The sequence below is a fragment of the Pecten maximus genome, chromosome 5, assembly GCF_902652985.1.
Source record: "Pecten maximus chromosome 5, xPecMax1.1, whole genome shotgun sequence".
Taxonomy (NCBI): domain Eukaryota; kingdom Metazoa; phylum Mollusca; class Bivalvia; order Pectinida; family Pectinidae; genus Pecten; species Pecten maximus.
Window position 1 is genome coordinate 21,279,092 of NC_047019.1, and position 144,179 is coordinate 21,423,270.

At 37.0% G+C, this 144,179-nt stretch overlaps 4 protein-coding genes and 1 long non-coding RNA gene across 6 annotated transcripts in view; all 5 read left to right on the forward strand.

Annotated features, from left to right (window-relative positions):
* Window positions 1-12,213: 12,213 nt before the first annotated feature.
* LOC117327487 (PR domain zinc finger protein 1-like) lies at window positions 12,214-70,790 on the forward strand. 2 transcript variants are annotated; one of them, XM_033884496.1, is made up of 5 exons: window positions 12,214-12,387; window positions 44,165-44,331; window positions 57,503-57,625; window positions 61,214-61,466; window positions 64,620-70,790. In XM_033884496.1, the coding sequence occupies exons 1-5, from the start codon at window positions 12,315-12,317 to the stop codon at window positions 66,716-66,718; spliced, it is 2,715 nt and encodes a 904-aa protein (XP_033740387.1). In that variant the 5' UTR covers window positions 12,214-12,314; the 3' UTR covers window positions 66,719-70,790. The 2 variants fall into 2 exon arrangements, with proteins under 2 accessions (XP_033740387.1, XP_033740388.1); XM_033884497.1 differs by lacking the exon at window positions 12,214-12,387 and adding an exon at window positions 38,211-38,399.
* A 22,309-nt stretch (window positions 70,791-93,099) lies between these two features.
* Window positions 93,100-116,031, forward strand: LOC117328355. The gene is made up of 9 exons (XM_033885882.1): window positions 93,100-93,198; window positions 96,905-96,963; window positions 99,305-100,404; window positions 102,084-102,250; window positions 108,288-108,438; window positions 108,725-108,894; window positions 109,876-109,924; window positions 111,748-111,960; window positions 113,326-116,031. The coding sequence occupies exons 1-9, from the start codon at window positions 93,100-93,102 to the stop codon at window positions 113,520-113,522; spliced, it is 2,205 nt and encodes a 734-aa protein (XP_033741773.1). The 3' UTR covers window positions 113,523-116,031.
* Window positions 116,032-125,364: 9,333 nt separating this feature from the next.
* On the forward strand, window positions 125,365-128,001 carry LOC117326682. Its single transcript, XR_004532495.1, has 3 exons — window positions 125,365-125,464; window positions 126,780-126,906; window positions 127,230-128,001. It is a non-coding gene; the product is annotated as an uncharacterized LOC117326682 (long non-coding RNA).
* A 1,691-nt stretch (window positions 128,002-129,692) lies between these two features.
* Window positions 129,693-131,113, forward strand: LOC117328357 (baculoviral IAP repeat-containing protein 7-B-like). The gene is made up of 3 exons (XM_033885883.1): window positions 129,693-129,881; window positions 130,059-130,173; window positions 130,632-131,113. The coding sequence occupies exons 1-3, from the start codon at window positions 129,693-129,695 to the stop codon at window positions 130,826-130,828; spliced, it is 501 nt and encodes a 166-aa protein (XP_033741774.1). The 3' UTR covers window positions 130,829-131,113.
* Window positions 131,114-142,455: 11,342 nt separating this feature from the next.
* The window catches only part of LOC117327489 (E3 ubiquitin-protein ligase XIAP-like), a 4,297-nt gene continuing 2,573 nt past the window's right edge, over window positions 142,456-144,179 (forward strand). The window contains exons 1-3 of the mRNA XM_033884498.1: window positions 142,456-142,639; window positions 143,678-143,847; window positions 144,045-144,179. The exon at window positions 144,045-144,179 is cut by the window's right edge and continues 10 nt beyond it. Coding sequence (XP_033740389.1) covers window positions 142,513-142,639; window positions 143,678-143,847; window positions 144,045-144,179 — 432 coding nt within the window. The 5' untranslated portion in view covers window positions 142,456-142,512. The remainder of the gene's footprint in view (window positions 142,640-143,677; window positions 143,848-144,044) is intronic.

Genomic DNA, 144,179 nt, shown 5'->3' on the forward strand with positions numbered 1-144,179 from the left:
TGTTTGGAACACGACTTGTGTCAGAAGACAAATTGACCGCTAGGGTATGTTTGGAACATGACTTGTGTCAGAAGACAAATTGACCGCTAGGGTATGTTTGGAACATGACTTTTGTCAGTAGACAAAATGACCGCTTGGGTATGTTTGGAATACGACTTGTGTCAGAAGACAGATTGACCGCTAGGGTATGTTTGGAACATGACTTTTGTCAGTAGACAAAATGACCGCTAGGGTATGTCTGGAATACGTCTTGTGTCAGAGGACAAATTGACGGCTAGGGTATGTCTGGAACATGACTTGTGTCAGAAGACAAATTGACCGCTAGGGTATGTTTGGAACATGACTTTTGTCAGTAGACAAAATGACCGCTTGGGTATGTTTGGAACATGACTTGTGTCAGAAGACAAATTGACCTCTAGGGTATGTTTGGAACATGACTTGTGTCAGAAGACAAATTGACCGCTAGGGTATGTTTGGAATACGACTTGTGTCAGAAGACAAATTGACCGCTAGGGTATGTTTGGAACATGACTTGTGTCAGAAGACAGATTGACCTCTAGGGTATGTTTGGAACATGACTTGTGTCAGAAGACAAATTGACCGCTAGGGTATGTTTGGAACATGACTTGTGTCAGAACACAAATTGACCGCTAGGGTATGTTTGGAACATGACTTGTGTCAGAAGACAAATTGACCGCTAGGGTATGTTTGGAACATGACTTGTGTCAGAACACAAATTGACCGCTAGGGTATGTTTGGAACATGACTTGTGTCAGTAGACAGATTGACCGCTAGGGTATGTTTGGAATACGACTTGTGTCAATAGACAAATAATTGACCACTAAAGTGCCAAAACAGACATAAAATTCCACAAACATATCAATATGATCTGAAAGGTAACTTAATCACTTAAACAAGATTTGAAGGCATTTTTTGTCCACAACATTGGAGTGGAAAATTATGCTCTTCAAGTAGTAGTTGGAATGAGTTTGACCACTAATGAAACCTTGGATGACAACTTGACCAGCAAAATCAGAGGTGGATTGACCATGAGATAGACATATTGACAGTAAGAATAATCTCAAATCAGCCAAGATGCAGGATCAGGATCTAAGTAAGATGTTGAACCATACTTACTCTTCGGAGAAAAACTGAAAAATAATTGACTAGTATATAAAGGCTGCCTTTCAAAGGTGAAGGCAACTCAAGCTCAGTGCTTCAAGAGTGTTTTATATAAAACATCTTAAGCTATGGAAAGTTAGCATGTTGTTTATACATAGCAAGTGCATGCTTTCTATGTGGAGTTATCTGGAATATCTTAAAAATGATAAACTCTTGCCAACATTTGGGTTACCATTTCATGTTCTTCAGAACATTACTATGTACAAACAGGTATGTATGTTACTAGTATGTTCAACTGTAATATACTGACATGTTAACAGTCTGTCCTCTGCTCCCTCTATACAGCTTACAGAGGAGAAGTATCATTTTAGAGTCTTTGAGAGAATCAGAGACCCCATACTAGCTATAGCCACACGACCTCTCACCACGACCTCTCACCATGACCTCTCACTGTAACCTTTAACCTTGTAGTTCTTACTGCTACCCTTTCACCTGTTATTGACTCACCTGTTCCCCCCTCCCCCCCTCCCACGACCCCTAACCCCCAACCCCCCCACCTCCCACCCTCTCTATTTTTCTACATTTGTTGGTTGTGTCACCTGTTACGTTCCTATGTGTGAGATATGTAAAATATGCTAACTAACATAGATAAATGTTTCTCATCTTTTGGTCAATTTTGAAGCAGAAGTTTAGATGCTTTTGAGTTTCTACCGTAATAAATTTCTGAAACTTTAATGTAAGCAGTTAGCAAAAGCTGTCGTCAATGAGGTTTTTTTTTTTTTTTTTTTTTCAGTTTCCAATAAATTTTGTTTTTGAGAAACACAAGCAGTTACAAAAATGTCCTCATAAAAGAGGGCTCTCACTTGTCATACTTCATACATTCCTTCATTCCAGATATGAATTTTCATATAATTCAATAATTACTTCCGGTGATGCTATTCTATGACAAATATAAAGTTTTTTGTTTTGGTCCTTCTCGTGTTTTTATTATAATGCGTCTGTTAAAATAAACTTAAACATTCACACACCAGATTCCTCTTCAGTATTTGAGCAGTCATTGATTGAATGTATCTGGTCATAGACTGACTACCTGCTGTGTTGTAGGGACTGTACCTGTAGTTGATGAGGGGACTTTTTACTATCCAGACACGGTCCAGTGATTTTAATGTAGTGAGTGAATTACTAACCCTAAATTACAAACCCTAAACAAACCATGAAATGAAGATAAAGATTGTTGAGGTCTGAGATGATCAGATTTGTTTTCATGTATAGGAGCAGATTTATTGATAAACACCCGTTGAGAGGAAGTAAGTCCCTTCCATTGATCTTGTAATGACAGTCATCTCCATCTTTTGTCCATTATGGTGCAGTGATAATTTACCTGGCCAGCTAACTCTCCTTGTATGACAACCTTGGATGACAATAAACAGTTTTAAACAATACATATTGTTGGAAATTGTAGGAAAAATGTCATTTTCTTGTCATTAAAGAATTCAAAATTGGCCTCTTTTTCGTAGTTATTCTTCCATGCAATGCTCCCTGGAATATTCAGCACTATTTGTCGTTCAAATTGCTGCCCTAGAAGGGAAGGTAAAGTATTCGGGAAGTGCTAATCACCAGGCTCTCCCAAACACAGGTAAAACATGGATTTTTAATCCACACTATCCCCGATGACCTATCGTTATGGTTTTTGATTTCCTGTAATACACCGTTAATGCCTGTCTCCAACGTGATGTCATATAATTAATCCAACTTGCCCGACTCAGGTGAGGAGATTTTGCATACGATTTTCAAGGAAGTCCATCATCATCAGCTATTCAATACTATTCCGATTTGTAATTCTTTCAAGAAGTAATTTTCCAGTATTTTGTATCATTGAAGTACATGCTGCGGCATTTTACTCACTATATATAGCTTGGAATGTGCTGACGCTGGCTCTTTATTTATGAAATATTTAAAAACATTTCCAAATGCTTTTTTAACGTACAGTCCCATCTTTTTTCAGTATGATATAGGACAGGAAAGACAAACAGAAAGTGGAGGGAACACTACAAGTTCTCACCTACTGGTATCCGGCCAGTATGATGTTGTTGCTATGGTAATGAGGTAAAAGTTAATAACAGGTTATCCGATGGCTCTGTGGACACCCAGCGATCATTATATTTCAACTTCTCTCAAATAAATGATATTGAGGGGAGAAAATTGTCTGCAGTATGCTAATCTGACTATAAAATTCACACATATTCAATTTCACACACTCTCTCCCCGCCCTTGTTATAGTCGCAGGCAAGTTGCTGCAATTCTCTGCACGATTTCTCTTCAGGAGATCTTTCAATGTCCCTGTACAACTTAGTCCGTCCATACTGTTTTACTATGATTTCGTCCATCGATCCATTCGGACTCTGCAATATGGGTTAGCTTTTAGCTCACCTGGACCGAAGGTCCGGTGAGCTTATGTCATGGCGCAGCGTCCGTCGTCCGTCCGTCCGTCCGTCAACATTTGCTTTAAAACGCTACTAGTCAAAAAGTTTTTATTGGATTTTGACCAAATTTGGCAAGAAACATCCTTGGCAGAAGGGGATCAGATTTTGCATAAATGGTTATGAATGGATTTGAACCCAATTTAGTCAGGAACATCCTTGGGGAAAGGGAAACAGATTTTGCATAAATAGTGACTCTGACCCCCGAGGGGCCAAAGGGGCGGGGCCCAATAGGGGAAATAGAGGTAATGCCTTTAAATCACTACTACTCATAAAGTTATGAATGGATTTGATCCCAATTTGATCATAAACATCCTTGGGGGAAGGGGAACAGATTTTGCATAAATGGTGACTCTGACCCCCAAGGGGCCAAAGGGGCGGGTCCCAATAGGGGAAATAGAGGCAATTCCTTTAAATTGCTACTTGTCATAATGTTTTGGATGGATTTGAATCCAATTTAGTCAGGAATGTCCTTGGGGGAAGGGAAACAGATATTGCATAAATGGTGACTCTGACCCCTGAGGGGCGAATGGGGCGGGCCCAATAGGGGAAATAGAGGTAATGCCTTTAAATCGCTACTAGTCATAAAGTTATGAGTGGATTTGATTCCAATTTGGTCAGAAACATCCTTGGGGAAAGGGGAACAGATATTGCATAAATGGTGACTCTGACCCCGAAGGGGCCAAAGGGGCGGGGCCCAATAGGGGAAATAGAGGTAATTCCTTTAAATCACTACTTGTCATCAAGTTATAAATGGATTTGAACCCAATTTAGTCAGGAACATCCTTGGGGGAAGGGGAACAAATTTTGCATAAATGGTGACTCTGACCCCTGAGCGGCCAATGGGGCGGGGCTCAATAGGGGAAATAGAGGTAATGCCTTTAAATCGCTACTAGTCATAAAGTTATGAGTGGATTCGATCCTAATGTGGTCAGAAACATCCTTGGGGAAAGGGGAACAGACATTGTATAAATGGTGACTCTGACCCCCAAGGGGCCAAAGGGGCGGGGCCCAATAGGGGAAATAGAGGTAATTCCTTTAAATCGCTACTTGTCATAAAGTTATGAATGGATTTGAACCCAATTTAGTCAGGAACATCATTGGGGGAAGGGGAACAGATATTGCATAAATGGTGACTCTGATCCTTGAGGGGCCAAAGGGACGGGGCCCAATAGGGGAAATAGAGGTAATGCCTTAAAATCGCTACTAGTCATAAAGTCATGAATGGATTTGAACCCAATTTAGTCAGGCACATCCTTGAGGGAAGGGGAACAGATATTGCATAAATGGTGACTCTGACCCCTGAGGGGCCAAAGGGGCGGGGCCCAATAGGGGAAATAGAGGTAATTCCTTAAAAATTGCTACTCGTCATAAAGTTATTAATGGATTTGAACCCAATTTGGTCAGAAACATCCTTGGGGAAAGTGAAACAGATTTTGCATTTAATGATGACTTTGGCCAAAGTTATGGGGCCCCATAGGGGAAATAAAGGTAATTCCTTTAAATTGCTACTAGTCATAGAGTTATGAATGCATGTTGTAAACTTAGAGAGTCTGGACTTCGTTATTTCTTTAAAGCAGTTGGGATCCCCATCCTTTAAGCATATAAAGCATTGTTTGAGGTTGATAAATAAAACGAATTGAACATGAACACTATTTTGACATTTGGTCAAATCCAACCAGGTGAACGATACAGGCCCCATGGGCCTCTTGTTTAAGCATGTTTTTTTTTAAACTTACTGTTACAAGTCCTATTATTTATGTCACTTTGAGGCCTCATTAGGAATTGACAGCTAGATACCAGATGGTAGGCTTGGCTCTAATCAGCGACATACAAGATATGTAGTAATCATTTTAATCAAAGTAATTTTGGAGCTTTTTAACATTTCTAATTTAGAATTTAAGAAATACCAACCAATCTAGGAATAGAACTACACCCCAGATATATATCCAAATACCAACCCAAATATCCCCGCCCCCGCCCCCGCCCCCGCCCCCGCCCCGCCCCCGCCCCCGATGACAGGGGATGTGGGTATTAAGGTGGAGGATGACAGGGGATGTGGGTATTAATGTGGAGGATGACAGGGGATGTGGGTATTAAGGTGGAGGATGACAGGGGATGTGGGTATTAAGGTGTAGGATGACGGGGGATGTGGGTATTAAGGTGGAGGATGAAGGGGGATGTGGGTATTAAGGTGGAGGATGACAGGGGATGTGGGTATTAAGGTGGAGGATGACAGGGGATGTGGGTATTAATGTGGAGGATGACAGGGGATGTGGGTATTAAGGTGGAGGATGACAGGGGATGTGGGTATTAAGGTGTAGGATGACGGGGGATGTGGGTATTAAGGTGGAGGATGAAGGGGGATGTGGGTATTAAGGTGGAGGATGACAGGGGATGTGGGTATTAAGGTGTAGGATGACAGGGGATGTGGGTATTAATGTGGAGGATGACAGGGGATGTGGGTATTAAGGTGTAGGATGACAGGGGATGTGGGTATTAATGTGGAGGATGACAGGGGATGTGGGTATTAAGGTGTAGGATGACAGGGGATGTGGGTATTAATGTGGAGGATGACAGGGGATGTGGGTATTAAGGTGGAGGATGACAGGGGATGTGGGTATTAAGGTGGAGGATGACAGGGGATGTGGGTATTAATGTGGAGGATGACAGGGGATGTGGGTATTAAGGTGGAGGATGACAGGGGATGTGGGTATTAAGGTGGAGGATGACAGGGGATGACAGGGGATGTGGGTATTAAGGTGGAGGATGACAGGGGATGTGGGTATTAAGGTGGAGGATGACAGGGGATGTGGGTATTAATGTGGAGGATGACAGGGGATGTGGGTATTAAGGTGGAGGATGACAGGGGATGTGGGTATTAAGGTGGAGGATGACAGGGGATGTGGGTATTAAGGTGGAGGATGACAGGGGATGTGAGTACTAAGGTGGAGGATGACAGGGGATGTGAGTACTAAGGTGGAGGATGACAGGGGATGTGGGTATTAATGTGGAGGATGACAGGGGATGTGAGTACTAAGGTGGAGGATGACAGGGGATGTAGGTATTAAGGTGGAGGATGAAGGGGGATGTGGGTATTAAGGTGGAGGATGACAGGGGATGTGGGTATTAATGTGGAGGATGACAGGGGATGTAGGTATTAAGGTGGAGGATGACAGGGGATGTGGGTACTAAGGTGGAGGATGACAGGGGATGTGGGTATTAAGGTGGAGGATGACAGGGGATGTGGGTATTAATGTGGAGGATGACAGGGGATGTAGGTATTAAGGTGGAGGATGACAGGGGATGTGGGTATTAATGTGGAGGATGACAGGGGATGTAGGTATTAAGGTGGAGGATGACAGGGGATGTGGGTATTAAGGTGGAGGATGACAGGGGATGTGGGTATTAAGGTGGAGGATGACAGGGGATGTGGGTATTAATGTGGAGGATGACGGGGTCGTGGGTGTTAAGGTGGAGGATGACGGGGGATGTGGGTATTAAGGTGGAGGATGACAGGGGATGTGGTTATTAAGGTGGAGGATGACAGGGGATGTGGGTATTAAGGTGGAGGATGACAGGGGATGTGGGTATTAAGGTGGAGGATGACAGGGGATGTGGTTATTAAGGTGGAGGATGACAGAGGATGTGGGTATTAAGGTGGAGGATGACAGGGGATGTGGGTATAAAGGTGGAGGATGAAGGGGGATGTGGGTATTAAGGTGGAGGATGAAGGGGGATGTGGGTATTAAGGTGGAGGATGACAGGGGATGTGGGTATTAATGTGGAGGATGACAGGGGATGTGGTTATTAAGGTGGAGGATGACAAGGTATGTGGATATTAAGGTGGAGGATGACAGGGATGTGGGTATTAAGGTGGAGGATGACAGGGGATGTGGTTATTAAGGTGGAGGATGACAAGGTATGTGGATATTAAGGTGGAGGATGACAGGGATGTGGGTATTAAGGTGGAGGATGACAAGGTATGTGGGTATTAAGGTGGAGGATGACAGGGGATGTGGGTATTAAGGTGGAGGATGACAGGGGATGTGGGTATTAAGGTGGAGGATGACAGGGGATGTGGATATTAAGGTGGAGGATGACACGGGATGTGGGTATTAAGGTGGAGGATGACAGGGGATGTGGGTATTAAGGTGGAGGATGACAGGGGATGTGGGTATTAAGGTGGAGGATGACAGGGGATGTGGGTATTAAGGTGGAGGATGACAGGGGATGACAGGGGATGTGGGTATTAAGGTGGAGGATGACAGGGGATGTGGGTATTAAGGTGGAGGATGACAGGGGATGTGGGTATTAAGGTGGAGGATGACGGGGGATGTGGGTATTAAGGTGGAGGATGACGGGGATGTGGGTATTAAGGTGGAGGATGACAGGGGATGTAGGTATCAAGGTGGAGGATGACGGGGGATGTGGGTATTAAGGTGGAGGATGACAGGGGATGTGGGTATTAAGGTGGAGGATGACAGGGGATGTGGGTATTAAGGTGGAGGATGACAGGGGATGTGGATATTAAGGTGGAGGATGACAGGGGATGTAGGTATTAAGGTGGAGGATGACAGGGGATGTGGGTATTAAGGTGGAGGATGACAGGGGATGTTGGTATTAAGGTGGAGGATGACAGGGGATGTGGGTATTAAGGTGGAGGATGACAGGGGATGTGGATATTAAGGTGGAGGATGACAGGGGATGTGGGTATTAAGGTGGAGGATGACAGGGGATGTGGGTATTAAGGTGGAGGATGACAGGGGATGTGGGTATTAAGGTGGAGGATGACAGGGGATGTGGGTATTAAGGTGGATGATGACAGGGGATGACAGGGGATGTGGGTATTAAGGTGGAGGATGACAGGGGATGTGGGTATTAAGGTGGAGGATGACAGGGGATGTGGGTATTAAGGTGGAGGATGACGGGGGATGTGGGTATTAAGGTGGAGGATGACAGGGGATGTGGGTAGTAAGGTTGGAGGAGAAGGGGGATGTGTGGGTTATTAATGGAGGATGACGGGGGATGTGGGTTATTCAGGTGGAGGATTGGGACTAGGGATGTGTATCAAGGTTGGAGGATTGAGGGGGGGGGATGTGGGACTTAAGGGTGGAGGATGACAGTGGATTTGGGTATTAAGGTGGGCAGGATGGACAGGGGGATGTGGTATTAAGGTGGAGGATGACAGGGGGCATGGTATATTAAGGTGGAGGATACGACAGGGGGATGTAGGTATAAGGTGGAGGATGCACAGGGGTGTGGGTATTAAGGTGGAGGATGACAGGGGATGTGGGTATTAAGGTGGAGGGATGACAGGGGATGTGGGTTATTAAAAGGTGGAGGATGAAGGGGATGTGGGTTATTAAGGGTTTATGGATGACGGGGGATGTGGGTTTAAGGTGGAGGATGACCGGGGATGACAGGGGATGTGGGTATAAGGTGGAGGGATGACAGGGGATGTGGGTGGTATTAAGGTGGCGGATGACAGGGGATGTGGGTATTAAGGTGGAGGATGAAGGGGGATGTGGGTATTAAGGTGGAGGATGACGGGGATGTGGGTATTAAGGTGGAGGATGACAGGGGATGTAGGTATCAAGGTGGAGGATGACGGGGGATGTGGGTATTAAGGTGGAGGATGACAGGGGATGTGGGTATTAAGGTGGAGGATGACAGGGGATGTGGGTATTAAGGTGGAGGATGACAGGGGATGTGGGTATTAAGGTGGAGGATGACAGGGGATGTGGATATTAAGGTGGAGGATGACAGGGGATGTAGGTATTAAGGTGGAGGATGACAGGGGATGTGGGTATTAAGGTGGAGGATGACAGGGGATGTGGGTATTAAGGTGGAGGATGACAGGGGATGTGGGTATTAAGGTGGAGGATGACAGGGGATGTGGGTATTAAGGTGTAGGATGACGGGGGATGTGGGTATTAAGGTGGAGGATGACAGGGGATGACAGGGGATGTGGGTATTAAGGTGGAGGATGACAGGGGATGTGGGTATTAAGGTGGAGGATGACAGGGGATGTGGGTATTAAGGTGTAGGATGACAGGGGATGTGGGTATTAAGGTGTAGGATGACGGGGGATGTGGGTATTAAGGTGTAGGATGACAGGGGATGTGGGTATTAAGGTGTAGGATGACGGGGGATGTGGGTATTAAGGTGGAGGATGACAGGGGATGACAGGGGATGTGGGTATTAAGGTGGAGGATGACAGGGGATGTGGGTATTAAGGTGGAGGATGACGGGGGATGTGGGTATTAAGGTGGAGGATGACAGGGGATGTGGGTATTAAGGTGGAGGATGACAGGGGATGTGGGTATTAAGGTGGAGGATGACGGGGGATGTGGGTATTAAGGTGGAGGATGACAGGGGATGTGGGTATTAAGGTGGAGGATGACAGGGGATGTGGGTATTAAGGTGGAGGATGACAGGGGATGTGGGTATTAAGGTGGAGGATGACGGGGGATGTGGGTGTTAAGGTGGAGGATGACAGGGGATGTGGGTATTAAGGTGGAGGATGACGGGGGATGTGGGTGTTAAGGTGGAGGATGACAGGGGATGTGGGTATTAAGGTGGAGGATGAAGGGGGATGTGGGTATTAAGGTGGAGGATGACGGGGATGTGGGTATTAAGGTGGAGGATGACAGGGGATGTAGGTATCAAGGTGGAGGATGACGGGGGATGTGGGTATTAAGGTGGAGGATGACAGGGGATGTGGGTATTAAGGTGGAGGATGACAGGGGATGTGGGTATTAAGGTGGAGGATGACAGGGGATGTGGATATTAAGGTGGAGGATGACAGGGGATGTAGGTATTAAGGTGGAGGATGACAGGGGATGTGGTTATTAAGGTGGAGGATGACAGGGGATGTGGGTATTAAGGTGGAGGATGACAGGGGATGTGGGTATTAAGGTGGAGGATGACAGGGGATGTGGGTATTAAGGTGTAGGATGACGGGGGATGTGGGTATTAAGGTGGAGGATGACAGGGGATGACAGGGGATGTGGGTATTAAGGTGGAGGATGACAGGGGATGTGGGTATTAAGGTGGAGGATGACAGGGGATGTGGGTATTAAGGTGTAGGATGACAGGGGATGTGGGTATTAAGGTGTAGGATGACGGGGGATGTGGGTATTAAGGTGTAGGATGACAGGGGATGTGGGTATTAAGGTGTAGGATGACGGGGGATGTGGGTATTAAGGTGGAGGATGACAGGGGATGACAGGGGATGTGGGTATTAAGGTGGAGGATGACAGGGGATGTGGGTATTAAGGTGGAGGATGACGGGGGATGTGGGTATTAAGGTGGAGGATGACAGGGGATGTGGGTATTAAGGTGGAGGATGACAGGGGATGTGGGTATTAAGGTGGAGGATGACGGGGGATGTGGGTATTAAGGTGGAGGATGACAGGGGATGTGGGTATTAAGGTGGAGGATGACAGGGGATGTGGGTATTAAGGTGGAGGATGACAGGGGATGTGGGTATTAAGGTGGAGGATGACGGGGGATGTGGGTGTTAAGGTGGAGGATGACAGGGGATGTGGGTATTAAGGTGGAGGATGACGGGGGATGTGGGTGTTAAGGTGGAGGATGACAGGGGATGTGGGTATTAAGGTGGAGGATGACAGGGGATGTGGGTATTAAGGTGGAGGATGACAGGGGATGTGGGTATTAAGGTGGAGGATGACAGGAGATGTGGGTATTAAGGTGGAGGATGACAGGGGATGTGGGTATTAAGGTGGAGGATGACAGGGGATGTGGGTATCAAGGTGGAGGATGACAGGGGATGTGGATATTAAGGTGGAGGATGACAGGGGATGTGAGAATTCTTTAAGCCTTTTGTGTCATTATCAATTTCGTTGCAAAATTTGAATATGAAGAAAATTTAAATTCATGATTATAGTTTGCGATTACCAAGTCAATTTCCATATGATAAGTATTGTATGACAGTTGTTCACAAAACTGATCCCTTCAATGTAGGATACTTTTCCCTATAAAAAAAACAGCAACAGTTTCAATAGAATGTTTTTATTTCAAATTGAAAGGTCTACAATACAATTGGAACTTTAACAGTTGGGTAACTTTATGATATGTATACTAATGTGTTTGTACATTGAAATAAGACTAAACTTGTAGGCCTTTTGTCCGAGCCTGTTCAGTGACGAGACAAGACACAAGAATCTAGATGAGAGAGATTAAATGCTATTGAAGTGAGGATGTTTTGTTCCATGTTAACAGGAGAATAGAGAATTTTTGTCATAATCAATATACAATATAGGGCTGATTTAACCCTCCCTACCAGGAATGCATTTATTATTTCTTAAAATGATGTTTTTAACATTGTAAAATCTGTTTGAATACTTGAAATCCTCTCTCATAATAAACTATTTAGGCTAGTCAGCGAAGATGATTACAATCTATTGTAAAGTAGGCGTGTATTATCTCAAGTCGAAAATGGCCACAGTTGATCAGTTCGACTTTGGCTGTTGTCGGTCAATAGCCACGAGACAATAGCGACTGATCAAATTACTCTGCTATCCACTTGCATGTTACCAGTTGTTTTTTTTTTAAAGCTTACGAAGAATCAAGATTTTCAGATTGAGATTTCAATGAAGTGTAAAACTATATGCTCAATATAAAATTGTAATAAAGTCTGTGGTCCCAGTTTGGTGGAGTTTGGATTGAGAGTGGACGGACATCGTCATGGCTGGCTGTACACAAGCATCTGTTACAGTGGCTGAGGGCAGTCATGTTGTCCAGTCAGAGGAACCAACAAGTAGGTTTTACTGTTTGTTTTTTTTCTTTCGCCATCTTTATTGCGGTAATTTGACATTGGGGGCGAACAGTGACAATGATAATGTATATTACTTCTGACCCACATAAAAGAATTATTCAGTTCTTAAAAGAAGGAAACTATTCTAGAGGTTTATTTTAGTTTTTCATTAACATTTCAATAGTTTAAAATTTGCATTAATTATTTTTAATTGAATTGTCTCGATTTGCTATTCTGCCTTGACACTGCGACATTTATATTAAAGATCATTATGTCACAATTGTAAGCATTTAAATTGAAAATAAAAATATTGTACATTGTACATATATCAAAATGAATTTTTACTTTTCCTCCAAAATTAACATACTTTATAGAAAATAAATCATATTTATCCAGGTAAACAAGACCTATTCTTGTAAATCCTTTTTTAATATGTTGATCTGAATTGTAGCCAATTATCATTTTAATTTTAATTTTTAGTTAGAGATTTTAAATAATATATAAAAAATGTGGGTTTTCCTCTGACTGGTTTATAAATCAGCCACCAGGATGTTTTTGAAACCAACCATCAGTTAACGGAAATTATATATTTTTTTTTAGACTTTTGATTGAAACAAGCTATCGACATATAAGAGATAAGGACCTTGGTGTAGAATACGGCCAAGTGTTATAACACAATAGTAAACAGGTACATTACAAAGCAACTGTTTTCCCAGGAGTTCTATCGAAATATCTTATAGATTATCAAAAGTACTAATTTCCCTGGCTTTGTGTAAGTGACAGTCAGAATAGTGATAGCTATCTCGGTCCAACAGTCATCTGATGGCTAGGTAGGTCAGATCATTCTCCTCCCTGTAGGAGAATATCTGCTTTTGTTAAAGCATTTTAAAAAATTGTGCAATGGGAAAATGGAAACAAAGCAAGAAGTTGAGGTTTTGACATTGTACTTTTAAGATTATCAGTAATATAGATACAGTAACATTTGCAAAGCCTTGAAAAGAAAACATTGTTTCACTATTTTCCTTCTTGTTTTTGATTTTTGTCATTGCAGGAAATGTTTAAACAAAAGCATTTTTAATTTCATTGTTTTAGTGGTAAGGATGTGTAAGTTTTCAAAATCCTAGAGATTCTTTTGTATTCTTAAATTCTTTTGATAAAAGTTTCCTCCCTGAGTTTCAGTTTCGTATTATCATACTGAAATTCGGAATGTTCACTTTGCTGCCCTGTACAAAGATTTAATATTTTATGAACTCATTTAGTTAAAAATTAATGCAATAATTTTTCAATAATTTTAATTTACATTCAACTGGTCATAGCATGGATATGGGGGGGGGGGACCAGAAGCAAAATGGGATTTAAAAAAAGATATTAATAATATTAAATAAAAATACATTAATTATGTATATATTCAAAATAAAACAATTGAGATTCAAATTATCACATTGCATTTGATACAACAAAGATAGATTTTATTTAAGAAATTAATTGAAATCTTATTTCTTTAAAGATTGGATAGAATAGCTTTGTGTATCTTTTAAGATAGCTAATGAATGTGTTCTTTGTGATTAAAAGCTAATTTAACAATTCTTCAGAGTGAAAGTGCAATGTACTTGTATGGTTCCCAATGGATTCTAAACAAAAAGAGTAAAAGTTGTAGCTGTAATTAGTTTCTAACAGGGTAAGAAAACACTCCTGAGAAAGGGCCAAGTACTGACCCTTGAAGAGGACCCTTTATCTCATGAGAGATTTTCATCTCATCTGATTTAGTAGACTCGGAATCAGGTGTAGAAGCCATAGAAATCTGTGTAACTTGATGGTGAGAATATCTCCTGTTTGTCTTTGATAAAACGTTTCACCATTGAATACATTGAAACAGAAACTCGGACATTTAGCCGATGTGGTGACATCAAAATACTTTGTCATTGTTTGTCGCATTGCTCGTGTACATCTTCAGAAATGGAGGTATGTTATAGTGACGAGTTTCAATTGAAAGGACCCAATGAAGCAGCATAAAAAGAGACAGCAGTTTTGGTAGCGTGCAAGTAAACTTGTTTTTCGTTGGAATAAGCTAGCTGGTAGAGAATACAGATCAGTTATCTTGTGACAATCTTACTTGTTGGTGATGAAAATCCTGAGAAAATTTGGAAAACAAGTTATAGAAGAAAAATTATACCTTTTAAAGAATTTGACGTGGATTACATTTGGTATGTGTGTGTGTGTAAACTTCCTGATGCACTAGATCATTGTTATTCAGACTCTTTTTATCTTGTGCATTATTAAAAGTAATCTTCAAAGCCTTTGTTGATGCTAGACAACTACAAATTTAAACGTATCGGATGTTTTTATTTGCTACTTTAGGATAAAAAAAAGTCTCTACCTGGTCGACTCATCATGAAGTAGGCCTTATTTTGTACGTGAAGTGTTAATCTACCTCGCTAACTTAATGTTCTAATAAATGGCTCACTTTTCAACAAGGCAACAAACACTATTGAAATCTTAAATTAAATTCAAGCTTTTCACTTTTTACGAGAAGATAGGATGGAAGTTATACTATCTCTAATTTCATGGTGGAATGTTTATACCATGGCTTTCAGACCCAGCCGTGTATTCAATTTGTTTTCGGTTTTGTCCGTTCGTGATGACACAGAAAAATATCAGGAGAAAAAACAAGAAATTTCAGATTTATATCACATTTAGGTTTTAGCTAGCAAGACTAGAATACCAGTGGTAAAAGTGGGGTAGATTTCTGAAATGGATACTTACCAACTTGTCTTGGCTTTCAGCAGATACGGATATATTCGGGTCGGTTATAAAGGGAACCAACTCCATGACATTTTCAACAGTGTGAGGAACAGCTTCTAGTCGCCCATCGCTTTGTTGTGATCAGAAACAAAAGAACGGTTGTGAAATTGAAAACTGATGAAATCTCATTTGTAGGTAAAAGTATACTAGTCCGATGAAATAGAAAACTGATAAAATCTCCTGTTTGGATGTCATCAGCAGTACGCGGCACAATGACTGAGGGATGACCGGCAAAAACATTCGTGAAATATAAAGAAACTGAAAAGTATACGTCAAATTAAAATTTTACAAAACATCAAAACTGGAAGCACTTTTATTTATTATGCTTATCTAGAAAAAAGCTTGTCATCTGGTAGAAAGCTTGTCATCTGGTCCGATGAGTATGAAAACTTACCCACAAATAAAAAACAAAAGAAAACGAAAATTATCTGAAACATCAACCTAGGTCTGGAACAAAAAGGGAAGGTTCCCTAAGAGGAGGTCAGCCTTTGTGTTTGATCTCTGATTACACAGTTTAGAATAATATTACCAAGATAAATCTCAAATCAGCTCTTAAGCAAGAAAATCTTGGTTCTTAATTTCTTATTCATTTTCTTTTTCCGAATTTGATATCTAGATTAGCTCTTCAGTACTCTCAGATACCCTGTTTAACTGTCCATATTGATTTAGATCACTTGTTTGGCCAATGATGAGGTGGCATTGGGTGAAATGAAACGAGTTTTGATATTGTGTTTCGGGGATGGTATCAGTTCTCATCCAAACTTTAGAAGTGTTTGGTACAAAAAGTGGCCATCTTTTTGCACCGACTTCACCTCAGCAACAAGGGAAGATAACTTGTGTATGATGATAATCAGATAGAGACAATGGAGATATATAATCTGTCAGGATTCATATTATCGTAAGGATAGAGATTGGGATGGGATGAGGGGGTAAGTGTTGGTGGAGGAGGATAGAGATTGGGATGGGATGAGGGGGTAAGTGTTGGTGGAGGAGGATAGAGATTGGGATGGGATGAGGGGGTAAGTGTTGGTGGAGGAGGATAGAGATTGGGATGGGATGAGGGGGGTAAGTTGGGGGAAGGTTGGAGTGTTGGTGGAGGAGGAGAGAGGATGGAGTTCACTTTGGCGGGTAAGTGGTGATGTGGGGAGGGGGGTGTTGGTTGAGGAGAGAGGATGGAATGGAAGGAGGAAAGAGGATGGGGTGGGAGAAGGATCGAGAGAGGATTGGGTTGGCTTCGGTGGGTAAGTGGTGATGTGGGGAGGGGGGTGTTGGTTGAGAAGAGAGGATGGAATGGAAGGAGGAAAGAGGATGGGGTGGGAGGAGGATCGAGAGAGGATGGGGTTGGAGGAGGAAGAGGATCGAGAGAGGATGGGGTTGGAGGAGGATCGAGAGAGGATGGGGTTGGCTTCGGTGGGTAAGTGGTGATGTGGGGAGGGGGAAAAAAAACCTGGCTGGGAGGTCTTAAAGAATCATTTTGTAAGATTATAGAAAAGATGAGAAGGTAAATAAAATCAAAATGAATGAGGAGCTAATCAACTTAGGACTAGTTGGATGTGATTAGGACAAAACAGTAGCATATTACCAGTACAAGTAAGGAAGTCATTTTGTTTGAACTATTGCATGTATCAATATAAAACTTTCAAATAAAAAAACCCACAAGATTATGGCATGAATAAAATTGTAATTAATTAGGGACAGTTAATCACTTTGGAACGAGGCAAAGCCTGGAATTCTCATGGAGTTTTACACTTGATTGAGCAAGTGGTCATATTGCTTGGTAACCATGTAATTGTGGCAACTGTCTCTGGTAAGGTCCAGCTGGCCCTCAGCATAAACACTTGTATGTCATCACATGTTACATTATCATAAAACACACACTCAGTACATGTCAGCTTAATGAGGCTCTCGAGGGAAAATTATATCCTGGTGACTGATAAATCCTTTTCTAAGATAGATACATTTTTCTAAATTATCAAAATAAAAATACTATGTTGTTATGTTAACTAACTTTCTTTTAAATTTTTTACATTAGATTTTTAACACAAATTCAGATATTGAATGTCCCCATGGTGTACCTCAATTAAAAGTTGCATTGATGATCATGTTACTTTTTAATGATTCTGAGAAGTAAAGCAGAAGTGAGCACTAGTGACATTGTGACTGGTCTGTTTGATAGCTGGACACTGATGGATTGACCGTTGATTCCTATAGAATATAAATGCAGTATTGACCAAGACACCAATCTGGAATTTTCTTTTTCAAAATGATTGATTAAGTTATTAAAAAATTTTTGGCTTTCATTCAATTTGGTGACATGAAATCCTTGCTTTCCTGCATGTTTTGTTATGTTTCCATGCCTAGTGTAATGTGTTGATAACACACAGGCTCTTTATTCTTTAATTTGACAGTTTTCATTAAGTCTTGCAGCGGAGAGAAATTTTTCATCCATCTTTTTATGTTTTGAGAAAATATGATAATGCTAAAATTCAAAAAGAAATTTCTGCAGAGAGAAAATGTTTGATGTTTTTCAGATTCTTTGAAATCTTAGAAATTATCGTGATTCTTTAATTGGAACACTTGTTCACGTAAAATTTCATTCTTTGTTTAAAGTTAAAAGCTTGTGTAATCATGGCTTAGCCTAGTATAACTGTTACCTGGGTTAGCATCACATTCAGCAGAGAGAAAAAAACAGGAAGAAATAAATTTCTTATCCATTTCAACTTTTGTATTCAAACAGAACATTTATAAAAGTAAAAAATCAATGACACAAACTAGAAATGTTTTTCCCTTGACAGCCATTGTGTTAACTGCTAAGCGAAAACAAACAAAAAATGCATTTTAACTCCATGTAATCTGCATAAGGAAGACGAGACATGTCTTTGATGGAATATAGAGTTTCAGATATTTTAGAAATTTAGAGAGAAGAGACATGGAAATATTTCCAATCCTGGTCAGGTGTGGCTGGGCCAGACATGTAGGAGAAGATGGATGATGATTTGTCAGACGACGCTCATTGTCGTTATTTGTATTTGATGTGCTGTTTATTGTCTCATTGGTCGCTGATGTCCGAGTATAGGTAAAAGATGTGGCCATGTTCAGGAAAAATCTCTAAGTGCAAATTTTTCTTAAAAGTATAAAACTCTTTTTAAATTGCTCTATAGCAGAAATGTAAATAATTCTTACCCTTGCTGACAGGAAAGTAACGTTTTTTGTTGCAGTTTAATTTCGTATGCAGTATTCTTACCAGTATATTAGACTGACTCGACTAAAACGATCCTATCTTTTTGGCTTTCTGACATCTTTAAACAGCGTTAAACTATCAGCTGGATATATGGCCCATAATTCATTCACCGTTAAATGTTCATGAGCCACGTTGACATCAAATGTCTTTATCAGTGATATCTTGAATATTATGGAGACTTTTTTTTATTTTCCCTTTCAACCTTTCATTTTCATAATTCCCTTCTTTGGTATTAAGAGATACTCGTGAAATATATCATTACTCAGGTGTAATGGCGATTTAGTTTCGGGTTTAAGAACGTTATCAGAGGGTATTTACGAGACAAACTCTTGGAGAGTATGCAGCAGACTCTATCACAGAATAATTATCTACTTAAATTAGCATTAGCAGCAGGTGAAAGGGACGCAAAGTTAAGATAATAAAAAAGATTGACTTTTTAATCTAACTTTTATATGAGATGACCCTACGTTATGGAAATATTAAACGATTAAACTCATTTTTTCATTGTTCTGTTTTATGATGAGCGGACACTGTTAAAAGCTCCTTTTTTCTGGAGTGGGGAATTATGCCTAAATGTTTTCATTGACTAGTTTAAGCGTGAATTGTGTGGTCACGGTCGATTAAACGGTCTTTCTTACCCGGGGTGTATACATGTGAGACCGAGGATGTGAGAGTAGTTTGAAGACATCCTTACAAACTTCCACAGTTGCTGTCCCAGGTACTGTTTGCTCAATGCCATTGTATACGACGATTCATTCGGCTGTGGTGAATTTTTTCCTGGTGGGACAGTAATTGGCATGTCACTGAGATCATTGAGCCGTGTTTAATTTTACGAACTATTAAAAGAATCTGAGGGAGCCTGGATGTATGTAGAGGAACGAAAAATGATTCTGATTCCCAGTAAACTGACGCGTGACAAAATGAAGCTCCTGGAAGTGGAGAAAGATAACGAAACTGATTCAGAAATGGGCAAATCTCCCAACCCCCGGAACTGTGATCAACGGAACTGTGATCAACGACCGCATCCCAGTTTTGACCGCGTTACAGGTTAGACAGATTAATTGATAAGTCATTAATTAATCTTTGATTTATTAGTCATTAATTAAGACAGGATGAGAGATTCTTCTCATTCATTGGTAAAACTCAGTTCTGGGTTTTCTGTACAGGTTAGACACATTAATTAATCATTGGTTAATAAGCCATTAATTAATTATGTCATGATGTTGAGTGATTTATCATTCATCCATATTAGTAATACTGAGTTAAATTTTTCTCATTTCTACTTTCAGTGGATTTAGATAAATACCCAATAATTTCACAATTATTCAGTATTAATAATTCACATTTTTTTTCTTTCTTTTTTTTTAGATTAAGAAATTTTAGAATTTAGTTAAATAAGAAAAATTTGGATGGAGTTACTTTTGATGAATGACCTTAAACATTTTAAAGGGTGGTTTAAGTTAATCATGTACCAGGTAGTTGGTCTATTGTTCATTAATACCTGGAACTTATCAAAATTAATTAATGTGCTATAAATAAACTCCCATTTCTACTACCCTGATATCCCATGTTAATTATGTTATGCACATGTCTGTTGAAATCATTTATCAAACAAGACATTTTTACAGTTAACTCTTTCAGATCTACATACTCAAACTTTAGCCTGTTTAAAGATAATCAATTAAAAAATGTTATAAAAGAGAAAGATTTGTGTCATTTTAACACTAACAGCCATTGTCTTATCTCAGGGAGAAGATTTTATGCTTGAGGGTTTTGTTTTGTGTGTTAAAATGACTGCGATTGATTGAGGGATAGGAGATTATCGTGTTATCTGATAAGGAGAGAAGGGGGGAAAGCCAGTGAACCTACTCTTAAGGACACCTGCATGGGGGACAATTCTTTCCATTTCTGGTTTAAATTGGCCTAGTTATCTATGGAGGGATCTAAATGCAGCTCCAGGCCAGTCTTAATTATCTGGGTGTGTAGATACAATGTGTACAAGGTACTATGGGGAAAATCATTAGTATCTGATTATTGAAATATAAGTTTAACTTGTCACTAACATTTCTTTTTAGATTCCTGAACCCTATCACAGACTTGATATGCTGGTATATATGTATAATCATGGTTACAATTTCAGTTCTTTGTTGAACCATTTAACTTGTCATCAGGATGATGTCATAATTATCACTCAAATTGCAAAATAATTTTGTTTAAATATAACTGAGTAATGGGCTAGGTTTTTTTTCTATTTAACAATGTAACTGATATCTAAATCTGGTATATGTATTTTCTTGACCTTTAACCTCTGTAATGACCAATGGAATGAGAAATCTGTTGTAGGTTTCCACAGTACTGCTGAAAAAAATATTAGAGGAATAGAAAGTTTTATAAAACAAGTTTGTTAAAATAAAATTCCCTGTGTCATTTCCCAATAGAATATGGCCTCTATATGGAGGTATCCCCCCCGTATCTGGTGTATATAACTGGTGACCTCTATATGGAGGTACCCTCTGTATCTGGTGTATATAACTGGTGACCTCTATATGGAGGTACCCTCTGTATCTGGTCTATATAACTGGTGACCTCTATATGGAGGTATCCCCGTATCTGGTGTATATAACAGGTGACCTCTATATGGAGGTACCCTCTGTATCTGGTCTATATAACAGGTGACCTCTATATGGAGGTATCCCCGTATCTGGTGTATATAACAGGTGACCTCTATATGGAAGTACCCTCTGTATCTGGTCTATATAACAGGTGACCTCTATATGGAGGTACCCTCTGTATCTGGTGTATATAACTGGTGACCTCTATATGGAGGTACCCTCTGTATCTGGTCTATATAACTGGTGACCTCTATATGGAGGTATCCCCGTATCTGGTCTATATAACAGGTGACCTCTATATGGAGGTATCCCCGTATCTGGTGTATATAACAGGTGACCTCTATATGGAGGTACCCTCTGTATCTGGTCTATATAATAGGTGACCTCTATATGGAGGTATCCCCTGTATCTGGTGACAGTTGACCTCTATATAAAGGTATCCTCTGTATGGAGGTCTGGTCCATTTAACAGGTTCTGTATAGCAGGTTTCTGTGTTTTAAGAAGCATTGTGACAGGTGTCTTGTTTATAAATTTTACCAGATAAAGTTTCTTTCAGTTTTAAGCTTTCTTTATACATTTTGAAGATGGAAGACACCATCGCCTAGTGTATGTCAGAGAGCTCAACGGTGCTTAGTGAATACAGCATGCTGATTTATCTGTTGTTTAACATGCGTGTTGTCATATAGGTATTGCAATGGGATCATCCTGTTCATTTTATCTCGTGATTTCCCTTTATAAGGCCACTGACTGGCCCTTGTACTAACACTGCCATCAAAGCTGCTCCGGACCTGTACTGGGGTCATTGAGTTTTAATCCAGCATTTTTAACTAGACTAAATGAGTGCAAACATTGTTCTCAGAGATGAATTTCGAGATAAATTTTCACTTTCCATATTGGTGGATAATTTGACAAGATGAGATAACAATTCATCATGGTAATCTTAAGCCAGGAGAACAACAGTAATTTTTACAGCAGCTAGCAACATGTTGTCGAAAGCTTTGGTTTGGGATCAGATGAAACAGTTCTTCTACGGAACTGTGGACTCAAAAGAATCACTGGAAGTCTCTGACAGCTAGCAGTCATGATTTTTTCGTTTGGGTTCGCAATTCCTCTTTGACTTTTGACTTTAAAGCCTAAAAAATTACGGGAAGGAAATATATTGATAAAGTGTTTAGAGGGCATTAGCTTATCAAAAAATTATCATAGTATGTCAGAGTTTCAGAAGTTGTTTATAGGCCCTCCCGCTGTCCGGCTGGGGCTTGAAATGAAAGTACATGTGTTATCCCCACAGTGAGGTGCTCACCCGACAGTCAAGATAGATTCTCTGTCAGATTATGTGAGGAAATTGAAGCAGAAAACATTTATATTAAAAATCAAATTTGTGTGCCATCAAGCGGATTGAGGGAACAGGTGAGGGTTGGGCCCCGTAGGGGGTAGGGACACTTATCTAGTAAGGGGTCAGGCCGGCTGCCAGGTCCCTACTCTGTTCTCTGTTGTACCAGTATCCGGAGCATTCAGTTCCTGCCAAAATCTTACGCTATCTAACTACTATCACCAACTCCATAGTAAGTAAAAGTGAAAGGCTACCCGCTGAGTTACAACCAGCAGAAATACGATATGGAGCCTAATACACTGTCATATTCCTCCGACACTTCACTTGCGCTGCGATAGCAGTGCGTTAAAAAATGAAAAATGTATGTATATTTCTTAAAGTGGGAGCACTTCCTACTGTGCTGAGTGAAATATAGAAACGAAAAATAGGTTAGGACGTTCTTATCTGCCAAAGTTCTTCTGATGAATTATCATAATTGTTGTTGTCTTTTGGGTGGAAATTGTCAAATGTTAGTCAAGGTGGGAGTGTGAGGAGGCAGACTGAAACTAAACAGGTATTCATGTAACAGGAAAGTGTGTTTTTTATATAAACTCTTAAAACTTTAATCATTTATCAATGATCCATCATTGCCATAATATGTACTCCAGGTTTTAGAAAAAATAAACATTATATCAATTTTATTTCCTATTTTATAGTATACCTCTGAACATTTCTATTTATAGCTCTTGTTTTTTTACTCATAGGAAAAATCTGTTTAAAAGTCCGATTTTTTATGTGTGTAATATTTTGTGTTCTGTGAAACATTGGGTAGGTTCCCCTGTCATAGAATACTTTTTTCTGTTCTGTTATAAAAATTTAATCAGTCAATCTCCCAACTCCCAAGAGCATGAAGTGATCATTTGCATGAAAAAGACCCTACGTAGGTATTGTCTCCTAACAGATATCATGATATGCTTTACATGTTAACGAAAGATGGAGGATTAATGACGAAGGGCCAGAACTGAACAAAGTTCCTCGACCCTGATTGGAAGTTATTGTTCGAAATCTTCATTTAGTTTTTCAATAGGAATTCTTTCCTGGATGACAATAGCTGGAGCAGGGTACTAAATTCAATACTTATTTTCTTTCCATTTGTCTTTATCTGTAATAAAGGCCTTTGCAACAATGCGTGCTATAAATTTGTGTTCCATATAATGGTTTTCAAAGAAACAAATGCTAATCCCAGAGCGTCAAACTTCTAAACAAAATTCAGTCTTCTCCGTTATTTAATGATATCTGATAAATTGCCTCAATTATTTGACCCTGTTTGAACTCTCTATTCATCAGGTCATTTTATTTCTTTGGTAGGGTAAAAGGTTTGTCTAGTTAAAAATCTATATGGTCTAGTTTTGTGCGTAAATCGTTGATGTAGCAGTAAAGATTTTGTCGTGCATGGTTAAGTATGTAAAGAAATACATCTCTTGCCTTGCTTGTGTTGCACTGGTTTACGAACTTTCCTGATTGGTTTAAAAGTACTAAAATACCCACTGGAGAGAACGGTTTCTGTGACCAGGAACCCCCACCTTGGTAGGACCAAACTGCGTGTAATTAGTATCTAACCCTGGCCTCATTGTGTTGAACCCGTTTTGTCATGCCATTTGAAATCGAGGATCTTGAATTGACTTTTATAACTATCCACATTCGATCTGGTACCTGATCCTAGCTTGATACGCTCGTTGACAAACATTAACCATTGATTCTTCGGTCACATAGACAACACAATCACAAATTATCTGGTCAAGCCAACGAAATTTAAACATCGTGGGTAAAACCACAAGTTTAGATTAATTAGAGATTGAATGTCCCATTGGCCAGGAGATAGGTGATGTCACTATCAGGGGTCATACACTCAGTTTGTTCTTAATCAAGAGGTCATATAAGGAAATTTTAACAGAGAAATAAGGGGATGTTTGTATAGGATCTGTTATTGCACCTGTGGCATTTTCCTTGTAACATTAGAGGTTTTTACAAATGGAAGATGAATAAATATCTCTTATTCTTCAGTGTCTTTTCACAAATTATCATAAAATAAGTCATAAAGAAAAAAAGGTGAAAAAAAGGTTTGTTAAGGTCTCGCAGAACCGTTAAAATTCTTTTGTGAATCTTTGGTGCATAAGTGGTTATCAAGATGCAGTCGAAGAAACTGATGTGACAATATAACTACTACCTTACGCTACGCTGCAAACATTTCTGCCAATTCTGACTTCCGTAACAATTACGCCATCCATAATGGATGTTTTATGTAGATAAAATTTCCAGACTTGAATGCAATAAATGCATTTTAAATCAGCGTTGGATAATAAACTGCACATCTTACGGGAATATCTTTATATCAGGAGATATTGGATATGTTAGACGACACAAATATATGAAAGTATAGCCACTTTTATTTGTATTGTGTCAGAGGCGGGATGGTACCTATGCCATGCAGATGTGTAACATTGACAACTGAATTTCACAGCCCAGTGTTCTGAAAGCCTCTGGTAAAATGTGTTGTACTGTTAGATTCGGGTTGAATGAACATTATTTGGCTTCTGTACAGGAGAGAAAGAAAGACATCTTGAAACTAAATGTTCTGTTTGTTTGTTTGTTTGTTGTTGTTTTTTTTAAGTTAAAGTTTATTTTTCATGTTGGCAACAAAATTAATAATTCATGGCATGATAATTTTAAGAGTATGGCATTTAAATAAACTTACTTATTTGTAACTATGATTTTCAAATGAAATGCACATGCATTGAGGTGTAGAGTTCATGTTATGGATGAGATCTAGATAAAAATGACAAAGCCTGGCTATAACATTGTACAGTATCTAACAAGTTACAACACCATCACACACAAGTACTTGCACACACTGTGCTCGTAATTTCTATCGATGTTAGAGACTTGCTAGTTTTTTTTTTAACTGACAGAGATATTTATCACTGCGATGATCCAGCATGTTGTGACAAAGTTGGTACAAGTCACCTTCCAAATGAAGTGTACGATGGACACTTTTAACAATTTTACCCTGGTCGCTGTTTATCTAGAGTTTAATCAGCACTACTCGGAAAGATAGCATTTAGGCCATGTCATTGAGCAAGCGTTTTATCCTCTTGAATGATGTTGAACATTAGAATCTGATACTGTGTTTCATTTCGCATCAGCCACTTGGCATGAGTTGATGGCCGTTAGCCACCCGAGCCCGAGAAGAGTAGCCCGTGATCACCGATGTTACGACAGGTAAAATGCTTGAGAGAGTGTTGGAACTGTCAACAATTTAGCCTAATACATTAGTTTCTGGGGTAACCTTATCTGAAAGTTTGAATCAATTTTACTCTAGATAGAAGAGAAAATATTCATTTGTAAATAATAAAGCTTTTTGTATTTGTTCATATTGCGGATACCATCACGTAGAAGTGTCGGAGGATTGCATTTTCCGTGGCACTCTGCGATACTTCAGAGCTTGCATGCTGTGCGTTTTTACCTGGTAACGCGGGGCCTGTGTCCACTTGGACGGTTAGGGAGGCAGATTACCGGGGCACACAGGTATGGAAAGCTGTTCGCCTGACAGGTAAAGGTCCAAAAATCGAAGGGGATTCAGACGACATAGGGAGAAATGCTAGTCAAGTGTATACATTTCATTTGGGATGTGTCAGCCATTCAGCTGAACTTAATCTACACAGCACTTCTTGACTTTCAACAGAAACTACATTTAAATCTCCCAACAATTAAAACATTTTACACAGCTGGACAGATTTTGCCATATTGATGACAAAAAATATCTTGTTTCATTTTTTAATTGGAGGCGAATAAACAGTTTGAGGTTTATGGGTGGAAAGACTTTTTCATAAAAAAGTGTATACAATTGTATCCTCTAATATATTATATGCCATTGAAACTGTTCGGTTAAATACAATGGAAACAACAAACCTAAAATGATAAAAACATGGAAAATTAGACAAAACTTAACACAAAGTCAACATTAAGATGAACCCTTTTAGTTTAGTAATGAAAAAGACAGCATTGAAAATGCAGATTATATTGATATTAACCAAATATAAGAAAATTGGTTTGGGTAAGGTCTTTATCTAAAATTATAACTCATTCTCTTTATCCAAGATAGATGTTTAAGTGACACAATTAGCTGAGTATATAAATAGCAAATAATTTGAACATAATCTTGAAATTCTGTATTGGGTGGAGATAGCTGGGAAGTCACCCATATCTTGATTGAGAGATGGAGGGGAGAGGATAGGATGGGGAGTCGTCCACGACTTAAGGGAGGTAGGGGAGAGGATAGGATGGGGAGTCGTCTACGACTTAAGGGAGGTAGGGGAGAGGATAGGATGGGGAGTCGTCCATGTCTTAAGGGAGGTAGGGGAGAGGATAGGATGGGGAGTCGTCCACGTCTTAAGGGAGGTAGGGGAGAGGATAGGATGGGGAGTCGTCCACGACTTAAGAGAGGAAGGGGAGAGGATAGGATGGGGAGTCGTCGACGACTTAAGGGAGGTAGGGGAGAGGATAGGATGGGGAGTCGTCGACGACTTAAGGGAGAGGATAGGATGGGGAGTCGTCCATGTCTTAAGGGAGGAAGGGGAGAGGATAGGAATGGGAGTCGTCCACGACTTAAGGGAGGAAGGGGAGAGGATAGGATGGGGAGTCGTCCACGACTTAAGGGAGGTAGGGGAGAGGATAGGATGGGGAGTCGTCCATGACTTAAGGGAGGTAGGGGAGAGGATAGGATGGGGAGTCGTCCATGTCTTAAGGGAGGTAGGGGAGAGGATAGGATGGGGAGTCGTCCATGTCTTACGGGAGGTAGGGGAGAGGATAGGATGGGGAGTCGTCCACGACTTAAGGGAGGAAGGGGAGAGGATAGGATGGGGAGTCGTCCATGTCTTAAGGGAGGTAGGGGAGAGGATAGGATGGGAAGTCGTCCACGTCTTAAGGGAGAGGATAGGATGGGGAGTCGTCCATGTCTTAAGGGAGGTAGGGGAGAGGATGGGATGGGGAGTCGTCCACGACAGTGGAATTGTGGACGACAAAATGTGTATTTGTTTGTAGATGTCGATGTTCTGATTTGTCTACCTGTTTACATATCCATATTGTGCTTACCATTCATATTGTATTTGATATTTATATTTGAATCGCAACATTACTATCATAAAGGGGCCGAGACAGAATAAATATGATGAATTTGCAAGGAAATATGTTTATTGATAAAAAATTATCGTGACATTTATACGGAAAGAAATCTTAAATAAAATGGATTTGACACTTGCATCTATTTTAGATACTTTAAACTGCAGGAATCGTCCGACAATGTATTTTAGATGATAACGGATAGACAGTGGCAGTTTCTTAGCTCTAAACATGGGGTGTCCTCAGCAAGAGTCCACGCGCTATCTCTTCTCCACATCATAGTATAAACATTTTGAAAGTGACTGGAAGGAAACGACTCTGTATCTGTGATAACATTATCATATTCAACTGTTTACACAACAGGTAATTGGTGATAGGCTCCCGATGATGATCCAGCCATTATACTGCATACAGGTGATAAGATAAACGGTTAATCCGCAAAAGTTGTTACGGTCTTTTGCCTTACACTATCACATTGTATGACCTCTAGACAAAGGCGAAAACCCTAGAGGAAGATACAGATGACAGGTAGAATCTTGTTTCAAACTAGTGACATGTGGGCTTCTGCATGTGTCGTTTAGCTGATGGAAAATTACCTTTTTATTGAATTGCAGATTCTAACTTATGTTCTAAAATATGAATTAAATGCGTAAAAATGTGTATTTTGCTCAAATTTAGGTTTGTGTCGATCTGCATGTAATCTGTGACAGTAAAACCGCTTTGCACTCATTCCATTCCAGTTTTGCATCATTTGCATAAATTGAAATACAAAACTGATTTATATACTTGAATGTGATATACCCTTTGAAGATTTGAATTAAGTGTCATGCAAGCAGAGATCTATTTTAATTAGCAACCTCTTTTCTGTTCGGGGTGAAAATATTCTAGTTACAGGAATTTTTTCTGAATTTTTAAATATCAATTCAGTTCTTGTGAATTTGTAGATATATCTGTCTAAGCTTGGTGAATTTGTAGATATGCATTCAGTCCTGGTGTATTTATAGATATCTACATTTAGTCAAGCTGAATCTATAGATGTCAATCCTGTAATGCTGAATTTGTAGATATCCATTGAGTCCCGCTGAATTTGTAGGTTTAAGTCTGCTGAATTTGTACATAGATATCCACACAGTCCTGGTGAATTTATAGATATCATTTTAAGTCTGCTGAATTTATATATAGATATCCACTCAGTTCTGGTGAATTTATAAATCTCATTTTCAGTCTGCTGAATTTGTACATAGATATCCACTCAGTTCTGGTGAATTTATAAATCTCATTTTAAGTCTGCTGAATTTGTACATAGATATCCACTCAGTTCTGGTGAATTTGTATATTTAAGTCTGCTGAATTTGTACATAGATATCCACTCAGTCCCGCTGAATTTGTATATTTAAGTCTGCTGAATTTGTACATAGATATCCACTCAGTCCCGCTGAATTTGTAGATTTAAGTCTGCTGAATTTGTACATAGATATCCACTCAGTCCTGGTGAATTTATAGATATCATTTTAAGTCTGCTGAATTTATATATAGATATCCACTCAGTTCTGGTGAATTTATAAATCTCATTTTAAGTCTGCTGAATTTGTACATAGATATCCACTCAGTTCTGGTGAATTTATAAATCTCATTTTAAGTCTGCTGAATTTGTACATAGATATCCACTCAGTCCCGCTGAATTTGTATATTTAAGTCTGCTGAATTTGTACATAGATATCCACTCAGTCCCGCTGAATTTGTAGATTTAAGTCTGCTGAATTTGTACATAGATATCCACTCAGTCCCGCTGAATTTGTATATTTAAGTCTGCTGAATTTGTACATAGATATCCACTCAGTCCCGCTGAATTTGTATATTTAAGTCTGCTGAATTTGTACATAGATATCCACTCAGTCCCGCTGAATTTGTATATTTAAGTCTGCTGAATTTGTACATAGATATCCACTCAGTCCTGGTGAATTTATAGATTTAAGTCTGCTGAATTTGTACATAGATATCCACTCAGTTCTGGTGAATTTATAGATATCATTTTAAGTCTGCTGAATTTGTAGATAAATATCCACTCAGTTCTGGTGAATTGATAAATATCATTTTAAGTCTGCTGAATTTGTACATAGATATCCACTCAGTCCCGCTGAATTTGTAGATATCAAGTTTTGTACTAGCTGCTGAATTGATGTACCTGCAGAATCAATTGGTATACCTGTAGAATCAATTGGTATACCTGTAGAATTAATTGGTATACCTGTAGAATTAATTGGTATACCTGTAGAATTAATTGGTATACCTGTAGAATCAATTGGTATACCTGTAGAATTAATTGGTATACCTGTAGAATCAATTGGTATACCTGTAGAATTAATTGGTATACCTGTAGAATTAATTGGTATACCTGCAGAATGTGTTGATCTATGTGTAAGTATCTGGTTGGTGTTTCAGAGTACTGAAGGACTTACTATATTACACATTAACACTACACCTCCACACGAGTTATAATGTTTTAAGACACTACACTTCTTCATGATGAAAATGTATTAAAGTTTGATAAATGGTTGTACACATCTTTTATTCTCTAGGTTTCCTGACTTTTTTCTGTTATTAATCTTCCGAAGTACATTTGCTTTTGTTAGGGTCCCTTTAAAGATTCAAAGTCACTTTTTGTAATTATTCGGTACATTGAAAAGAACATCATTGTAAACATGATTCTGTAAAAGTAAACTTCAACCCAAGCATTCAATTGATAAAGATTGCTGTTTGCATATAACCCTAAGAGGTTCCTGGTCTTTTGTAAGCTTAACTTTGCCTGTCATTATGCAAACATGAAAATTGAAATTGAAATTGGTTTTTAAGAAGAGAAAGTTTTCAATCCATTTTGAATGAAAAAGAATATTTCAGATTATTGTAATGATAGATATGTCATCAAATGGTATGCAAATCAATTTGGAGACAAGTGTGTTTTATAAGACAGGATCAAAGAGGCCATTCTTAGGCATTTGACATTGAAATCTTTCAATCATTCTACAGAATGTTGACTTATTCATTGGAAATGCACTTAAAAAGGTGCAGAATTCAAAAAAAGGGAGAAAGAGACCAAACAAAAATATAGGAAGTATTCAAATTGAATATAATACATTAAAGAGAAATGGGGGAAAATAAAATTTAGTGTTGTGTGCATTTGTAAGAAAAGCAGACAAATCCGAATTCAAATTTTTAAAGTCAAAACAACAAATGAGAAGGAGAAATGACTAGATTTGTGTTCTACAGTCGGAATCACACCAGTGGGATGTTCAGCCTTTCTGATTGTAGGTGATAAATGAGGTAAGGAAATTATAAAAACCTTATCTCATGTCGGCTTCCTCAACATACACATTTAATTTTTATATTTAAAACTTAAGTTTGCTTGTTTTTCTTCACTTTACCCACAGATAGGGTTAAGAAAGTTAAATGTTTATGTATCTTTATACTTCCTATATCTTTATTAGGTAAATTGTCAGTATCAATCTCTCCATTAATTCTCTATCATTTCACTTATCATATTATGATATTTCCCTAATCTATAAAAAGAATCAGAAGGAGGGTGAAGGGAGGGGATGGGGGAATGATAGGAGGAGGATGAAGGGAGGGGATAGGGGAATGATAGGAGGAGGATGAAGGGAGGGGATAGGGGAATGATAGGAGGAGGGTGAAGGGAGGGGATAGGGGAATGATAGGAGGAGGATGAAGGGAGGGGATAGGGGAATGATAGGAGGAGGATGAAGGGAGGGGATAAGGGAATGATAGGAGGAGGATGAAGGGAGGGGATAGGGGAATGATAGGAGGAGGATGAAGGGAGGGGATAGGGAAATGATAGGAGGAGGGTGAAGGGAGGGGATAAGGGAATGATAGGAGGAGGGTGAAGGGAGGGGATAGGGGAATGATAGGAGGAGGATGAAGGGAGGGGATAGGGGAATGATAGGAGGAGGGTGAAGGGAGGGGATAGGGGAATGATAGAAGGATGAAGGGATGGGATAGGGGAATGATAGGAGGAGGGTGAAGGGAGGGGATAGGGGAATGATAGGAGGAGGGTGAAGGGATGAGATAGGGGAATGATAGAAGGATGAAGGGATGGGATAGGGGAATGATAGGAGGAGGGTGAAGGGAGGGGATAGGGGAATGATAGGAGGAGGGTGAAGGGAGGGGATAGGGGAATGATAGAAGGATGAAGGGATGGGATAGGGGAATGATAGGAGGAGGGTGAAGGGAGGGGATAGGGGAATGATAGGAGGAGGGTGAAGGGAGGGGATAGGGGAATCAGGAGGAGGGTGAAGGGATGGGATAGGGAAATGATAGGAGGAGGATGAAGGGAGGGGATAGGGGAATGATAGGAGGAGGGTGAAGGGAGGGGATAGGGGAATGATAGGAGGAGGGTGAAGGGAGGGGATAGGGAAATGATAGGAGGAGGGTGAAGGGAGGGGATAGGGGAATGATAGGAGGAGGGTGAAGGGAGGGGATAGGGGAATGATAGGAGGATGAAGGGAGGGGATAGGGGAATGATAGGAGGAGGATGAAGGGAGGGGATAGGGGAATGATAGGAGGAGGAGGTGATGAGATAGGGGAATGATAGGAGGAGGGTGAAGGGAGGGGATAGGGGAATGATAGGAGGAGGGTGAAGGGAGGGGATAGGGGATGATAGGAGGAGGATGAAGGGAGGGGATAGGGGATGATAGGAGGAGGGTGAAGGGAGGGGATAGGGGAATGATAGGAGGAGGATGAAGGGAGGGGATAGGGGAATGATAGGAGGAGGATGAAGGGAGGGGATAGGGGAATGATAGGAGGAGGATGAAGGGAGGGGATAGGGGAATGATAGGAGGAGGGTGAAGGGAGGGGATAGGGGAATGATAGGAGGAGGATGAAGGGAGGGGATAGGGGATTGATAGGAGGAGGGTGAAGGGAGGGGAATGATAGGAGGAGGGTGAAGGGAGGGGATAGGGAAATGATAGGAGGGTGAAGGGAGGGGATAGGGAAATGATAGGAGGAGGGTGAAGGGAGGGGATAGGGGAATCAGGAGGAGGGTGAAGGGATGGGATAGGGGAATGATAGGAGGAGGGTGAAGGGAGGGGATAGGGGAATGATAGGAGGAGGGTGAAGGGAGGGGATAGGGGAATGATAGGAGGAGGAGGTGAGGAGATAGGGAAATGATAGGAGAAGGGGTGAAGGGAGGGGATAGGGAAATGATAGGAGGAGGGTGAAGGGAGGGGATAGGGAAATGATAGGAGGAGGGTGAAGGGAGGGGATAGGGGAATCAGGAGGAGGGTGAAGGGAGGGGATAGGGGAATGATAGGAGGAGGATGAAGGGAGGGGATAGGGGAATGATAGGAGGAGGGTGAAGGGATGGGATAGGGGAATGATAGGAGGAGGAGGTGAGGAGATAGGGGAATCCAAAGAAATGTGAAGGGAGAACATAGGGGAATCTGAAGGAAGGTGAGGGGATGGGATAGGGTAATCAGGAGGAAGGTGAGGGATAGTAATGGAAATGTTTGCTGAAGTTAAGGGTGTATGTTACCTTACCTTACTCTACCCATCTCTTCATCTAAAAATGTTCATGATGTATGCTACCTTAATGTGTGAATCTCTCTTTTCACTTGTTATATTAAGGGTGTATGCTACCTTACTGTGTGAATCCCTCTCTTCACTTGTTATATTAATTAAGGGTGTATGCTACCTTACTGTGTGAATCCCTCTCTTCACTTGTTATATTAATTAAGGGTGTATGCTACCTTACTGTGTGAATCCCTCTCTTCACTTGTTATATTAATTAAGGGTGTATGCTACCTAACTGTGTGAATCCCTCTCTTCACTTGTTATATTAAGGGTGTATGCTACCTTACTGTGTGAATTCCTCTCTTCACTTGTTATATGAAGGGTGTATGCTACCTTACTGTGTGAATCCCTCTCTTCACTTGTTATATTAATTAAGGGTGTATGCTACCTTACTGTGTGAATCCTTCTCTTCACTTGTTATATTAATTAAGGGTGTATGCTACCTTACTGTGTGATTCTCTATCTTCACTTGTTAAATTAAGGCTGTAACTTCCTACCTTTATGTGTGAAATCCATCTCTTCACTTGTTATCTTAAGGGTGTATGCTACCTTATTATGCGATATCTATTTCTTGTACAAAAAGAGTTCCACACATATTTAACCATTAAAGTGACAAGGTTCATAATTATTTAAAAGCTGACTTTAGATTTTTTTTCTGCCATTCTGTGTAATTCTCGGAGAACATTCAGACAAAGCAGAAATCATCCATGCAAGTTGCAGAGGAAGGTCAAATATACCCTCAAAACAACCATGTGTATAACTTGTGCTGGGTTGCCCAGCTGACTCTGTTTACCTGTATGTATACTGCTTACCTGTCGTGTACAGGTGACAGGTAGATATTACCCCTTACTACCAAATACTGCCAACTAACATACACTTCAAAACAGACTTAACCATGCATGTCATAAGTTACCTGTTGATTAATTAGATATCATCTGTTGGCAAATTATTTACTAGTTGTTAATTGATCTATTGGTTGTGTATTACAGGTGAAAGTTGGCTCTTACCTGTCAGTAGATTACTCTACCTGTGACTTAATTACTTATTGATTAACACTTACTGTGATAAACAGCTGAATTACCTGTCACGTTTACCTGTTGATTAGAGTGTATATCTTACTGTATGTATACACACCTGTTCCAAGTAGTGTTTGATTAAAATTGATTTTAAATGCCTATCAGGTATAACTAGCATGTACCAGTATATATGAAGAGTTCCTAAAATAACTTGCTGAAGGATAAGTTATCATTGAAAATGTTTTTAAAATGAGATAAACAAGGATTTTAGGTACCTTTAGGAAAGGTATGTCACTTTCTTTGGGACTATCCCTCTGTCACGTCCTTAACCACATTCTGACTGAAGTAATTAATAGTGAAACGTTAACATCAATTAAACCACTCAAAACAAAAATTAAACAGAAACAAAAACTGGTCAGGAGTTTTACCAGAACATGTAATTTCACTTGATCTTTGTGTGAAACTTCCTAAAAAATTTATCTGTAAAGGTGTGTTAAAATGACTTACAAAAAGTTTGTGTTTTCTATAAAAGTTTGATAATGTACCACGAAAAAAAATGAAATCTGATGATGCACCTCAATATGCCAGGAAAATAAATGACATTTTTCAGATTATATTTTATAATGAATTGCAGACACATTCTGGATAATATGTTACTTACGTAATGCTGTCAAGTTAGTGGATACAGATGATAAATCAGGGTGTAACATTGTCGGACATGTAGGATGAAGGCAGGTTCCCTGTGGGTCCTGATGCTGATAAACATTCCTCATCCATTTCAGAAAGTACATTGAAAGCAAAACAAAATCATTAATTAAGCATTGATGGCATTATCTTGAGCTTTATCAAGATTTTGTTTTTCTTCTGTTTTCTTTCGTTTTGTTTTTTTGTTTCACATATTGAAACTATTAGCTCAATATGAAACTGATATTATGCAATTTAATGATCTTGAAGCTGTGTAAATGAGAGGTCTGCAGACAGCATGAACTATCATAGATGTACAGATGATGGGAATCAGTTAGTTCCTGTAGAAATCTCATATTTCTTAGTATTGGTTTTTATTTAAGAAATCATACATCAATTTAAGATTTTCTATATAGAGATTTACCAGTAGCTTGTTGTTGGATTATCACACACCTGTATCAATTTCAAAGTCCAGTAAGGTCAGTCTAGGACACAGGTGTATCAGACATCAGGCCACTCTCTCAGGTGTAGACATGCTCCTGAACCAGGTACGCGTAAGTCAATATTTATACAAACATCATCAATGAATTAAAAGATAAAGCAAAAAAAGTAGAATATAAAAATTCAAAAATAGTTGAAATTAGATATTTAAAAGAAAAAAAATCTTAAGTGAATTCCATAATATCTTTTAGTTCTATCTATTTTAATTTTACAGTACTTCATTATTATTATATTCAACAATATCAGTTTCATATATTTTTAGTTGATTTTTGATTGATTTTTTTCCCTTGAAATAAGTCTACCAGGTAGATGAAAAAAAATCAAAATTAATGAATTATTTCTTACTTTTTGGAAAATTTTACTTACAGAGGAATCTGAAATCATAAAATAATCCTGAAATAATTTTGTATTGTCACCATTATTTTTAAGAAAGGGATCTGTTGTTTTACTGATAATCAACTGCTCAGGTATCAAAATAAAAAGTGTAGTTAAAACAAACAACTTTTATCACCTGGCCAAACAAGAGAAGTCCTAACTCCCCCTTGATCAAAGATCAAAGTTGGATAGGTATAACAGGTGTTAAGTTTATATCTGTAATCAGCACTTTTGTATTTATATCCAGGTAATTCCCCCTCCCCTGGTTTCTCTGCTCTCTCTCCATAACAAAAGTTGATCCTCCCTAATTTCTCTGGCTTCATCCCCTTTATCTGCTCATCTGTAATCTCTTACCAGAAAAAGGACAGGTATTACCTGTGTTATCTACAGGTAATCCTTGACGATCTGTTTCCTTTCCGCTCACCTAGACAGATAACACCCTACAAGATCAATGTGATTTGACCAGTGCTTTAGTAGATTGATTATAAAGATGATAGTGAGTTTGGATGAGGAGGTGATCTATGTGTTACCTGTATTTCTACCTGGCCTACAGGTGTTCTATTATGTCCTACTACATGCTTCACTGACCAGATGGCTTCATGTCCAATGCTATTGTCTGTGCTTATTACGCTTTTCTAAATCTGTTCTATACAAATGTTGGAACAATATGAGAAACGTAAAAACTGCACAATGACGAAAGTGACTGATTCATTATCTCATGCTATTCAATGATCTCGAGTTTGAACTTCGGGGAATAGGAGGGGGTGAATACATGCAAATTATTTTCTTAAATTAATAGATACAATATATAATCTTACATATGCAAGCTTTTTATATATATATTATATAAATATATATTTATTTTTTTTGGCAGAAGTCTTAGAAATTGCAAAAATAATTGGAAATGGTGCTTTCATTTACAGTATTACCATAATGAAAAGTTAAGATTAATAATTTGTAGACAGACTGTTTTGGAACTTCTAATATCTGGTAAGAATGAAGCATTAAAAATGAAATGATAAACAGATAGTGTGGTATTTGCCCTGACAGGGATTTCACAGGGTCATTTGTTAGAAATTGTTGGATATATTTGTAGACAAACACAATTGATTAAGATCTAAATGTGGATTTTGTCGTCGAAAAAACAGCCTTATCATGAACAGTGAATTTCCTCACTTATCCGGGGCTCAGTGGATTCGACTAATGAAGTCCAGGATTAATGATTCTGGGGGAAATTTGTTTGTCTCGAGTAGCTGCTTATCCTCACACAGGGAGAGGGAACTAACATGGAGAATTACCTAGAGTGGTGCTCAAGTGATTTTTAATATGAGGGGTCAGAAAAAAATTAGTATCCCTATCTCAATCTTCATAATTCAAAGAGAACTCTTTCCTCCTGCTGCGTTTTACATAAGTGTGCGGGGGTAGACTACTCTCATTGAGCCAGTGGCGTCGTTTTAGTATTTTATGTAGCAGGTATCCGTTGGGTTTGTTAATCAATATATTTAATCTCTCGAGGTTGAGTTTCGTCAGTCTGTTACATGTGTACATGATTTATCAAGAACAAATAAATCTACATATGGCTTAAATGATTAAAAATAGATATTCTTTAATACCTGTTAAAAATAAATATATCATGTGGTAAAAAAGATCAATGTTTTATAAATGTCTCTCACTTAATAATATCATAAAAAACAAAGTCTGTTAGCTATATCATTTTAGGTTTTTAGAAATTAAATATTTCTTTAAAGAATTACTGAAGTGATGAATTTATAAAGAAAAGTCTTAAGGACAAAAACGAGAATATTTTCTAGAATGCTAAACATAAGATTTAAAGAAAAAGAAAATGTGTCCATGATGAACAAACTGCTCTCCTGATTTATGTAGCTGAGAAGAGAGAAAGGCTGGCATTCCCTGATAAAATCAATATCTGTTGCTAGTATCTGACCAATCAGAGCCAAGCTTTCAGGATGAATTGACCAATCAGCAGGGTGCCAGCCACAGCAGCCAGCCTCAGTTGGTCCAGTGCTGACCAGTATCACACATCCTCATTTTTACTGATTGACAGGTTAAAGATCCTCCCCTCATAAATATTCATGAGTGTTGTTTTAGTTTCTCAATATTTTCCATTTAAATTTCTTTCTTTGTAATTAAAACAAAAGAAAATATTTCTTCCTGTTTTTGAGAAGTGTGTGAATTTGAAGTAAATGAAATTTAAAGAATTTGTTTAGGATTTCATATGTTTAACAATAGAAGAGTTACATTCTGATTATTAGATAATGACTCATTAATGTTATCAATACGGTTGTTATTGTTTGTGTGGGAAATCGTGGCTAACTGTGTGTGTGATCCCCCTCTGTCATCCTACCCTGGGTAGTGGAGCATCACCTAGGCCTAATCTCTCCCAGGTAAAGACCAGGTAAATCGATAGGTGTGACTGAGGGGGCTGGCTCTAGGTGACTTTATCAGTACTCTAGTGAAAACAATTGGTGTAGAGTCATTTACACACATTGTAACCAAGTCCTTCGAGGAGGAAAGGTGTGCGCTTTAATTTACAACTGTCAGGCCAACAGCCATGTGCTACTGGAACCGTTAGATACTGTGTTACCGACTCCCACTAACTGGAGAGCTTATATTGTTTATAAAAAACTTGGCAATATTTTGAATTTCACTCAAGAAAATCACCATGTTGCTGAGGCTACCCGGATATGGCAGTAAGTAAATCAAATTCTCTTAATTTTATAAGTAATTTAATACTATTTACAGAGTCAAACTTTCACATTTAATTATGATGTAAGATTACATAAGGATTTTTCATGTTCAATTTAAAAATGATGATGATGAAGAATTGTTTACTAATTAGCATATTATTGTTGTATCATTATTGTAAATTGTTTACTAATTAGCCTGTATATTTATTTATCATGCTTATTTTTTTTTGTTAAAGTGGCTCTATCATTGTCACCCCATCAAAAATGATTTACACTTGGTGTATCATGATGTACCGAACCTTTGTATATGATGGTATTCACCCGAGCATGTAAAAGTTTATTAATCTGAGATTACAGTGAAGTATGACGCTACTAAAATATGTATTGTTACTTTTAAAAGCAATTATATCATAAGTGTTTCTACATATCAAACTTTTTTAAAATAGGAAAATTTCATTCAAGCTTGACAGTGAAAGAAAATAAAGATGACAAGAATGGATACGTTTAAGTATTTCGGCTTTATTGCTACAGTGTGTATGATCTTTTCTTATAAAATCCTTTTCAAATTAGATAATTGTCACCATGGACAAGTCCCAGCAATGATCTGTTTTTAGGTATCTTGAATATGTGTCCTAACTCATAACGATGATATTGTGTGACGGGGATGATTAACACTCATGTGATTAATTCAATGTTTATTTTTATTTTTTTCTGCAACATCAGTAAAGACTGTTGCGGAGAAATCTTTATTTATTTGATACACAACTTTTTACTGTCTAATTATACCACAAGCATTAATTCAAACATTACCATATTTTCATTCCATCAGCGTTTGTGAAAAAATGTGCCTACGGATGGATGATAACGATTAATAGCCACTTAATTCTAAGTAGAAGCAGGGAAAGATTATTACTACACACCTGACTGAACAAAATTTCTCCCGCTATACGTTCTAAATAGATCTATGATACATTTCATATAAATGTGTATATATACCTTCATTTTTCTGAGATTTTTGAAGATACCAAAGTGATATTTATTGGTATTTAATATTTAACATGATTTGACAGGAAAACTTTCTTTATTAGATCTACTTTCAAACATAAGACATGATGAAATGTAGCTAATTTAATTGTCATATACACCTGTAAAAACTCATTGCAACTCACAGGAATAAATGATGTTCAAAGATGTTTGAAGTAGACCTATGATACCCCTCTGAAAGGAAGGAAGGTTATTTTCAATTTTAATGATTATTACTTTGTATCGCTTCGATTGAAAGCAATCTACCAAAAATATATGTCAGTGCATGTCGAGAAAAAGAACATAAAATATACATACTAGGTATCGTTAAAGTTTATTAAGTAAAATGAGTTATTAAGTTCGAACACTTAGTGTGGTGATCAGAAATTGAATTTGAAAGTCATTTTAAAGATTTTCGTAGAATCTGGTACAGGGAGTGTAAATTGATCAGTTATGAAGTACTGGGATGGTATAGAGAGGCGAAGGACTGTCACAAAAGGTAAAACATGTCTGCATACTCATCACTTGTCACCTTGAGGTTAGAATTTATTTTTGTTTTTGAATTTGAAAAAAAAACAGCAAAAACAAAACAAAACAAAAAAGAATTGATTCAGAATTCAGGTTTGGTATTCTGATGAAAAGCATTGTTTACTGTTTTAATTATGTTACCTGTAAATTACATTACCTATGAATTAATTATACCCTCTATGGCTGACTCATTTATCTCGGTACTTCTCTTGACCACAAGATCCGGAGAATGACTGTTACAGTGTTGTATTCCATATCTGTATCACCAACATATTTGTTTTCCATTGTTGGGACGTAACCACAAAGTAATTGTTGATGGCCACAAACGATAGGATGATGGACTCAGAACACAATCTCGTGGATTATCTCAATGAAATTATTTCTCATCTTTATAACGGATTAGCTGGTGGACATCTTTATCTATTACAAGGGCTGCTCTATTGATTATCATTAAAATGAAGAAAAAAAAGAATCTTTTAAAAATGAAAGTCTGTTATAAAAAGATATGAAAATAAGATATGTAGATGAATTAATTAAGTTTTTATTTAATTGTTTAATATGTGTGTGTTGTTAAGAATTTCAATATAACTCCTGTCTGAGGATTGGTAGTATAAATCTAAACAAACTTTTAATTGAAATGTAATGTGAAGTAATATTTGTTTTCTGGGTATATTTCCATCTGTTACAAGCATGTCAATGACCATCGCTAATTGTAGGCCAATCTGTGACACAAAGCCTGATATGGTGCCGGTTGATGATACAAACTCAGGGTTACTATAGATTTTTGCTCGTTTCTACATCTTTTTCCAAATGGTAGTCATTTGTTCCTCTTTAATTTTCTTTTTAATGTGATAAGAAAAGTTGATATGAAATTGACTTTTAATTTAGTTTCCTATGTATGTTGTGTGTGTAGTATAGCTATTATCTCGGGGCTAAACTGTTTGCTCCGTTAAATACTCACCCGTTGTTGTAACAATAGGCCAAATGTACCAGCCAACATTGATGAATTACTTTCAAAAATCTGTTGCCAATATCTGATGATTTTTTTTTTGTGTTCACTTAATTTGGTGCTAAATCCATCGTTTCATGTCTGAAGTTTTTGTACAGTTAAATATAGTAATTACTAGGGTGTGTACAATCTTATTACCAATTGATTTATCATTTACTTAGGCCTCAAATGTGATTTCCAGAAGAAATTCTTCCATCAAGTAATAGAATTTTAAGCCTTATGACTTTATACTGTGCTTTGCTCACTGAATACACACTCATTGGATGTTAGGAAGATTTAAAACAAAACAAAGAAATGTATAATATCTTATAGAATAGTTTATAGATAAATATATATAATATCTTAAAGAATAGTTAAATTACATATAATATCCTGTAAAATAGTTAAATTACATATAATATCTTATAAAATAGTTAAATTACATATAATATCCTATAAAATAGTTAAATTACATATAATATCCTATAAAATAGTTAAATTACATATAATATCTTATAAAATAGTTAAATTACATATAATATCCTATAAAATAGTTAAATTACATATAATATCTTATAAAATAGTTAAATTACATATTATATCTTATAAAATAGTTAAATTACATATAATATCTTATAAAAACAGTCTATAGATAAATTATGAGTTGGAAGAAACGTACAATGATTGGTAGATGAAGTACACTTACAGTTTATTCTACTTTGGAATTGTAAAAGGTTTTAATTAACCCTGAAGATTATGTTGTGGCCAGAATCAGAGTAGATATCACATTGACATCTCTATCAACACCTCATTGAAAGAAACAGGAGGATGAAACAAATCAAATAGAAAAATTGAAATAAAAACATCATTTTTATCATAAATATTATTGCTACATCCTATTGGCTTTTCCCTCAGCATGGTGTGGGGCTGTTATCTGCCTCCACATCACCGTGGCATTTGTGCTTCCTGTTCACCCACTGAAGGCCGCCTGCGAGCTTTTGTCAGTCCGCAATCTTGCGGAGCAGGCAAGCCGCGTGCTAGCCCCATGGAGGCTCCACACAGACCTGGTAGGATATGTAGTAATCTTACGGAGCCACACGTATCAACTGTTAAGTCATCGGTCTTAGTCTTCTGACCTCTTCACTGTAACTAGTGACAATTTATGAAAACTGAATGTAAAGCTTAGATTTGAAACAGAATTTACATTTACTAGTTTTCCAGTACAATTTTCAACCTCGTTTTGAAGTGTTTATATCGGTCTGCATTTAGAACTTGAGAGTTTTGTAAAGTAGTTAAAGATATAAGTATACAAAATCTGATAGTTACCGATTATAATAGAACTCTGATTAATTTCCATAAAACTTTAGGAGTATGTCAGTCGGATTGTAAAAATTCACATGATCATAGTGAGTGCACTTTTACCGTACATGTTAGGCTCACTGTGAATAGTTTCAATGAATAATTTAATGACTTTTTTATTGTATTCTATAAAAAAGATTCTTGGAACATTTGACTAACTACAGCTTATGAATTTGCAAATAAGACGGGAAAAATAACAGTGCAGATGTAACACGATATTATTTCATTCAATTCATTCAGGTTTTCCGCTTTCCACATTATACATGAGAACTTTATAGTATCAGATTTTTGTGATAAAGATATTTCATGTCCGCTTTAGGAATCAGGATTTCAGAAATTATCATTTTGTTGTGAAAGATTATGTAAATTAGGTGGAAAAAACATGTCAATATTTGTTGTTCAAACTTGACAAACAAATCACAGGGTAGGTGTTGTTTTAAAACAAAACAACTCATGTGGTCTCGCCTGGAGGTGTCATTGCCCTTGGTAACAGAGGATTTGTGGCCATCAAGGATTATTGGCCCTTAGCCCTGTAACAACTTGAACAGAAGTCCGCAGGATTCCCAGGGAAACTAGCGTTCTTTGGACCTCTCCCTAGGAGGCGCAAAAGATAGTGAATGAAAAATCGTGCTTTTGCTGATAAATGCCAAGTACTACCCTCTTGACTGGTGCAATTTTTCTCCTTTCTGATTTGATACTGTCAGGTGAAGATGTGGTAGAAAGTCCAAAGGATACCACGTCCCGGGAAGGTGGCGTTGTCCATAGCGATAAGATATATGTACCTGTACTTAAATATTTCGGTGTTGCAAGCCTATATTTGCTTGTTTGTTTGAAAGTGTTTGCTTATGAAGATAGCTGGCTACTTTTCTGCTCGGCAGGAATCATAGCAGATAGGCACCGTGTGCATCAAACAGAAAAATCCCACTCTTTTCATCTTCTCTTCTCCCACTTCAAAGTTCCAACAGATCAGCTAGACTTATCTTTATTGTAAGGCTTGCTGTACATCCTGGAGAATAGCACTTACCTACTCATAGATCTCACAAAGTGATAGTATTTTTTTTTCTTTGAAAGTTAGGGGTCTTGTTTTCTTATTCTCATTCCCTCTGAACGTAAAGCTTCATAGAGGATTATTCCAAGGATTTTCAAATTTGTACAAATTTATCCATTCATTTAAAAACCTATTAGTATGGCCTGAAAGACTTGCTGCTGAGACATCTATTCCATTCATAATGTTCATCCAGGCTACAGATGTACACAAAAGATTGACAGATACACCCTAATCTTGTTCAAATCACGGAAACGTTTTATTAGCAGAAATGGAAACAAGTCTATCAAATAGTCATAAAAACTGGTCTAAGAATGGTTCAAAAATACAAGTTTATAGTTTTTCTAAACAGTTTTCATTTAAACTATAGACTTTTAACATGTTTCAAATTTCAAATAAAACATTTTACTTGTGTTCAATATAACCTACAACGTTAACTTTCTCACATCAAATTTCAAAATATTTTTTTTTCTTTTTCTATTAATAAACATTGATGTTGCTGCTACAGATACAAAGTAATTTTGTCATCTCGTTGACAAAATCAGTTAGGTCTATCGTAGAAATTTCAGAATTAGTTGCTAACCCTGTGGGATGACGTAGGGATGTAAATAAAGCTCAGAAAATCTACCTATTTGATGAAAGTGTTTCTTCTATCCTACTGCGATCCCACTGCATGTGAAAACATGGTAACAACCATACACAGGTATGTCACCACTTGAAATTAATATCAACATAAAATGTAATTGTTTTTAAGCAGCTGATGGAGAAACTGATGTTTCCTTGATTATAGAATATTTTTATTTAATTGCATTTTTACGCTTTCAGACATGGAGGAAGGATGGGATGCAAGCAACCTAAAGGAGGATGAGTTTGAGGAATTCTGCGTCTACATTGTCCACGATCGTGCATGTGAACGTGTCTGTCAGAATCGAGCCCAGGCCTCCCTTCCCCGCAACCTCACTCTAAAACCATCACAGAGCCAGTCCAATAATGTAAGCATATTTTGATATTGTCTGTTAATTAATTATGTTGATAACTTGTCTAAACTGATCATCTGTCAAAATCTGTGAAAAAAATGTTTTCTATTAAGGTGTATGCATGCATTTTCTGTTGTAATTATCTCCCTTTGAAATTAAATAGGTGGTCAGTTTAGAAAAAAATAATTTATCACTATACAGGATTCTGTGATATTTGTAAATTTGACTGAAATTGATCTCAACTGATTAAAAAAATGTTTGCTTGAGTTTGAGCATTTAGAATGATAATATGATGAATTAGTTGGTCCTCCATCTTGTGTTTCTGTAACCTTTAAACTATTGAAGATCCAACGAGTCATAACATCCATTAGATATGAAAGATTATGACTGCAGTGTTACTTGTAAGATTGGGAAGAAAATAAAGCTGAAGTCTGCTTTGGAAACTTATTTGTAGACTTACAAAAAAATTCTTTCTACCAATGGATGTTTAATTTGGTTTAGATATTGTCTTTACAGAAAAAGAAATAATTTCAATTTTCTTGCTTTCTATTCATGTTGTTTTGAATGACTGTATCAACTTTGAATGACGGTATCAACTTCGCAGGAAGTAGAATTATATTCACTTACAATATAAGCTGACAGAAATGAGAATTTTTAGATAAAAACCATTTAAAAAGGCATTTTTTTATCCTGTTAATTCCTAGACATTATTATATATGATCCTGTCAAAACACCAAGATGTTAAGACGAGATAGGGATTAGGAATCGTGATTCTGATAGTGTATACTCCACACTGCTCCATGGAGAGTGCTAATGATGCTTGAGGCCTTGTTTTTTTCTTGCACAAAAATCTTGAAGTGGCAATTTTGATTTTCACTTGGTTTCTTTGTATGGTATAATTTACAGGAAAGAGACCGGAGTGTCAAAGTGATCTATCTCCTGGTGAAATGTTTTAAATGTGATCGGATGAAAAGTGCATTTTAAAAACCTGTAACACACTGAATAGCTTCGGCTCTATTACAAAATACCGACATAAACTTATGTAGTATTAATCGGTGTTAATGAACGATATTCAACTTTTACAACTCAAAAATATCAAATTATCATTTAATTGACTTTTTTTTTCTTTTCTGTAATATTGGAATGATAAGGAGAGCGTTAGTCATTATTTGTAATTAGAAAAATTTATTTTTTTCATCTCATGGAACTTGATATTACAGTTGATGTGGTAATGTTTAGCTTGTGTCTCACAACACTTGGTCAGCATTACAATCAGACAAAACTCTGGCTAGTGTGTTACAAACATCAAATTTCACTTTGGTGAAAAGATTTTTAATTTTAAGACAAATACTTCAATCTATCCTGTCAAATCTATTAGTTTCTATATTGACATTAATGTACTTTCGCTTTAGTTTTTTTTTTTTTTTTTTTAAATGAGCTAACTATTGCCCTGGACTCTCATTTTAATATGTATTGAACACTTAATTAAAAAGTGTTCTCCTTCTCCAGTTTTCTAAATCAGGACAAGGACATGGGCGTAATTTCTAACCATTTAGCCTTTCAACGCCGCCTTTCCTTTCCCTTTAAAGATATCGGAACATTTTCAAAAGAAATCATTATTTGGTTCATTTTACGCAACACCACACCACTACAAGTAGCTTTAGATATCTGTGTAATTATCACAGTACTAAACTGACTCTTCTCATAAATGTAGACATTTTTCCTAAAAGGTGAAATTATGTGTTTTTCATGCTTGTTTTCTTTCTATTATTGGATGAATTCAAGATAAATACCTGTAATGATGTCTAACAATTTAACCAATGTAGGGTACTTTCATTTTGAGAGTAGCTGAGTGTCGAGTTCACAAAGCGGGGTCATTGTATTTGTCATGGTCAAGTCCCCTGCAGGGGTAATTTAGGGATTTAGACAGAATATATCTGTCTTACTTTCATTGTCATCCAGCCCTTGACTTTACCGATTCGTATCGGGTAACGTTTAATTCTGTTTTATTGGTGGAAAAAAAATAATTGTCCTATCGTGAAAATGAACTTGTTGAAATTTTCCTTTTTTGTAAAGAGTCGAATGCAGGTTGGTGAATTCGAACATGAACTAAAACGACTCCAGTTTGATTTTGATGGGTGGGGTCACAGGCGATTGAAACCAAAATCTTGTGAGAAACTGTGTTAGTAGCAGGTGCTACATCTATACTGTGACCTGAGATTAAATTTAGTCGGAAAGCACTTAATTATCCAACAAATCATGGAAAAATAGCTTTAGAACATGTCTTGATACGTTTTCTCTAAGAATCATCTGTTCGCTTTGATAGGAATGGTCAAAGGTGTCCTTCACAAATAACCTTTTTCAGACGTTGAATTTGTTTCATTTTTGGAAAATAAAGGAGTTTTTGAGTAATACATGTCATCTGATGAATTATATAACAAATGTTTTTTACTTTCCATGGTGGCTTCGCCAGGAGTATCGATTCACAAGGATAGGAAATAATTTCTTCTAAGGAAAATATGAAATGGAAACCGCCTAAATGATTGTACTTTACTTTTTTAGTTTCAATGTTAATATCAGGTAGAGCGCTCTACATCCTTATAATTTAAATATTAATAATGAAGTTAAAAGAAGAAATTAACAGAGTTTATTTGAAAATGGGTTTAAGTAACTAAACATGTACTTACTAGATATATGCAGGTTTACAACATCAACAACCCTAAAATTTGACTTGAACGAGGAAGGTATATGTTAATCATTTTACACATTAAAGTGATTTGATAATTAGCTTTTTTATGTTACTGGTTGTGACAAATGTCAATACATTTCTGATGTCCTTCAAAAACATTTTAAAATACTTTGTCACAGTTTTGATTACAAATATTACATATGTATTTTAAAACTAGAAACTGTCACCTAAAAAAATCAGATAACAAGTAAATAGATTTAGTGGGTTTTCAAGTCTGATCTTGAAGTTTCACTCAACTTTTTAACATGTATTTATGTATGTAATCATAAAAAGCCATCAACATTATGCCCGAACTTAATCAGCATGAAAACGTCAAAATACTTCTGCCAGAGGAATTTTCATTAAACCCAAGCAATAAAATGATTTTTTTATCGTAAATAGTTTGTTAATGGAAATAAACGCCAGCTACCGTTTCAGCTTTAAGACAGATTTCACTGAATTGTCAATATGCAAATTAGGAACCATCGCGAAGGTAACAATGTGTTCATGTTCAACAATGGACGACATTTGATTATTTTATTTAGTTATCTTATTCCAGTGACGTTTACTATTGTAATAGAGACAATAATGAGTGTAATGAAATTCTCTGTATAAACAGTAAATTAACACCCAAGATTTAGAATTACAAATGAAATACAGTTATACACGTCCGAACCTTTCGCCAAGTAGACTTGCTGGTTCCATTGTCCTAGATATAACGGTCCAAGATTTGGGAGATTTTTTACTGTAACAGATTTGTTTAAATCTCACTGGAATAGACTTGTACATCTCAGCGATGGTAATAAAAGTTACAATTTAAATATTTCTGTCTCTACAGGTTGTAAAACAAACCTTTTGTTAAAGTAAATGTCAAATGGCTGTTCCACATGCTCCGTGTATATTCCAGACTGATCCAGTCTATAGTGTCAAACTCAGAAACCATGGTAATGAACTGATTGACAGTTGCTTACTGGGGGAGACATCAGTAATTGGCTCCCAGCTGAGGCAAAATTTGTTGTGTTAGGTTCTGGTTTTAAATACTACAGTAAGAATATATCCAATGCTATGTCATTGTCATTTCTCTTATGTCCTTTTAATTTCACAACTTCATATATTTTTTTACTCAAAATGGATTATTAATGTTTAAGTTATTCAAGCAAATAGAATTTCTTTCATCTTTGTATATGACAATATTTTCTCTTTTGAAGAATTACCTATATATATAGTTATAAACCCATGAGTTCCCATCAAGAAGGGCAGACCAATTTATTATTTTAGTAATATAATATTTTATTTCTACCAACAGGCTCGCTAGCCTGTCCTGTCTATAAGTTTCTCCAGTATTATTTCACCGATAAACACCAGATTGTCGGGAGATTTGTATATAATGTAGCCAGCTTATTAGCGATTGGTTGTGATAAGCATGAAGTTCAAACTCTAATCTTATCTGATTTCTAATCATTTTCTCATCCTGTTCATCATTCATACTTTCTTTATCAAACGGTTTTGGAGCAGTAAATTGATACTCTCGAACCTGTTTGTATCAGAGTAAATGAGATAAATTTTCACTAGTCCATTCACATTTACATTAATTGATAAGTGCTAGGGTGTAAATTGGCCTGAAAAATAGTTTAAATAAATTTGACTTTAAAAGCAATTCACAATAACATGTAGAGAAATAGAGAAGATTTATACAATATGTACATTAAAGCCCTATATAGCTCTCACATAAAAAGTTTGTTCATGGATCAAAAAGTACATGTTATATTTTTTTTTTTATTTTTTTTTACTTTTATTAGATTAGATTTACTCAGAATAACACAAAATCAAAGTGAAACTGTTCCATTTTGAATTTGTTATTTATAAGACTTTTAACACTTACCTGGTACATACTTTTTTTGATCCCAAAAAGTGGGCCATAATCACTGAAAGTTAAGAAAGAAAGATATAAAAAAGAAAACTCTATAAAATCTGTTGGCCATGAAATACTTCATTTCTAAAGCTAAAATACCAGGTCTTACTTTCAATGTTGTTTGTGTGGTACTTGTGAAGGTTCTGACCAGTATAGAGGCCTTGATCTGTTTGGAGTGGAGACACTTTCCATGGTGCATTAGGCAGCTGTTTCGACACGGACACCAAGTTGAGATCTCTTAACAGCAGATTCAAGGACGATATGATTTGGTTGTTTAATAGTGATTATAGGAATAACTTTCTCTGTAGACTGACAAGTGGTTCTCTTTGTAATGAATCTGACAGCCAATGAAAGGTCTTTATTAGTAAAGTGGCTTCTCACTCTTTCTGATCGAGTCAAAAACGCAGCTTGGACTTATTGACACCATCCTATATAAAACCAGTACAAAGATACTTAATAATGACAAGCTGTATTTGTCCTGTTTTCCTGGGGTCTGTGACAATACCTGTGATATCAAATCTCCTTCATGGGTAATTTTCTTCATGTTATACTTTGTGGATAATGACAATTAATCACATTGATTTTGACATAATTTGATTTATCAAATTTAGTGGAGTTATCTGCCCTTATTTTTATGTTAATTTATTGTAAATGCTTCAGCTGTATTGATTGGATGACCACTATGTCTCAGGCCTAAAAGATTTGATATCTGATCGATATGTTCTGATGATCATAGATGATGTTGCTTCACATTACTTGAAGCTTTATTTAACTCTAAAACAAGAGTTGTCTTTTCCTGAAATTGTTTATAATTACCTAGGAGATATTACAGCAATAGATAGTCTATTTTTACTCTAGGTACTGAGAACTGAATTTATATCAGCTTTATTCTGGATATTTTTTATCTCGAACTGACCCACTAAAACTTACCCACAGTTCCGAAGTACAAGAGCAGAGAGTATGTAGGGAGACTTTTGTTAATAAGATAATCTGTGAGTTATCTGGCTAGCCATCACCTGGACAGGTGTTATCTCCACAGTAGTGTGAGAGAAATGACAGAATTCCTACCTGTTAGAACAATCACCTGGACCCTAACACAACAATGAGATAATTAAAATCCATTTCTAGTTTGATTGTGTCAGATTTTATCTCGAAAGTGATAGTACGATCCAGAATATGATTGGCAGTGATCTGATTGTTTACCGTCCATACACCACAAAGTTTGCATATATACATGTCCCGCTGACAAACGAAAAGTTGTTTTATTAGGAAATATGATTCATTTTGTTATGATTATGTGGAATACCTGGGAGGGTCACACACACTCAGCTGGACACGGAATGATTGTCAAACATTGCTTTGTTTAATTAGCTCGGCAAGTGTTAACTTCCTTACTCAACACTGCCATTGTTTTGGTTTGACCAACAGAAAATTGAAAGTTTGCATACCTTATCTGTATTAATCGAGATTGTTGTCACAAAGTTGTGTAATATTCATAAGACTTAAGATACATTGGGATTTAGAATTTGATTACGCTCTCACTTAATGGTAGTAAGGTGTATTATATAAATATAGACAGCTATACGGGAATATTATTAGCCACAGATAGGTAGCTATATATATAGACAGCTATACGGGAATATTATTAGCCACAGATAGGTAGCTATATATATAGACAGCTATACGGGAATATTATTAGCCATAGATAGGTAGCTATATATATAGACAGCTATACAGGAATATTATTAGCCATAAATAGGTAGCTATATCTATAGACAGCTATACAGGAATATTATTAGCCATAGATAGGTAGCTATATATATAGACAGCTATACGGGAATATTATTAGCCATAGATAGGTAGCTATATATATAGACAGCTATACGGGAATATTATTAGCCATAGATAGGTAGCTATATATATAGACAGCTATACGGGAATATTATTAGCCATAGATAGGTAGCTATATATATAGACAGCTATACGGGAATATTATTAGCCATAGATAGGTAGCTATATATATAGACAGCTATACGGGAATATTATTAGCCATAGATAGGTAGCTATATATATAGACAGCTATACGGGAATATTATTAGCCATAAATAGGTAGGTATATATATAGACAGCTATACGGGAATATTATTAGCCATAGATAGGTAGCTATATATATAGACAGCTATACGGGAATATTATTAGCCATAGATAGGTACTCTCTCCACTCGACTAGACCTAACCTTGTCCACTTCCGATAAAACAGGCCAGTGACTCTGATTTATGAGATTAAAAAGTTTCGGTGATATCATCCGAGAGTCATGATGCATTTTCGGAGTTTGCAGTACAGCAGGTCATTGTAGCTGAACTAGTGATCGGTGGTAATTAGAGCATGCGTCTAGAGGTTCTGGGTTCAAATCCTGATCTGGTCAGTGTATTTTCACTCTCCTGTGGTCCAGTGGTCACTGACCAGTACAAGCATTTGACAACTGGGTACCCAGACCTTGGTGGTCGGAATAGTTTACCTTAAGCGTTCAGGACTTTGAAAAAAGTCCAGTAACTTTAGCTGGTAGTTCTGTAAGTTTAAGCATTTCTCCTGAGTTTTGTGATCGGGGTCCAGTCCTGGTCTGACCTATATCATTTCACAGTTACCAGACTTGAGTCTGTACTGATCAACAGAGATTATGGGGGTACCAGATTTATCTATGTTTTATTCCACAAAGAATAGGTTACAAGTTACCCTAGGACAAAAATATTTGCTTGTGAGGTAAAAAAATTAATCCCAATATCAAATTTATGACAGAAAATATTTTAGCTATGTGGACACCGAGCTGATACGATTAAGCTGTTTTGTCACTGAATTTAAACTAAAGTGTTGAGTATATGGTATAAAAGCAATAGGAGACAGGTGATACTGGTCGATAATTGGATTTCTGTCCTCTGTTTTACAATGATATGTGTTTGGATGGATAATTAACTATAATTATATAATTATCAATAGTTTTGTGAAATGTGATTATGACCACTTAAATATTTTTTTTTAGTTTAAAACTTTCCACCATTTCCATCCTGTAAAGGATAGCATAGGTATTCAGATAGCAATGATGATATATAGATATTCAATATCACTTCAAACTCTTTGTCACTTGACAATTGCTTGATTCAAAGGAACATTTTGAAATAAATAGTGATTTAAAAAGAAATTTTTGTATCTCATTTCAAGGCACTTGCAATTTTATTTCAATTCAAAATTTTCATTTCTATTTCCATGTTTTTTTTGGTGCAGAGATTATATAACCATTGAAGTGTTTAATAGACAGATGGTTAAAAGGTGAAATTGTCCCAACAAAAGACATAACAAGCATATCATTACCTTTCTTCCTGTTCGCCTGTAGGTACTCTCCTTCTGTGGAGGTACTATAATGAACAGGAATCCCTATACAATCGGAGGCTTCGGCTGGAACACCAGACTAATTTTGATTGGGTTTTTAGACTCGCATTCAATTCAACCCTGACCTCTGCTATTGTGTATCTTACAGTTGGGACAGTGTTAGAATTATGAAAGGAAAATTGCACAAAGTTAATAGCTCCAATCAAATTACATTGCAGAAATTGAACGGTGTTTGAAAAAGTATGTTTGCATAGATTGGGATATTATACAGTAGCCGGAATTTTTAGTCTTCACAAGTAGTAATTTTCTCCCAATGACACGCAAACAACGATTTTCATTTCAATATTTGATATGTTTTGAAACATCAAAAAGTAAATCTCGCAAAACCTTGAGCATGACAAGAAGCATTGTAATTATGGTAAAAAGTGGCGACAGCCATGATTTGTAGTGTTCCGTGTCTGTTCCTCAGTGAAAGGGGCTGGCTTCCCCTTATTGATCACGGCGACAGGAGGGACCTCCTCTGGTAAAAGGAACACTTTCTCCCCCTAACAATACACAGGCTCTGCCTTTTTACACAGGAAGATGACTTGTCGACAGATACACAACTTTATCAAAGAGACACCATATTTATCCCCTCTTGATAAACAAGGGACCCTTTAGTTCTCTATTTATTCACAAAGTGCAAATTTTCAAAAAGTGACAGGGCACTTCGATTAGGAGCCCTGAATAGGAAGGAAGAGCTTTAGCCTTTCATCGATAAAAATATATTTAAATAATGATCAGAGAATAGAATATCTAAAAAAGGTGAAAGGTGTAAATAGGTATTGAAAAAAAAAAAAAAAACATTTTAAGAACAGATGTACTTTTGTCAAGTCTAGGCTACCTGATGTATTTTTGATGATCTTCAATCTTAAAAAAGAATTAAATTATATTAACAGATAAATGTGTATTAAATCAAATGACTTGGACCATTACATAAGTTAACTGTTGGGGAAGGTAGGCTGACCCATAATACCTACTGTAGATCAGTGTCGACAACAGGTAAAGAAATAGCTTAAAGAATTCAAAAGACCACAATTTAAGCTACCTGGAAGGTAAAGTTTCTGAATTATGATATTTTTACCTGACCTGCAAACTTTAAGTCTTTCATTACAGTTAAAATTATAAAAACAAATTATCCTTGGTGTCTTTAATATGCTTTTCTCAAGGTATGACAGTGGTTAAATTTTCTTAATGATTTATAACCATTCGAAAATAATGGAAAGTTGAATTTTTTCTATGTGAAATTATATGTTCATTGTTGTTATTTGAAAAGAAAATTTAAATTGTCTTTAATCAAAGAAATTCTTGTATAATTAAGCCATCATATCATAAACAGCAGTTTATAAGTGTATCATGTTTTCATAGTTTTATCTAGCTGTTGTGAAAATCATTTCCGTTGGCCTTGTATATAACTGGCTAGGGAAAATTATCAGCGATGTTATCATGTCTGAAAGAAAAATAGAATTACAATTACAAGGAATCGGCTTAGTGTGATGTTATGGAGATATAAATGATGTTCCTGTGAGTTGATAATTAAGCCTCGGCTGTTTAAAATTGTCTGGTGCTAATTCGCCTATTTATTGCTTCGGTCAATGAAAAATGGAATAAATAAATGGTAATGAATTCTCAAGTATGTGGAACAGTTAGCTCAATACGATAGTCACCTATTATAGTGATTTTAAAGATAGCTCTTAATTATGACCTTCAAAACTTAATTTTCTCTCTACTTTCACCTTTCTTCTCTAACACATGTTAATTGGGGTATGTTTAGCGTGGCTGCCATTACAAGGAAAAAATGCCTGATCTTTTTAAACAGTTTTTTCCCTTTCACAAAAGAGATATATTTCTTTTCAGTGAGACAAATTTATGATTGTAGGTCTCCACAAAGATTGATGAACTATTTCAAGATTTAAATTACCTTAATATGTCTGACAGTCGAATTACTTGCCTCATCAGACGTTCATTGGCTCTCCTCCTCTTCATTTTTTTTTGCGATATTAATTATGGCTTGTACTAATTTGCATAGGAAGTGAAAGGAGCGTTTAGTGAACGAGAAGTGGCTCCATGGCTAGATGTTTATCTGTAATTTATCCTTGTAGAAAGTGAATACAAAGCCGAGAGTTCAGGATTATTTTTAAACGGAGGTGAATGAGATTATCGTTGCCTTTTGAAGACGGTAATTTTGGGGATATTTAGAAGGTATTTAACTGCTGTTTAGCTAATATGAGAGGGCTTTGTTGGTAAGGAGTTATCATGCTTGATGCCATGCAAGCACAGAACTACTTGGTCATTTGTGAAGGTTTGACTTCGGCAACAGACTCTGCTGAGAAAAGTTGGGATTATTTCTCGATTAGATTCTGGTTGTCTTGGAAAAACAAAATGGATGCGGTACATTAGGTTGGTACTTGAGTTTTTTCCCACTGATTTCTGGTAACTCAATTTGGTATATTTTTTTCCTCACTTACACAGAGATAGTATTTTTTATATCTTTTGATATCCAAACTGCCATCGTTATATATATTTCAAAAACATCAGTTTTAATTTACACAACTTGTTAACTTACTTAAAAAATCTAAATAATTTATTGACATAGATTTATCAGTTTGATATATGGAAACGTTGACTTCCGGTTGTAAAATTTTCAAATTCTTCATGCAGTTTTATGAATTTGCTTGTTAAAACCCCTACAGAAAATGTAATAACGTGAACGTTGGAGATAGACGCAAAAAAACATCTTTGAAGATAACATTTAAGTAATGTTGAGTATAATTTTGATTTTAATGATACCTGAATTTGCACGTAAGATGTCATCCTCAGACCCCCACCATGGCAGGTGATAAGATTTTAACTTTACATAAGTCATAAATGATAAATCACTCTAACCATCAACGGACCAATTTAAGAATTATTAAAGTCTGCAGAATTTCAAATTTCACATTTGTCAGATGTTAACACCAAAACATCTGCACACTTTCGTGTTTTCACGACATCTCGCGAATCAGAAAGATTGAGATTGTTGTTTTTATATTCCTCTGCTAGATATTTCAGCTTTTTTTCTGCCCAGATTGACCCACCTGTTTTTGGGTGTTAATACTGGAACTTGGCTTTTTTACCTTTTCAATTTCCTTTAACTTGCTTGAAGTGACATCGGGCAAGATCTTGAACTATTTTCTTCATGTATTACCCACTAGGTAGCGGAAACAAGGCTTTGATAAGGTGTCTTTGATGGAGCCCATTGAAACTAAAAAGCAAGATTTGCCAAAATGATATCAATGGCACTTGAATTGAGAGTTTCTATATTAACAGACTTTCACTTCTTTGAATGCAGAAGTTTCATAAAAGAAAAGTCCTTCAGAAAAAAACTTGACATTGCTAATAGGATAAATATAATACGGGTAATGAGTGTACATTTTACGTACAGAAGTGTCGAGTCTCTAACTTGTGAAATTTGTGACTATGCCTTTTTATGTAGTTCTCCACATGAAAGTATGGGCCCCTAATCATATTCATCTGAAATACATTTAAAGTCTCAAGTACTTCGTGTCGAGTGTGTAATGCAGGTGCGAAATCACAGATAGATTGGTTTTCGTCAAACACATTTATCGGCTTGTTTGTTTCTTACACCACCGATTTTTATCAATTCATATTGATATCGCCTACAAAACACTCCCCAAAATTACCTTGTAATACTGACTTAAACAGGAATTTTGGGGTGATTTATTTAGGTTTAAAAACAAAAACATTTGATTTGATATTTCTTAAACTACACTTGTAATTTGTAATCATTCAACTTTTTGACGTTCACTTTTATCATCTTTAAAATTTCTCACTTGATACCTTTTTTGTACGACTTTCAAGTATAGGTAGTAATAATTTGTTCACCAGATATAAGAGCTTTTCATGTACAAGTGTAATTTCATTGAAGCTTGTTGCACTCTTTGATTAAAAGCCAGCCTAGACCCTTATTCCTGTTTATCATAGCCCGCAAAGCAGTTGAGCAAACAGATCTCAAAATTGTAAAAGCACTATTAGATTTCTATGATTCTGAGAAGAACATGAAGGTTAATTTGAATAATTAGCTGTTGAAGTGATTGGCGGGACTAGCCATCGCCATGGTCACCGGGGAACCTACAGTACTTTCTTTAAAGATACCCTGGAGATCACACAGAATTCAAGCAGCTCCATATTTTTTCTCAAAATGTAAGGGTAAACACTTGTGGGTGTTGCTTGACAGCTGAAATACTCTGCCAATGAAACTAGTATCAATGTTATAGCTAGGTCTCAACTTTTTCACTCTAATCTAGAATTTCCTTTTTTACAAACCCCCCATGGGGGAGATGCTGGTCGGGATATGTCCTGTACTGGTCTTATCCTCCAATCATCATACTCGGAGATGCAACTCGGAAATAAGTCATCATTTCATCAAAAAATATCCTCATTTTTTATCTAGTCTGTGAAGTTTTTAGGCCGAGTTTACGGATGGCAGGTTCATTGATTGTGAAGGTTTTAAGCACGGCTGGTTAGCTCTGACCTCTCAGTCCGAGCCTCACTCACACAAGGTGTTTTATTTTGATAGATTTCTTACATAGATTCCATCTATGATCATTTGAAATCTTTTCATAAAAAGATTTTCTTGAAGGTATTTTATAATTTTCTTTTCATCTTTGGTTTTTTTGTGAAGAAATGATTGCAGTTTCACTTTTTGTATGACGTAAATTGGCGAGGCTATAAAACTTGTTGTTTATGACATAATGTCGGATGTTATGATATATTATGGGATGTATAGCTCATCCTCTTCCAGTGGTTGGTTACTAATTGGTTTTAATTTGCTAATCACATATCTGCACAGGAAAATAGTGTACTTTAGAAGTTTCAGGGTAGATAACCATCAAATGTACCATGGCTTCTTACAGATCAACTGCTTCACCATCTTTGAACAAAAAGGAAATGTGCTCCTCTCAAGCCTAACCTTATACCTTGTTTAGGTTAGTCTACCTTTGGAGGACCATTTGGTTTACTACCAGATAACAGACCTGAACTCAATTCAACTTTCTTTTGATATCTTTTGGGTTGAATTAATCATTCAGTAACAATTTCTCTTGGTTTTTCTGATTGGCAGGCATTAGGGGTGTGGAGCGTAGACTATATTCCGCGCGGGACACGATTCGGACCTTTAGTCGGAGACGTTTACTCCAAGGAACCATTTCTAAGAAAAGAATCGGACAGAGTTTCTATATGGAAGGTAAGTCACTCTTTTAAGAATATTTGATCTGATTTCAAAACTTAAATAACAGTTCCTGTCATAAAAATATGGGAAACAAAATTCCCATATTTCTTTCAATATTTTAAGCATGTTTAATAAAATATTACTGGGTTTTTTCATGTCAGAAAGAAGAGTGAAATAATACTGATTATATTATATGTCTTTTTTAAGACTTATATTGATGATGCTATTTCATATGGAATTTTTTGAAAGTTTGATTTACTAATTTTAAATGTTTTGAAATCAGATATAGTGTATTTAAGTGTTTATCGTGTATGAGATTTTTCTGTGGAGATATGTATTGATGTCTGTAGAATACCTGACTAAAGTATCTGGTGACATTCTAGATGGCCAAGCCCTCTCTTTACAACCAAAACACAGGCTTTCATTACTACAACATTCCACCCTAGCATAGCCTTGGGATAGAAATAAGTCTGCTGAGAGAAAAAGTTTTTTCTGCTAATTTGAAAGTTGGTTTCAAATGCATTCAATATTTCAGTGTCTTCTGTCAAGTTTTGTTTGTTAAATCTGAAAGGCAGAGACAGCTGGTGATCATATAACAGAAGGATCCTATTTTTTTTTACGTTAATATTTTTCCTCTGATAGAAATGATATAAACGATTAAGGTCTCAACTTTCAAGTCTGTTTGTGCTTGGTTTCTATATATTGATTTATGAAAGAGTAATTTTTGCTTTGGGTGGTTGCATAATAAATTGCTAATTGGTCACAGGTGGAGAAAGTGTTGTATGGATCATATAGTATAGATCATATATACTCTTGAGACTTGTACACAGTTGTACTGGCCTTACAAGCTTTACATTCACATAGTTAAATAATTTACATGTGTTAAATTTCTGAAGTTCTGACACTTTAATTGATAAGATAAAATTGAAACTGAGTTTCTGGGATTTAAATGATCATCTATGAACAGAATGTTTGAAAATAATCATATCTTTAACAAGTTTTTTGTAAAGATGGTTTTTGAATTTCACTTGTATTAAAAATGTTAAGCTGGTTGGGTGTTGAATTACGGAGGTGGGGACGATCCAGGGCTTTACTTACTTTTTACTGCATAACATATCATTACCTCGATTTAACTCGGAGTGTATAGGTAGGGCTGAATAAAACTGACAGGGAAAGTGAAATAGGAGAAATTATACACTCTATTTTCCCTTTAATAAATTGACGAGATTCTTTTTTAGGAGTGCTACCAGATCGGGTAATTGGTCGTTAATTTATGAAGGTTGAATAGGAGACGAAAGCAGAGTAGACATATGTAATGGTATACAATTTTCTCATGTATCCCAAATATAATTTCTTCAATTACACGTATATATTTATATGTAGTGTCAGAAACAAGATAAAAGACCTAGTTTATATCATTGTAGCTCTCTCAGCCATCTTTGATATTACTCAGAATTCTGGATTCTAAAAGCGAATTCATTCCAGTTAGGGGAAAGAATGGTTTTAATCTTATCAATTTTATTTTGAGATATGAACTGGTTTGAATAAGAAAAAATGAATTTGAGTCAGTGGTGATTCCGAGAGCTGATATTTTAATATTAAAATGGTTTGTCATATCTATTAATGTAAAAATTTACTTCATTTAAATATTTGTGAAAGTTCTTTTCAGAGAAGTTAATTAATTTTATTTCATAATCTAAAATATAGGAGTGATCAAGATAAATTTTAATTACATGTCTTTAGATATACATATATGTGATAATATATGTTATTAAAATCAACGATTGAATTAGATAAAAATGTGATGTCATTTAATTCATCACAATGATATAACTGAGTGATATAATACACAGAGTCGGGTATGGAAATTGAATTTATTTCCCTTTTCTATGAATACTAATGTCTTGTAAATCATTACTAGACAGTCATCAATTAATGCATTTTGAAAAAACGAATGACATGTTTAATAAAATAAGTGGATTTATTCTGTGTGGTAACAGACAGTCTAGCTGTTGGCTATATTCAGTTCCCTGTCTTCTTTATCTCTGTTAATGGGAAGAAAAAAACGTTTTATGAGCAAAATTTGTTGATTTAAACTGAATTATCTGTGCGAGTGCGGTTCCTGTAAATTCACCGCAGGTAGCCTGTAGGATTCATTCACAAGTTCTAATGACAAATTTGTTTAAAAGTTTCACTCCACTTGAAGTAATTTTTTTAAAAGAGGTCTGATTTGGAGGTCACAGTTGTAGAATCCAGTTCTCAGTATAACACATATTTTCTGCCATTTCCTAAGATGTATTGCCTATATCTCAGCAGATAGCCTTGATAAGACTGTTAGGTTAATTTGATACTTTTTTTCCTTGTAATAAACTATTTTGTTTCCTGTACATACTCGTAGATAGGAGCATGTCACAAGGAAGGCTTGGGGCTCTATCTTAGCTACAGAAACACTGGGTGTAAGAATTATCCGGTCGAGATAAACATTTCAGTAGATTTGGTTGAAATAATCATTTTTGACATTTCAAATCGAGCTCCCATGATCTTCCTCAGTGTTTCTGTATGCCTTGTCTATGTCACAATATTTGATAAGTAAAAGCAAAATGTCAGCTTTTTAATATACAAAAATTTATTATGATATTTTGGGATGTTATTTTGATAGATGGGTATTTCAACCCAATAATTCATCGAGAGAAAAAACAGGATAACTTTTTTTAAAGCAAAACATATAAAAAAAAAAAACCCTGGTTATTGTGATAAAAATCTGATATATCTTGATGATATCTGACATCCAGTTCACATCAGAAAATTTAGGTGAGTTTTTGTTTTTTGACTGGTACAGGAAACGAGGTATTTGTTAAGTAAGGGTTGATTTATAATGGGTGAGTAGAATCCGACATAATTACAGGATGTGCCTCCCACAACTGGGCAAAGGATGACTTTGGGATGTGGAGAGGGTTATACATGTCCCACAGAGACAAAGCCTTACATGTAAACATTCTAACTTAAACAAGATTTTCGTTACAAAAATGAAATGGAAAAATCCAAGAATCCTAGAGGAAGAGCCTAATCTTTGATATTACAGTAAGAGAAATTGTGATAATTCCTTTCATTTTCTAGTTCGTATTTTAATCGCCAAGTAGGTAGGATATTAACTTTTAATGGGGCAGAAGTATTACCGTTAACGGGAGGATGCTTCACTACTCCGTAAACAAGTTTTACGATGTACTACATGATATTGGAGGTGTAGGTTACCAACAGAACGAAAGATAGGATGGAAATAGTAACACACCAACTTTATGTTAAACATTCACTTTTTTATCTGTGCTTCATTCTCATATCATTCACAAAAAATATCATATTTATCGCGGGAGTGTATATTTACTCTTTAGCGTCGGACGGTTTTCTTTGTCGCTGATGGAGTTTGATAAAGTTATCCAATAATTGTGTCATTCAACAACTTTTCTTTTCCCCTCATGAATTATTCATTCATTTATTATAGCATATGATTAGTATTTGTTTATATTCTCTGTGTTAAATCATTAATTACACGTACAATTTCTGTACTTGCCTTAATTAATCTGACATATTTGTTTGTATTTGCAGATCTTCAGTAACAACACGGTCTACCAGTACATAGACAACAGTGATGTAACTAAGAGTAGCTGGATGCATTACATCAACTTTGCTTATTCATCTGTCCAACAGAACCTCATTGCCTGTCAAATTGACTTCAACATCTACTTCTATACTATCAAGCCAATTCCTCCGAACACAGAACTAATGGTGTGGTACTGCCGTGAATATGCTGACCGCATCAACTGTCCAGTCACAGGCGAGGAGATGCTTCACTCATGGAGTAAGTCTTATCTCTTCTCACAAAAATTTCACATTTTATATATTTAATGTTTATTTATCATTCATGAAATAAATAAAATGTTGGTCTGAATAATATACCTCTAGTTTAATTTAAACCAGAATTGCAGATTTTTTATTTCATTATCTATCTGGAACTCCATGGAAAAACCCTGACCATCCAATGTAGGTACTGTTGTAATTGTCACACAGTATCATTGAATTATTTATTCAGTAAAACTTTCTCATGTTAAAACTGACCAGATATTTTCATAAAATAAAGTAAATTATTATTAAAAATAGAAACATACATAATGATATTAGAATAGGATTTATTTTTATAAAGTTGGAATTTAGAAACATGTTATAATCAGATTGCTACATAGACAGCAACAAATTACCAATAATAGATTATTGAAATATGCCTGTAAGCAATAGCTGGGGACTTAATTTGAAATTGAGATGATACTGTACGATCTATTTGATCCTTTAAACAACTTCAAAGTGATCCGGACATATAACACAGCCGCCCTGATAGCCCCCGGTCACCATAGGAAGCAGAATGGAAATGGTCATATTTTTACTTCTTTTCATCAAAGAGAGTTTTTCCTAATCTTATATCCCGTTTTGGTTAATAAAGTAAATTTTTTGGAGGATCTTCCAAGTAATTACTGTAGTAAATATCACAGGTGTTTTAAATGAAGTAGAGCTGGCCATCTCTGACAGATTATTAGCTGAGGAGAAATCCCTTTGACAATGATCCTAAGCCTTTGGTGTACCGGAGTCTCTACTGTATCCCCTAGTCATGTCAGCATCCGCAGCCTCTAACCACACACTTCACCGATTGTCACTGACTATACTCGTTAAGATTCATAAATTAATGAAGGAGGTGATGAAATAAGAGGGAACTCTTTATTCTCAGTTTTAAGATTCATAAAGATATCTGTTTCAACAAGTTTCTAATATCTGACAAGAACTGTTTTCAAGAAAATTACAAAAATGTGTTGCTGTTTCCTTATTGTTTAATGCTAGATGTTAAATTACTTTAATTTTCAAGTATCAGAGTAACGAAGTGTTTATTTTTTTATTAGGTAATATGAATTTCAAGGATTAATAGTAAATTTTACTGATAAACTGTTGTTTCCGTCCATCAAAATGAACAAGTGTATCATTCTAAAATTTGAATTTAGTGTAAAAGTCACAATGACATGGATAGAAGCCCCTGTTTATCTGTCTATTATAATGAAGTAAAAAGCTGATATATTTACAAGAAAATGATTTAAATTGTTATGTCGTTTATTGAAATCTGAAAACACATAATTGTGTTATTCTAAACAACCATGGTGTCTGATAGCAGGGCTGATAAGTGTTAAAAGACGACACTTTGAAAATAAATGTTTAAAAAGTAAATTCAAGTTATTTAATTTTACAATTAGGTTGCGTTGGTTTGTGAGAAGCCCTATGTAGTTTATTGTCAGTAGCCCTGTCAATTTACATTGATAATTTAAAGCGACATCCACGGTAAATCCACAGTAAAAATCGTCCATTAAATGGTATTACATTTCCTTTAAAGCAATAGGATATCTAAGTTTGTAAACATGAACATTTTCAATAATTGAATTTACTTTTTATCTGCCACTTAAGTTAAAATGTGGCAAATGGAGTCTCTGCTGTGTATAGTCGTGGCATATGATACCTAGATCTCATGAAAGGAACAGAGAACTTTCGCTCCGGGATAGAATAAAACATCTTCAGAATAATGCTTTTAAAAAACACTGGGTATTACTTGTAACGACGGATGGCCGTTTGGTGTAGAACTTGTGTGAGTAGTAATTTAATGATCCATGGCACACGTCTATTGTCTTGTGACCAGTGGAAATCGAAACTGGTCAATGGCATGGACGCACAGAACAAAAACCTAATCCAGATGGCTGCTGGATGTATTAAGTCAATAAAAGTCCCATTAATTTGCATGCAACTTTTTAAATGCTAATATGGGAGTATATTAAGGTGACTGGTACCGCGCCTGTCGCGGAACATCCTACGCCATAAACTAAGTTGAAATTACAACCCTAGTGACTTTTTAAGACATTTCTTTTAAGGTTTTTGTGGAGAGATTTGCCTGGTGAATTTTTCTCATTGTTTACACATACAGATTTTGAAGATGAAATTAACATTTGGCCCTCCTGTGGACTGTAAGACTTGGGGAGTCTAGTATAAGTTAGATTTAAATTGCATGACAGTTTTATGATAAGTTTAACTTATGTCTGTATTTTTGAATTCTTGTGTTATGGAGATTAGCCTTTAGGAATGTAGCCAAAGTAAAGGTTGACTGTCCAGCATTCATTATTGCTTCAATTTAACATAAAAACTGTTCTAAATTGTAATTTTAGACTAAAATTAGAGATTTCTTAATTAATTATTTCTAACTTTGTCATTGAATTGTGTGTTCTTACATGTTCACTTTACTTGTAAAAGCAATTCATTTAAATATGCTAATTAAAACATTTCAATTGAATGAAGTAACCATTTGCCGTCAGGAACCTAGATTTTAATATACAATTATTCTTCTGTGAAAGATAAATTCATTGAGATTATATTTTATTTATTTTGTATTGTCAGGTTTTGTCTGCATTATATAGTACTGTCCATAGTTTTTCTTTAAAGTTTTTTTAATTTTTTAAATTTTGAATATGAATTGTTCTTTGTAGGAATAGATAACAGTATGTGTTGTTTAATGCCTTTCTAATTTATGTCAGAATATTCAAATATTCGAGAAATTTGAGTTTTAAAGTCAGATTATCATTAAGTGATAGAGGATACCTTTGAATTAGCTTATCTGTTCTGCACACACACAAAACAACCAGAGGAGGAAAAAATCCTTCAGTTTCTTATTCTGTAAGGCAATGCTTTCAAATATATCATTTTCCAACATTACATTAAGTCTGTAGTGAAGTATTTATAGCTTTTCCTCTACTGGGGGTTAGCCTTCAGATTTGTTGAGGTGAATACAGATCTCGTTTTGTGTGGCATTGTGTTGGGTAGAGAGATATTGAGGTGGAGCAGTATATCTACTGAGATTTCTTGGCTGATTAATTGAATTTTGATTTGTTATTAAGTAGGTTCACTAATGTGACATTACTTTTTATCTTTACAGGAAGACAGATGCTGGAACGACATCTGCCATTCCCCAAGAGCTTCCTCCCAATCTGTCCACCAAACCCAGGTAGTTTGTTCAAGGAGGACACAAGTCCATCTCGTCCCAAAACTCCACCCCACGAGGAGGAGCCCCTGAAGGATGACAGCTGTGAAAGTGGGGACTGTATCCGGGAGGAAGGCTACGCTATCGACTACAGCCTCCACAAGCGGGATGGCAGCCCCACAAGCGACGACCAAGAAGTGTATAGTAGTGACAGAAACAAATCTGGTCATAGTGACAGGTTGTCTTTGTCTGCTGGGTCACTACCCTCACCACTCAAAGTTCCCAAACACGAGCCTCTAAAGGAGCCAAGTCACCCATTGGAGCCCCTTTCTCTTCAAATGCCGCCCAGCTCCATGGACTTACACCTGGGATCAATCAAAATGGCCCACAGCACGCCCAAGAAAAGTTCTGGAATTATTGAGAATCTGCTTCTGAAGAAAATGAAAGAAAATGGTGAAGAGATTACTGATAAAATTCTCAAAGGAAATTCCCTGGACTTTGACTTTAAACCTCCTATGGACATCAAACCTCCGGTATTACCTACCCTTCCTGCTCATTCTATCCATCCAGCTCATCCAATTCATCCGTCTCACCCTACACTTGCTCATGATCAAAAACCCAAGGCAGAAGATCTGTCGAAGGATCGGCCATCACCAGACCAGCTCAGCCCATTCAATCCATTCTTCTACTCCAAGTTCTTCCCTCCAAGTCCAATAATGGACAAGTCGCCAATGTCTCCTTTCATGAACAGACCAGATGAACAATATTCAAAACTGGTGTCAGGGAACATGAGCAAGTTGGGACCGAACTCCGGACCTCCATTATACTTCCCAACCCCAACTCTTCCGGGCATGTATCCAATGAATCCCATGAATCCCATGAATCCCATGAATCCTATGAACCCCATGTATCCGTTTAATCCCTACCAAAGTCTGGCTTGGCAAATGTATCCACCTCAATTCCATCCAATGGGAAATCAACAACAGGCGTCACCACCTTTCCCTCATCCAACACAAGCACCGCCTCATCCTGATCAGGTCCTCAACCTCACAAAGCCCAAGTCGGACGGCTCATCTGCCAGAGGTCATAGGTCACTACCATATCCATTGAGAAAACGGGACGGCAAGATGCATTATGAATGCAATGTGTGTTATAAGACATTCGGACAGTTGTCAAACCTCAAAGTGCATTTACGTACTCATACAGGTGAGCGTCCATTCGTGTGCCAGACATGTGGCAAAGGGTTCACACAGCTGGCTCACCTACAGAAGCACCACCTAGTTCACACCGGAGAGAAACCACATGAATGCCAGGTCTGTGGCAAGCGGTTCAGCTCCACTAGCAACCTCAAAACACACATGCGTCTCCACAGTGGAGAGAAGCCATTTCACTGTAAACTCTGTCCGGCCAAATTCACCCAGTTTGTGCACCTGAAGCTTCACAAAAGACTTCATACAAATGAACGACCTTATGAGTGTCCGCAGTGTAATAGGAAGTACATAAGTGCCAGTGGACTGAAAACGCACTGGAAGACAGGAAATTGTATTCCTCCAGGTATCAACCTCGATTATAATGCTCTTCTTGAAAACACACATCAAGGAGCGTTGGATCAGGATCGACAGGAGCTCAATGGGGAAAGTATGTCTCGTGATAACATGGAATACCATGACAATGAACAACTGAGTATGAGTGGTGAAAACAGTGATGTAGACATGCAGAAAGGCATGCCTAGTGACATGACAGGGGACATGTACCGTCGTCTACACAGTGTCAGTAGCAGCATGATGGGAAGCGAGGAGGACGAGGAGGAGATGATGATGATGAGAGAAGAGGAAATGATACAAATGAAGGAAAGTTTGTCCCCACAGAACTCAGACATTGATAACGAGCAAGACATGCCCAGATCATATGTGAAATCCTTACAAGACTATAGTGCCTCGTCACCGCCTAAATCTGACAGTCCCAGCCCGCAGGGATCGATAAGTCCCACGGGGGTCACAATTAGTCCTCCACGGGTTTCACACAGTATTGAAGCCATAACTGCACAATCATAATCAAGTCTGTGCATTTGTTATTTTGTCATCAATGTTTGTTTTTGTTGTGTAAAATATTTATAGAAAAAAGATGATCAAAAGTCCCAGTCATTGTCAAATCACTTTACTGAAGAACAATGGTTGATTACAATCAGAGATGAGTGTTGTGACAAGTATTGACAAGAAAGAGAGTTGTATTGAATGTTCGTGAGATATGCATATTTAAATGATATTTATTTGATTAATCATTTATTCAATGATAAATTTGCCAAATTCTGTATTCAGTGTTTTTTTTATGTTTTGATGTGTACTGAACATTGTTTTTACTATGGTGTAAACAGATATATCTATCAACCTTATACAGAGCTTTTCCGTGACTTTTTTATGTTACTGTTTCTTTTGTCCAAAATCTGTTTAAACTGAGCTAGTACCTGACTATGAGGACACCATTTGTCCTCACTAAGCTCTCACTCTGCCAGTATGCATTTACTTCTAAATAAGAAAATCAACAATGTTTCCAATTAATTATCCTTTAATTAATTTTGAATATTTTTTTTTTTTCTGTTTATATTATTGTTATGTTTCAATTCATTTTCATTTCTTTTAAGCATTTTTCTGTCTGTAATCTTCTATCATTTTTATATCATGCTGCCAATGATATATATGATAGTGACAGCTGACCAGTTAATCATAAATTATTTAAATATCATCATTAATTTATTATTTTGGGGAGTCACTTTTAAAATGAGTGATGATTTAATTTTGTAAATGTGTGATATAGCTACACATTAATTTTATGTACATTTTTTATGTACTTGGTATTTTTAAAATTGATTTGTTTAACAGTTTTCCTTTTTTGCTGTGCCATATCTAACACTTTGAAGTTTGACCAAATCAACATTTGGTGTGTCTTAATCTACGGTTGTGTGTGTTTGATGTAAACTATCAGCATAAGCAATTTTTATATGTATTCTTCTAAAATAAGAATTCAAGTCTATATAAAATGTTTATTTTCCTTTATAGCAATTTTTAATTAAAACTTGAAATAAATATTTAATTATCAAGATAAAAAAATAATCAAATTTTAATATACATCCAATTGAATTATTTTTGTGCGAAAAAAATGGATAACATTATTATTTGTCCAAGAAAAAAACCAAACATGTAGAAATTATTTGCTATAAAGGATAATAGTCAAAAATTGTATTTCCGTCCGCTTTACTAGAGTATTTTTGTTACGTTTGCATCAACAGCTAAATCTCCTGGCAAATTACAAAAAAATGTACCCACAGATAACATAGGAATCGGCCCTCTGATATAGATATATTTGGAACTGATATTTCAGACATTATTCTTATTGAAAGGATTTCTTCTTCAAGATATGAAAAGGATTTTCAAACATTTATCTTATTGGAGAGATATTACAGCTTAACATGAATGAAGTTATCATTTTTTGAAATATTTAATTTCAAAATGTTGATGTATAAGTTAAGAGAATTTGTAAATTACATATACCCAGTTAGTCAGTGGAGATTTTATCTGGTCTGTTCGGGTTAAAGCGTTGGATATGCCTTGTTACCGCAGTATTCCAGTATCCTCCTAGCTTTAGAAATGTATGGAATATATCTTGATTAAGTTAGACAATTTTAAAGGATGTCAGGGTTATTCTTTGTTAAGGATTATGATATGATGTATAAAAAGTAATTAATCATATACATTGTAGTTATTTAGCAGACCCTGATATACAAACTCTATCATACTTACCTAAAGTTGGTATACTTACAATGCAATCAAAGATTTGTATAATCTTTCAAAATACTCATTTATATAAAGTACCAGATAGGATTTAGTAAGAGAAATAAAAGAAATTAAATTACAAAGGATCATTTGTAGGCAGATTTCCTGTTTTAAAGTCAATAGAATAAGAATCCAAAGCACTGTGAAGATTTTTTTCCTGTTTTTTCTTATTTTGATAAAATACAGGTATAAAGTGTAGGTGTTGTAATTTGTCAGAGAATTGGAGCCCTAATCAGAAGTATCAGTGATTTTTGTTACATACGATCAATACAAAAACACAGGTCATGTTTAGAGTATCGCAGTAATACAACCTGGCCAGTGTGTGCCTACCCAGCTATTCCGCCTCACTTGGGTACAAAGAAAAGCACTTTTATTCCAAGTGCATTACGATGACAATCTAAATGGAGAGACAAGAAAGCCGCTAATTGTTCCGATACTATGAACTCGGACAGATACATTTGCAATAACTCAGTAATATTTACTCAAATCCGTGCTTCATTAATCAGCATCACTGTAAATTGTCGGTCACAATTCCGCAGAAAACGCTGTTATTTCAAAAGAGTGAAATGTAATCTGGGTCAAATTTCAGACCACTTTCGGTCCCTGATGTGTATAAGATTCCCAGGTAACTCCCTAATGTCGCGTATGAAATACACTTTTCCAATATTGGAATCGGGAATTAGTGAAAACCTTTTATCGGTAATTGTTTTTAACTATAGTGACACCATTAGTGAGTGAATGGTGGGCTGACAATCACCGCGATCCGTACACTTGTACAAACCTCTTTAATAATGATTTACGTCACATCTCTTATGACTATGTTAACAGGTAAAAATGGAAATTGAAAAGAAATTCTGGCTGTGTTTTCTGTTCACCATGTTAGCTCCTATTGGTGTTTAATACGTGATGATTGCGTTTTCCGATACAGAAGCTTTTGTCAGAGTCGGACAATTGTTTGATAACATTCATTGTGAAAGTTGCCGACTTTTTTACGCAGAATCATTTTTTGGAAAAATTGACCAGTATGCCATACAGAGATTTTGTCAGTTTGTGCAATTTAGAATTTTATTTATGACAATACATCCGGAGAGAAATGAAAGGGATATTAGGTATGTGTTGTGTTAACAGTACAATAACAAATGCCAGCAAATCACGAACATTGACACCCAGTGTGATTAAACGTAATAAATCCACTTAGGCCTTCAAACTCCATCAAATCATTCATTAATGCACAAAAAAATCCTGGTAATTTGACATTTCCAGAATTGACTTCATCACCCCTAATATTGGCATTTGATCCATCCAGATCAATACATCGGCTAAACTATTGTTGTTTTTGAGGGTTTAAAGGTCCTAGTCCATTCTACACTTACATAAACATTTTCAAGTTGAAATCCTTTTATTTTGCGTCCCTTCACATGTTGAACAATCACAAGAATCGATTATTTTCCAGATATCTTTTTAAAACCGTGTTGATTTTTTTTTTGTTAGAGCACATTGTTAACTGATCACAAAATGTTACAAGCAACTTAAATTTGTCTCAATGCCAGCAACTGACTAAAGCATTTTTACTTGCTTTCTTACACTGATTTTTTTTAAAAATTAAATGAATTATGCTTCCTTTATTTCACTGAATTTACCAAGTTTCATTTTAGTGATTCTCTGGAAAATTAAAATGAGGTATACATATATAACAGGTATGGTGACACTTATATCAGGTTAGTTATCATAGATATCTGCCTCTTTTAGCCAATAAAACAAAACAACTTTATAAACATTCAAGTGTTCAAAACCCCTTTCATTTAAATAAATCATCACATTGTCAATGCTTTTATTCTCTTGCAATATTAAATATTTTGAGACAGATATGTATTTAAAATGTTCTCCGTCCCAAAGTAACATGTGAACACTTCTATTTTATTGTATGGAACAGTTCAATTTGGTTATTGGGGATGTACAGTTTATATCAAACTGGGACCAGTGACATGAAATTCAGGGTAATCAACCTGCCCACCCACATAAAGCATCTTAGACTCTTCTAACGGAATGAAAGCAGGGTCTAACTTGTAAATGTAGGGATGGCAGGAATGAGATAATTTTTGTTACTATATTGTATGATAGTAAAATATTATACTGATAGATAAAATAAGATTTACAGCTGTAATCAAAATACAATGTAACTTAGCTGGAGGCCCTTTAGGCCTTTTGTTCCACTATAAGTAGATGTACAAATACAAGTTATATTTAACTTATAGAAAATGAAGAAAATACTGAGTAATAAAAAACATAAAATGAATGTGATTTGACTTTGTTGTTGTTTACACATGATCAATGCCAGGACATCTAAATGGTCAAATGTTGACGAGATGATTAACTGACCACAAAAGGTTAAATGTTGACAAGATAATTAATTAAATGACCACAAAAGGTCAAATGTTGACAAGATAATTAAATGACCACAAAAGGTCAAATGTTGACAAGATAATTAAATGACCACAAAAGGTCAAATGTTTACAAGATAATGATATAATCACAAAAGGTCAAATGTTGACAAGATAATTAAATGACCACAAAAGATCAAATGTTGACAAGATAATCAAATGACCACAAAAAGTCAAATTTGACAAGATAATTAAATGACCACAAAAGTTCATGTTGACAAGATAATTAAATGACAACAAAAGGTCATGTTGACAAGATAATTAAATGACCACAAAAGGTCAAATGTTGACAAGATAATTAAATGACCACAAAAGGTCAAATGTTGACAAGATAATTAATTAAATGACCACAAAAGTTCAAATGTTGACAAGATAATTAAATGACCACAAAAGTTCAAATGTTGACAAGATAGATAAATGACCACAAAAGGTCAAATGTTGACAAGATAAATAAATGACCACAAAAGGTCAAATGTTGACAAGATAATTAAATGACCACAAAAGGTCAAATGTTGACAAGATAATTAAATGACCACAAAACGTCAAATGTTTACAAGATAATAAAATAATCACAAAAGGTCAAATGTTGACAAGATAATTAAATGACCACAAAAGATCAAATGTTGACAAGATAATCAAATGACCACAAAAAGTCAAATGTTGACAAGATAATTAAATGACCACAAAAGTTCATGTTGACAAGATAATTAAATGACCACAAAAGGTCAAATGCTGACAAGATTAATTAAATGACCACAAAAGGTCAAATGTTGACAAGATAATTAAATGACCACAAAAGGTCATGTTGACAAGATAATTAAATGACCACAAAAAGTCAAATGTTGACAAGATAATTAAATGACCACAAAAGTTCATGTTGACAAGATAATTAAATGACCACAAAAGGTCAAATGCTGACAAGATTAATTAAATGACCACAAAAGTTCAAATGTTGACAAGATAATTAAATGACCACAAAAGGTCAATTGTTGACAAGATAATTAAATGACCACAAAAGGTCAAATGCTGACAAGATAATTAAATGACCACAAAAGTTAAAATGTTTACAAGATAATTAAATGACCACAAAAGGTCAAATGTTGACAAGATAAATAAATGACCACAAAAGGTCAAATGTTGACAAGATAATTAAATGACCACAAAAGGTCAAATGTTTACAAGATAATGAAATAATAACAAAAGGTCAAATGTTGACAATATAGCTGAAGGTCAATAAGGTCATATGTTGACAGGATATCTGAAGGTCACAAGGTCATATTTTGACAGGATATCTGAAGGTCACGATGTCAAATGTTGACAGGAATGTGAATGATAAAATGTCAGATATTTACAGGATCTGAATTTCAGGAGGTAAAATATTAACAGAATATCCGAATTTCACAAGGTCAATTATCTATTGGATATCTGAAGGTCAAGAGGATATCTGAATAAAGCAAGGTCGTATGTTGACAGGATACCTGGGCGTCAAGGACAAATGTGGACAGGAAGTTTTTACGACGAATGTTTACAGGATGTCTGAAGGACACAAGATCAGACCTTGACGGGAATAGGACAATTAGTGCTCTGCTAAAAGCATGTTTTATGAGATGTATAAACAATACACAGGTGTTGAGCAAGCAAACGATTTCTATCTTTCAATCCAATGAAATGGAGAATTTGTTTTCATTCTCTTCTCCCAGATGACGAAACAGTATCGTCTGCTTGCTGACACCCGATTCCATGGCCTGTTTACACGGCATCAGACGATCGGAAACAACCATATCTAACAAACATTGGCTAGAATTTCCGTTTTCAATATTCTCAAATTTCAATGAAACATATCTTAATCATTAGTAATGGACCATATGTATTATCTGTAGAGGCTGCGGGAAAATCATGGCGCACGATTTCTAGTGATGCTTTTCATGATATCGTTGCTCAGATCCATGTAGGTTTGTCGCGGTGTGGAATTTATGGCAATATTTCCAACAAGAGACCAAATATCTTGCGAACACTTTCGTTGATTGAAATCGCTTCGAAAAACATATTAAAATATTAAAACTCTTACTGTGAAACATTCGTCCTATGAACTGTAAAGCATTTGCCATGTGAAGCTATTTAACATTCGTCCTCTAACTTGAGCATTTGCTGCTAGTTATTCGCGAAATAGATAAGGTTACCACGTTTTCCTCATGAACTATCAGGATATCCCAACCAAGGACAACCCAGGCCATCCCAACCCAGGCCATCCCCAACCAAGGCCATCCCAACCAAGGCCGTCCCAACCCAGGCCATCCCAACCAAGAACATCCCAACCAAGGACATCCCCAACCAAGGCCACCCCAACCCAGGCCATCCCAACCAAGGACATCCCCACCTATCCACCATCATATTTTCTATGTTTCCCCCTTTCTACCTCCCCCTATCCCCTGTCTCAATGCTCCTCCTCGCAGACTTGTGGAACAATAGTCTGCGATGTGCTAGAACGCTATACAAGTGGAATACCGACCAAGTACGCCCTTCTTGTCCACGGTCGGAGGGGCGCGTACAAAGCCCGCGCGGCCGATAGCGATAGGTTTGAGAGTTGGTAAAGCTTCACACGAGATTGTCCCAAGATAACCGAGTATGTCATACGTACAATCACTCTGTTGATATAATACCCCGGTAAAATCACTCCATGGCATTGTTCTCCAATTATCAAAATCTTTTCCATTGACGAATTTATTTTAACGCATTGGAGCGAACTAATACGTTACTAAATACGAAAAAGTCTTGTGTTTCAATTTGACTCGGCAGGGAGGCAAACTACGATTCCGTATCAATACCGCGTGTGACGTATTGCCAATTTTTTCAATATGTTGCATTGTTTTATGCATTTTATTTCACTAATAGGTCCGTATTTTCTATTGTTCTGTACTGCCTAATTACCGTGTATGATACCATCTAGGCGGTATTTAGTTATTAATGACTGTGCACTAGCACACTTGTTCCTGGTCTAGGCCCGTATATAGCCTATGTAGATATGGTGTTCGTCCTTTGACCGGTTGAAGGCCGTAACGGCCTGTAATATCACTTGAAGTGCTATATAACACACCCTCCCCGTCTTTATATGACCTTAGCTTAAACAAAGATACAGCATTTCTAATCAGAGTATTGCTTAAATCTTCTAAGTTTACAGGGAATGTTGCGTTGTCCCATACCGCGTCAACAGTCTTTATTCCTGTTTAACTCCAGTCTCCGGGTAAGATTTGTTTATCAAGGACACAAGGACCTTTTACAGTCTATGTTTATTTGTACCACACTTTGTGTGTATACCCCATTTTCAAACGTTTCTTTAGAAGGGGGTGGTGGGATAGATTTAAATCTGGTAAAAATCACAGCCCTGATAATTCGTTAGACTATGTGTATTCGGACCTTCTCTAGTCCCTGTGATCAAGGACAGACCACTTGAATTCGAAAATGGTAAACGTTCGAAAATAATTGACGATTTGATCAGAACCTTGACGGAAATGGTCGAAAGCATGGTCCAGGAACACACAATGGAAACGCGAGCATGATGACTGTGGTGGTCCAGCAGGTACGCCAACATTCATGCTAAGATATTCAGGAACAACTCATAACGTGGTATATTTACTCGTAGAAGTGTCGATGCCTTTCTATCCAGATCATCACTACACTTCATGACGTTGTGTATTATGGTGACCTGTATTTCAATCAGATTGAATATCGATATGCTTACCAAGGTAATAATTTGAATTGTGAAATATTGAAATAATAACGACAACTTACGAACTCTTGGTTTTGTCCCTTTTTGTGTTTTTATCTTAAATAAAGAATGTAAATTATAAACGATTCCGATATTTTTTATTTAGGGGGGGGGGGGGGGGGGGCGGGATGCCATGAAAAAGAGTATGTCAATTCGCAGGAATATCTTTAACGACAGCTGTATTATATACAAAACGGGGCCGCGGTGGCCGAGTGGTTAAGGTGTCCCGACACTTTATCACTAGCCCTCCTCTTCTGGGATGCGAGTTCGAAACCCACGTGGACCAGTTGCCTTGTACTGACCATAGGCCGATGGGTTTTCTCCGGGTACTCCGGCTTTCTTCCACCTCCAAAACCTGACACGTCCTTAAATGACCCTGGCTGTTAATGGGACGTAAAATAAATTAAACCAAAAAATATATTTAGAATCCAGTCTTTCTCACATCCGCCTGACTATTGACGGCCCGAAGTCTGTTGGCGGCTGGTATGGGTCGAAGGAAACTCGGACCATGATTTATCATTACGGAAAAGGGGCGGGGAACAAGTATATGTGTTCAAATGCACATGCGAATTTATTTTGATTTAAAAATATTTTATTGTATCTTTGTTTTTATACATGGGGTTTGGGCACATGTTATTCAACTTCTACCTAGCCATCTCCCTATATAATTTTACAACCATACACTTTTACAAGTTGGCAGATAGAGGATAAAGATTGATAATAATACTTCTGTTTACCAGACAAGGTCATCTGAGGTATAAATTGGCTGGCAAGGTCATCTGTGGTATAGTTAGGTATACACGTGTAAATACGGAGGTTAGGTTCACACAAAGACTGAGTGTTCATTTACAAAAACGTCGCCACCTCCATATTCGACTGTCGCCACGCGAACATATACACCGAGTTATACATATATGATATCTGCATTTTGTTACGGGACATATTTGCGGCCATCATGAATTTCAAGGTCATTTAAACTTCCGAGGTAGAAAGGAATTTTTTTTTTCATTTAAGAAATATGACCTTCCCGTTAATCGTCTCAAATGAACTTTGAGAATGCCAACAATACTCCATTTCTAAGAGCATCGAACCAGGGAAATACCGATGGTGTCTACGATATCACAGGAATTGTGATGTCACCGCATGTGGGACCGGTGAACGGTACTGTGGACAATAAAATGTCATATAATCACAGAGCTGAAATAGAGAGATAATGTAAACTCTGGAAAAAAGATCATTTTAAAGTTAACATGTTCTCAGCATCTTCGTTTTAAGACTTTTTCAAAATTGTTACCTTTCAAAGCTGAATGCCAGAAGTTCAGGAATATTTTAGACGTTTCCTTCGAGTTTCAGATTTTATTAGGTAAACGTCTGCAATATTTTGGCGTCGTCAACGAATAAAAACTGAAATCTGAAAATAATCGTAGCGTCTGAATCGTTCCTAAACACCTGTAGTCGAACTGGTGATTGGCCAGTTTTTATTCGTTGACGACGCCAAAAGTGACGTAATTATATAGAGGGGTTCGACGCTCAGCAGGGACCGGAGTTTTGTTTTATCATTATTTTGATAATATTAACAATATCTCGTTATTAGTGCACTCTCCACTTTTTTCATTGTTTCATTCCTACATCACAATTTGTGTATAAAAAAACCCTGTATTCGATGAAAAAAAAACAACTGTTTTATTCCTGCCGAACGTATATAGGAAGAATCGTTATCGGTTATCGAGGGAAATTCTTTTGACCGTATTAAACTTTCTTAGATTGTATTTTCACGGGAAATATAGCCGCATTTCCTTTCGTTCGCACATTTTAAGGATTGTTAGCAAATAATAGAATATGATTATTCACTAAATGACTATTTCTGACCTAATTATCTGTCATAACGCATACCTAATGTGCAGTCTGACTGGAAATATGTGGAAAGTTTGGAAATGATACTCCACTATCTGTGTAATATCTACACGTGGTAAGACTGCGTGTTATTGGCCACTACGAACGATATCTAGTCAAAGTGGTCATACAATGACTGCGTCAAGAGGTATGTCATTACAGGAATGTCAAGAATATTTCTCTACGTTCAATTTTCAGAAATGGATCGAATATTTGAAATTGAAATTCATTTTCAATATATTGATTTAATCAATTTGTATGGCTTTCACACACGTGTGCCTCAAAACTGATACGATCAGTTTTAACGGTTACGCATATTTCTAATTGAACTTATCATGAGTCATTTCCATAGCTATTGGTGATATCTGTAATCTTAGGTCTATAAATCAACCCACACAAAGCGGTGTTTGGCTACATAAAGCTAAGGTCCACCAACACATCTTCTTAGTAAAGCTCAGATAAATTTCACCAATCCGCCCCTACCTGTAGGATACAAGTTACAGGATTCAGGGATGGCAGATACCAGTTACAGCATATAGGGATGGAGGATACAAGTTACAGGATACAGGGATAGAGGATACAAGTTACAGGATACAGGGATGGAGGATACAAGTTACAGGATACAGGACGAAAGATACAAATTACAGGATACAGGGACGGAGGATACAAGTTACAGGATACAGGGATAGAGGATACAAGTTACAGGATACAGGGATGGAGGATACAAGTTACAGGATACAGTGATAGAGGATACAAGTTACAGGATACAGGGATGGAGGATACAAGTTACAGGATACAGGGACGGAGGATACAAGTTACAGGATACAGGACGAAAGATACAAATTACAGGATACAGGGACGGAGGATACAAGTTACAGGATACAGGGATTGAGGATACAAGTTACAGAAGACAGGGACGGAGGATACAAGTTACAGGATACTGGACGAAAGATACAAATTACAGGATACAGGGACGGTGGATACAAGTTACAGGATACAGGGACGGCGGATACAAGTTACAGGATACAGGGACGGAGGATACAAGTTACAGGATACAGGGACAGAGGATACAAGTTACAGGATATAGGGATGAAGGATACAAGTTACAGGATAGAGGGACGAAGGATACAAGTTACAGGATACAGGACGAAGGATACAAGTTACAGGATACAGGGACGGCGGATACAAGTTACAGGATACAGGGATGGTGGATACAAGTTACAGGATACAGGAATGGAGGATACAAGTTACAGGATACAGGGACGGAGGATACAAGTTACAGGATACAGAGATGGAGGATACAAGGTACAGAAGACAGGGACGGAGGATACAAGTTACAGGATACAAGACGGAGGATACAAGTTACAGGAGACAGGAAGGGAGGATACAAGTTACAGGATTCAGGGATGGAGGATACAAGTAACAGGATACAAAGATGGAGGATACAAGTTACAGGATACAGGGACAGAGGATACAAGTTACAGGATACAGTGATAGAGCATACAAGTTACAGGATACAGGGACGGAGGATACAAGTTACAGGAGACAGGGATGGAGGATACAAGTAACAGGACACAAAGATGGAGGATACAAGTTACAGGATACAGGGACGGAGGATACAAGTTACAGGATACAGGAATGGAGGATACAAGTTACAGGATACAGAGACGGAGGATACAAGTTACAGGAGACAGGAAGGGAGGATACAAGTTACAGGATACAGGGATGGAGGATACAAGTAACAGGATACAAAGATGGAGGATACAAGTTACAGGATACAGGGACAGAGGATACAAGTTACAGGATACAGTGATAGAGCATACAAGTTACAGGATACAGGGACGGAGGATACAAGTTACAGGAGACAGGGATGGAGGATACAAGTAACAGGACACAAAGATGGAGGATACAAATAACAAGATACAGGGATTGAGGATACAAGTTACAGGATACAGGGATGGAGGATACAAGTTACAGGATATAGGGACGGAGGATACAAGTAACAGGATACAGGACGAAAGATACAAATTACAGGGACGGTGGATACAAGTTACAGGATACAGGGATGGAGGATACAAGTTACAGGATACAGGGACGGAGGATACAAGTTACAGGATACAGGGACGGTTGATGGTACAAGTTACTGGATACATGGACGGAGGATACAAGTTACAGGATACAGGACGGAGGATACAAGTTACAGGAGACCGGGAAGGCGGATACAAGTTACAGGATACAGGGACGGTGGATGCAAGTTACAGGATACTGTGGTGTATATGAAAAAAATGACAAAAATAGGTCTGAGAGATATTGTAATGTACATCACAGAAGATGTATTAACATGCTGTTAGGCCTATATTGGTTTTGTATTGTTTATCGTCCTACCAACAGGTATGGTCATTTAATGACGGCGTGCAGTAAGAATCAGAACATCATATTTACGAAACTATCTTACGGAGAAATAAATGAGACTAATGATTAAACCAGGATATAATTTGCGGGCATCCCTCTTTTTTCTCATCGTCCTTATTTTGTTTCTTATATGAAGACTTTTCGCACGTTGTCTATTGTTTCCTTCTGTGCTCACATTTCAACATCCCAATCGTGCTCTCATCTTAAATACTTAACAAGCTCTCACTTGAACCACCAAGCTGCTGTTATTTGCACCCTTGACCATCAATCTGCTGTCATTTGAACCATTGACCATCAAGCCGTTGTCATTTGAACCATTGACCATCAAGCCGTTGTCATATGCATCATTGACCATCAAGCTGTTGTCATTTGAACCATTGACCATCAAGCCGTTGCCATTTGAACCAATGACCATCAAGCCTTTGTCATTTGCACCATTGACCATCAAGTCGTTGTCATATGCACCATTGACCATCAAGCCGCTGCTATCATTTGAACCATTGACCATCAAGCCGTTGTCATTTGAACAATTGACCATCAAGCCGTTGTCATTTGAACCATTGACCATCAAGCCGTTGTCATTTTCAAGCCACTCGGAACATCGGATGAATTTGGTCTTATTCTCCTCGTACTTTTTCATAGATATCCATGACTTATATTTTCTTTGTATTTCGACCTCACTTTATCGATTTCGCATTACAATTTTGGTGCTGTTTCCATGTCAGTATTCTCTGTTATTTTTGAACGAAACTTTGTGTTCTCGTCTGAACATATTATCTCCGTTTTTGATGTTTTTCAATTGTCAACGTATTTTATAACAATGTTGATGTAAGTAGTGTATTTCAAAAGTCGCAATTAAATATGTGACACAATATCCCACCCATATTCTCTAGAGTACACGAAGATCAGTCCCGAGCCTCGCATGGTGATCAAAGGTCTATCCGTGTCCCCCGTTTGTCTGTGCGACCGTGGGACTTTTTGGCCTTCGTGTTTACAGACGAATTTACTCTTTATTTACTTTTCCCCTTTCTTAGAAGATAATGTGTCTGCATCATCATCTTACATAGTATCTATTTCTCGTCAACCTATCCGGTTTGATTTATGAATGGAGCGCGTGATAGCGTTCCATTAATTGGGCGCCTTCCCTTTCTGTCATGGCGGCATACCGACGAACCGAGTGACGTAGCTCGCGTGACACGGTCGATAGTAGCGCTACAGTTACTATCGAGTTGATCACATTGCCTAATGTTGCGATGAGAAATATTTCCTACTTATATTAATTTCTTTTTAATTTTACTATCTAGACTAAGATAGCAGGCATGAAATCAGCGTTACCGGTGTTGTATCTCCCGTCAGATCGCCAGGTCCTTTTTATGAAAGTTCCGATTCGATCTCATCAGATATTTATCAAAATATTTTGTTATTTTGTGGTAAATCGACCACATCGTGAATTTTAAATCCTTCCAGATAGACGCAATCCATCCCATCTTATACAATGGCAGTTATTGTGTTTTATCTGTGTAGATAGTAATTAATATCCACACGGATGCGTGCGTCTTCATCTGTTTGGTGATACAAATATCTTCACGTGTCAAACCTGTCCCCATTTTCTTTTCATCTTTGAGTTTATTCATTATCCACGTTATAGTGCAAGAAGGAAGTTTCATACCGGAACTCGTGTACATACCGGAACTCATGTACATACCGGAACTCATGTACATACCGGAACTCATGTACATACCGGAACTCATGTACATTACGGAACTCATGTACATACCGGAACTCATGTACATACCGGAACTCCTGTACATTACGGAACTCATGTACAAACCAGAACTCATGTACATACCGGAACTCATGTACATACCGGAACTCATGTACAAACCAGAACTCAACTAATGTACATACCGGAACTCATGTACATACCGGAACTCATGTACATACCGGAACTCAGCAAAAGGCGCCAAGCAGTAACGGTGCCAGAAAAGCTCCGTATGGCAAAAAAATCAAGATCGGAGTCAGAATTTACGTTCTCGGAGTGCCTATGACAGTAGAAATGTGATACTCTAACGATTATCAGATTGCCAAGGTAACCGGAAATATTTCTCAGTACGTCCAGTTGAAATGGGGTACTGCAACTTTTATCAGAGAATCGATAGATTCGAGGAACTTTTCTATGAGCACCAGATGGTGATATGGTACCGAAAGTGATATATAGAGCGCTCAGACGTGATGAAGTGCATTCATATCACAGAGCACCCTTAGACATGAGGTGACGGACCTGTTCCTTGGGACGTCCATTGTTGATGGTGTACAGGAAGGGTTCTCATAGCATAGGACATCCCTTAAAATGATGAGCAGAGTCTGTTCCTGTGGCGCCCAGTTGCGATTAATTACCGAAACTGTTCCTGGGGCGCCCAGTGGCGATAACTTACCGAAACTGTTCCTGTGGCGCCCAGGGGCGATTACTTACCGAAACTGTTCCTGTGGCGCCCAGTGACGATTAGTTACCGAAACTGTTCCTGTGGCGCCCAGTGGCGATTTCTTACCGAAACTGTTCCTGGGGCGCCCAGTGGTGATAAGTTTCCGAAACTGTTCATGTGGCGCCAAGTGACGATTAGTAACCGAAATTGTTCCTGTGGCGCCCAGTGGTGATATGTTTCCGAAACTGTTCCTGTGGCGCCCAGTGACGATTAGTAACCGAAACTGTTCATGTGGCGCCGAGTGGTGATTAATTACCGAAACTGTTCCTGTGGCGCCCGGTGGTGATTAATTACCGATATTGTTCCTGTGGCGCCCAGTGGCGATTACTTACCGAAACTGTTCCTGGGGCGCCCAGTGACGATTAGTTACCGAAACTGTTCCTGGGGCGCCCAGTGACGATTAGTTACTGAAACTGTTTCTGGGGCGCCCAGTGGCGATTAGTAACCGAAACTATTCCTGTGGCGCCCAGTGGTGATAAGTTTCCGAAACTGTTCCTGTGGCGCCCAGTGACGATTAGTAACCGAAACTGTTCCTGCGGCGCCGAGTGGTGATTACTTACCGAAACTGTTCCTGGGGCGCCCAGTGGCGATTTCTTACCGAAACTGTTCCTGGGGCGCCCAGTGGTGATAAGTTTCCGAAACTGTTCATGTGGCGCCAAGTGACGATTAGTAACCGAAATTGTTCCTGTGGCGCCCAGTGGTGATAAGTTTCCGAAACTGTTCCTGTGGCGCCCAGTGACGATTAGTAACCGAAACTGTTCATGTGGCGCCGAGTGGTGATTACTTACCGAAACTGTTCCTGTGGCGCCCGGTGGTGATTAATTACCGATATTGTTCCTGTGGCGCCCAGTGGCGATTACTTACCGAAACTGTTCCTGGGGCGCCCAGTGACGATTAGTTACCGAAACTGTTCCTGGGGCGCCCAGTGACGATTAGTTACTGAAACTGTTTCTGGGGCGCCCAGTGGCGATTAGTAACCGAAACTATTCCTGTGGCGCCCAGTGGTGATAAGTTTCCGAAACTGTTCCTGTGGCGCCCAGTGACGATTAGTAACCGAAACTGTTCCTGCGGCGCCGAGTGGTGATTACTTACCGAAACTGTTTCTGGGGCGCCCAGTGGTGATTACTTACCGAAACTGTTCCTGGGGCGCCCAGTGGTGATTACTTACCGAAACTGTTCCTGGGGCGCCCAGTGGTGATTAGTTACCGATATTGTTCCTGTGGCGCCCAGTGACGATTATATACTGGAAGTGTTCCTGTGGCGCCCAGTGGTGATTAGTTACCGATATTGTTCCTGTGGCGCCCAGTGACGATTATATACCGAAACTGTTCCTGGGACGCCCAGTATTGATTAGTTACCGATATTGTTCCTGTGGCGCCCAGTGACGATTATATACTGGAAGTGTTCCCAAAGTGACGGTTATATACTGGAAGTGTTCCTGGGGGTCCCAGTGACGATTATATACTGGAAGTGTTCCCAAAATGACGATTATATACTGGAAGTGTTCCCAAAGTGACGGTTATATACTGGAAGTATTCCCAAAGTGACGGTTATATACTGGAAGTATTCCCAAAGTGACGGTTATATACTGGAAGTGTTCCCAAAGTGACGGTTATATACCGGAAGTATTCCCCCAGTGACGGTTATATACCGGAAGTTTTCCCAAAGCACTTAACTTTGGAATAAAGTTCTAACATGGCAGTCAGTAATAGTGAGCGATCAGAACCGCTGTCAGAACGCGCGTTAAAATTTACAAAATAAGCTTTCTTGTTTTCATAATATAGTCCTATAAAGTCCTTAAAATGGTCTCATTTTGCAATACATTATGTGTATCTGTATGCTAATCCAGAAACCAAATGCATCTATGTTGAAGTCGTATTACAGTTTTTAGCTTTATTCTATGATGTAGTAATTTGTATAGAGAGTGTATTAATGGTATCGGTGTCCACCAAGATGTTGGGTTGTGATAAATGATTCTATCATAGGAGGAAGGAAGTTGATTTTGTTTGTTTAATTGTCTTCTTTGTGGAATATGAAAGATAATTATAGCGAGTGATTTAGTGTACGATGTGTGTGTGGGCGTGACCATCTGGTTGTGGACAGATTCACAAAGTTTGTCTGATAAAGATCTCAGTGAAAACAAACTTTTTTCCAAATTTGAACAAGAAGAAGCTTTCTTTGTGAAAAACAAAGCTTCTGTAACATTCATTCGGATGCGACGCGACTTAGAGATAAGATTGTAACTCCATTGTTCATTAAAACTCGGTTCTGAATACATAGAGAAATTCACTATTCAACGAACGTTTTGAAATGTGGCAATTTTCCTTTAAGTGAATATTTTTTCCGTTGTTTGAAGCGTGAAAACAGTATTGACGAACAAAGCTTTGGTGATGGTATCCTCATGGGTCGAAAGGGCTGTGTCAGGGTCGTCCCTCCCGGTTGGCCTGGAAACAATGGCTATCGTGTCTGTTGTGGAATTAGTGTGAGAAAGTATCGCAACAACAATGACGTGTAATTATGCAGCAAACAATTTTAGACACATATTGAAATATTAAAGTGCAAAGCTACAAAAAGTACGAAGTCCCTAAGATATATTTTGCGCGTAAATATGTTATCGAATTACAGACTAGTGGTCGATATTGTTCAGAATTAGGAGCACTTCGATTTCAACTAAATACCTGATAACGACCAGGTAAGATAAGATAACTGATGAGCTGAAATACATTAAAGAACCGCTTCTCAAACGACGAATTATATCTTGTTCTACGGCTCAATCGTCATTGAGGCTAGCCGTAAAGATACATGTAAGACATTATTGTAAGAAATGACCCCCCCCCCCCCCCCCCCCCCCCCCCCTCTCTTGCTCACTCCCGGGTAAAAATTTGATGGGGCTTCCGGTGTTGAGGAACCTAACAATCTAATCTAGAATCCTCATTCAATCGGAACAATCCAGCTATACTTGCCAAAGCTTAAGCAATTAACAATTTCACTTACAAATCACGGTAAAACTTTTCCCACGAATTTAATCATCTTAAGTCTTTTTCGTTAATAGCTGTTGTTCTTCGAACTTCAAAGAAATTTATCTAGGTCGGGTATCCCTTACGCCGTGAGAAAGCACCACCCATTCTTGTACTCATAGCAACGGAACAAGCACCAATGAAATCAGATCGTTTTGGAGGTGAAACTGACACCCGAAAGTGATCTCTCTACGTATACTGACAGTGCCCAACAACAATAGATAGTCCCTTTTTGATCACCTCTCTTGTTTGATTTCAAAACTCATTCACGGGTACGAAATCAAAGCAGATCTATCGATGATCAATTCTATTAAAAGTTGTAGATTTTTATGAGATAGTGACCGTTTTTTTTTTGTTTTTTTTTATCTGGGAGGTAGTTTTTGAAGCGGACGCTTGCGGATGTTTGAGTAACGATTGACAAGGACTCGATGGCGTGTGTAAGTCGAGTGTCCTGCGTCATTGCCCAAGGTCGTTAGTGTCCCCCTATCGCGGGTGTTCTGCGCCAGACCACCACTGAAAAAGGAAAGTTTACCGTTTTTGAAAGACAAACTGCTGATGCATGGCACCGTGGTATCAATATCATTGTTACAGTAAGTGTGGACTTAGATTGGTTTGTCTTAAATACATGTACTCTGTGTGTACTTGTCATATTCGGGGTCAAGAGGAAAACGATAAAAGCGTGAAATTGTATTGAAAAAGGTCAATGATCACGGTCCCGTGAAAACCTTCAGCTCATCCTAAAACCAACCACTTACATATAAATCTGTACTTGTAACATGTTAATTGTAGGAAGACATGCTATACTAGAAATTTCCAAGTTAGCTGGTCAAAATCAAAATCATACACAAATTCCCAATTAGCTGACAGTAATATTTATACCAATGCTATGGAAGCGATTTCATGTGGACTAGACCCTTTCACTCTGTTAAAATAGATAATGTATAATTATGTCAATGATGATCTTATCAAAGAAATATCTTTAACTTCAAAGTGTATTTAGTGTAATTTTGTCCACTATCGGGATTCATTTCACATAATAACCATATACAAATTTAGGTCACACCAGCTTCAAGGTCACAACAAGATCAAGGTCACAGCGCTAGCTGTAGCAAGGTCACTAACTTCAACGTCACAGACAAAGCAAGGTTTACGTTAAGATCAATACCACAGCCGTAGCTAAAGCAAGATCACAACTAGAGCGATGTCACTAACATTTCAAGGTCAGAAAGAGAGGGCCGCGGTGTCCCGATACTTTATCCCTAGCCCTCCACCTCTAGGTTGCGAGTTCGAAACCTTCGTGAGGCAGTTGCCAGGTACTGACCGTAGGCCGGTGTTTTTTCTCCGGGTACTTCGGCCTTCATACACCTCCAAAACCTGGCACGTCCTTAAAGGTCACTGGCTGTTAATAAGACGTTAAACAAAATAAACCAAAGTTCAAGGTCACAGAGAGAAGAGATGAATCTTACAGCCATCAAGGGAAAAACAAGTTCGAGGTCAAAACCATACTTATAAGCATTGACAACAACTTCAACATCCCTCAAAAATGGCGTCATTAGAATTCGAGGTCGTAGACACAAAAATCATTACCCACTTATATTAGTAGATGAAATCATCATTATTAACTTATATTAGTAGATGAAATCATTAATCATCTACATTTTTGTATATCATAATTGTAGACGAAATCATTGTCATATTGTTTTGATTAACATGTTTGAGTCCTAGAAGGTCAAAACAGTTGTGTGGTGTCCCTATCACGTTGACGAGTCATAGAAGTACAAAACATGTGTGATGCCCCCATCAGCACAGCTCTTTTGTTCAATTCATCGATAGACGGGAAGCAACTCGTACAACACAAAGAGTAACGCTCTTTCCAAAATGATCTTTGATACATTTTCAGATGCGAATTGCTATTCGCTATTGACCATACTCCGTGTTGAATCAAAGCGAGACTAGGACTTGATTGGAACCTCAGAAGAGTACATCTTTATTAAATATCAAAGTCTAATTAAGGCAAACAGTAATATGTGAATATTAGGAATAACGTCAAAAGTAAGACGGCCGACATTGAAGCTAGTATCTTTTTTAACGGCTGACATTGAAGTATCTATATTAACGGTTGACATTGAAGTATCTATATTAACGGTTGACATTGAAGTATCTATATTAACGGCTGTAATTGAAGTGTCTATATTAACGGCTGTCATTGAAGTGTCTATATTAACGGCTGTCATTGAAGTGTCTATATTAACGGCTGACATTGAAGTATCTATATTAACGACTGACATTGATATCTATATTAACGGCTGACATTGAAGTATCTATATTAACGGCTGACATTGAAGTATCTATATTAACGGCTGACATTGAAGTGTCTATATTTACGACTGACATTGATATCTATATTAACGGCTGACATTGAAGTATCTATATTAACGGCTGACATTGAAGTGTCTATATATTAACGGCTGACATTGAAGTGTCTATATATTAACGGCTGACATTGAAGTATCTATATTAACGGTTGACATTGAAGTATCTATATTAACGGTTGACATTGAAGTGTCTATATTAACGGCTGACATTGAAGTGTCTATATTAACGGCTGACATTGAAGTATCTATATTAACGGCTGACATTGAAGTGTCTATATTAACGGCTGACATTGAAGTGTCTATATTTACGGCTGACATTGAAGTGTCTATATTAACGGCTGACATTGAAGTATCTATATTAACGACTGACATTCATATCTATATTAACGGCTGACATGTCTATATTAACGGCTGACATTGAAGTGTCTATATTAACGGCTGACATTGAAGTATCTATATTAACGGCTGACATTGAAGTGTCTATATTTACGGCTGACATTGAAGTGTCTATATTAACGGCTGACATTGAAGTATCTATATTTACGGCTGACATTGAAGTATCTATATTAACGGCTGACATTGAAGTGTCTATATATTAACGGCTGACATTGAAGTGTCTATATATTAACGGCTGACATTGAAGTGTCTATATATTAACGGCTGACATTGATATCTATATTAACGGCTGACATTGAAGTGTCTATATATTAACGACTGACATTGATATCTATATTAACGGCTGACATTGAAGTATCTGTATTAACGGCTGACATGTCTATATTAACGGCTGTCATTGAAGTGTCTATATTAACGGCTGACATTGAAGTGTCTATATTTACGGCTGACATTTAAGAGTCTGTTGAGGAATTTCCAACCTTTCCCCATATACCGTGGCCATACTCATGTTGACAATACTGTGAAGGCTTTTAAGGACTGACCTTAAAACTTTCGAGCTTTTATGCAAAGACTATCAGGCCTTGGTGGTAAATATTAAAATAAAAGGATGTGGGATAAATTAACATATATTCAATTAATTGAAACTATCTTCAAATAACTGGACCTTCATTTTGTATCTTAAATTGAATTGAACCTATCTTAAATTAATTGAAGATAGGTTCAATTAACTGCAATCACGTTCGTAAACCGAAAACTGGTAAAAGGGAGGCCACTCTAACTAAAACAGCGAATTTTTATACCACGTGTTAACGGGAATGAAGACATAGGTTTTGGCGGGAACTTTTTATCTCCACGCTGGCCATTGGTTGTCTACATATAAAAAAGACCAAATTGTTCAAAAGAGGGAAACCCAGGAATACTGCCATGCCGTCATAGGTAGGTATTTATATTTACATACGCGTGGTAATAGACACAGGTATCCGAGATTCTTAGACGTGTGCCCAAAGATCTATCTATATTTTGGGGGACCCATTTGGAATCGAATAATGTCAATTTTAAGCCAAATTTCCAAAATTTGCAATTTATTCCTGAAAATTTCCGCCTAAAATTGGAGCCTGTATTAAAACATTTGACCTATTATTAATTAATGCTATCTTTATAGCATAAAGACAATATTTGGGATTTTCATGAAATATTGTGAACTTATGTGATCTATTTTGAAGATATATTTACTTTAAAGATTCCGTAGTTGTGTATATTGCATTTAGGGACAGATCGGAAAGCAACATGACTGACAGGTAGCCATCTTTGATTTTGACACTTGAAGTTTGTTCAGAATGTACGGAAGTTTGTTCAGAAAGTACGGAAGGGTTTTTCTCAAATTTCATGTGTAGTTCCCTCTGGTGCCTACATGTAGATATGCATATTACATTTTGGGAATTCGACGGGCGGCCATCTGGGATTTTGACAGTTGGTGTTTGTTATTGCTATTTCTCTGAAAGCCCTAAAGGGATCTTTCTCATTATTCATAAATATAAGTTCCCTTTTGTTGGTAGTTGTGCATATTGCATTTTGGGACCAATCAGAAAACAATATGGCTGACAGGTGGCCATCTTGGATTTTGACAGTTGCAGGTTGCTCTTGCAATATCATGTTATATGAATTGATTAAATGTTTTGAAAGAAGAGTGAAGGAAGGAAAAAGAAGAGAAAAGACCAGTCTTTAAGGTGGGCAGTAAGATTCCTCTGGGATCTCTTGTTAACCATTAACAAATCACTAATAGCCAATTTTGAACGGAATCCTTAGTAACTATACTATACATGTATATGTAACTTATTTGCATAAATAACCAATGTAATGCCCTGTTCATGTTAAAAAAAAAAACAAAAAAAACAAGAGGGTCGGATTAACAGATGTTGTTATATAGATAAAGCCTCTAAGAACCTAGTGGGGAAATACTCTATTTACCTGTAAAGATGTCCCTAGCCCGGGTTTCCTCTGACCCTGACACCGTGTCTGGTGTAAGGCCAGAGCTCACTCCTATATTAAAATGTAAAATTCTCTGACACCCGTTTGTTGTCACTAAGATTTTGGTGCAGATGAAATAAAATCGGGTGTGACATAACACCTCCTTACTGTTGTATTGATAAATGAAATATTTATTTACTCCAAAACACCCATTAAGCCCCACATCAATGCTCTATTCTGTTGGTTTATCTCCGGCCTCCTTGAGAAAAAGAACCGTTTCCACTGTGAACTTAAACAATGATTGCTTCATTTTAAATGGAGCATATTTTTATCCTCAGATTTGATAAGAATCAAAACTAACCAAGGTTAAATTCATTTACAGGTAAGTTATCTCTTTAACTGCTATACATTTTTAATGCTTAGCCATTTAACAAATAGTTATTATTTTTATTTAATTAAATACAAATTGCTCCTGTACTGTAAAAATTTGGTAAACTGCAGTGGCCAAGTGGTTAAGGTGACCAGACAATTTATCACTAGCCCTCCACCTCTGGGATGGGAGTTTGAAACCTATGTAGGGCAGTTGTCTGGTACTGACTGTAGGCTGGTCACAGTAGTGATGATTTTATCCGAGTACTCTAGCTTTTATCCACCTCCAAAATCTGGATGTCCTAAATGACCCTGGCTGTTTATAGGATGTTAAACAAAATGAACCAAACTAAAAACTTCAAATTGTGATGACTTCACCGATACAAGGGAGGCAATCCCTATTACAAAGGGCCCCCACTTGTACTATCAGTCAAGGCAGGTTGTCTTTAAATTTCCACTAAAGAAAAATGAAATTATGTTTATGTTTCTCTATTGAACCAAATAAGATTTAAACAAATTATAGGGATACTGATAATGTCTGATATGGGAATAAAAGGAAGGTGGTTTTATGACTCAGTCATGCGTTACGCCTGTAGTATATATAGAGGACCTGTGTTTTCAATGACGATTGCCTACCAGTTCTTTAAAAAAAATTAAATTAAAGGTTTATAACAGTACTAAAAAACTGTTTTCATAAAAGATAGAAGTTATAAAGCAAGCTCTTAAATTAAATAACGGTTACTCCCCATGGACAAGCAGGAACTATATTGGGACTAAGACCACAATTAGCTTCGTTATAATTGATGTTTGATTGTAAATCTCATATACAACTTTCGATCTCACTTGGACAAGACCACCATCTGGGAAGCAGAATATAAAAGTTTCAACACAGCAATGCTGGGCATTTTCTAGAAATAGCTGTCAAAATGTGTCACCAACATGGATTATATACATCCGGGTCAGGTGTAGGGGTCAAATCAGGACTCATCACTCAGGGTCCAGGAGCACAAAATACATGATCAATATCTTACATCACAAAACCTAGATTGACATCTCTACTATAAATCCACATTAAATTCATCAACAAAAATCAAGTTCAAAGAGGCATTTGATTTACTTTCCAGAAATACATACGCTTTTGAGGGGACTTCTTTCGTGGGACCTGAACCAGGAAGTACTTAATTGTGGTCACGGTCCAAGTAATTTTATGCACACGGCACTGAGGGTGAAATCAACATTACCGGCTGATCTGGTGTTGAAGAAACAAGCATGTAAGTTTATTTACAGTTTTTCTCTCATGAAATAATTCAGTGATGAACTATCTTATTTGATATTGTATCAAGATGGCAAGGCGCTATGCCTTTAAAAACTTCTCCGAGACTGGACTTCTCTGTGACTGGTTTATTACATAACTGCAAGCATGGCATACGCTTGAATCAACATCCTAATAACTATTGAATCAATAGTCATACTAATTGCTATGTAGCGACAAGTTACGCCAACTACCGACAAGACTATTATTGATGTACATAATTATAAAATATTGTTACAGATAAAATCTGGCATTACACAGTCATGGGTTTTCTCAATAAAAAGTGATGTCGGAGAAAACGTGTTCCATGGTATATACGTAGCCTTGACCCTGATTACCATTCCCCGGTAAACAGCATGATGGTATAATTCATTATTAACAGAAAATGTCATTGTTATGAAATAGAGATTTGTATTCAGAGTAGATATTTTGGATTTTAGTAAGTTTGGTCTTTGCACTAGAGATGTTATAGGGGCAGCTTTACAGTGTATCCAGATCCTTTATGGGTATTTTGTGGAGTTTATCAGCTACCTACTCACACTTTCGTACAATCAGTATGAAATCAGCAAAAATACGAGAATATTTTGAGTGGTCAATTCAATGTCATATTTACCTGGACTACAGTTGGACTGGCTCCCGTTGGACTCAGCCAACACCCACACTTTCAACGGTTTGTTCTCTTTGGGGATCAAAAGAATTATATAAACAAGGTAGATATTTACCTGTATTATCACATTATCAAGTACACGTACTATATAGATCACAATATATCCGTTTATTATATTAAAGGTAGCTGTAAATATTTCGGTATTGTGTATATTTTCTATTTTATTATTATTTGTTATTCAAAAAAAATCTTTTTTTTTAATTATTTCTATTTATTTATTTTTGTAATAATATTTTCCAGTTTCAACACAGCAAGTTCAATTTCAGAGCATGATACAAAAATTCAGAAGCATATGGCAATTAATATTAGGAGAAAATTTTTTAGTATATAATTCAATACTTGCATGTATACAGAGAATACACTAGTACAGAACATTTACATCATTGTACGTGATATGTGCCTGAATTGAAAATGCTAAAGTAAAAAGCAAACTTAGAGTATTTAGCACTAGACATTGGCTGTTTAAATATTACGGAGGGACAGACGGATGGACAACAGACGCCGCACCACGAGCCTTCGAGAAGGTGAGCTAAAAATGGTATATGGTATGTAAAAATTGATTGAATTATAATGAAATGACATGCATTCGAATTTGTGTAAAATAGAGGTAAAAAACTGTGTAATGTGGGAGAATAGGTAAGGTATATATGAAGCAGACTATAATGACTGTCACCTGTCCCTATGTTATTTTTTTTTTAAAGTGGGAGAAAGGAGGGGGGGGGGGGGGGAGATTATCTAGGTGACAGCAAATACCTCCTTTTCATTGATATGCAGGGACATTATGGAAAATCCTGTTGCCAGTTTGTGTAAAACCACATTCCCCAAACAACCCCTTCCCCCTTCCACAACATGGACTTTGCCATTGAAAGTGGATGTGGACTAATAGAATCTATCACGGGTCTGTCCGGTGGACAGGGATATCTCAACCCTCGTGTAAGAGTTTGGTCAGTCAGCACGAGGCTTGCCGAGTGCTGGCCAGCCAAACTCTTACACGAGGGTTGAGATATCCTTGTTCACGAAACAGAGCCGTGATTGATTATTTTTCTCACATACTTGCAACCAAACATAAGTTTTTATGAAAGTTTTTCATCGTGCCATTTTCAATGCTCCTTGGAATGTGCGTCAAAATTGATGATGTCATCATTTACGACTTGGCTACTCAACGTAAAATGATGACATTACGTTATTGTTAGCAGCGTCATATAGCGTGTGCCGGCTGTCTTTACCCACCCTGTGTAAGATCAATTTATCTTTTCCCTAGCAACCGCCGGATAACCCTGTGAAGTATGGGAGAAATAAACTGTAGCTACCAGTCCATCGGAATTCATGCTTGTCACTGCAATCGGACATGCTTGTGTCCTGCTGGATGTGGCAGTGTAAGACCATCCTACGTTTTATTTGACCATGCTTTCGAATGATGTAAAAAGAATCTCTTTTTTTGTCATTGCAGAATTATATTTGTAGTTCAGGGTTCAGTAACATTAACTTATTATGTAAACACTAAGCATGACTGTCCATTCTGATAATGAAAGTTTAGAAGTCCAAAGAAAGCCTGGTGCTGCATTGCCAGACTGTCTGGGAGTGAAGGCAGTGGTCTGGGGGACTGTATGTTACAAGTTTTAACTATGGAGGAGGGGCTTTCCTCCCATTGGTCAATCTACTCCAAGCAAATCACCATATATGGTCATCTGATATTGGTGTTCTGAATGACATCCTTACCAGATGAAAAGCATACTGGACCCCTGCTGGGCCGCGCCATACCTTGCTGATCAGTGGTCAGGTCAATGGCTTACGAGGTTCTAGTAATTTAATGGAGAGCCAACAAAGTGTTGTTATTTTTCGGCCTCGTAAAAACTGTGACATGGCAGCCATGGTGGCCATTTTGTAACATGATTGCGCAATCATGGTTTTCCTGGACAACACCTATTTCAAACTTCTTCTCAAATTCCACCTATGGGATTCAGTTCTTACTTACCAAAAATGATCCTGAGATGGTCCTGACCAAGTGTTTTTTTTTTTGGGGGTCAGTCTGAAATTCAAGATGGCTGCCACAGCCGCCATTTTGAAAACACATTTGAAACTTCTTCTCAAGTTCAACGGATGAGATTGAGCTGAAACTTGCTTGAAATGATCCTTGGATGGTCCTGACCAAGTGCTGTTATTTATCGGGTCAGTCAGAAATCCAGGATGGCCGCCATGGCAACCATCTTGAAAACCACATTTTAAACTTCTTCTCCAGTTCCACAAGTGCCATTGAGCTGGAAATTAATGAGGATGCTAAGGAAGGAGAGCCAACGAAGTGTTGTTATTTTGTGGCCTCGTAAAAACTGTGACATGGCAGCCATGGTGGCCATTTTGTAACATGATTGTGCAATCATGGTTTTCCTGGACAACACCTATTTCAAACTTCTCAAATTCCACCTATGGGATTCAGTTCTTACTTACCAAAAATGATCCTGAGATGGTCCTGACCAAGTGTTTTTTTTTTTGGGTCAGTCTGAAATTCAAGATGGCCGCCACAGCCGCCATTTTGAAAACACATTTGAAACTTCTTCTCAAGTTCAACTGATGAGATTGAGCTGAAACTTGCTTGAAATGATCCTTGGATGGTCCTGACCAAGTGCTGTTATTTATCGGGTCAGTCAGAAATCCAGGATGGCCGCCATGGCAACCATCTTGAAAACCACATTTTAAACTTCTTCTCCAGTTCCACAAGTGTCATTGAGCTGGAAATTAATGAGGATGCTAAGGAAGGAGAGCCAACGAAGTGTTGTTATTTTGCGGCCTTGTGAAAACTTTGACATGGCAGCCATGGTGGCCATTTTGTAACATGATTGTGCAATCATGGTTCTTCTGAACGACACCTATTTCAAACTTCTTCTCAAATTCCACCAGTGGGATTCAGCTCTAACTTGCCAGAAATGATTCTGAGATGGTCCTGGCCAAGTGTTATTTATTGGGTCAGTCAGAAATCCAAGATGGCCACCATGGCCAACAGTGCCACTAAACTTGCTACAGAGAGTGCATACTACAATAGTATAACGGTCTTTAACTGGGCCTCTTGTCTACCTTTGATGCTCATATTTATTTGACTTTGTGCACACAGATAATGTTTGTAATTCTTAACTCATTTACTAGCTATGCATGTTATCATAATAAAAGTAATTGGTGTAAAACACCTACATCATGCGCTACGCTATGCCATATGGTTTTTACCACAGTGGTGTAACTTTTGGCGATCTGATGGTTGTCACGTGATATCTAAATGAAGAGCTGGAGGCATGGCTGAATATTCCAGTTCGGATGCAGAGCTGCAAGAGTTTTCTGGATTTTCTGTACAAATATGATTTTAATTCCATCACAGTTAATCATAAATATGAGTGTAAGGTACTTTTATTCATAAATCTTTTAAATTAATGTACAGCACACATCTAGCTTTCGAACAAAGGTATGCCCTTGTAATAACAAATTATTTTGCTATCCCCCGCCCAGCTAAGTTGGAAGGGATATACAAATGGGTTCCGTCCATCCGGCTTCACTTTCCATATTTTATTCACTTTACGATATCTTTTGAAGGAATGATCAGATTTTGATGAAACTTTCTTGGTAGACTAAATCCCTTGCTCAAGTTCTATTATCAGCATATTCTGTGCATATTAAAAGAGGCTGCTGTGATATGATTAGCGGATTGTTTTCCACACAATATCTTTCTAAGGAATGATCAAATTTAGAGGAAACTTGCTTGGTAGACCTATTACCTAAACCTCACGCTCAAGTTCGATTATCAAAATATTCTGTACATATTTAATGAGGCTGTCATGATCTGATTGGCTGATTGCTTTCCGCACGATATCTTTTGAAGGAAAGATCAGATTTTTAGCTCACCTGCCTGATGACTTCTTCTTAATAACCAAGAAGCCCAGGGACTTGATATTGGGCCTGTAGCATCCTGGGGTGAAGGACTACCTAGTTTGTTCAAATGAATGACATTGACCTTCATTCAAGGTCACAAAGATCAAATAGGCTAAAATCTTCAAACGACTTCTTCTCAATAGCCAAGAGGCCCAGGGACTTGATATTGGGCCTGTAGCATCCTGGCGGGCTACCAAGTTTGTTCAAATAAATGACCTCGGCCTTTATTCAAGGTCATATGGGTAAAATAGGCTAAAATCTTTTAACAACTTCTTCTCAATAACCAAAAGGCCCAGGGACTTGTTATTAGGCCTGTAGTATCCTGGGGTGAAGAGCTACCAAGTGTGTTCAAATGAATGACCTGAACCATCATTCAAGGTCACAAAGGTCAAATAGGCTATAATCTTTATACAACTTCTTCTCAGTAACCAAGAGGCCCAGGGACATGATATTAGGTCTGTAGCATGCTAGGGTTAAGGGCTACCAAGTTTGTTCAAATAAATGACCTTGACCTACATTCAAGGTCACAGGGGTCAAATAGGCTAAAATCTTTAAACAAATTCTTCTTAATAACCTAGAGGCCCTTAGGGTCTTGATATTGAGTCTGTAGCTTGCTGGGGTGAAGGGCTACCAAGTTTGTTCATAAGAATGACCTTTGCTATGATTTTATTTTGAAAGAGTTAAATTAGCCAGAATAATTTAAAGACGTCTTTTCAAATAATTGCAAGACCCTGAGATCTAATATCTGGTCTCTGATACACTTGTTCTTAATTATGTTTATGTATTAAAAGGATCACTGGATAGCAACTACCTGGAAAATAGGGCATAGATATAATAGCTCTCCATGCTGCAACAAACGTAAATAGGATCCCTCGATTTGTTCCGTTTATTTACTGAACTGCACTAACAACAGGAACATAAATTAGATTTGCATGGATGGCTGTATTCCTGTTACTTGGTCTGTAATTTCTCTTTAAATCATAGGTTTTACCAGCTTTTCAAAATTTGTTTTCATTCAATATAGAAAATATAAAGCAATAAAGTTCTTAAATAATGATCACTCCCGAACAAACCAGTAGTACGTCATATCTGGTAAAATGTAAGTATTACTTTGTACACATTCACAAGCATAAATTTAGTGTTTTACAATGCAAATGCTGTATATAGTATCTGCAAAAACTGTCTATTATGTACAATATTGACAGTATGAAGCATGTTGGGGCAAAGACTGTCTAACATTTTACATTATAGGCCATTTGAGGTTTATATCTTCCCTTATGTACAATATTGACAGTCTGAAGCATGTTGGGGCAAAGACTGTCTAACATTTTACATTATAGGCCATTTGAGGTTTATATCTTCCCTAAAATGTATCCATCTTTGTGTTAATATTTGACAGTTTGAGGTGTGTAGTTATGGACCACACCCCCTGTTTGTGTTAATATTTGACAGTTTGAGGTGTGTAGTTATGGACCACACCCCCTGTTTGTGTTAATATTTGACAGTTTGAGGTGTGTAGTTGTGGACCACACCTTCTGTTTGTGTTAATATTTGACAGTTTGAGGTGTGTAGTTATGGACCACACCCCCTGTTTGTGTTAATATTTGACAGTTTGAGGTGTGTAGTTATGGACCACACCCCCTGTTTGTGTTAATATTTGACAGTTTGAGGTGTGTAGTTGTGGACCACACCCCCTGTTTGTGTTAATATTTGACAGTTTGAGGTGTGTAGTTATGGACCACACCCCCTGTTTGTGTTAATATTTGACAGTTTGAGGTGTGTAGTTGTGGACCACACCCCCTGTTTGTGTTAATATTTGACAGTTTGAGGTGTGTAGTTGTGGACCACACCCCCTGTTTGTGTTAATATTTGACAGTTTGAGGTGTGTAGTTATGGACCACACCCCCTGTTTGTGTTAATATTTGACAGTTTGAGGTGTGTAGTTATGGACCACACCCCCTGTTTGTGTTAATATTTGACAGTTTGAGGTGTGTAGTTGTGGACCACACCCCCTGTTTGTGTTAATATTTGACAGTTTGAGGTGTGTAGTTGTGGACCACACCCCCTGTTTGTGTTAATATTTGACAGTTTGAGGTGTGTAGTTATGGACCACACCCCCTGTTTGTGTTAATATTTGACAGTTTGAGGTGTGTAGTTATGGACCACACCCCCTGTTTGTGTTAATATTTGACAGTTTGAGGTGTGTAGTTATGGACCACACCCCCTGTTTGTGTTAATATTTGACAGTTTGAGGTGTGTAGTTGTGGACCACACCCCCTGTTTGTGTTAATATTTGACAGTTTGAGGTGTGTAGTTGTGGACCACACCCCCTGTTTGTGTTAATATTTGACAGTTTGAGGTGTGTAGTTGTGGACCACACCCCCTGTTTGTGTTAATATTTGACAGTTTGAGGTGTGTAGTTGTGGACCACACCTTCTGTTTGTGTTAATATTCGACAAGTAGGAAGTACATTTTCAATACAGATAAAATAGTTACCGGTACATGTTTAACACTCAGTTGAAGGTTAAATCGATCTCTTTTCTCATGTGCAACATTGAATTCAGCAGTTCAAATGCTTATTATCAACCAGGGCTTTTCTCACTGGTTCCGAAAAGGGTCCTTTTGTTTCATTTTGGGGAAAAAATTGGTGAATTGAGAAAGACTTTTTCAGGAGTAGGAAATTTGTCTTGAATATGGAATGATTTCAATTAGGAATGGGACCCTTTTAACGGCCCCAAAAAGCCCCCAGAAAAAACCATGGTCATTGACTTATGACTTGTTCCCCTCCATCAACCTAACACCACTTTTGTTTATTGTATACTATAGGTTACAGGGGACTCGAGTATTTCATTGTATACTATAGGTTACAGGGGACTCGAGTATTTCATTGTATACTATAGGTTACAGGGGACTCGATGCTTATGCCATACCGTGTCGTCCGTCCGTCCGTCCGTCCGTCCGCCCGTCCATCCATCCGTCAACAATTGACTTATCAGCTCACCTGGTCCGAAGGACCAAGGTGAGCTTATGCCATACCGTGGCGTCCGTCTTCCGTCCGTCTGTCGTCCGTCCGTCAACAATTGACTTATTTGACTTCTTCTTCATAACCGCTGATCAGAATTTGAACAAATTTGGTCAGAAGCATCCCTATGGGTAGGGGACTCAAAATTGTACAAATGATGGAGCTGACCCCCTGGGGGCCTCTGCGGTGGGGCCAAAAGGGGTCAATTTGGAGCTATTGATGTAAACGACTTCTTCTCTGAAACCAAGCAATGGCTATTGCTCACATTTGCCAGGTAGCATCACTATGGGGTGGGGATTCAAAATTGTACAAATGATGGGGCTGACCCCCCAGGGGCCTGAGGGGCGGGGCCAAATGTGGTCAATTTGGCTATATTGATATAAAAGACTTCTTCTCTGAAACCAAGCAATGGCTATCGTTCATATTTGCCTGGTAGCATCATTATGGGTTGGGAATTCAAAATTGTACAAATGATGGGGCTGACCCCCCAGGGGCCCGAGGGGCGGGGCCGAATGTGGTCAATTTGGCTATATTGATATAAACGATTTCTTCTCTGAAACCAAGCAATGGCTATCGCTCATATTTGCCTGGTAGCATCATTATGGGGTGGGGATTCAAAATCATACAAATGATGGGGCTGACCCCCCAGGGGCCTGATATCATTTGATTACTTATTGATTCAGGCCAGTTGGGCCTCTTTTTTCATCTAAACTTTAAAATAATATGTTTTGAAGTGTTTAAGTTTGCAAATCACATATTTGTAATTTTGTATTTCAGGGAGGATACATGTTTTCTTTCTGTGGCGGAGTTAAAGGCAGTGGAGGGAAATGAGGAGAATGAGGAAGGAAATGTCCAGGAGGGGGCATGTGGAGGAGATAATACAAGTCATGAGGACTCTGTTGATGTGATACTGGAAGGAGATCAAACCAATACTGAATCTCCATTGGTGTCCCCTGATGTACGGATAATCATAGCACCGTATGAAAACAATAGCAAAATTGTTGAATTTGAAAATACGGATAAGTCCGGAAACCGTGAATCTTATGTTAAACAGTTTTTACAGTTTGGCCTGGTGTCTTTCATTTTTAAGACAGTGATTTTCAGCATTAAAGTCAACAACACTTTAAAAAAGTATTCAGGATATGTGGCAGTGTTGGATGTGCATGCTCTGCAGACATTTTTTTGCAGTTTGATAGAAAGAGAAAGGAACGGTTCTGAGCTGAATATGGAGCATAAACATATGCTGGATATTATCAGGAAAACTGCAATTTTGGATGTTGTTGAAAGCAAGAATGGTGCACCTATTCTCTCGAAACTAGCAACAAATACAGCCTCTCCCATAAATAGTGGTGCTCTCTCTTGCCTGTTGAAAGTTTTAGTGACTTACATCATGTCAAAGCTTGGGCAGTTTTATAACCGACTGGGATTTCTCCCTATCTTCCTCACCAACTTGAGGCCTGTCCTTGTAGGAATTGGGTCAGCTCAAAGTATACCAAGCATGGATATATCAGATATCTGGAGCTTCCTAAACTGGCCAGATAGCACTTCTGCTGCCACTGCCAAAGACCTGTATACCCAGGGTTTTCGTTGCCTGGATTCTACTCGGAACCTCATTCATTGTCTGTCTTGTGGAAACACTCAAACCTGTCAGCATCAAGTACCTGTCTGCTGCTCCCCAAGGCGCATTTTGAGATTTGAAGGACCCATTTCTTTAGCAGAGATGAACCAATATGTAGAGTCATTGACAAGTGTTTTTGAACACTCCCCATTGCCCCATTTCGGGCAAATTGATGACAGCTTGCTGCGGGATAATTTTCTCACTTCATCCATGCCATCAGATGTTGAACGGTTCATAGAGTCTAAACTTTTTCCTATAGGTAAAACAAACACAAAACTATATCAGTTTTAATGTTACCTTAAAGTGAAAAACCTCATAAGTCTATAAAACTGGGAATGATCTTAATGTGTTTTAGTTTTTGAGGTATTAACAGTAATCTGAACTCTGATAGTTTTTAGCCCACTATTATCAGATGGTGGGCTATTCATATCGCCTTGCGTCTGTCACAGGTCCATGGGACGTCCGTCCGTAAACAATTCTTGTTATCGCTATTTCTGAGAAAGTGCTAAAGGGATCTTTCTTAAATTTCATATGTAGGTTCCCCTTGGTCTGTAGTTATGTATATTGCATTTTGGAACCGATCGGAAAACAACATGGCCAACAGGCAGCCATCTTGGATTTTGACTATTGAAGTTTGTTTTCGCTATTTCTGAGAAAGTGCTAAAGGGATCTTTCTTAAATTTCATATGTAGCTTCTTCTTGGTCCCTTGTTATGCATATTGCATTTTGGAACTAATCGGAAAACAACATGGGCGACAGGCAGCCATCTTGGATTTTGACATTTGAAGTTTGTTATCGCTAATCGTACTGGAGGGATCTTTCTCAAATTTCATATGTAGGTTCCCCTTGGTCCATCGTATTGCATTTTGTGACCTATCTGAAAACTACATGGCCGACAGACAGCCATTATCGCTAAATCTCAAATTTCATATATAAGTTCCCCATGTCTGAAAAGTACTGGAGGGATGTTTCTCAATTTACACAGATCAGTAAGAGGAAGGGAAAAATAGAGAAAAGATCAATCTGTCATGGAATGATCAAGATCATTTAATGGTGGGTGCCACGATCCCTCTGGTATCTCTTGTTGAGGTATTACAATTAAAAGATGTAACATTAGTCTGAACTCTCTGATAGTTTTTGAGGTATTAACAGTAGTCTGAACTATTTGATAGTTTTTGAGGTATTAACATTAGTCTGAACTATCTGAAAACATTCGAGAAGTAAACTTTAACTGGGTATACAGTACACTGTAGGTAATTATAGGCGACTTGACTGTTAGTAGCAAATGTTATGCTCTTCTTCTGTGGTCCATTTTCCACCCCCTTAACATTAATACTTATTATCACTGTTTCTTGAGAAATAGCAATCAGATCTCTCTCATATAGAATCTGCTTTGTCCCTAGTTGTACATGTTTGATTTTGGGAATGATCAGAACACATTATGGCCGTCTCGTGGCTATTTTTTTTTAAATTTGACTGCTGAATTTGGGTTTCGCTATTTCTCATAAGTTCTTCATTGATGTTACTGAAGTTTCATATGTAGGTATTCATCGGGCCCTTGTTGTAAATGGTCAATTTTGAGACATTTCTAAAAAAAAAGGCACTTCATGACAAACTGCCATTTTCAAGACAGTTTCAGAAAGTTCATGGATATTTATTTTGGTATATCAGTTCTCTTGTTCAGTGTTAAGACAGAATGTAAAACAAAATGGCTGACAGGGAGTTATCATGAATTTGTTAAGTACTTTATGAATCTTGAATCTTTCTCAGATTTCGGTTCATATTGTTTATGATTAAAAGGAAAAGGGGAAAGATGAGAAAAGTAGAGAAAAGACCAGTCTTACACAGTACCATTAAAGACGATCATTCAGTAGTAGCCGTAAATAATCGTCTGTGATTTCCATTTTTCTACCACCTGTACTACTGTTTTCTTTGTAGATGATGCGGGGATTTTTGAATGTTTTTTCTGCGGAGTCAGACTGGGAAATTGGCAGGAGTCACATGATGCAGTTCTACGACATGCCGCTGTCAGCTTACACTGCCAGTACATACTGAAACTTTGTGGCCCTGCATTCATCTACTTCCTGCGAGAAAGTCTCCTTCAGGTGATTTTAGGCCATTTTAAACAAGTTATTACCCCAGGACACTGGACCTTCCTGTAGATAAAATTTGTCAACTTTCCATGTTTAATGCATAATCCAGTATTGGATGACTTTTTAGATTTAATTCAAATATTTATTGCACAATTCTGATAACATGTATCATGTATAATGTTAAAGGCAAATCATGTATAAACATGATAAAAAAACATAAACATACATGACCGTCAACAATATACAAGGGATGATTGATATGTTGTGAGCCTCCTTCTCTGACTATATAGGGCCGTGTAATCAAGGACAGGTCTTATATCACTCTTAAGTAAACAAGACAAGCGGCTTTTGCGAAATGGACAAAATCGGCTAGGGTTAGGGTTAGGATGAAAGAGTCTATCATTGCCATGGCTACTATTCACGAGTGTGGCTTTAAATTGATTGAGCATACACCTTATTCACCCAATCTCGCTCCATCAGACTTTCATGTATTTCCAAAATTGAAAACAGCTATTTCATGCATCCTAACCCTAACCCAAACCATAACATGCAGTGGATGGCTTTCTTAACAGCCAAGATGGTCAGGGTGCTACATTGACCATGCTGACAGTATGCTGTAACCTCAACCAGCAGCATGGCCAATAGTACCTTATTGACCCTACTGCCAGTATCCCTCAATATGTATTACAATATAATTCAAATCCTTCAATACGAGGCTGAAACTTATCAATCAGCCCTTGAAGTAGAGTATAAGATAATAATAGATGCATGCAAGTCCAATCACCCCAATGTCCACGCAATCATCTCATAGACCAATCACCTCATTGGCAACTCAATCACTTCATTGACAACACAATCACCTCATTGACCAATCACCTCATTGACAACACAATCACCTCATTGACAACTCAATCACCTCATTGACAACACAATCACCTCATTGACAACTCAATCACCTCATTGACCAATCACCTCATTGACAACACAATCACCTCATTGACCAATCACCTCATTGATCAATCACCTCAATGACAACACAATCACCTCAATGACAACACAATCACCTCATTGACAACACAATCACCTCATTGACCAATCACCTAAATGACCAATCACCTCATTGACCAATCACCTCATTGACCAATCACATCAATGACAACACAATCACCTCATTGACCAATCACCTCATTGACAACACAATCACCTCATTGACCAATCACCTCATTGACAACACAATCACCTCATTGACAACTCAATCACCTCATTGACCAATCACCTCATTGACAACACAATCACCGCATTGACAACACAATCACCTCATTGACCAATCACCTCAATGACAACACAATCACCTCAATGACAACACAATCACCTCATTGACAACACAATCACCTCATTGACCAATCACCTCATTGACAACACAATCACCTCATTGACCAATCACCTAAATGACCAATCACCTCATTGACCAATCACCTCATTGACCAATCACATCAATGACAACACAATCACCTCATTGACCAATCACCTCATTGACCAATCACCTCATTGACAACACAATCACCTCATTGACCAATCACTTCAATGACCATGCAATCATCTCAATGACCACTCACCTCATTGACCAATCACCTCAATGACCAATCACCTCATTGACCAATCACTTCAATGACCAATCACCTCATTGACCAATCACCTCAATGACCAATCACCTCAATGACAACACAATCACCTCATTGACCAATCACCTCATTGACAACACAATCACCTCATTGACCAATCACCTCATTGACAACACAATCACCTCATTGACAACTCAATCACCTCATTGACCAATCACCTCATTGACAACTCAATCACCTCATTGACAACACAATCACCTCATTGACAACACAATCACCTCATTGACCAATCACCTCAATGACAACACAATCACCTCAATGACAACACAATCACCTCATTGACAACACAATCACCTCATTGACCAATCACCTAAATGACCAATCACCTCATTGACCAATCAACTCATTGACCAATCATTTCATTGACCAATCACCTCAATGATACTTTTATGAATAACAAATTTCTTGTATAAAATCAATTATCAGTTGACAAAATGTAATAAGACAATAATTGTTTTACTTATTTTGTTTCATTTTATCCAGAAATATTTCTCTAACACTATGTTATGTTAGATTAAAGATTATAATCTGCCTACTCCTCCTTCCAAACAAAGATGGTTTAAAAAGTGATTAGTAAATCTCATGTAAAAATCCATAATGTTGAAATTATGAATTTTAAGGTCATCTGACCCAAAGGGTCAGGATGACCTATAGCCATCGTGTGTCTTCCGTCGTCGTGCGCCGTCTGCTGTGGGCAAGACTTTTTATTTCAAAACTTTACTCCTCCTTAACCCTTGGGTGGATTACTTCCAAATTTGATTTGAAGCATCATTAGAGGAGGGCAATCATATGTTATATGAATGAGGCTGGTCTGACCCCTTTGGCCGAGGGGCAGGGCCCCAAATGCGGAACTTTGGTGAATTTTTAATTAAAAACCCTACTCATCTTGACCCTTCGAGGGATTACAACCAAATTTGGTGTGATACATCCATTGGGGAGGGCAGTCATATTTTATATATGAGGCTAACATGACCCTTGGGGCCCAAGTGGCGGGGCCCACAAAGGGGAAATTTGGTGTTTTTGCTATAAAATCCTACTCCTCCTTAATAACCCTTCCATGGATTACAACCAATTTGGTGTGAACCCTATTCCATCTTAACCTCTGGGTAGATGATAATCAAATTTGGTGAGAAACATCATTGGGTAAAAGGCATTAATATTTTTAGCCCACGATCATCAGATGGTGGGCTAAAGATGGTGGGCTATTCAAACTGCCTTGCGTCAGTGGTCAGTCCGTTCGAAAACAATTCTTGTTATCGCTATTTCTGAGAAAGTACTGAAGGGATCTTTCTCAAATTTCATATGCACGTTCCCCTTGGTCTGTAGTTATGCATATTGTATTTTCAGACCAGTCGAAAAAAAACATGGCCGAGAGGCAGCCATCTTGGATTTTGACAATTGAAGTTTGTTATCGTTATTTTTCAGAAAGTGCTGAAGGAATCTTTCTAAAATTTCATATGTAGGTTTCCCTTGGTCCCTTATTATGCATAATACATTTTCGGACCAGTCGGAAAACAACATGGCCAACAGGACAGCCATCTTGGATTTTAACAATTGAAGTTTGTTATCGCTATTTCTTAGAAAGTACTGAAGGGATCTTTCTCATTCAATGGTGGGCGCCAAGATGTTTGATTGAGGGGTGTGTCCCTGCTGTAAGTGTTTGTCAGATGACTGTTACGGCCCATGGACCTCTTGTTTTCTTGTGTATTGATGAAGCAGATAAACTTATTGTAGTGTTAAAATTTGAGACTGGTAGAGTTAAAGGGTAGTTCATTTGCAATCGAATTACGGATATTCCAAAAAAAAAAAAAAAAAAAACTCATGGAAATAATGAATAAAAATCATGTAATTTGACACTATTGCCTTAAGATATTGACAGAAGTTTTACACTCTATTGTAACTTAACATTGACCAACTGATTGGGTAATATTGATAATCAGTAATTCATGTTTTACGATAATCAATTTCAAACTGATTCTGAACACTGACCTCAACATCCTTCGGATGATGACCCTAGCTATTGAGAGAATATTAAACTTGTAGATCCCATGATAACATTTTTTTGAGGACTGGTACAAATTATTCGTTCAGACATTTTTAGGAACTTCCTGGAAGTTGTGCCCTTTCAATACTTTCCTTACATGAATATTGTTGTAGGAGTTGGTATTAAGTAAATATCTTTGGAAAGCAGTTCTGGTGGTCCATGGACTCAAGTTTGCTAATATGTACTCTAGTTTCTGTTGCACTCATCGCCACTGTAATTAGAATATAGATTTTCTGATGACCAAGAAGCCTGGTAATGTCTTATAGATGAGATTAAATTTTCTGTTGTCCTTTTAAATTGATTTTATTAGCTCACCTGGTCCGAAGGATCAAGGTGAGCTTATGCCATACCTTAGCATCTGTCATTCGTCCGTCCGTCCGTCTGTCAAAAATTGACTTCTTCATAACCACAGATCAGAATTTGGTCAGAAGCATTCCTATGGGGTGAGGACTCAAAATTGTACAAATGGTGGGGCTGACCCCCCATGGGCCTGAGGGGTGGGGCCAAATGTGGTAGATCGGGCTATATTGATATAAACGACTTCTTCTCTGAAACCAAGAAATAGATATCGCTCATATTTGCCTGGTAGCATCACTGTGGTAGCACACTACAGTAAGACAGCCTGGCCATGGGCAATTTTTTTGTTAAGCAAATAACTCCTGTATTTTGATATGCATAAAAAATGAAAAAATAAATGTACACTATAATTGGTACATTTGATATGAAGTAGTACATACAGGCTTCACATTTGTTAAAATAAAAAATAATAAATTGGTTCCGGATTTTAAATATCCGGATTTTCCGAAGGTGTGTTTACACAGGAAATTTAGTTTTGCCTACAGCGAAAAATGGAAGCCCACAGAAAAGGTAAGATAGCGGAAAAACTTAATTTACAACATATGTCCAAACAAGATTAATTCTGTCTTTGGGATAGAGATATTTAATTTTAAATAGGTTTCAGAAAAAAAATTGTGTAGAGAATTGTGTCATTTTGGGTCAAATATCATAATATTTTGCAATTTTTGAGAATTTTTTAAGCTGTTACCATGGTATTCACAGCTCTAAAACTCACAGAAAATATCAGTTTACTTATGCTTCAGAGCTGTATTCAAATTGCAAATGTTGTACAGATTACGAATATATATGTAGGGTTAACTAGCAATGTTTACATATCTAAAACATGTGCCATATTTTTCAGAATTGGGCATTTTTACTGTACACTGCTACCTATGGGGTGGGGATTTAAAATTGTACAAGTGGTGAGGCTGACCCCCCGGGGGTCTGAGGGGTATGACCAAAAGAGGCCAATTTGGCTAGGTTGATATGAACAACTTCTCCTCTGAAACCAAGCAATGGATATTGCTCATATTTGACTGTGAGCATCCCTTTGGGGTTGGGATTCAAAATTGTACAAATGGTGGTGCTGACCCCCCTGGGGGCTGAGGGGTGGGCCAAAGGGGGTCAATTTGGCTAAATTGATATGAACAACTTCTCCTCTGAAAGTAAGCAATGAATATCGCTCATATTTGCCTTATAGCATTCCCTTGGGATAGGGATTCAAGATTTTACAAATGACAGGACTGACCCCCCCACCCAGGGGTCTGAGGGGCGGGGCCAAAAGAGGTTAATTTGGCTAGATTGATATAAACAACTTCTCCTCTAAACTTAGCAATGGATATCGCTCATATTTGCCTGGTAATACCCCCCTGGGGTAGAGATTCAAAATTGTACAAATGACAGGGCTGACCCCTGGAGAGCTACGAGGTTGGGCCAAAAGGGTCAGTTTGGCAGTATTGATTAAACGACTTATTCTCTGAAACTGAGCAATGGCTATCTCTAATATTTGACTGGTGGCACCCTGTTGGGTTAAGGATTCAAAATTGTACAAATGACGGGGGCAACCCACTGGGGGCAGAGGATGGGGTCAAAAGGGGTAAATTGGTTTAAACAACTTCTTTTCAGAAACTAAGCAATGGATATCACTCACATTTGTGTGGTAGCATCCCTATGGGGTTGCGCCAATAGTCAATTTCATTTCATGGATTAATGCAGTTTTTGGCATAAAAACCATGACATATCAATACCAGTGACAAATATACTAAAGCATCATTCTTGTTTCATATCTCAAGAAAACCAGGTGAGCGATACAGGCCCTTTGGGCCTCTTGTATACATGTACATGTATAAATCTAAATCAATTTCAAGTAGCCGCCGTGGTAGTTAGGATTATCTGTAGCAATAGATATAATCAACTGACAACTTGTAGACTTCATTACTTGACTTGTAATAATTCTGGATCATGTATCTGTGTGTGACTGTTACAGGCTGGCATGGATCTCACTGGCTACATCAGACGACACTTCACTTGTCATCCTGAGTATCGTCTCAGAAGTGCCAGGGAACAAACATGGAAAAGAAGTTCATTGAATGAAGAAAGACAGTCACAGTGGTCCGATGCAGGATTTTATTTCATGGGTAATTATAAATTTCTACATTATAAAGTTTTACTAGAAGTTCCAAATGAATGAATTACCTTGGCCCACTTTTGAGGTCATAGTAGGAGTTGTGATATTACCTTTAAAAGAAATTAGAGAATTTTAATCTATTCACATCATCAAAGTATGCTCTGTAATGTCTTCAGAAACAATATTGTCATTAATGAATTTGACATACCTGCTAAGTTTCGGAAGTGAAATCATAATTTCAATTGAATAATGGGCTTCTAATTTTAATACAACAAAAAAAAACATCTTATTTTCAGACCCTCACTGCCGCAGCTTCTGCTGTGGAATCAAAATTGCAGATTTCAGAGAAAGTGACGACCCCTGGAGTGTTCACTTTGGTTTCCGGCCAAACTGCCCGTTCCTGCTGAAAAACAGACCTGAATATTTTGCTGTGAGAGCTGGCTGTCTTCAGCTGACAGGAGAGCAGGTTACCAATGCTACTTATTACCGATGGTTCTGTGTACTGAATGATCTATCACTGGTATAGCAACATGAACAATGATAGCAATATCAACATATTAGTTAAAGGGTCTAGAGATATCTGCTACCTGTTTAGCTCACCTGGTCTAAGGACCACTGAGTTTTTGCCATGGTGCATCTGTTTGTCCTTTGTCAACATTCCTTCCAAGACCTGAAAGACTGAATAGGTTTTTGATGAAATTTGGTCGTGAGCATAATCGGGCAACAGAGATCTAATGTTATATAAAGGTATTCATCTCTGTAACAAGCATATTAGATATTGCTCATATTTTTCTGGTAGCAATTTTATTGGGTGGAGATTAAAAATTGTACAAATGGTGGGATGACCCCCAAGGGACCATAGGGGTCAGGCCAAAAAACTTCTTCTTTGAAACTAAGAAATTGATAATACTCATAGTTGACTGGTAGCATCCCTATGGGGCAGGGATTTAACATTGTGGGCTGGGCCAGAAGGGGTCATTGACCGGCTAAACACTTATACTTATGCATCATTCTTATATCTCACGAAACCAGGTGAGCAATACAGGACCTGTAGGCCTCTTGTTTCAACAACCGAAAAGTTTAGGGTCATGGTATTGAGCCAGTAGCTTGCTGAGATGATTGGCTACCAAATGTTTTCAAAGAAATGACCTTGACCTACAGTGTACTTCTCAATGAGCAAAAGGTCAAAAAGTTAGATATTTAGCCATAATGAAGGGCATCCAAGTTCATTCAAATGAAATTAACCTTGTTTCAAGGTCACAGGAGTCGGATAATTTTTAAAAAGCTCACTTGGTCTGAAGGCCTGGTGGGCTAACATATGCCATGGCACAGCATCCATCATCCATCCATCATCCATCATCCATCAACTACACTCCTAGTAGTATTCCACCCTATTGGAATGGGATTGCAAACTTTACAATAATGTTTACTTTATATTCAATTTTAGATGAGACGGTTTGCTGTAGCATCTGGACAAGATAATGAGGCTACAAATGGCAAGTTTTACGCTTTTATACCCAGCCTAATATGTGACTTAATCTTTTTTCTCTCATATCGCACCATGTTGGATAGTTTGCCCATGTAAGACAGCTATGTAAGAAAAATCTATCTAACATAACATTTCATGTGCATGGAATAATAGCTGCATTCAAGGGGGACAATTCGAATGTTGTCAGCTTTCATGGGCTCACATCTGTCAGCTGTCAGTGTCAGGTTTAAAAAGTTAACTAAAAAATACGTGCATTCAATATATTACGATGGCCAATACTGGACGGGCAAAATAGTGTTACTTACAAGTTTTTTACGAAAAAATTAGTACATATGTGTCAAAACTAGCAACACCCCTGGATGTTCATATTTGAAAATATCTGATTTAATCAAAGCCTTTAGAGCAGCAAGGCGAACTAAGTCTCTATTCCAATGATTGTCCTATTTTGAACTTTCCATCAAGAAAACTGGTTAAGACATACAATCCTATGTAACAGAAAAATCCCAAAGCCTGTATCAAATCACTGTTTGCTGGTTTACACATGAAGCTACCAAAATCACTGTGAATATTACCACACTTAAAACATTGCCATGTAATGGCGAGAGACAGTTATACTCCCAACAGCCTTAAAATTCAATATGAATGGAATTCGATTGAGTTATGACATTATGTAGTGATGCAATGATATATTTTAAAAAAGTGACTGAACAATAAAAAATACAATGTATTCCATAAAACAATCAAATATGTTGAGGTGCAAATCAATTTATATGTAAAATTGGAAAAGTTGATTTTCACAGTATTGCTGGTCCAATCTGATTAAAATACAGATCCTAATACTATCGTGTTGACCGCGACCAACAGGTCATGTGCAGATGACCTTTGTATTAACCAATCAAATAACAGCTTACCAGATTCTGAAAATGATGAGACTCATTTCAATTTGTTTCTTGACTTATCGTATATCGATCGAGATATACCGAGAAACCTGAACGACCGTATACAAAGATGGCCGTGTCCAGTGCAGGCGCATCTACGCCAAGGCGGGTGTTCTTTTTGGACAAAAGGCGGTTGTTCTTTTTGGACAATATCTGTTTGATATGTGGGTTTTGGTTTGTCCAAAAAGAAATATCAGCTGAAGGTAAAAAGATAATTACCACATTCACTAATCAGAAACTGAAACTTTCGGCAGAAAGAATCAAAGACATAGAATATGTGGTTGGTGTTATTGAGTGTGAACGGGTTGAAATAGGTGGGGCCATGTTTACATTCGTCAACCAACCGCCGTTTAAAAGAAGGAACGTTTTTATTGGCTGTTGATTTTCGAGTTATGGAAATGATAAAGGTCATCTGCACATGACCTCCTGTTGGTCGCTGTCAGATCCTCAACAGATAGTATTAGGATCTGTATTTTAATCAGACTGTTGCTGGTCTAACTTCTTTTTCTTAGTTGTTGACAATTTGATCATGAACATGTTGAAAGTCAGTCAAGTTACAGCAATTTTTATTAGAAAATTATTTACTCACCTGGCTCTAATGGCCGGTGAGCTTAGGCAGTGGACAGGCATCAATCATCCCTCCATCTGTCTGGAGCATTATTGGGCAACATATAAAAAAGTCTTGCATTATGTAATCAATTAAGAATCTTAATCTTACGTTGTATCAGTGTAATATGTAATTACTTGATGAAGGGCTCATATTAAATTATCTAATGAGTTTATAAAATTCCATGTTATATTGACAGTGATGAAAGATTCTCTGTGTAATGGTGAACTCTCTGTGTGGCTTTATTGTGTAGGAATATATTCATGTTAGATCATTAATTTGTAGGCATTGTTATGCTGCGAGTGGATGGCATTCTGGATGGCATTGTCACTTCTTCCTTCTCAGAGACAGAAAATGTCCAGTTGTTCAACGATGATCCTCCCCAGGTCCAAGCTCCAATGGATGATCCTCCCCAGGCCCAAGCTTCAATGGATGATCCTCCCCAGGTCCAAGCTCCAATGGATGATCCTCCCCAGGTCCAAGCTCCAGTGGATGAAGGTAATTTTGATGTACATCTTTATGAAAGAGATTGGCATAGAAAGGGATCTATTTTATTCAAACTTAAGTTAGTTATCAGGTTCAGAGTAAATCTGACTTCATTTGTGTGACATATCTTCTCAGTGACAAGACAAAATAGGTGTTTGGCTGTGTGCTACACTGTCAGGTAATATCTACCTGTATGTGTTAAGGGTTGAATTAACAGGTATTTCTGGTTGCCATCGCTATTTCTTGAAAAGTACTGGAGGGATATTTCTCAAACTTCATTGTAGGTTCCTCTTGGTTCCAGGTTGTGCCAATTCAATTTAGATTTTTGATCAGATAAACAAAATGGCCGACAGGCAGCCATCTTAGATTTTGAAAATTAAATATTGTTATCACTATTCCTTGAAAAGTACTAGAGGAATAGTTCTCAAACTTCATGTGAAGGTTCCTATTGATACCAAGTTGTGACAGTTAAAATTTTTATCAGAAAAGCAAGTTTGTTATTGCTATTCTTTTGGAAAGTACCAGAGGGATGTGTCTCCAACTTCACATGTAGGTTCCACATGTTCATGCTATCGGATCATTATTTAGAGGAAAAAGAAAGAAGGGAAAAGTAGATGTTCAATCTGACATAGAACCAATAAAGATCATTCAATGATGGCCACCAAGATCCCTCTGGGATCTCTTGTTTTGTCAAAATATTAATATTTTGAAATATAGATTCTAACTCAGCCCCTGATACTAGTGTGATGTATAGTGACAATGTTAGCTTTACTTTGTACCGATGGTGAACTCATCCCCTAATTCTAGTGTGAGGTATAGTGATTTACAGTGTGAGGCGAGCTTTGTACCGATGGTGAACTTGCCCCCGTAATGTTAGTGTGAGGTATAGTGATATACAATGTGAGGCGAGCTTTGTACCGATGGTGAACTCATCCCCTAATACTAGTGTGAGGTATAGTGATATACAGTGTGAGGTATAGTGATATACAGTGTGAGGCGAGCTTTGTACCGATGGTGAACACATCCTCTAATACTAGTGTGAGGTATAGTGATATACAGTGTGAGGTATAGTGATATACAGTGTGAGGCGAGCTTTGTACCGATGGTGAACACATCCTCTAATACTAGTGTGAGGTATAGTGATATACAGTGTGAGGCGGGCTTTGTACCGATCGTGAACTCGCTCCCTAATTCTAGTGTGAGGTATAGTGATATACAATGTGAGGTGAGCTTTGTACCTTTGACCGTTCACTTGTCTTACTACCAAAGATGCTTATAGATATATGTACATCAGTAAATGTATATTTAAAGCTTGACTGTGGAGATAAAATAACTCAGACATTGTATATCATTACATTTTTCACTTTCAATTTTCAGAACTGAAAAGGATTCAGGAAGAGAATGAAGAGTTAAAACAACGGCTATACTGTGGGATTTGTGAAGAAAATGAGGTGGCAATACTTTTCCTACCCTGTTATCATATTCTTTGTTGTGCAGAATGTGCACCAGCATGTAAAGTCTGTCCGTCTTGCCAAAGTCGGATCACGGGTGTAGCCAAAATCTATCTGTCTTAAACAGCTATCCAAGGATAATTCTATATATATCACATCTTGGACGGGAATAAGAGAGATGGATGACATTAACAATTAAAGCTGACAGTGCAAGTTAAAAATTCATGATTTACAAGATATACACAGTTTCAGTATTCAGAAATTGTTTCTGAGATGTACCCATATAATGAGAGTATGTTCCATTCATTCTTCCTCTGTATACTGTGTAACATCGCTGTAATTCTGGTGATGTTGAGATGTTGTTGAGTTTGGAACGCTGAAAGGCTGGTTAGTGAAAAAGTTCTGTTGTGATATTCTGCTCATTAGATAAAAACCGTCTATGGCCTGCTACGAGTTGTCAGGTGACGAACTAACTCTATGGCCTGCTACGAGTTGTCAGGTGACAGACTAACTCTATGGCCTGCTACGAGTTGTCAGGTGAAGGACTAACTCTATGGCCTGCTAGGAGTTGTCAGGTGACGGACTAACTCTATGGCCTGCTACGAGTTGTCAGGTGATTGACTAACTCTATGGCCTGGTAGTGGTTTATTTCATTACCATTTGCATGGAATACTCCAACTAGTTTTTCCAATCCTGAATTATACGTTTATATATATAAATAGTGTTCTACTTCAGACTTTGTAGACTAAGTGCCATTATCGTGATAGTAAAATGGCCCTTTAGATTTGAGACACATGTTAAGATGGGAGGAAATATATTTAGAGACTTTCTTGTTCAGGACAGGCTGTGAAATATGTGATAGACACTCATTCCTACTCCAAAGTGAATCATGGTGCTGATATGTCTGTGATGTGTTTTGAAATGTTTTTAAACTGTTAAAAATGAAAAGTTGATGTGGAAACATGTTGGATATTGCGTGGGAGATAATAGCATCTTACATTGTGATTCAGTGAAATCCAGTGGACACTGTTTTTCATTTCAAATGATAAATGGAATCTATGGAAGAATTATTTTTGAAAAGTCTGTCCATAAGTAGTCGTTAGTACATATGTCACAACGTTTTGTTAATTATGCTGTTAAGGTTAATTCAAAGCAAAATTTATATTTATAATGCATTTATTTGTAACCAAGTGGTCTTCATTATATGTTTATAGGTTTTTTCAATTATAGGGCATAAAATGCACATGTTCTCACTATCTACACAGATGAGTGTTTTCTTAAATGGCCATTTCCTTTGATTCTTTTTCTTTGTTTAATTTTACATTTGTTTTCAAGATATTTATTTGAGTGTAATACAGTTACAATCAATATATTTGATTCTAGTCTATGCCCTAGTTATTTTAGATAAATTTACATGGGAACTGATTTTCAATAGTGTGATTTATAATAGATTTTCAGTCAAGAAAAATATTTTAGATAATAACAATGAAAGTTATTAATATAAATGAAATGATATATAGGTTTTAATTAGATAATTCTGTTAATGAACATAGGGACTAAACAACAACTGAATACATATTGACAAAATTAGATGATATGACCATACCTGGACATTGTAAAGAGACTTACTTGCCAAAATATAATGATAATTTTGCATTTTATTGTTAAATTAAAGTTTATATCAGGACATATGTTATCATGTATACAACCTATGTACAACAAATTCATCTACTTTTAACATGGTACAGGGTCTGTCATCCTTTGTCTGTCCGTTCTTCAACTTTCCTTTACATCACTACTAGTCCTGAATGCCTGAATGGATTTTGATGAAATTTGGTCTGGAGCATTATTGTGTAAAGGAGATATAATGTTGTGTAAATGAAGGGTGTGGCTCTCCTGGGGCCAGAGGGGCGGGGCCAAATAGGAGAAATTGAGTTAAATCATTAAAATCCCTACTATAGTCCTTAACACTTCAATGGTTTTTAGGTCACCTGAGACAAAATCTCAAGTGACCTATTCTAACTGCCTTTTGTCCATCGTCTATCCATAAACAATTTACATCTTTGACTTTTGCAAAATTGCTGAACCAAATTCATTAAAATTTGGCAGGAAGCTTCCAACCAAAAGGTCAACTAAAATTGAGAATTATATGGTCCCGACACCACCAGGGGCCTGAGGAGAGTCAAATTGAATAAAATTTTCAAAAATCTTCTTCTCAACTCCCCAGTATAGTAGAATAGGTACTCTTTTATCCAAATTTTGAATTGCGAAGACCCTGGGGTCTCAGTTTTGCTATCATTTGTTTGATTTCTAATGGAAATCATTTTAATTTTAACATTATCAGCATAGGATGACAGCTTAATGGTATGCACATGTTGGCATAAACTGACCCCCAGGAGCATATGGGTGGGGCCAAAAGTGGTCAAATTTACTGAAACTTCTTCTCAAGATCTAAATAAGGTAGAATCAAATACGCTCCATAGATAGAAGGGTCTTAAGGAGCTCTACCAAAATTGACTAATGCCTCTTGGTTGATGGGCATGATATAGTCAACCAAGGTTTTTAGCCCACCATCATCAGATGGTGGGCTATTCAAATCGCCCTGCGTCCGTGGTCCGTGGTCCGTCCGTCCGTCCGTAAACAATTCTTGTTATCGCTATTTCTGAGAAAGTACTGAAGGGATCTTTCTCAAATTTCATATGTAGGTTCCCCTTGGTGCCTAGTTATGCATATTGCGTTTTGAGACCAATCGGAAAACAACATGGCCGACAGGCAGCCATCTTGGATTTTGACAATTGAAGTTTGTTATCGCTATTTCTGAGAAAGCACTGAATGGATCTTTCTGAAATTTCATATGTAGGTTCCCCTTGGTGCCTAGTTATGCATATTGTGTTTTGAGACCAATCTGAAAACAACATGGCCGACAGGCAGCCATCTTGGATTTTGACAATTGAAGTTTGTTATCGCTATTTCTGAGAAAGCACAGAAGGGATCTTTCTCAAATTTCATATGTAGGTTCCCCTTGGTGCCAAGTTATGCATATTGTTATTTGAGACCAATCAGAAAACAACATGGCCGACAGGCAGCCATCTTGGATTTTGACAATTGAAGTTTGTTATCGCTATTTCTGAGAAAGTACTGAATGGATCTTTCTGAAATTTCATATGTAGGTTTCCCTTGGTGCCTAGTTATGCATATTGCGTTTTGAGACCAATCTGAAAACAACATGGCCGACAGGCAGCCATCTTGGATTTTGACAATTGAAGTTTGTTATCGCTATTTCTGAGAAAGCACTGAAGGGATCTTTCTCAAATTTCATATGTAGGTTCCTCTTGGTGCCTAGTTATGCATATTGTGATTTGAGACCAATCAGAAAACAACATGGCCGACAGGCAGCCATCTTGGATTTTGACAATTGAAGTTTGTTATCACTATCTGAGAAAGTACTGAATGGATCTTTCTGAAATTTCATATGTAGGTTTCCCTTGGTGCCTAGTTATGCATATTGCGTTTTGAGACCAATCTGAAAACAACATGGCCGACAGGCAGCCATCTTGGATTTTGACAATTGAAGTTTGTTATCGCTATTTCTGAGAATGTACTGAATGGATCTTTCTGAAATTTCATATGTAGGTTTCCCTTGGTGCCTAGTTATGCATATTGCGTTTTGAGACCAATCTGAAAACAACATGGCCGACAGGCAGCCATCTTGGTTTATTGGCAATTGAAGTTTGTTATCACTATTTCTGAGAAAGTATTTAAGGGATCTTTCTCAAATTGCATATGTAAGTTTCTCTTGGTGCCTAGTTATGCATATTGCGTTTTGAGACCAATCTGAAAACAACATGGCTGACAGGCAGCCATCTTGGATTTTGACAATTGAAGTTTATCGCTATTTCTGAGAAAGTACTGAAGGGATCTTTCTCAAATTTCATATGGAGGTTCCCCTTGGTGCCTCGTTATGCTAATTGCATTTTGAGATCAATTGGAAAAACAATATGGCCGACAGACCGCCATCTTGGATTTTTACAATTGAAGTTTGTTATCTCTATTTCTCAAAGTACTGAATGGATCTTTCTCAAATTTCATAAGTAGGTTCCCCTTGGTCCCTTGTATTGCATTTTTGGACCAGTCTGTCCTGAAAACAACCTGGCAAACAAACAGCCATTATCGTTAAATCTCAAATTTCTTATATTGCTAGGATTCCTTTGTTTGAAAAGTACTGGAGGGATGTCTCAATTTGCACAGATTAGTAAAATGAAGGGAAAAGTAGAGAAAAGATCAATCTGACATGGAACCTATGAAGATCATTCAATGGTGGGCGCCAAGATCCCTCTGGGATCTCTTGTTCATTTTTGAATAAACATTTTAAACAAAAATCTGTTGACTTGGGTCATCATTGCCTGGATTACATAATCAGATATGTACTAGCTGCACTGCTATCCAAGAATATAAACAATAGTATGCCAATAAATGATATTGTCATCAAATGCAATACCTATATAATTATGTAACAGTTGGATTTTACATACAACCCAGGTTCTTGATAATATTTAATAGTACCATGTTTTGAATATATAAACCACAAGAATTAGATACAGGTCCTGCACTTATTCAATACTATCATTGGCAATATACAACAACTAGTAACCATGACTATTTACAGTACCACAGAATAAAACCATCTTCCACACTATAATATAAGAAGTAGCTAGAAATAAAAATACAACCAAATGAAGTACCAGCCAACGACTTTTAAAGCTCTATCCAACTTCCCACACACATACATAAAGTAGCACACTTTTCCATTCACAATGGTGCACATAGATTGGCATACATTGTTTTCAATATAAACTACACAATCATAATTACTCGCACACATTCCCAACCTTAATAATGCTCTCATACTACATATATTTTACATTCTGAACACATATATTCACACTCGCAATTGATAATTCAACAAAATACCCTCATACATACACAAATACATTCTTCTGCTAAGGGACATAACTCTCAAACAAAGGTACATTACTCGCAAAATCCTTTCAAAGATCTCGTCTTTTTCAAACGAGGCTGAGGTCAAAACAGCTAAAATCATAGACTTTCATATTATCTCTATATCTGCCAACAAATCTATTGGTAAACTAATTTAGGAATAATGATGATATTAAAAAAATCAAATGATTGTAAAAGCTATCTTGTATTTGGTTACAGTCTTTGCCTAAGTTACAAATATGATAAAAGGTTTTTGAACACAATAACAGAGTTCTGGCGTGTAAATGATAAATCATGAGTTGGAATAGAAACCTGGATTTACACCAGACCATTGAAAAAGTACAAGGAGAACAAGTCTGTAATGGAAGGTTAGGGATCTGTTTCATCGCCGACACCAGCCATGCAAGTCAAAGTAAAAATCCAGGTAGATATAAAATTCTCAAAATAAGGACAAGAATGATGACAACGGAACCACCACCGATAGTAACGAACACAACACGTGGAAGTTCAAATCACACAAGGACTTCCTAATGAAATCATGAGGTCACGCATAAAAGTTTTCACGGACTCCAGAAATCTGATACCTCATGTTCTTTGTCCACTTGAAAGAAATATAAACTTTATTAATTTAAGAACAATTGCGAAACAAGTTAAAACAATTTATATTAATCACTTGTTGGCCTGGATGGAAACACGCAAGGTGTATCACGTATTTTGTTCTCTAATTGGCCAACATAAATAATCACGGATCAACCATTATCATCAGATAGGAGTTATGTTTGTGTAGATACGATGACATGTCGGCACACCGGGAGTGATGTTTACCTCCAATTCTGGCCTCTTGAAAACGTGACGCAAAGATCTCGAGTCCTTGGTCCAGTTGTTAAAAAAGTGATAAGCCTAATCAATTGATTAATGGAAAACTAAAGCTCATCTGTCCTTTATTTGAAAACATGTGTGTAAATAGTTTGAAGAGTGTTAGAGGGTTGTAAAATATTGCAAGCTAATTTTACCCGAAATGATATAAAAGGATTTTCAATGGTTAAAGTGTGATTAGTCTATACAGAGACCTATATACTAAATTTTGCATGTGTATTATTTTCCCCATTCTATCTCCACTCAGGTAAACTAGTCTACACATTTTGTATCCACGTCGTCCTGTCTAGAAGGGCTGACTGAATAGCGACAAGGTTCTCCCATTTACAGTTTTCACATCTTTAGCTCACCTGGTCCTAAGGATCAGCAAACTTCTGCCATGGCGCAGAGTCCAGCGTCCGCCGTCTGGCCGTCCATCAAGCGTCTGTCATCATTTCATTTAAATCGTTACTTGCTCTAAACAAATATGGTCTGGAACATACCTGGGCAAGTGATGTAAAAGGCATGGCTCCCCTTAAACCGCAGGGATGGGACCAAATAGTGGAAATTGGTCAGGTGTAGCATTGGGTAAAGGAGATTCTATGGTGTGAACTGGAGGGTGTGGCTCTATTCGGACCGGAGGGCCCAATTAAGGGAAATAGAGGTTACTATTTTAAATAGTTACTAGTGATGAATGATTGAATTAATTAGATCAGATTTGGTCTAGAGCATAATTGAATAAAGGAGATCTAATAAATGGAGAATGTAGCTCCCGGTGGTCAGTAGTGGTAGGTGAAAAAGGGGAAATAACTTTTATGTTGTTGCTTCTCCTGAGCGGCTGAAAGGATTTTGATCAAATTTTTGTCTTGCATTGTTTAGTTGAAGGAGATCCAATGTTGCATAAATCGGGAACAAGTCTCTCAAGCGAACAGAGAGATAGGCAAAATAAAAGAAATGGAGTTGAACCCTTTAAACCGCTACTAGTCCTAAACGACTAATTCTAATGTGATCAAATTTGATCAGTAGCATTATTTGGCGAAAGTTGTCCAAAGTTGTATGAAAGGAGGATGTGTATTTGGAAACACCGACATGTATCATATCTTTGTGGCAGGCGGGTCACAACCCCGTCATCTAATTGTCGTTTAGACACCTGGGAACACCTACACAGAAGGTATGTATGTATACCACAAAATCAAATAGATGTTATTTGGTCAAGACAAAATGTACAGCCCATGTACTACCAGATACATACTGTTATCATCATGTTCAATCGAAAGCAGGAATAGGCTGATAATTATTCTAATACAACAAAAATAACAATAGTACACATACTTACATGCGCTTTTACAAAACTCTCTCTCTCTCTCTCTCTCAACCAAGAAACCAATGCAGGTATTATACAGTATAAACCATTAATTCCAAGAATATTAATATTATCACAACCACTTTGTGATAAAGTAGGCTTCCTAAAAAAAACTACAATATTAAACCCATCTGTGTCCCATATAAAACATTCCCTCTGGATTCGGATACCATTGACGAACTAATAGTAAGACACAATCTGGTATTATTTTCCTCCTGGTCCAAACACATTCATCAGCTTCTGTTCTCTGAAATTGTCTCATTTTTCTTCTTTTGTATCTCGGATCTGCCCATGCCCCTCTTTGAGAAAGAAGTGTCCAGAATTTCCTGTACCGTATTTTTCTTAATCCGGAATTTCTATCGTGTGGGCGTGCACCATTACCAAGCCATGATTGAATATTAGTTGTTATGCAAGGATTACATAAACAATTTGACATTCTCCATCCTGAACTTCATCTGATAGGTCATCATGATCTCCACCAGCATTACCGGAATTACCACCTGCTGAGGAAGAGGTTACATTCCTGTCAGAATTAGTTTCAAGATTTCTGTTGTCTATAATGTGGTCCGTCAGCAATTCCGATGAATCTTCAGATGTTGCCCAAGAATTAGTTACAATGGTATCTTCAAAGTTCCAGTTATGATGTCCAAATAGTGCCGAAATAACATCTAACTGTTCTCTTGCGAGTAGAAGCTGTACATTTCTCTTTTCATCCTCCATTCTCTTTGATAACAATTTATGAAGGAGTATACACTATGTAGATGCTATATCCTGATACTGGACATCACAAAGAGAAAAAGGGCGCAATAAAATTGGAGGCAGAGACTGGACACTGGGTCAATCTATTCTGTGAGGGTTGTATCAGGTAGGTGTTACATAATATGTAAACCAAATCTCACAGAAAAGGCGAGATCTGGTCATATAATTATTTATATATTTATAATGAAATCAATTTTGGTTAAGTGTTAATATAATTTAAATACAATTATCATCTTTTATATATAATTGGACATAACAATAAAAATGCGGTCCCCATCTCTAAGTTTTATAGGTAGAATTGTCCAGACTGTTCTATTTTTCTAGATGAGGGTGACTGAAAAAAAATATATGTATACAGAAAAAAAAATAACAAGAAAATGCCGAAAATGTGATAACATTTTTAAAATAAAATTTAGTCGTCATTAAATTTTTATTAAAAGTAAAACATACATGCAGATAAAATTGCATGACATTATGGTTGAGTATATCGGCACCCCACGTAATAATGGGTTGATCCATATAGATATATTGTGAAATTCATATGAAGAAACAATAAATTTCTAAATTGCTTTCAAACATGACTGACCAAAATCCACAACCACCAAAGAGAATACGAGAAGAGAATAGAAACGAGAATCCAAGAGAAAAACGTGTATCAGACTCAGGAGAAATGATGAAAAGAAGAAATGAAAAGAGAAAAGAATAAGACAACAAGCCTGTCCTTGGCAATGATAGATTCTATGTACAGTCAGATGAGAAGGAAACCAAAGTATTCAACAAGACAAAACAAGGCGCAAAATACCGACAAAACAAGGGCAAAATACCGACTAAACAAGGGCAAAATACCGACAAAACAAGGGCAAAATACCGACAAAACAAGGCGCAAAATACCGAGCAAAACTACTACTGAATAGCAAGATATCAAATGTCACAAACACAGAACTTTTGAATCATGTTTTGGATTTATTTCTGAGAACTTATGAAGATACAGTACCAGAAGATAACATTGAAAGTATTCAATTTAGACAGTATCTTCATTGCGAGAAAGATTCCACACAGCAAGCAATTTACTTTGTTACGGAATCAACCATCAGAAACATTTGTGCTGGAATCCAATTACACAGAAAGGAATGTGCAAAACTTGTTGATGTTAAAGACGTGCAACGTAGTGGACATGCTGCAAAACTGACTTTTATGTGTGAAGATAAGCATACCTTCAAGTGTGACACATCTCCTCATATCGAAGGAGGGAAGTATGTAGTCAATTTGAGGATGCTTCATTCCCTACTAGGAAGTGGACTACGTTACACTCGATATGAACGAATCGGAAATGCTGCTAATTTCGGTGTCTGCCCAGAGTACTACTTTGAAGGCATTCACGAGATATACTGTGACGTTACATCTGAGGTTACAAAAGAGTGTATCAAAGATGCTACAAGTGATGAAGTTCCGCAAACAATATTGCAAGTAGAAGATGGAGACTATGAGGGAATTGACATTCTTACTGACGCGCGACATGGATGGAGAAAAAACGCAGCACAATCGGATATTATTGCTCTGGGATGTATGACACACAAAGTTGTCGGTGCTGTCACAGTAACACGTGATGATGATCCTGTCAGCCAAAGACATGAGCTTATTGGAGCGAAAACTTTATATAAGCATTTTGATGATTGTGGTGTTAATGTGAACATTCATGGACATGACAGGAACGCATCAATCAACAAATACTTAGAGGCAGAACAGCCATCTGTAACGAATGCCAACCACACCTGGCATGCTGCAAAGGGGGTAGCAAAAATCATCAAAAGTTTAACAAGTGGACCAAAGAAAATGCATGGAAAAACATGGCATGGAGAATTATCTGACAAAGCAGCATCCATAAAAACTCGTTGTTACTATGCGATGAGACATTGTGAAAAGTCTGTGGAAAAATTACGGATGCTGCTGGCCAATGTTGTGCAACATTACAAGGACATTCATGATGGTTGTTTGCCGAGTTCCCGCTGCCACACGGACGAAAATTATAAGCCATCTAAGGTTATCATCAAGGAATCTGCTGCAGAGAAACTCCTTTTGCAGGCAATCCATGGCTTGCAAATTTACAGAAATGCAGAGGACTATATACATTATATTGACACGCATTATGTTGAATCCTTTAATAATGCAGCACTGGTATACCATGACAAGAGAATTTTATTCTGTAATAAGGAATACCAGAGGCGTACAAACATGGCAGTTCTAGATTGGAACCAAAATGTTGATCGTGACTTCACATCAATAACTTGGTATGAGGATCCCCGCAAACCGCGATAAGATCAGGGCATAAAAACTTAACTCCAAAAAGTTATACACACCTGGAAAGACTTTGGAACAGTTTTATTTCATACTTATTAAGTTCATATTTCTGACACCTTGATCTTTTTTGTGTCTTGAATATCAATATTATCAACAGAAGTGATTTAGGATATCTGCTTTATGTACTAATTAAGTAAGTATTACAGTATTGGCACATCAAGGTTTTTGATGTAAATTATATATTTATTTAACAATTAAACGCTTGGTAGATTGTATTTATTGGCAAGATCAATGCCCTAACGGGCGTCATTCTATTTATCTGTCACCCAGATTGCATTGATATTGACAATAAATACAATCTAACAAGCGTTTAATTGTTATATTTACATTAAGATACGTTAAAGTTTATACGGTGATCAATACCATCTGGTTTAACACAGGAGTAATGGGAAACTGTCACACAGAATGTAAATATATATATACAATGTATATATATGTAATTATATATAATTAAGTATAAATATAAGTAATATACCATGTATATGTCATCATTGTCACTGATCAGTTTGAATCGGCTAATTAAATATAATAACCTACAGAAAATATGGTGTATTTTGTTTGTAGCAGTAAAGTGTTTCAATACACCAGCCACTGGTCAGTGTGTGATCTTATCAGTGTGTGTTTACAAACACAGCTGCTGATACTACTTTTATTGCTGTCTGGGAACAGGCCCCTCCCTTTAAATTATTCACTGACTATGCGGTAGGATCTACCGCTGACTCGCCTTTAAATCAAGGGTTTTCTGGGTGAGAGTTGCCATTCCTCCTTAGTTCTCAGCATTGTTTGAATTGGACAACTGTTTGTGCTGTCCTCCTGGGTGTCAACTGTTTGTGCTGTCCTCCTGGGTGTCTACGGCAGTATAGGTGAAGTAGCTCTATAAATTTCACATCGATTCCGCGCTATCACATGGAGACAAGCACGGAATGCTACAGCCCTCAAAAATGTTAACACAATTCATTTATTCATTCATTAAAGCCTGCATTGATTCGACGGCTGTTTGCAAGTAATGGGAAAATGGCAATCAAGTTTTAAAACTTTCAGCTCGCAGATATATATATTTTGAAATACAAAAACCTTATTTTTAAGTATATGTTAAGTTGGAGTAACTTTTCTAAGAGGACAGAATGTTCTGAAAATGACAATGCACTTAAAAAAACCAATTTGGCACAATAGAAAATTGGATAATTTTTTAGGGATTGGTATAGAAAATGAGAAATATTAATTAAAGATTTAGTCAAAGAAAATAACAATGGAAGTTTATACAGGTATCGACTAACGTTATTATCAGATGGTTATAAACGCTGTAAAAAGAAGAAATCTTAAATTATTAAACGACCATACATATACCTGCCATTTGTAAAAAAAAAAAAAAAAACCAGAAAAGGGGAGCAAAATATTTTTATAACTGTTAATGTAAAATAAAACATCTACTGGGAAAAGGAAATGTGAATTAACTACTAACATAATTGACAATCCGATTGGCTTATTACGATACGTATATTTACAACCATAAGAAATACCTCACCGTAAAACGTCCAATAATAGCTCCAATATGAACTTAGACGACAATATCATTGGCTATCATTGTATGCAAATGACCTTTATAGTGGTATGAACTCTGACTTTGAGTAAGGGAAATCCCCACGATCTAGCAGAGGGTTACTTGATTACGCACATCAATCGATATTTATATGCGAGTGTGTACAACGTGGATACGTATCGCGTAATGACGGTAGGTAGACATGCGACTGAGTTGATTTATACATTGTAGACGGAACACGAATGTATGTAAGAGGTGCACAATATTCATACTTATTTGACACAATCAGGTACGTACCAACGTGAAAAGCTAGCTGCCCTTACAATTGCTGATTTTTGCTTTTTAATAACTTATATAAGGGATGTATGTCAATCCAGTGTATTTTGAGTATGACACCTTCGAATGATAGTAACTACATATATGTATAGCCCGAGTTTTCTCTGGCCCTGTCACCATGTCTGGTGTAGGGCCAGAGCGCACTACTATATGAAAACGTGGAATTATCCGACACCGTTTGGTGTCGCTAAGAATTTGATGCAAAAACAATAAAATCGGGTGTGACATAACACCTACCTTACATATATGGATAAATGAGATATTTATGTACCCCAAAACACCCATTTAGTCTCATCTAGGTGTTTTATTTCGTCCGTACAGGCCCTCGCTTTACGCTAGTCAAAATTTCATACTGTTGACCCGCCATTTTGTAAGTGACAGTACGACTAACCACCCAAATCGGAACGCAATGGACCGAAAAGACCACATATCATTTATTGTGTTTTTCTTCTTACAAAGTTTAAATTATGAAAACTAAGTTGATTATTTCCCAAAAGATGTTATATTCCATTAAAAAAATCATTATTTATAAATTATAAGCGGTAAAATATATAAAAGTAAATGTTGTATTTTTTTTTCTTTTCGCTCCATCGCGCACAGATTAGGGTAATTAGGCGGACCGCGACCTACATAGTTAGCAATATGGCGTCGAGTCAAGTATGAAATTTTGACTAGCGTAAAGCGAGGGTCTATACGGACGGAATAAAACACCTATATGAGACTAAATGGGTGTTTTGGGGTACATAAATATCTCATTTATCCATATATGTAAGGTAGGTGTTATGTCACACCCGATTTTATTGTTTTTGCATCAAATTCTTAGCGACACCAAACGGTGTCGGATAATTCCACGTTTTCATATAGTAGTGCGCTCTGGCCCTACACCAGACATGGTGACAGGGCCAGAGAAAACTCGGGCTAATATATGTACAGTTTTGTTCTCTTTAGTTTCGTGTGATGTCGCTTATACTATTTTAGTACTACCTACTCGGAAAGGATATGCGCTATTTACAATTGATGATGAATGTAAGAAATGCTTGTTTTTTTAATAACTTTTACAAATGATGTATGAATCCAATGTATTTCGAGTTTGACAGCTTCGAGTAACATAACTTTTGAGTATGACAGCTTCGAGTAACATATATACAATATATAATTTCTTGGTTTTCAGGTCACCACAAAGGGTCCATCTGGGGCTCGAATTCGTTTTGAAAACAAATAAGCACAGTAACCATCGTTTAAAATGAAAGAAAAGACAAACATCTAGAAAAGACAAGTGGTCAGAGAATAAAGAAAAGGTAAGATGTATGCTTTAATATATCTTCTAAACAATTACAAAAACAAAAATTACTAATCAATTTCATATAAATCAGGCTTTAGGGGAGCTTTGACTTGTTTTTTCCTGTTTTACCATTCAACTTGAACTTGGATCTTCACTGTATCAGTTTTACTGTTGTATTTTTGATTGTGCATAACAGAGCCCTTGTGCATAGCGATGGACGTATAATAATATATATAATATATTTGAGATTTATTTATGGGTTTTACGTCCGCTATTATCATACGGCCTTACGGTCTTTCAGCTGACGATTGATGAGATATGCCTTACATGTATTTATAGTAACACCATTGACGAAAGGAGAAAGGAGACAACAGGATAACTCATGCCCTGACCGAGTGGCGCAGCTAGGCGAGTTCGTATGTATTGTATATTTACATCAGCATATACTATGATAACTTTAATTGTTTTACATAAAAAAAATCCTTATATTTTGATCTCTTAGCACAATAATGCAAGGAACCTGCTACTTAACAGAGATAGGGAAAATGCCAATGTTTTACCCCATAACCCTATTACCAGCACTGATTGGCTGTTGACTTGCTGCTTGACTGGTGCGCAATCAAAACATTATATCTTTTATTTGGATAAGTGCCAGATTCGTCGATTCGCCGGTTTGTAGATTTCCATCTCACGGTAAGTGAGTTTTGAGATAAGATGTCTTCTTGCAAACTTTATTTTACAACAAATGCAAAACACCCGACCACCCACTCTTCTTGATCAACAGGCTAGACTATCTTACAGGAGTGTTTTTTCTTTCCCATTGCGCCGCTAAAATGATGTGAAAATATAATACGATAAATAATGGAGGTAGGCTGTAAACCTCTATATCCATATCAATCGATAAACCGATGAGTCGTTTGACTCAAAGTAATAAACAACTGGAACTTGAACTGTATCAATTGATGTTACAATAATTACAATCAGACTGTTTCTTCACACAAGTTTTACATAACTACAAACCGGTATATGCATCATTAATTAGCTGATTTTATCAAAATAACACTAACAATTAATCCTTTGCAACACGACATGAAACACGACATATTGTTATTTGGGAATGCAAATGTAGCAAACACGACATATTGTTATTTGGGAATGCAAATGTAGCAGTTGACAAAGGAAATTAAACCATATCGTCTGTCTTTAATAGACGAAATGTAGGGCGTTTAACCTGTTGTTGACATTTCATCGCTCTTACAGTTTATAACTACCGCCGCGCATGTGTGGAAAGCAGTGAGGCCAATTAAGGGTAATCAACTATGTCCCTGGTTTTTCATTTCTTCAATGTAATAAAGCATAAAACATATTCACAGAAAATTGAAGGTTGAAAGTGAAATGAAAAATGTTAATAATTGTTTAGTAGTTGATCTTTCCCCATGTTCATTTATTCTTTCTATGTTTTCATTTTTAATCAACATTTAAAAAAAAAAAAAAAAAAATATGGTACGTAACATCCACTAATAAAAAAATAAATACAGGTTATTATTGATGAGTGGAAATACTTTATAATAATGATTATTTCAGAGTGAAAATTAGTCGTAAATATTTCAATAAGAAGATTCAGTTGTGTTCACTTATAGTATATTCATTAGGTATGTATGTATTCATGACAAGGACAAATTTTTAATACATTAATCTTGTATTTATTTTTTACTGGCACATCTTTCTTATGTTATATGTCTGACTAAATTAACGCCCCTGTCAATTCTTCAGCGGACCAAGAAAAACAATAAGCAGTTTTTAGCTTTTTAAAGATTTCTTTTCACCATTTCATTTTTCATCAACACATCAAAATACCATTTGTTATTTATATTCACATACCTCACATCATTTTGTGATTACTTCAGTATTTATTAAACAAAATTACGATATACATTTTCCTCCCTGTTACATAATTCCTTTAACTTTCTATTTCTATTTTATTTTTGTTTAATTTTTCGGAGCTTTGCTCCTGTCGTGAAATACGTTCGATTATCTATGAAATATAATCCAAATGATATCGCTTTTATCTTATCCTGGTCACCATATCAAACACCAAATTCAATTTGAAATATAATTTTAAACGTGAAAAATAAGTAATCCTTTGGAAATGCGTGGATTTAAATATATTATATTTATAAAATGTAATGATATTGAATAAAATATATTCTTACTTTATATTACAATACCAATATCCATTTACGTTAGAACAGTAGCTAGTATGAACATAGGCTCGTGGTGTGACGTTAGCAGATATCACATATGGAACATGTGCTTTGGTAAAGTGTTCTTTTGAAGCCTGATGCTTCATATATTCATGATAAAATGACATTCTATTGTCAGAAGTACGATCAATAATCGCCAAACATTTTTAAAACATACGATAATTTTATAGATGCGATCTGCAGACAGGCCGAGATATTTAACTTATTTTCAGCTTTTTATACCTAAATCTATAACGTCTCAGTCATACAAATATTTATAATGAGCAATGCCCATGCCTTGATAGGATACCAGTATTATGATTTGAAAAAAATATATGCTAAAATCTCTTCATGACTTTATGTACGATAACCATGGGTTATGCTCGAATATGAATGAAAACAAACATGCTCATGCTCAACACGCAAATATTCATGCAAATTTGAATTATTTGATATTTTAAGTATACCCCCAAAACATGATCTTAGTTTACGAGTACATTGCATAGTTTACATTTACGCTCAAGAAAAAAAAATAGTTTTTATCTGTACGTTTGCAGTGATGAAGAAATCTACCAATGACTTGCAGGCCCGGTGCGGGCAGGAAAGAGCAGACTCAAATGGCACGGATTCCACAACACCCCCTGTTGAAGCAGATATGCAGCATGACATTCACAGCACTAGGTGTTCTTTTATGAGGAAACAAACCGGCCAAGTCTATCTTGACAGCATTCAGGTCGGATTGCCCACGGTATGTGTATTATTTAATACAGTCAGGGCAAATTTTCTTATAAGCACCGTTGTAATATACAGATGGTTTTACCGATAATTCGTATCAAAAAATTACATCAGTTTGCGAAAACGTGTAATTTACATGCTTCAAACGTGTTGAGGCTGCGATTATAATATGTTTCATAACTACTCATAGCCTGACGCTCAGATGGATCCCCTGGATGATCAGGTGTCAGAACAGCCTGACGCTCAGATGGGTCCCATGGATGATCAGGTGTCGGAACAGCCTCAGAGTACCCAGGAAGAATTAGGTAATATTCTGCTGTTTATTTAGTGTATAATAATCACCGATATATTATATCTAATTGAAAGAAGACGGACATTGATATTTTTTTTTACTTTTCTAATTTGACAGCTGATCTCCCGATATTCGCCGTGTTAGTATACTTAACTTATTTGAATATTTATACCGGATGTTATTAGGTTTGATTAATTAGGTCGTTACAATTAATATGTGCAAGAGGACAGGTTTGTAATATATCCATATAACAACATATTATTATTGTTATTCAAACCATCATAGCATAATCATTAATTGATTGATTGAAGGAATTTCACCGCCCGTCGACAAATATGGTCATCTTGGTCAGATATAATGAGTACAGGCGTGATTACAGACATATAAGAATGTTATAAACATTACATTTTACTTGTGAACATAGTTTTATAATACTTCATTACTGACACAGTCTGTAAAATTATTTGTCAGATATGAAGCTGTTGTTGGAGGAAAACAAAAGACTGAAGAAACAAAGACACTGCTGTGTGTGTGAGAAGGAAGAACGTAAGATAATGTACCTACCCTGCACACATTTGGCCTGCTGCGAAATCTGTGATCGGGCTCAGCTTATATGTCCCATCTGTAAAGAAAAAATCAAAGGAAGTAGAACAATATTTTGGTCATAGAGTATGAGGACTAATTGATTACCCGTTTAATATTGTAAATTTGACGAGTACAGGAGAATGTCGATATGTATTACAGGAACTCACACGTGACCCAATTAGAACATTCCGGTGAATCATCATACGAGTCCGTTGTATTCAAAACATTTATAACACTGCTATGTGTTACAGCATATATGAAATGAAGTTATAGAACTTCAACTACCAAGCAAAGACTGTGATTGACATTGATCAACATTCCAATTGTTTACTCTATTGTAAGTTTTTATTTAAAAAAAAATAATTGAATATTTTGTCTGTTACGGATTTTAAAAGAAGTTATTAATTGTTATCCTTGAAAAGTATGTCACGACGAAGATGGGATCATTTGATAGTAGCCTCTTAGTTCTATGTGATCATCGTTTAAGAACATTTAACCATTTTATGGTAAGGTTATCCGTCGATTTTTCTATTGCATCCCGTTTTCATCCTTGAAGGCGGGACACGAAATCAAAAAGCGAAATCGTTTAACCGATTAACCTATTAAAAGGACGGAGAGTACCCCTGTGTTTGGTTGTTAAGCGGTGGAGATCATGGGTAATATTATACTTTATTACATGTTAGCTTTGCAAGATAAATATAAATATTACTATACACTGCCATCCATAAAAACTAAACACACTGTTTCGACTCGCTGAAGTTTTAAAAGTGCATCACAAATTTTAACTGCACTTTCTAGACGACTATTGATTTATCCGCGATAAAAAAAATCTCCCCTTTTATGAAAGAAAAATCGGCCTTAATGAAGTTTCAGGGAGGGTCAAGATAGAAACTTCTGTCCAAAAACGCATAAAACTTCACAATGAATTATCAAAAATAAAAACCTAACAAAATCTTTAAAAAGACGTGATCTTCAAAAATGTTTTATTTTGTGGGTTTGTGGATCATCAATAACCGTAGTGCCTATTGATAAACTATTTAAACATTATGATCAGAAGATATCAAGAATAAATACAATGAATTACATTATAATCATATCTAATGAATTTCGAAATATGTGTATAGGAACCTATGGACCGCAGTGTAAATCTAACCATGTTAGGTTTTTGTCACCTATCATACTAACACGTAAAACGCTGGTAAAGAAAGATGGACCAAGTAATTAAAACATGTTTCAGATTGTTAACCTATCGCGTTTATTAAACCATGGTGTACATATTTAAATAATTTAATTTACTTGTTGGGAAAATGTTTTGTTTATATGGATGTTTAATAATCGAATTTTATGCATTTTCTTTTTTGATACAAATATATATATATTTATATCCGTTGTACTAATGTTTATCACAAATCTGGTCTGTTCTGTCTTATGATACACCATTGCCATCCACTATGGATGACACAAATATAAATACACCATTAAGAAGTAAGAACTTCGATTGTGAAAACTTTAAACGTATCAGATGGACATCGCCTGTACTTAGTTGTGGTGAGTTAGAATTGCATGTGATGAAGTGAATCTCAAGCTCGTGCCAATGTTATGCTTAACTTAATTACTTCAAAAACATTTGATAATTAGCAGCATAATGCTATTAAACTCATTAAATTCCATATTGCTCTGTCTCTGCTTAATGATACTCTGTGTCACTTACAACATTATACTGACACCATGTCGGAGTAGTACTTACAACATTATACTAACACCATGTCGGAGTAGTACTTACAACATTATACTAACACCATGTCGGAGTAGTACTTACAACATTATACTAACACCATGTCGGAGTAGTACTTACAACATTATACTAACACCATGTCAGAGTAGTACTTACAACATTATACTAACACCATGTAGGGATAGTACTTACAACATTATACTTACACCATGTCAGAGTAGTACTTACAACATTATACTAACACCATGTCGGAGTAGTACTTACAACATTATACTAACATCATGTCGGAGTAGTACTTACAACATTATACTAACATCATGTCGGGATAGTACTTACAACATTATACTAACACCATGTCGGAGTAGTACTTACAACATTATACTAACACCATGTCGGAGTAGTACTTACAACATTATACTAACACCATGTCGGAGTAGTACTTACAACATTATACTAACACCATGTCGGAGTAGTACTTACAACATTATACTGACGACACCATGTCGGAGTAGTACTTACAACATTATACTAACACCATGTCGGAGTAGTACTTACAACATTATACTAACACCATGTCGGAGTAGTACTTACAACATTATACTAACACCATGTCGGAGTAGTACTTACAACATTATACTTACACCATGTCGGAGTAGTACTTACAACATTATACTAACACCATGTCGGAGTAGTACTTACAACATTATACTAACACCATGTCGGAGTAGGTACTTACAACATTATACTAACACCATGTCGGAGTAGTACTTACAACATTATACTAACACCATGTCGGAGTAGTACTTACAAGCATTATACTAACACCATGTCGGAGTAGTACTTACAACATTATACTAACACCATGTCGGAGTAGTACTTACAACATTATACTAACACCATGTCGGAGTAGTACTTACAACATTATACTAACACCATGTCGGAGTAGTACTTACAACATTATACTAACACCATGTCGGAGTAGTACTTACAACATTATACTAACACCATGTCGGAGTAGTGCTTACAACATTATACTAACACCATGTCGGAGTATTACTTACAACATTATACTAACACCATGTCGGAGTAGTACTTACAACATTATACTAACACCATGTCGGAGTAGTACTTACATTATACTAACACCATGTCGGAGTAGTACTTACAACATTATACTAACACCATGTCGGAGTAGTACTTACAACATTATACTAACACCCGTTGGAGTAATTACTTACAACATTATACTAACACCATGTCGGAGTAGTACTTACAACATTATACTAACACCATGTCAGTATAGGACTTACAACATTATACTAACACCATATCGGAGTAGTACTTACAACATTATACTAACACCATGTCGGAGTAGTACTTCCAACATTATACTAACACCATGTCGGAGTAGTACTTACAACATTATACTAACACCATGTTGGGACAGTACTTACAACTGTAACTATGGACGAGCTTGAAAGTGCGAGCATAGTGAAGAATGACGCAAAGCTGATATACAATATATACAATATTTATTTTTTACAAAATATACATGTCTTTTTGTTATTTTATCAAAATAAAACAAAATACACAATGTCACGCTAATTATTATATACAGCGTACTAGTATACTATACGATAAATCTAACTACAATCGCAAGACACAAGACCCTAATAAAGTTTCTGATCACAACCGCAAATAGTCACAAGTATGTATGTACATCGAACACTCGGTGAAGTTATGGGATCCGTGGTCTGTAGTCCGCGGTCGGTCACGCCGTCGCCGTCTGTTCCACCATGTCGATGTCTGCCAATGACACAATCTGTCCACAATCCGAAGTAAAGTACAGGCAGCAGATAGCTCACACAGAAACCATCATCCAACTGCGTGCAACAAATAAGGCGTACAAAACCATAAGGTATGTTCACAAAGAACAGTTACAAATGTAAATAAGACTCACACAGAACCCAGCATAATGTTGTCCACACAGGACGTAAGCTTGTGCTCACAAAGAGCAGTTACAATACAAATTTGTTCACTCAGAACCCAGGACGCTGCCCACACAGGAACGTCAAGGAAGCTTCAAAGCCTTTACAACGATTGTTTGGCAGTGTCATCAGATAGCTCGCTCCACCGTCTGAATTTTGAGCACAATCTGTCGTTTCTGCTCTGAAGTTTATCGAACATGGTCATCTACATGTCTCTGATTGTAATCATAGTGGTTATACTAATGTCTAAAATCGAACCCGGACAACCGAATTCCGTATTTAAAATACTCAGATGATGAAAATATAAAAATATAGAAAAATACATACGTGACCGTAACAACAACATTATACTAACACTATGTTGGGACAGTACTTACAACATTATACTAACACCATATCAGAGTAGTACTTACAACATTATACTGACACCATGTTGGGATAGTACTTACAACATTATACTAACACCATGTCGGAGTAGTACTTACAACATTATACTAACACCATGTCGGAGTAGTACTTACAACATTATACTGACACCATGTTGGGATAGTACTTACAACATTATACTAACACCATGTTGGGATAGTACTTACAACATTATACTAACACCATGTCGGAGTAGTACTTACAACATTATACTAACACCATGTCGGAGTAGTACTTACAACATTATACTAACACCATGTCGGAGTAGTACTTACAATATTATACTTACACCATGTTGGAGTAGTACTTACAACATTATACTAACACCATGTCGGAGTAGTACTTACAACATTATACTAACACCATGTCAGAGTAGTACTTACAACATTATACTAACACCATGTCGGAGTAGTACTTACAACATTATACTAACACCATGTCGGAGTAGTACTTACAACATTATACTAACACCATATCAGAGTAGTACTTACAACATTATACTGACACCATGTCGGAGTAGTACTTACAACATTATACTAACACTATGTCGGAGTAGTACTTACAACATTATACTTACACCATGTCGGAGTAGCACTTACAACATTATACTAACACCATGTCAGAGTAGTACTTACAACATTATACTTACACCATGTCGGAGTAGTACTTACAACATTATACTGACACCATGTCGGAGTAGTACTTACAACATTATACTAACACTATGTCGGAGTAGTACTTACAACATTATACTTACACCATGTCGGAGTAGCACTTACAACATTATACTAACACCATGTCAGAGTAGTACTTACAACATTATACTTACACCATGTCGGAGTAGTACTTACAACATTATACTTACACCATGTCGGAGTAGTACTTACAACATTATACTAACACCATGTCGGAGTAGTACTTACAACATTATACTAACACCATGTTGGGATAGTACTTACAACATTATACTAACACCATGTCGGAGTAGTACTTACAACATTATACTAACACCATGTCGGAGTAGTACTTACAACATTATACTAACACCATGTCGGAGTAGTACTTACAACATTATACTAACACCATGTCGGAGTGGTACTTACAACATTATACTAACACCATGTCGGAGTAGTACTTACAACATTATACTAACACCATGTCGGAGTAGTACTTACAACATTATACTGACACCATGTCGGAGTAGTACTTACAACATTATACTAACCCCATGTTGGAGTAGTACTTACAATATTATACTAACCCCATGTTGAAGTAGGACTTACAACATTATACTAACACCATGTCGGAGTAGCTTATTATAGTTTATCATATCCTGTTCCTGTTTTGTCAGTGTTTATGAGTATGTAGACTTTTCAGGTGTTGATATCTTGTTGTAACCTATCATCATGTTAAATGCGTGTTGTGTGCCTTATGAAGTGACAAACGGAAGTTTAGTTTAACAAAGTGTTAATGATTGCTAACATTTATTTTGTATACTGTCGTTTATTTGATGTTTCGTTAAATATTTAGAATTTCTATATTTATTGATTCTATTCCTGTTTAATGGAGACGGGATTTCAATTTGTAATAAAAAAAATCCAAGCTACTTTTGTTCAAAATTTTGATATTAAATGTTTCGTTTCTTAACTCACTTGGTCTAAAGGAATTCGACCAAATTTTGTTTGAAGCCTATTTGGGAAGTATTTTTTAACCGTTGGTCTCATCCACCTACGCCAGAGGGCCCGGAACTTAATGTAAAATAACATTGTAAATCCTTCTAGTAGTTATTGGGTTGTTAGGAATTGTTTCAATTTGGTCTGCGGAGTCTTAAATAACTGCAAAAAGTTATTTAATTGAAATCTACCTTCTTAAAAAGAACGTTTCAAAGACGCAGTGATGGTCGGCCCGATACCCTGACATGGTCATCATGATAAGCTATCTTTTAGATAACATACATGAATGTGAATTGTACAAATAATATAATTATTCATCACAACTACGAGAGGAAATTATAATCTTTACTTTCGGATGAACAACACACAGTGCACAGTGCATTGTGCTGATAAATAGACATATAGTAACATGAATGACACGAAGAAAGGTAATTTGATGACTCGTGTCCTGACCGGGCCTCGAACTTACGATCCGTAACACCTCATCGCCTAGTCAGAAATACCCGCAGCTAATCCCGCTGCGCCACAACAACGTTCATAAAAAGAACGTTTCAATGGCGCAGTGATGATCTGTGATCTGCCCGATGTCCTTTATAAATGCTATGCATGTTACCGAAGCAAATCAAAGATGCATTAAAAAAACCGTTAAAAAATAGAATGCTTTATCATGGGTGCACAAAGATAGATTCTCTACATTAAAATTCGATTGTTCTGCTTATCAACATTGAATGTTGTGTGAATTGACACACGATCGATATTCAATATCTGTAATATGAATATCGTAATCCATGTCGCGCGATAAGTTGAATATTGCTTGTTGAATGTTAAATGGATTGGGCTGTTTGCATAAAGTGTGTAAATGGAGGAACGGAGAAATGACTGACAATAAATAAAAACAAAAAGCTACCCCAGTAAATCTGTGTGATCTGATCATAAAGACATGGTAACAAGTCACTTAATATTTTGTTCCTGCAAGTACCCGTACAAAGATTATATGACAAGTTTGTAGGAAAATTCTTAAAAAGGAGGCCAACAGTCGTCTTTCATCTGACAAGATATTACACTGGAAAAATGTAAGCTATAAGGCCACTGAAAAGATAGAGACCCTTTTTCATTGACGAGTAAAAACCAAGCCTATACCTATTTATTGTTCCATTTCACCAATCTGACTCAATATGGTTTTATTACTTTTCGGCACATATTTATATGCGATACTAGGGAAATACAGCACCGTGGGAAAATCTAATAATAGATCGAACAAAATATAATTTCATTGGCCATTGAGCAATATATGCAGATGACCTTTAGAGGGAAACCGAATATCTCCCCGTTCGTCTTTATTTACAGACGAAGTCTTCTATTAAGTGGTGAGTTACTTGATTATGGTTATTGATTTGATCTATGTTGGTAAGTAGTTATGAATGGAAGTGGACACCTACCTATGTACAATCGAGATGTAGTAAAAACATGTTAATTGATAGATGATAGCTTAGGCTGGGAATGACACCAGAACATCAGCGGTGTAATACAACGTAACAGCTAGTTACTATTTTCAATTCATTATAGATATATGAATATTGCCTGTTTTTTGTTTGTTTGTTTTTTAATATTTATAGTAATGCAGTGTTTTGAGTATGATACATACGAGTAAAATAACTACCGTTTTGTGATTTTTTAACATTCTGTGCGGAGTTCTGATAGTATGTATAGTTACTATTTTAGGATGACCTACTTAGTTTAGATGATTTACATGTACATTATGGGCATTCATAACATGAGGCCCCCTATGTTAATGACAATGTTTAAAAAACCCCAGATATAATTAATTACATACTCTTTTTCTGTATCAGGAATGTTAGCAATAGTGTAAGGTTGTACATTTGAAGACAATATTGAGTATCTAAACTATTTTAACTATATTTTAATTATATTGTTGTTTATGTATCCCGTAAAATTAAGTTATTTGCAGACGACACTTCTCTCTATGGTATATATGATAATCTTTCAAATGGCTTGACTGATATTAAGCGTTTGACCACAAATTTAAAGCCTTATAAAACTGAATATGTTATTTTCTCTTGACTTTCTTGTCGTTACTTTTTAGGATCTTTTACATCTGGATATTAACTTTACTAAATAGAACAAACTTGTATTTTGAATTAATGAAAAAACATTTAAAAGAATAAATATATTAAGCTTGTTAAAAAAAACCCAAATTTGATCGAATATCCTAAGCTACTATGTATACAACTTTCATAAGATTAACTCTTGTAAAATTATTGTGTGGGACAATTGTACATTAGCTCAAAAAATCTGTAAGAATGTATTACATATCTACGCAGAGGAACACCGATGATAATCTATACAAAGAATCAGGATGGGAAACTTTGAGTTGCACAAGAAATAAACATTAACTTATTTTGATGTATAGATTAATGGACAATGATACTCGAGATTACCTTAGAGAAATATTCAACCATGCGTTCATGGTTAAACTCTAGACTGATATCTCCTCCGAACAAACAGATCATTGATCCCCCATTGTGTCGTACTGTAAATTATTTTGAAAGTTTTTTTTTTCGTCCGTGGTTAAATTAATAGCCTTGACCAGATATTAGTAACATCCAGTCTACCTCACAGCTGACAGATATTAGTAACATCCAGTCTACCTCACAGCTGACAGATATTAGTAACATCCAGTCTACCTCACAGCTGACAGATATTAGTAACATCCAGTCTACCTCACAGCTGACAGATATTAGTAACATCCAGTCTACCTCACAGCTGACAGATATTAGTAACATCCAGTCTACCTCACAGCTGAAAATGCTGCTCAATAAAAACCAGTATATAAGGCCTGAAACAACTGTTTTCAAATTCTGTGGCAATTGTGATATAAATATCTTACTATGCAGGAAATTAAATTTAAAATTAAAGTTAATTGAATCTGCAATCTGTGAATGCAACGAGTCTTTTGAAACTGTAACAAATATAATATTAGTTAGACTCTCCAACAAAATTTAAATCATTACTTTCATAATCATCTATTATAAATATTATATTACATAGTTGTAATAGAAGTAATGCTATACAAAATACAGATATCTGATCACAAGCTTTTCACGCTTTTTAATGTATTCAAACAGATTAAATTGCTATTAAGATTCTGACTTATTCTTAAACTTGTTAAAACATGTACAACTTGATATTGAATGTATATATTGTAATTTTCTCACTTTACTTGTTTATACCTAGTGAACGGATCTCGCTTTGGGTAGCTTAGATATCTAATAATCATTATTAGGTTGTTCTCTTTTTTTTTTTTATATATATATGAATTATAACCATCAATACGAAATAACTCCTTTCAGATTGAGTAAGGAATTATCATATTGTTTTCAAGAGTTGGTGTAACCTTATTAAAAGAACAAAATATTATATCTATTTGCTGAAATTGGCTTTTGATCCTAATAAAATGGATATTTCCCATACAGGCTGTGTGTGGCAATGGTAATGAGGTATTCGTGTAACAAGTACCATGTTTATGAATTCCTATGTGTAAATATCCATGTCATAACTATTTTAAATTGATTGATTGTTTTAACTTATATTCATAATTGTTATATTGGTCTAAGGAGACCGGTAGGGGTATCCCCAACCTCTCCACCATTAGATCAGAAATACAATTATTGTGTTTTTAAAGTATGTTGTTTAATATTTTAAACCTGGTAGGTCTAGTGATTCTGTATAGGGCTAATGATAGTTTTACAACTTTCATAGATTGTCTCCCTTGAACCACCTACTGATCCATCCAATACATTTATGATATAGATTTTTGTTGTGTTTATCCAGTCCAGTTTTCAAGTGAACTCCATCTTTATACATTGGGATGTATCCGAGTACTTGTGAAAGTACAGTTGGTAGTGATATCTATTGTCCCAATAGGCAAAATCACATCATGATATGCAATCTAAAGGGATATTGGTAATAGGACGTCCAATTCAGATCCATTCCCTTAGGGTGTTCATAACTTATCATTGTAAGGATGTTATTGTTTATTAATGTTCACCAATTCATCAAGCCTAATAGTGTGAAAACTAAGATAAGTTAACTCCTAGTTCTTCATAACATAATTAGTGCCAACATAGTATTTGCATAATTTTCCACTGACATATATATGCCATATATGCTGGAGCAACGATGTTGATTTAAACTAGTTTTCCAATACATTTAATACAATACATATTTTAAAGTATCTTGGAAATTAAAACTAGAATTGGAAATGCCTGGAGTCATTTCACTTGGCAGGGGAGTATGTAGACAGTGTGTATACATTGGTTTCCCAATGCATGATCAGGGCCTAGCCTGTCCACGTGTACATGTACATGTTATTGTCATCTGAATGAGAGTGGAATGTATATCATGAAGCCCCTGTGTCTGTGCATACATCTCGAGGATTCTCGTAGGCGCATCCGCGGCCAGATCGGCTCACACACCCCAATCCCTCGCACGTTCATTCCTAACTATGACAGGGACCAGGGTACATGAGTCCCCACTGATGGTTCCCAACTACCTGGCTCTATATTTACCAGAAATATATCAGAAAACCATTCTACAAAGTTTGTGTGATTACATGGCCTCACAAGTCTAAATATGCTTCAGGGTAGCCACACCCTCCATTTATACATTTAACTCCCTACAACCAATAATGCGCCAGCTCAAATTGATCAATATTCATTCAGTCTTGTAGGACTAGCAATGATTTATATAATTTATCTCCGCTTTGTCCTACTTGGCCCCGTCCCTGTGACCCAAGGAGTCACATCAACCATTAATGTTCCAGATGAAATCTCATCGGAATTGAAATCAGTTCCATCGTTCAAAACTAATACAAATTTCAACTCTTTAGCTCTATTTTCTCTAGTGGCCCGCCCCTATGGCCTCAAATGAGCCACACCCTCCTTTTATAGAACAATGGATTTCTATTGACAAATAATGATCCGGGACAAATTTGACCAAACTCCATTCAGCTGTTCCTGACTACTATCGGACATCGCCATTCGGCCTCGGGGAAGCCACAACATTCGTTTACATAACATTTTTTGTTTTGTTTTGGCAAATAAAGCTCTAGACAAAATTTGATCAAAATTCATTTAAATGTTCGGAAAAAGTAATGACATACATTATTTCCCTCTTTCCCTTGTTGTGGCCGCTTCTCCGACCAAACGGTAGCCACACTCCCCCTGTTATACAAAATTGGACCCCCTTTCTGAATTATTTTCAAGGCCAATTTTAATCAAAATGCATTCAGTTCAGTGCTAGTGGTGACTTAAAGGATTATCTATTTCCCATATTCAGCCCAGCCCCTCTGGTCTCATGGGAGCCACGCCCTCCGTTTATACAACACGTGATTATTGTTGCCCCATAATGCTTGTGATAAAATGATTAAAACTCATAATGTTGTTCAGAAACATTAGCGATCTCAAATATTAACTGATCTATTATCCCTATTGGCCCCCCCCCCCCCCCTTTCTGGGCCTAGAGGAGTCACACACTCTATACATTTTGATGATTGCCATTTTCAGTAATTACTTATATATTTACTATGTGGTCAAAATCCAATCACCCGTCCAGAATGACGGTGGTAGCAATTAAAAAAATGTTGACTGACGCTGGCCGGTGTCATGCACAATAATGTTCCTCCTGCACAAATGTATCCGGATTTTTTTTCTTGCATGAAAAGTATTCGACTATTTTTTGTACTCCTACCAAAAGGTTTCAATCTGCATAAACATATGAAACCTTCCTATACATATAAAAGACACCCTGGTATATTAGCTATATATTACAACTTGTAAGCTGTACGTTGACGTTTTGCAGAAATGAGGAAATCTACTAATCACTCGAAGGCCTATTGCGGTCAGGGAGAAGTCGACTCATCTGAAATGTGCTCATCTCCACCAGTTGAAGTTGATCTCCTAGTGACAACCTGTAAGAACTCCTTTACGTGTAGGTCTGGTGATATGTCCCTCGACGTCGACGCCCTGGCTAATGCAGGATGGTGTTGCATAGGTATAAAGACGACTTATCATAATATGACTACAATATGCTCTAATGTACACATATCACAACCAGCATTAACAACGTTGATTTAAATCACATGTTTACTGACCAAGCTGTTAGAGCAATTGACATATCTTTATTCTGAAAAAAATGCTTAAGGTAATTAATTCTTTGTCTATACCTATGTCAATATCTTTTACACATATTTTGAATATTTTTCATTTTCCCTATCTGAATCAGCTGTTGTTGCGTATACCGGTTAGTTTTGTAAAATTGTTAAACGAAATTACGTGACTATGTACTGTTTTTATTATCTGGCGTATTCTTCACCTGAGCGTCATCTTAAATCAAATATCCAAACAACTTTCCTGATATCCACATGCTTATAATTGTATAGTCAATCAAACCAAACGTGAAAAATGATTGCAACGCCCATTGTACCTCATATTATTATTTGATTAATGAGAAAATGTAAGTATGCATATTGCTAAAGATGCACGTTATCTATGTTAACTCAGATATATATATTTATTACATTTTTACCAGTGAAATATCAAAAATTATTCATTCTATAAAAGTGATATTTTTCACTAGTGAAAAATATCATATTTTACTAGTGAAAAATATCACTTTTGCTGATTTGACCAATCAAATTAATGATTAGAAAATACCAAAATAATTGACCAATCAGAAAGCCTGACATATATGTCAGCACCTGGACAGGGGAAACTACTTTTTTTGTTTATATTAGGCCTAGTTAGCATACGGGGTAGGTTTTTCGTTGATAAAAAATGTAATAAACAGAATATCTAACAGTGTCTTCAGTAATACCAAATATATTTCACTCGTGCGGCTAATATTTTGATATTTTTCACTCGTGCTGCGCACTCTTGAAAAATATCAAAATATTAGCCCCACTCGTGAAATATATTTGGTATTACTGAAGACACTGTTAGATATCCTCTATATCATGTTAAATGCTTATATGTAAAATGTTTGTGTACTCCGTAAATATTTGTAACTAGTAAATATATGATTATCTTTTAGAAGATGGACGTATCGAAACATTGTGCTGTCAGGCTGTCTGGGACAACACGGCTATAGAGGATTTTTGGATGCAACATGTCATTGGTAGTCCTGGATGTCCTTTCCTGAGGCAACAGAAAGGTCAAGCCTACATTGATAGTATCCAGGCTGTTTTGACTACAACCACAGATGTGCGTTTATTGAAGTGAAATGAAATGAAATGGCAATGATAAGATTAAAATGTTGTTTATCATGGATTAAAAACATATATTGTTAATACGTTTAGATTTACCTTACAAACTTCTAAATTATCTAGAATGCGATTACGATAAACCACCTGACTACCGATAGATATGCTTATTAGAAAATTAAATTTGTTTATGTGTAGGGCGAACCTGTGTCGGAACAGCCTGGAAGCCAGAGGAGACCTCAGGATGAACCAGTGTTGGAACAGCCTGACGGCCAGATGAAATCCAAATATGAACCGGGGTCGGAACAACCTGACTTCCATATGAGTTCCCAG

Excerpts from the sequence above, each read along its gene's own strand:
- LOC117327487 (XM_033884496.1), top strand. The coding sequence starts at position 12,315 with ATGGCTGGCTGTACACAAGCATCTGTTACAGTGGCTGAGGGCAGTCAT. Across the intron at positions 44,332-57,502 it reads CACAGAGCCAGTCCAATAAT|GCATTAGGGGTGTGGAGCGT; the intron begins GTAAGCATATTT and ends TCTGATTGGCAG. Across the intron at positions 61,467-64,619 it reads GGAGATGCTTCACTCATGGA|GAAGACAGATGCTGGAACGA; the intron begins GTAAGTCTTATC and ends TTATCTTTACAG.
- LOC117328355 (XM_033885882.1), top strand. The coding sequence starts at position 93,100 with ATGACTGTCCATTCTGATAATGAAAGTTTAGAAGTCCAAAGAAAGCCT. Across the intron at positions 102,251-108,287 it reads TGCGAGAAAGTCTCCTTCAG|GCTGGCATGGATCTCACTGG; the intron begins GTGATTTTAGGC and ends TGACTGTTACAG. Across the intron at positions 111,961-113,325 it reads CCAAGCTCCAGTGGATGAAG|AACTGAAAAGGATTCAGGAA; the intron begins GTAATTTTGATG and ends TTCAATTTTCAG.
- LOC117328357 (XM_033885883.1), top strand. The coding sequence starts at position 129,693 with ATGAAGAAATCTACCAATGACTTGCAGGCCCGGTGCGGGCAGGAAAGA. Across the intron at positions 129,882-130,058 it reads TTCAGGTCGGATTGCCCACG|CCTGACGCTCAGATGGATCC; the intron begins GTATGTGTATTA and ends AACTACTCATAG. Across the intron at positions 130,174-130,631 it reads GAGTACCCAGGAAGAATTAG|ATATGAAGCTGTTGTTGGAG; the intron begins GTAATATTCTGC and ends ATTATTTGTCAG.